General features: G+C 52.6%; 3 protein-coding genes across 3 annotated transcripts in view; all 3 read right to left on the reverse strand.

Annotated features, from left to right (window-relative positions):
* Window positions 1–352: 352 nt before the first annotated feature.
* LOC142295839 (BTB/POZ domain-containing protein 9-like) lies at window positions 353–76,035 on the reverse strand. Its single transcript, XM_075338921.1, has 7 exons — window positions 75,954–76,035; window positions 71,879–72,083; window positions 68,603–68,966; window positions 67,321–67,585; window positions 66,450–66,669; window positions 65,939–66,058; window positions 353–473 (listed from the first exon to the last, which is right to left on the reverse strand). Exons 1-7 carry the CDS (start codon window positions 76,018–76,020, stop codon window positions 353–355), a joined length of 1,362 nt encoding a protein of 453 aa, XP_075195036.1. The 5' UTR covers window positions 76,021–76,035.
* Window positions 76,036–86,907: 10,872 nt separating this feature from the next.
* Window positions 86,908–92,382, reverse strand: LOC142294863 (lactoylglutathione lyase-like). The gene is made up of 6 exons (XM_075337917.1): window positions 92,251–92,382; window positions 88,758–88,840; window positions 88,338–88,478; window positions 87,987–88,051; window positions 87,751–87,840; window positions 86,908–87,290 (listed from the first exon to the last, which is right to left on the reverse strand). Exons 1-6 carry the CDS (start codon window positions 92,332–92,334, stop codon window positions 87,202–87,204), a joined length of 552 nt encoding a protein of 183 aa, XP_075194032.1. The 5' UTR covers window positions 92,335–92,382; the 3' UTR covers window positions 86,908–87,201.
* Window positions 92,383–102,824: 10,442 nt separating this feature from the next.
* Window positions 102,825–144,179, reverse strand: part of LOC142295879 (lactoylglutathione lyase-like) — a 67,554-nt gene continuing 26,199 nt past the window's right edge. Inside the window, exons 2-7 of the mRNA XM_075338985.1 lie at window positions 134,160–134,330; window positions 129,496–129,578; window positions 123,166–123,306; window positions 116,162–116,226; window positions 105,025–105,114; window positions 102,825–103,197 (exon numbers count right to left, since the gene is read on the reverse strand). Coding sequence (XP_075195100.1) covers window positions 103,082–103,197; window positions 105,025–105,114; window positions 116,162–116,226; window positions 123,166–123,306; window positions 129,496–129,578; window positions 134,160–134,204 — 540 coding nt within the window. The 5' untranslated portion in view covers window positions 134,205–134,330 and the 3' untranslated portion in view covers window positions 102,825–103,081. The remainder of the gene's footprint in view (window positions 103,198–105,024; window positions 105,115–116,161; window positions 116,227–123,165; window positions 123,307–129,495; window positions 129,579–134,159; window positions 134,331–144,179) is intronic.

The raw sequence follows: 144,179 nt of genomic DNA on the forward strand, positions 1-144,179 counted from the left end.
TGAAAATGGCCCCAGCTGCTAGTGATCTATATAGGGGGAGGGGGCATTATTGGATGATTCGGAGGAATAACTGCCTCTGCAGATCACACGACAGCCTACAACAGAATCAAAGTGCTCCATTCTATCCACCATACTTTACACTGCAGCTGTGTTCCTATTGTCTGATCAGAGGTGGAGATTGATGCTGTCTGTCCCCCTTGCTTTACACCACAGCTCTGCTCCATTTCAGCAGACTGATGAGGCAGTGACTCCAGCTTTGTGCTTTCCACGGAGGCTGCCCTCGTCTGTGCTCCAATGTCACCCCCCAAATATCCGTATAACACAGGCCATAGGAGTATATGGGAGACCCCCGTTATGTCTTACCTATCAGCCCCCGCTCAAGAATGAAGGTCTTGTGGGTGAACATGCACTCGAAGGCCACCAGATGGAAGACTTTATTGACGGTGTTGTGGGTGCCCACGATCCGGACGTATCTGAAAGACATGGGGGGACAACATCAGAGGGGGTCCGACAACGGTGCCAGAATTAACCCTTACACCCCATTGTGACCTCCCCATCTGCTGAGATCAGCGAGACTGAAAGGGTTAAATGACAGTAAACCTCGCATCTCTGAATGGAGATCATTAAAATCAGGCAAATTGATGAATTCAGCAGCTGCAGAGCAGAACTCTCCCAGCAGCCCCTGCTTGTTCAGTGTCTGCTCTGGTGATCTCACACTTCGGTCTATGTGAGAAACACTAAGTGCCCCCTGTATTACCGGAGCTGAGCGCAGCAGCAGTCCGCGGTACACAATGAGTGAGGGGTCACCTTGGCGCCCTGCGATGGAGGCCGCGCATCACTCTGCTGTCCCGGCTCTGCTCCACCTGCGCACGTCTCCTCTAATAAACCCCAGACCAAGCTTTAAATTAATCCGGGACACAGAGACAAGACGAAAGAGAGCAACTGACCGGGACTGCGCCTCAATATGTGACACCGCAGAGGAAGGTGACCCCGAGGACGGAGGTCTCACCGAAGTGCAGATGGAAAGTGACAGGAGGAGGCACCGCTCCCCACCTCTCTCCTCTCCTCTCCTCTCCCTCCATCCTCCACCTCTCTCCTCTCCCTCCATCCTCCACCTCTCTCCTTCCTCTCCCTCCATCCTCCACCTCTCTCCTGTCCTCTCCTCCATCTCTCCTCTCACTCCATCCTCCACCTCTCTCCTGTCCTCTCCCTCCATCCTCCCACCTCTCCTCTCCCTCCTCCACCTCTCTTCTCCTCCTCCCTCGATCCTCCACCTCTCCTGTCCTCTCCCTCCATCCTCCACCTCTCTCCTGTCTTCTCCCTCCATCCTCCACCTCTCTCCTTTCCTCTCCCTCCATCCTCCACCTCTCTCCTGTCCTCTCCCTCCATCCTCCACCCACCTCTCCCCTCCCTCCTCCACCTCTCCTCTCCTCTCCTCCATCCTCCACCACTCCCCTCCCTCCATCCTTCACCTCGCCACACTTCGACCCCCACCTCTCCCCATCCTCTCCCTCCACCTCCACCCCCCTCCCCATCCTCCACCTCCCCCCATCCCCACCCTCCCACCCTCATCTCCACTCTCCCCTCTCCTCTCCCTCCATCCTCCACCTCTCCCCTCTCCTCTCCCTCCATCCTCCACCTCTCTCCCTCAACCTCCACCTCCTCCATCCCACCCTCATCCCTCCACCACTCTCCCTCCATCCTCCCACCTCTCTCCCTCCATCCTCCACCTCTCTCCCTCCATCCTCCACCTCTCTCCCTCCATCCTCCACCTCTCTCCCCCATCCTCCACCTCCATCTCTCTCCTCTCCCTCCATCCTCCTCCTCTCCATCCTCCACCTCTCCTCTCCCTCCATCCTCCCCCACTCCCTCCATCCTCCACCACCCCTCCTCCCACCATCCCCACCTCCCCTCTCCCACCATCCTCCACCTCTCCTCTCCCTCCATCCTCCACCTCTCACCTCTCCCTCCATCCTCCACCTCTCTCCTGTCCTCTCCTCCATCCTCCACCTCTCCTCTCACTCCATCCTCCACCTCTCTCCTGTCCTCTCCCTCCCTCCTCCACCCTCCTCTCCCTCCTCCACCTCTCCTCTCCCTCCTCCACCACTCTCCTCTCCCTCCATCCCACCACCTCCCCTCCACCTCCACCTCTCACCTCTCCCTCCATCCACCACCACTCACCACTCCCACCACCTCCACCTCTCACCCTCTCCCCACCTCACCACTCCCTCCATCCTCCACCTCTCTCCTCTCCCGTCCATCCCACCACCTCTCCCCTCACCTCCTCCACCTCTCCCTTCTCCTCTCCATCCTCCACCTCTCCCCCTCCCTCCATCCCCACCACCCCCCTCCCTCCATCCTCCACCTCCCCTCTCCTCTCCCTCCATCCTCCACCTCTCCTCTCCTCTCCCTCCCTCCACCTCTCCACTCCCTCCATCCTCCACCTCTCACCTCACCCTCCATCCTCCACCTCTCACCTCTCCCTCCATCCCCACCTCTCCCTCCACCTCCACCTCTCCCTCCATCCTCCACCTCTCTCCCTCCCCCCATCCTCCACCCTCTCCCCTCCTCCCTCCCTCCCCTCTCCCTTCTCCTCTCCATCCTCCACCTCTCCCTCCCACCATCCTCCACCTCCCCCCTCCCTCCACCTCCACCTCTCCCCTCTCCTCTCCCTCCATCCTCCACCTCTCCTCTCCTCTCCCTCCAACCCTCCACCTCTCCCACCCACCTCCACCTCTCCCTCCATCTTTCCCTCCATCCTCCACCTCTCCCCTCCCTCCATCCTCCACCTCTCCCCTCTCCTCACCTCCCATCCTCCACCTCTCCCTCCATCCTCCACCTCTCCCCACTCCTCTCCCTCCATCCTCCACCTCTCTCCCTCCATCCCCACCTCTCTCCTCCTCTCCCTCCATCCTCCACCTCTTTCCCTCCATCCTCCACCTCTCTCCCTCCATCCTCCACCTCTCTCCCTCCACATCCACCTCTCTCCCTCTATCCTCCACCTTTCCCTCCATCCTCCACCTCCATCCTCCCTCCACTCCATCCTCCACCTCTCCTCTCCCTCCATCCTCCATCTCTCCTCTCCCTCCATCCTCCACCTCTCTCCTCTCCCTCCATCCCCACCTCTCTCCTCTCCCTCCATCCTCCACCTCTCTCCTCTCCCTCCATCCTCCACCTCTCTCCTCTCCCTCCATCCTCCACCTCTCCCTCCAACCTCCACCTCTCCCTCCATCCTCTACCTCTCTCCTCTCCCCATCCTCCACCTCTTTCCTCTCCCTCCATCTTCCACCTCTCCTCTCCCTCCATCCTCCACCCTCTCTCCCACTCCCTCCACCACCTCTCTCCTCTCCCTCCATCCTCCACCTCTCTCCTCTCCCTCCATCCTCCACCTCTCTCCTCTCCCTCCATCCTCCACCTCTCTCCTCACCCTCCATCCTCCACCACTCTCCTCTCCCACCATCCTCCAACACTCTCCCACCATCCTCCACCTCTCTCCCTCCATCCTCCACCTCCATCTCTCTCCTCTCCCTCCATCCTCCCTCCTCTCCATCCTCCACCTCTCCTCTCCCTCCATCCTCCCCTCTCCCTCCACCTCCCCTCTCCCTCCATCCTCCACCTCCCCTCTCCCTCCATCCTCCACCTCCCTCTCCCTCCATCCTCCACCTCTCCTCTCCCTCCATCCACCACCTCTCCTCTCCCTCCATCCTCCACCACCTCCCCCTCTCCTCTCCTCCATCCTCCACCTCTCCCCCCTCCATCCTCCACCTCTCCTCTCCCTCCACCTCCACCTCTCCTCTCCCTCCATCCATCCTCCACCTCTCTCCATCCTCCACCTCTCTCCTCTCCCTCCATCCTCCACCTCTCTCCTCTCCCTCCATCCTCCACCTCTCTCCTCTCCCTCCATCCTCCACCTCTTTCCTCTCCCTCCATCTTCACCTCTCCTCCCTCCATCCTCCACCTCTCTCCACTCCCTCCTCCACCTCACTCCTCTCCCCCTCCACCACCTCCTCTCCCCTCCACCTCTCTCCTCTCCCTCCATCCTCCACCTCTCTCCTCTCCACCATCCTCCACCTCTCTCCTCCCCTCCATCCTCCACCTCTCTCCTCTCCCTCCATCCTCCACCTCACTCCTCTCCCTCCATCCTCCACCTCTCTCCTCTCCCCTCCATCCACCACCTCTCTCCTCTCCCTCCATCCTCCATCCCCACCACTCTTCCCTCCATCCTCCACCTCTCCTTCCCTCCATCCTCCACCTCTCTCCTCTCCCTCCATCCTCCACCTCTCTCCTCTCCCTCCATCCTCCACCTCTCACCTCTCCCTCCATCCTCCACCACTCTCCTCTCCCTCCACCTCCACCTCTCTCCTCCCCTACAACCTCCACCTCTCTCCTCTCCCTACATCCACCACCTCTCTCCTCCCCTCCACCTCCACCTCTCCTCTCCCTCCATCCTCCACCTCTCTCCTCTCCTCCATCCTCCACCCTCTTCTCTCCCTCACCTCCTCCACCTCTCTCCTCTCCCTCCATCCTCCACCTCTCACCTCCCCTCCATCCTCCACCTCCTCCTCACCTCCATCCTCCACCCTCTCCTCTCCCCTCCATCCTCCACCTCTCTCCTCTCCCTCCATCCTCCACCTCTCCCTCTCCCTCCATCCTCCACCTCTTCCTCACCCACCATCCACCACCTCTCTCCTCTCCCTCCATCCTCCACCTCCCTCCATCCTCCACCTCTCTCCTCTCCACCTCCACCACCTCTCCTCTCCTCCATCCTCCACCTCTCTCCTCTCCCTCCATCCTCCACCTCTCTCCTCTCCCTCCATCCTCCACCTCTCTCCTCTCCCTCCATCCTCCACCTCCCTCCATCCTCCACCTCTCTCCTCTCCCCTCCATCCTCCACCTCTCTCCTCTCCCTCCATCCTCCACCCTCTCTCCTCTCCCTCCATCCTCCACCTCTCTCCTCTCCTCCATCCTCCACCTCTCTCCTCTCCCTCCATCCTCCACCTCCCTCCATCCTCCACCTCTCTCTCTCCTCTCCCTCCATCCTCCACCTCTCTCTCTCCTCTCCCTCCATCCTCCACCTCTCTCCTCTCCCTCCATCCTCCACCTCTCTCCTCTCCCTCCATCCTCCACCTCTCTCCTCTCCCTCCATCCTCCACCTCCCTCCATCCTCCACCTCTTCCTCTCCCTCCATCCTCCACCTCTCTCCTCTCCCTCCATCCTCCACCTCTCTCCTCTCCCCTCCATCCTCCACCTCTCTTCTCTCCCTCCATCCTCCACCTCCCTCCCATCCTCCACCTCTCTCCTCTCCCTCCATCCTCCACCTCTCTCCTCTCCCTCCATCCTCCACCTCTCTCCTCTCCCTCCATCCTCCACCTCTCCCCTCTCCCTCCATCCTCCACCTCTCTCCTCTCCCTCCATCCTCCACCTCTCTCTCTCCTCTCCCTCCATCCTCCACCTCTCTCCTCTCCCTCCATCCTCCACCTCTTTCCTCTCCCTCCATCCTCCACCTCTCTCCTCTCCCTCCATCCTCCACCTCCCTCCATCCTCCACCTCTCTCCTCTCCATCCTCCACCTCTCTCCTCTCCCTCCATCCTCCACCTCTCTCCTCTCCCTCCATCCTCCACCTCTCTCCTCTCCCTCCATCCTCCACCTCTCTCCTCTCCCTCCATCCTCCACCTCCCTCCATCCTCCACCTCCCTCCATCCTCCACCTCTCTCCTCTCCCTCCATCCTCCACCTCTCTCCTCTCCTCCATCCTCCACCTCTCTCCTCTCCCTCCATCCTCCACCTCTCTCCTCTCCCTCCATCCTCCACCTCTCTCCTCTCCCTCCATCCTCCACCTCCCTCCATCCTCCACCTCTCTCTCTCCTCTCCCTCCATCCTCCACCTCTCCCTCCATCCTCCACCTCTCTCCTCTCCCTCCATCCTCCACCTCTCTCCTCTCCCTCCACCTCTCTCCTCTCCCTCCATCCTCCACCTCTCTCCTCGCCCTCCATCCTCCACCTCCCTCCATCCTCCACCTCTCTCCTCTCCATCCTCCACCTCTCTCCTCTCCCTCCATCCTCCACCTCTCTCCTCTCCCTCCATCCTCCACCTCTCTCCTCTCCCTCCATCCTCCACCTCTCTCCTCTCCCTCCATCCTCCACCTCCCTCCATCCTCCACCTCCCTCCATCCTCCACCTCTCTCCTCTCCCTCCATCCTCCACCTCTCTCCTCTCCCTCCATCCTCCACCTCTCCTCTCCCTCCATCCTCCACCTCTCTCCTCTCCCTCCATCCTCCACCTCTCTCCTCTCCCTCCATCCTCCACCTCCCTCCATCCTCCACCTCTCTCTCTCCTCTCCCTCCATCCTCCACCTCTCCCCTCCATCCTCCACCTCTCTCCTCTCCCTCCATCCTCCACCTCTCTCCTCTCCCTCCACCTCTCTCCTCTCCCTCCATCCTCCACCTCTCTCCTCGCCCTCCATTCTACTGTTCATCACCCCTCCCCCCCCCCCCCCCCCCCCCCCCTCTCTCCTCCAAACCACCACCCTGCCCTTTTCTATCTGTGAGGAGGTGGGGGGATACGGACCCAGGCACCTCGTTTGCATTATGTCTTCATTCCAACAGGTCATTGTTTTTTCTATCAGGTGGTGGTGGGGGGGGTGTATGGACCCCAGCACCTCGTGTATACTAGGTCTTCTTTCCCGCGGGTTGTCGTTTTCTATCAGACGATGGGGGAGGGGGGGGTGTACGGACCCCAGCACCTAGTCTTTCCCGTGGGTCGTTGGTCGTTGTTTTCTATCATGGGAGGGAGGGGGAGGGGGGGTGTACGGACCCCAGCACCTCGTCTGCACCACGTCTTCTTTCCCGTGGGTCGTTGTTTTCTATTATGGGAGGGAGGAGGGGGATGTACGGACCCCAGCACCTCGTCTGCACCACGTCTTCTTTCCCGTGGGTCGTTGTTTTCTATCATGGGAGGGAGGGGGAGGGGGATGTACGGACCCCAGCACCTCGTCTGCACCACGTCTTCTTTCCCGTGGGTCGTTGCTTTCTATCAGGTGGGAGGGAGGAGGGGGGTGTACGGACCCCAGCACCTCGTCTGCACCACGTCTTCTTTCCCGTGGGTCGTTGTTTTCTATCATGGGAGGGAGGGGGAGGGGGGTGTACGGACCCCAGCACCTCGTCTGCACCACGTCTTCTTTCCCGTGGGTCGTTGCTTTCTATCAGGTGGGGGAGGGAGGAGGGGGGTGTACGGACCCCAGCACCTCGTCTGCACCACGTCTTCTTTCCCGTGGGTCGTTGTTTTCTATCATGGGAGGGGGGGGGAGGAGGGGGGGTGTACGGACCCCAGCACCTCGTCTGCACCACGTCTTCTTTCCCGTGGGTGGTTGTGTAGCATTTCCGTGGCGTTATCGTGGGTCTTTCGCAGGATTATATTGGGCGCAGAACATGTCGCCCCCAGAAGACGCCTGATGTCAATGTTATAAATTAAAAATCACCATAAAAAGTGGCTGAAACTCAAGATGTGGAAAAAAACAAAAAACCTCAGCACAGACACTAGGATCTGTGTGAGCCCCGTCCGGACCTCGCCTCCCTGGTGCCGGTGATTTACAGAGTCCGCCGTCGGCCGCCCGCTGGTTCCTGAGGCCGTGGATATATCTCATCCGGTGCGGACCTTCACCTCCGCTATACATCACTGCGCCGGAAACCTTGAACGAGCGACCGGACGGCAGCGAGAGGAAAAACCAGCAAGAAAATCGGATCCATCATGACTGACCGGGGCGAGAAGAGCCGCGCCAGACACGACACCGGCCCGAGGGTCAAATGTGACCCCAGGAAGCCTCAGATCAGGAATCTGTCCAGCATAGCCTTCATTATATCTGCTCCTGGGAAAGCTGGGTGATACCCCACGTCACCTCTGCACCCAGCTTTCCCAGGAGACGAGGAAAGCTGGGTGATACCCCACGTCACCTCTGCACCCAGCTTTCCCAGGAGACGAGGACAGCTCAAGGACTTGTGGCTTGTGAGGATTTCTCAGGACTTGTCGGAGCAGTTCCAGACGGCGCCGGTGACAGAGAATTACAGGTGAAAATGAGCAGTAATACGGCGGAGCGTCTGTCTGCGCTGCCATTATAATAAATGAATATTCCGCCGCTCCCCGAAAAATAATATTCACAGATTTCACCGAGGAAAACGACAGAACACCGGAGAAGTGTCATAATGGCTGCGCCGGAGCGACAGCGCCCCCAAGTGGCGTCAGCGGGCAGGACGGGTGTCGCCATCAATAATGCAGCGCAGGGAATGCAGCCGCGGCCTGTGTTTTAGCACTTCACCAGGCTGCGGTGTCACATTTATTATTGAGCAGTGCAGAATGTTCCCGTAAAATCCCCCTCCCCCCATATACAGACCCCGGGCAGGAGCCCCCCGTATACAGACCCCGGGCAGGAGCCCCACGTATACAGACCGTGAGCAGGAGCCCCCCCGTATACAGACCCCGGGGCAGCACCCCCCTGTGCAGAGACCCCGGGCCAGTATCCCCTGTATACAGACCCTGGGTCAACCCCCTGTATAAAGACCTTGAGCCAACGCCCCCTGTATACAAACACCAGGCCAGCACCCCCTAAATATAGATCCCAGACACCCCTAAACACTCACTCATGTAGACCCCAGACCAAAATCCCTATATACAGACCACAGACCAGAATCCCTATATACAGACCCCAAATGTAGATACAAAATATAGACTACAGACCAGACTCCCCAAATAACGGCTCCAAACCATCCCCTCTAAATACAGAGTCTATTATAAGTCCACAAAGCAGAGACCACGCTGCAGTTTCATTTAGTTTGTCACAGTGGTGGTAAGAGGAGGTCTGCTGTGACTACTGGGGTAAGAGGGGGTCTGCCGTGACTACTGGGGTAAGAGGAGGTCTGCTGTGACTCCTGGGGTAAGAGGAGGTCTGCTGTGACTACTGGGGTAAGAGGGGGTCTGCCGTGACTACTGGGGTAAGAGGAGGTCTTCTGTGACTCCTGGGGGTAAGAGGGGGTCTGCTGTGCCTCCTGGGGTAAGAGGGGGTCTGCTGTGACTCCTGGGGTAAGAGGGGGGCTGCTGTGACTATTGGTGTAATAGGAGGCCTGCTGTGACTACTGGGGTAAGAGGAGGGCTGCTGTGACTCCTGGGGTAAGAGGAGGTCTCCTGTGACTCCTGGGGGTAAGAGGAGGTCTGCTGTGACTACTGGGGTAAGAGGAGGTCTGCTGTGACTACTGGGGTAAGAGGGGGGCTGCTGTGACTATTGGTGTAATAGGAGGCCTGCCGTGACTACTGGGGTAAGAGGAGGTCTTCTGTGACTCCTGGGGTAAGAGGGGGTCTGCTGTGCCTCCTGGGGTAAGAGGGGGTCTGCTGTGACTCCTGGGGAAGATCATGAAGACTGATTATTTGGGCATGAACCCTGTGATTCAGTGTCTGGTCCTGGATTTAGCGGTGATTGGGTCATATAAAAATGTAAGAAAAGTCCAATCAGAGTTTGAAAGGTGAAATCCTGGAGCCGTTCCCGGTTCCTGATGTCTCCGGTGATTATGGCTGCCCCCCTCCCCCCATTACCGTAGCCGCGGTGTCTCGGCACACAGCGCTGCTCCTTATAGTGCTACTACAATCTGCGGATAATGCCCCCCTCCTTCATTATAGTGAGTGCGGCGGGGGTCCCTCCCCCGGCCCCTCCCCCGGCCCCCCGCAGAATAATCACTGTAATCACAAGGACACGGTCCCGGGAAACTAATCAGTTGTGGGATAAATAAGGTGTGACGGTGAGACGGTCTGCGGCGGCTTCATCTCCGGCGCGGTGTGCGTCCGAGCCAATTACACTTCATCCCGCGCGTCGCATCCTTCCAAGTGATAGAGAAACTACAGGACACGAGATGACAGAACCGCCGGCCATCCGCTACACAAAGGATTCACGCCGGATAATGACAGCTTCAAGGGCCGGCGCCGACCAATGGCGAGCGCTGCCACGTGCTGCCACGTAATGGCAACAGATGTGTCCTTCACTGAAGACGCGACCAGCTGCGAATCCCCAAACTCTGCGCCCGGCGGGGGGCGCACAACCTCAAAGGCAAAGGAATCCGCTCAGTATTCCTGACACTGACAGCTCCAAGCACAGCACAAGCTGCAGCGCACACCGCCTGTAGTATATAGTGCACCGCCTGTAGTTTACAGTGCACCGCCTGTAGTATATAGTGCACCGCCTGTAGTATATAGTGCACCGCCTGTAGTATATAGTGCGCCGCCTGTACTATATAGTGCACCGCCTACAGTATATAGTGCACCACCTGTAGTATATAGTGCGCCGCCTATAGTACATAGAGCGCCGCCTGTAGTACATAGTGCGCCGCCTGTAGTACAGTGCGCCGCCTGTAGTACATAGTGCGCCGCCTGTAGTATATAGTGCGCCACCTGTAGTATATAGTGCGCCGCCTGTAGCATATTGCCTTAGTGCGCCGCCTGTAGTATATAGTGCGCCGCCTGTAGTATATTGCCTTAGTGCGCCGACTGTAGTATATAGTGCGCCGCCTGTAGTATATTGCCTTAGTGCGCCGCCTGTAGTGCGCCGAATATACTGCACCGCCTATAGTGCACCCAATATACTGCACCGCATGTAGTGCACTGAATATACTGCAACGCCTATACTGCACCGAATATACTGCACCACCTATAGTGCAGCCAATATACTGCACCGCATGTAGTGCACTGAATATACTGCAACGCCTATAGTGCACCCAATATACTGCACCGCCTATAGTGCACCAAATATACTGCACCGCCTATAGTGCACCGAATATACTGCATCGCCTATAGTGGCGACTGCCTGTAGTGCACGAAATATACTGCACCGCCTGTAGTGCACCGAATGTACTGCACTGCCTGTAGTGCGCTGAATATACTGCACCGCTTATAGTGCGCCGAATATAGTGCGCCGAATATACTGCACCGTCTATAGTGCGCCTATAGTGCGCTGCCTGTAGTGCACCAAATATACTGCACCACCTGTAGTGCACCGAATGTACTGCACCACCTGTAGTGCACCGAATGTACTGCACCACCTGTAGTATTATAGTGCATCAAATATAGTGTGACAAATATAGGGTGCCACTTGTAGTGCATCACCTGTAGTATGTTGCCTATAGTGCGCCGCCTATAGTGCACCAAATGTAGTGCGCCGCCTGAAATGCACCGAATATAGTGTGTCGCATGTAGTGCATCGCCTATAGTATATTGCCTATAGTGCACCACCTATAGTGCACCAAATGTAGTGCACTGCCTGTACAGTACACCGAATGTAGCATGCCGCCTGTAGTGCAAAGGCTGTAGGGCACAATTTTAGTTTATTGACTGTAGTGCACCATTTTTTGCGCAATGATTGTAGTGCACCACCAGTACATTACTGATCCTGTACTGATCCTGAGATACCTCCTGCCTTATACTCCAGAGCTGCACTCACTATTCTGCTGGTGCAGTCACTGTGTACATACATTACATTACTGATCCTGTTACCTCCTGTATTATACTCCAGAGCTGCACTCACTATTCTGCTGGTGCAGTCACTGTGTACATACATTACATTACTGATCCTGAGTTACCTCCTGTATTATACTCCAGAGCTGCACTCACTATTCTGCTGGTGCAGTCACTGTGTATATACATTACTGATCCCTGAGTTACCTCTTGTATTATACTCCAGAGCTGCACTCACTATTCTGCTGGTGCAGTCACTGTGTACATACATTACATTACTGATCCTGTTACCTCCTGTATTATACTCCAGAGCTGCACTCACTATTCTGCTTGTGCAGTCACTGTGTACATACATTACATTACTGATCCTGAGTTACCTCCTGTACTATACTCCAGAGCTGCACTCACTATTCTGCTGGTGCAGTCACTGTGTACATACATTACATTACTGATCCTGAGTTACCTCCTGTACTATACTCCAGAGCTGCACTCACTATTCTGCTGGTGCAGTCACTGTGTACATACATTACATTACTGATCCTGAGTTACCTCCTGTACTATACTCCAGAGCTGCACTCACTATTCTGCTGGTGCAGTCACTGTGTACATACATTACATTACTGATCCTGAGTTACCTCCTGTATTATACTCCAGAGCTGCACTCACTATTCTGCTGGTGCAGTCACTGTGTATATACATTACTGATCCTGAGTTACCTCTTGTATTATACTCCAGAGCTGCACTCACTATTCTGCTGGTGCAGTCACTGTGTACATACATTACATTACTGATCCTGTTACCTCCTGTATTATACTCCAGAGCTGCACTCACTATTCTGCTTGTGCAGTCACTGTGTACATACATTACCTTACTGATCCTGAGTTACCTCCTGTACTATACTCCAGAGCTGCACTCACTATTCTGCTGGTGCAGTCACTGTGTACATACATTACATTACTGATCCTGAGTTACCTCCTGTACTATACTCCAGAGCTGCACTCACTATTCTGCTTGTGCAGTCACTGTGCACATACATTACATTACTGATCCTGACTCACCTCCTGTATTATACTCCAGAGCTGCACTCTCTATTCTGCTGGTGCAGTCACTGTGTACATACATTACTGATCCTGAGTTACCTCCTGTATTATACTCCAGAGCTGCACTCACTATTCTGCTGGTGCAGCCACTGTGTACATACATTACATTACTGATCCTGAGTCACCTCCTGTATTATACTCCAGAGCTGCACTCACTATACTGCTGGTGCAGTCACTGTGTACATACATTACATTACTGATCCTGAGTTACCTCCTGTACTATACTCCAGAGCTGCACTCACTGTTCTGCTGGTGTACATACACTACACTCCCGGTGGCTGCCATGTTGGTTGTCCCCCCGGCGTTCCTTGCGGTGTACACTGTGTATATCTCAGCCCTTCAGACTCGGCCTCCTCTTTTCTGGAGATTTCTCAGGAGCGATGCTACTTAATTCTGCCCTGCACTGAGGATTGAGGCTGCAGCTGTTGTGGGGAGAGCGATGCTCCTTCACTACAGAATCTGAGCAAAATACTATTCTCTGAAAACAGCAGTAAAAAACCCGTATTTCAGGGGTGCGGGGCTGAGGTTTCGGAGAGGTGATCGTGCGCCGGCGCCAGCCAATGCTCCCGGAGTTTATGGCGCTCAGTCAATGTTATTTGAGCAGCAGATATTCTGTAACCGTCCAGAGATCCATCCATGGCGGATCTGCCGGTGATGGAGGGGCCGCCTCGCTGATCTGCCGGTGATGGAGGGGCCGCCTCGCTGATCTGCCGGTGATGGAGGGGCCACCTCGCTGATCTGCCGGTGATGGAGGGGCCGCCTCGCTGATCAGCCCGTGATGGAGGGGCCGCCTCGCTGATCAGCCCGTGATGGAGGGGCCGCCTCGCTGATCAGCCCGTGATGGAGGGGCCGCCTCGCTGATCAGCCCGTGATGGAGGGGCCGCCTCGCTGATCTGCCGGTGATGGAGGGGCCGCCTCGCTGATCAGCCGGTGATGGAGGGGCCGCCTCGCTGATCTGCCGGTGATGGAGGGGCCGCCTCACTGATCTGCCGGTGATGGAGGGGCCGCCTCACTGATCTGCCGGTGATGGAGAGGCCGCCTCGCTGATCAGCCGGTGATGGAGGGGCCGCCTCGCTGATCTGCCGGTGATGGAGGGGCCACCTCGCTGATCTGCCGGTGATGGAGGGGCCGCCTCACTGATCTGCCGGTGATGGAGGGGCCGCCTCACTGATCTGCCGGTGATGGAGGGGCCGCCTCGCTGATCTGCCGGTGATGAAAGGGCCGCCTCACTGATCTGCCGGTGATGGAGGGGCCGCCTCGCTGATCTGCCGGTGATGGAGGGGCCACCTCGCTGATCTGCCGGTGATGGAGGGGCCGCCTCGCTGATCTGCCGGTGATGGAGGGGCCGCCTCGCTGATCTGCCGGTGATGGAGGGGCCGCCTCGCTGATCTGCCGGTGATGGAGGGGCCGCCTCGCTGATCTGCCGGTGATGGAGGGGCCGCCTCGCTGATCTGCCGGTGATGGAGGGGCCGCCTCGCTGATCTGCCGGTGATGGAGGGGCCGCCTCGCTGATCTGCCGGTGATGGAGGGGCCGCCTCGCTGATCTGCCGGCGATGGAGGGGCCGCCTCGCTGATCTGCCGGCGATGGAGGGGCCGCCTCGCTGATCTGCCGGTGATGGAGGGGCCGCCTCGCTGATCTATCAGTGATGGAGGGCCGCCTCGCTGATCTGCCGGTGATGGAGGGGGCCGCCTCGCTGATCTGCCGGTGATGGAGGGGCCGCCTCGCTGATCTGCCGGTGATGGAGGGGCCGCCTCGCTGATCTATCAGTGATGGAGGGCCACCTCGCTGATCTGCCGGTGATGGAGGGGCCGCCTCGCTGATCTGCCGGTGATGGAGGGGCCTCCTCACTGATCTGCCGGTGATGGAGGGGCCGCCTCGCTGATCTATCAGTGATGGAGGGCCGCCTCGCTGATCTGCCGGTGATGGAGGGGGCCGCCTCGCTGATCTGCCGGTGATGGAGGGGCCGCCTCGCTGATCTGCCGGTGATGGAGGGGCCGCCTCGCTGATCTATCAGTGATGGAGGGCCACCTCGCTGATCTGCCGGTGATGGAGGGGCCGCCTCGCTGATCTGCCGGTGATGGAGGGGCCTCCTCACTGATCTGCCGGTGATGGAGGGGCCGCCTCGCTGATCTATCAGTGATGGAGGGCCGCCTCGCTGATCTGCCGGTGATGGAGGGGCCGCAGTTGTCTCGCTGATCTGCCGGTGATGGATATCAGTGCAGCGAGGACCTCAGATAAGGATGAAATAGAGACCGGCGTCTGCTGCTTTATGTCCATCACCTGTGAACAAGGAGCCGCCGCAGCCATAGATTATCATAACGGCCGCGCCGCTGAGGAAGCCTGACACCACAATGGATGAGGGGGAATTAGGAGAGGACTCGGAAGATGAAGAGACGCCTCCACTGCTGCGCTCTCCACCATTGTCAGGTCACACAGGCTGCAGCTGCTGCGCTCTCCACCATTGTCAGGTCACACAGGCTGCAGCTGCTGCGCTCTCCACCATTGTCAGGTCACACAGGCTGCAGCTGCTGCGCTCTCCGCCACTGTCAGGTCACACAGGCTGCAGCTGCTGCGCTCTCCGCCACTGTCAGGTCACACAGGCTGCAAGCTGCTGCGCTCTCCACCATTGTCAGGTCACACAGGCTGCAGCTGCTGCGCTCTCCACCACTGTCAGGTCACACAGGCTGCAGCTGCTGCGCTCTCCACCACTGTCAGGTCACACAGGCTGCAGCTGCTGCGCTCTCCGCCACTGACAGGTCACACAGGCTGCAGCTGCTGCGCTCTCCGCCATTGTCAGGGCACACAGGCTGCAGCTGCTGCGCTCTCCGCCACTGTCAGGGCACACAGGCTGCAGCTGCTGCGCTCTCCGCCACTGTCAGGGCACACAGGCTGCAGCTGCTGCGCTCTCCGCCATTGTCAGGTCACACAGGCTGCAGCTGCTGCGCTCTCCACCATTGTCAGGTCACACAGGCTGCAGCTGCTGTGCTCTCCACCATTGTCAGGTCACACAGGCTGCAGCTGCAGCGCTCTCCACCATTGTCAGGTCACACAGGCTGCAGCTGCTGCGCTCTCCACCATTGTCAGGGCACACAGGCTGCAGCTGCTGCGCTCTCCACCATTGTCAGGGCACACAGGCTGCAGCTGCTGCGCTCTCCACCATTGTCAGGGCACACAGGCTGCAGCTGCTGCGCTCTCCACCATTGTCAGGGCACACAGGCTGCAGCTGCTGCGCTCTCCACCATTGTCAGGGCACACAGGCTGCAGCTGCTGCGCTCTCCACCACTGTCAGGTCACACAGGCTGCAGCTGCTGCTCTCTCCACCATTGTCAGGTCACACAGGCTGCAGCTGCTGCGCTCTCCACCATTGTCAGGTCACACAGGCTGCAGCTGCTGCGCTCTCCACCATTGTCAGGGCACACAGGCTGCAGCTGCTGCGCTCTCCACCATTGTCAGGGCACACAGGCTGCAGCTGCTGCGCTCTCCACCATTGTCAGGTCACACAGGCTGCAGCTGCTGCGCTCTCCACCACTGTCAGGTCACACAGGCTGCAGCTGCTGCGCTCTCCACCATTGTCAGGTCACACAGGCTGTAGACACCTTAAAGGGGAACTCCAGAAAATCACACCCTGTCCTGTGTGAGCGCCACCCCGCACAGCAAGAAGCCTTCCTACAGCGTCACAGATCGTGGCAGCCTGACAACCATCATCCCACATCAGCAATGAGGTGTCAGACTCCCCCCCCCCCCCCAGCTGTGTGACCACACTCCTCCTCACATCACACCCACGCTTTATTTGCGCCAATCAGTGCAAAGAGCGTCCACAGTCCGTGCAGAGCGTCCACAGTCCATGCAGAGCGTCCACAGTCCATGCAAAGCGTCCACGTTGCCTCCAGACTGTACAGAGCGTCCACAGTCTGTGCAGAGCGTCCGCATTGCCTCCAGACTGTACAGAGCGTCCACAGTCTGTGCAGAGCGTCCGCATTGCCTCCAGACTGTACAGAGCGTCCACAGTCTGTGCAGAGCGTCCGCATTGCCTCCAATTGGTGCAGAGAGCGTCCACGTCGTCCCCAGTCGGTGCAGAGAGCGTCCACGTCGTCCCCAGTCGGTGCAGAGAGCGTCCACGTCGTCCCCAGTCGGTGCAGAGAGCGTCCACGTCGTCCCCAGTCGGAGCAGAGAGCGTCCACGTCGTCCCCAGTCGGAGCAGAGAGCGTCCACGTCGTCCCCAGTCGGTGCAGAGAGCGTCCACGTCGTCCCCAGTCGGTGCAGAGAGCGTCCACGTCGTCCCCAGTCGGTGCAGAGAGCGTCCACGTCGTCCCCAGTCGGAGCAGAGAGCGTCCACGTCGTCCCCAGTCGGAGCAGAGAGCGTCCACGTCGTCCCCAGTCGGAGCAGAGAGCGTCCACGTCGTCCCCAGTCGGAGCAGAGAGCGTCCACGTCGTCCCCAGTCGGAGCAGAGAGCGTCCACGTCGTCCCCAGTCGGAGCAGAGAGCGTCCACGTCGTCCCCAGTCGGAGCAGAGAGCGTCCACGTCGTCCCCAGTCGGAGCAGAGAGCGTCCACGTCGTCCCCAGTCGGAGCAGAGAGCGTCCACGTCGTCCCCAGTCGGAGCAGAGAGCGTCCACGTCGTCCCCAGTCGGAGCAGAGAGCGTCCACGTCGTCCCCAGTCGGAGCAGAGAGCGTCCACGTCGTCCCCAGTCGGAGCAGAGAGCGTCCACGTCGTCCCCAGTCGGAGCAGAGAGCGTCCACGTCGTCCCCAGTCGGAGCAGAGAGCGTCCACGTCGTCCCCAGTCGGAGCAGAGAGCGTCCACGTCGTCCCCAGTCGGTGCAGGGAGCGTCCACGTCGTCTCCAGTCGGAGCAGAGAGCGTCCACTGTCCACTTCGTCTCCAGTCGGAGCAGAGAGCGTCCACTGTCCACTTCGTCTCCAGTCGGAGCAGAGAGTGTCCACGTCGCCTCCAGTCGGTGCAGAGAGCGTCCACGTCGTCCCCAGTCGGAGCAGAGAGAGTCCACGTCGTCTCCAGTCGGAGCAGAGAGCGTCCACGTCGTCTCCAGTCGGAGCAGAGAGCGTCCACGTCGTCTCCAGTCGGAGCAGAGAGCGTCCACGTCGTCCCCAGTCGGAGCAGAGAGCGTCCACTTCGTCTCCAGTCGGTGCAGAGAGCGTCCACGTCGTCTCCAGTCGGAGCAGAGAGCGTCCACGTCGTCTCCAGTCGGAGCAGAGAGCGTCCACGTCGTCTCCAGTCGGAGCAGAGAGCGTCCACGTCGTCTCCAGTCGGAGCAGAGAGCGTCCACTTCGTCTCCAGTCGGAGCAGAGAGCGTCCACTTCGTCTCCAGTCGGAGCAGAGAGCGTCCACTTCGTCTCCAGTCGGAGCAGAGAGCGTCCACTTCGTCCCCAGTCGGTGCAGAGAGCGTCCACGTCGTCTCCAGTCGGAGCAGAGAGCGTCCACGTCGTCTCCAGTCGGAGCAGAGAGCGTCCACGTCGTCTCCAGTCGGAGCAGAGAGCGTCCACGTCGTCTCCAGTCGGAGCAGAGAGCGTCCACGTCGTCTCCAGTCGGAGCAGAGAGCGTCCACGTCGTCTCCAGTCGGAGCAGAGAGCGTCCACGTCGTCTCCAGTCGGAGCAGAGAGCGTCCACGTCGTCTCCAGTCGGAGCAGAGAGCGTCCATGTCGTCTCCAGTCGGAGCAGAGAGCGTCCACTTCGTCTCCAGTCGGAGCAGAGAGCGTCCACGTCGTCCCCAGTCGGAGCAGAGAGCGTCCACGTCGCCTCCAGTCAGTGCAGAGAGCGTCCACGTCGTCCCCAGTCGGAGCAGAGAGAGTCCACGTCGTCTCCAGTCGGAGCAGAGAGCGTCCACGTGGTCACCAGTCGGAGCAGAGAGCGTCCACTTCGTCTCCAGTCGGAGCAGAGAGCGTCCACGTCGTCCCCAGTCGGAGCAGAGAGCGTCCACTTAGTCTCCAGTCGGTGCAGAGAGCGTCCACGTCGTCTCCACGTTCACACCGTTATTTACTTCTGTGCGTCCGATATTAAAGTCATTTTTAAGACCCGGTGGCAATTATAAACTTCGGGTTTGTTTATTCGCTGACTTGGCGCGGCGTTTTCTTCGCAGACATTTCCCAATACAAACTGTTCTGTCTCCTACAGGAATAATTGGGACTTAATTGCTGCGGCAAACGGCTTTGATGGAGAGCGCAGCGCGCAGATCAGTCTCACTCTGTTCTCCGGCTCAGGATCACCGGAGGGACGGAAAAGCAGGTCTGAAATCTAGAGAAGCGATTACACCAGGAGGAAAATGTGGTTATTCTCATCGACAATCCCCGACCGGCGAGCGGGGGAGGGGCGCAGAGCAGACATATCATGCTCGGCTCAAAGAGAGAGGGTACGATACATGCAACACCGGAGAGTGAGGGTCATCTAAGCCTGCCGCAGGGTGGGGAAGAGGTTAACACCTGCTGTCCTGGTGGGCCAGGGTATCGAAAGGGTAATGTATGGACCCCTGGTGATCTAGGGTATCGAATAGGTAATGTCTGCACCCCTGGTGGTCTAGGGTATCGAATAGGTAATGTCTCCACCCCTGGTGGTCTAGGGTATCGAATAGGTAATGTCTGCACCCCTGGTGGTCTAGGGTATCGAAAGGGTAATGTCTGCACCCCTGGTGGGCTGGGGTATCGAAAGGGTGGGTAATGTCTGCACCCCTGGTGGGCTGGGGTATCGAATAGGTAATGTCTGCACCCCTGGTGGTCTAGGGTATCGAATAGGTAATGTCTGCACCCCTGGTGGTCTAGGGTATTGAATAGGTAATGTCTGCGCACCTGGTGATCTAGGGTATCGATTAGGTAATGTCTGCGCACCTGGTGGTCTAGGGTATCAAATGGGTAATGTCTGCACCCCTGGTGGTCTAAGGTATCGAATAGGTAATGTCTGCACCCCTGGTGGTCTAGGCTACCGAGAGGGTAATGTCTGCACCCCTGGTGGGCCGGGGTATCGAAAGGGTAATGTCTGCACCCCTGGTGGTCTAGGATATTGAATTGGTAATGTCTGCACCCCTGGTGGTCTAGGGTATCGAAAGGGTAATGTCTGCACCCCTGGTGGTCTAGGGTATCGAATAGGTAATGTCTGCGCACCTGGTGGTTTGGATATCGAATTGGTAATGTCTGCACCCCTGGTGGTCTAGGGTATAAGGGAATCTGTTGCTCAGTTCTATGTTATTTGAGAGCAGCATGATGCAAGGACACTGTGCTGTAGTTTCAATAAAATCTGTTTTACCAGCAGGAGATTATCACTACAGAAGTAGTTGCCTCCAGCCATGTACTCCTCCTGTGTAATCCACCCCCAACACATATTAGCAGCTTTCTACCTATGCACAGTGTACACAGAAAGCTGCCAATTAGTGTTGTGGGCAGGGTTATACAGAGCTCAGCATTCATAGAACTCAGATCTGCAGCAGAGAGAACAGGGATTTGATCAAAGTGACAGAAAACAGCTCAGTAAGTGACAGCGCAGGAATCAGGATCCATCAGGGTCTCTGACTATACGTCATGCTGCTCTCCGATTCCATAGCAAAAACCTGCTGACAGATTCCCTTTAAGTGATTTAATTTACTGAATACTCTACACCACCCAGGGATGTAGGCATTAGCTCAAAAATATTGACACTGCATCCCTGGTGGGCTAGGGTATTGAGTGAGTTAATGCCTGTATTCTTGGTGGACTGGGCTATTGAGTGAGTTAATGCCTCTATCCCTGGTGGGCTGGGGTATGGAGAGTTAATGTCTGCATCCCTGGTGGTCTAGGGTATTGAATAAGTTAACGCCTGTATTCCTGGTGGTCTAGGTTATTGAGTGAGTTAATACCTGTACCCCTGGTGGGCTAGGGTATTGAGGGAGTTAATGCCTGTATTCCTGGTGGGCTAGGGTATTGAGGGAGTTAATGCCTGTTGTAGTCCTGGTGGTCTAGGGTATTGAGGGAGTTAATGCCTGTATTCCTGGTGGTCTAGGGTATTGAGGGAGTTAATGCCTGTTGTAGTCCTGGTGGTCTAGGGTATTGAGGGAGTTAATGCCTTTATTTCTGGTGGTCTAGGGTATTGAGGGAGTTAATGCCTGTATCCCTGGTGGGCTAGGGTATTGAGGGAGTTAATGCCTGTATCCCTGGTGGGTTAGAGATTGAGAGTTAATGGCTGCATCCCTGGTGGGCTAGGTTATTGAGTGAGTTAATGCCTGTATTCCTGCTGGGCTAGGTTATTGAGTGAGTTAATGCCTGTATTCCTGGTGGTCTAGGTTATTGAGTGAGTTAATGCCTGTACCCCTGGTGGGCTAGGTTATTGAGTGAGTTAATGCCTGTTGTAGTCCTGGTGGTCTAGGGTATTGAGGGAGTTAATGCCTGTATTCCTGGTGATCTAGGTTATTGAGTGAGTTAATGCCTCTACCCCTGGTGATCTAGGTTATTGAGTGAGTTAATGCCTGTATTCCTGGTGGGCTAGGGTATTGAGGGAGTTAATGCCTGTTGTAGTCCTGGTGGTCTAGGGTATTGAGGGAGTTAATGCCTGTATTCCTGGTGGTCTAGGGTATTGAGTGAGTTAATGCCTGTATTCCTGGTGGTCTGGGGTATTGAGGGAGTTAATGCCTGTATTCCTGGTGGTCTAGGGTATTGAGGGAGTTAATGCCTGTATTCCTGGTGGTCTAGGGTATTGAGGGAGTTAATGCCTGTATCCCTGGTGGGCTAGGGTATTGAGGGAGTTAATGCCTGTATCCCTGGTGGGTTAGAGATTGAGAGTTAATGGCTGCATCTCTGGTGGGCTAGGTTATTGAGTGAGTTAATGCCTGTATTCCTGGTGGGCTAGGGTATTGAGGGAGTTAATGCCTGTATCCCTGGTGGGTTAGAGATTGAGAGTTAATGGCTGCATCCCTGGTGGGCTAGGTTATTGAGTGAGTTAATGCCTGTATTCCTGGTGGGCTAGGTTATTGAGTGAGTTAATGCCTGTATTCCTGGTGGGCTAGGTTATTGAGTGAGTTAATGCCTGTAGTCCTGGTGGTCTGATATCTCTTCTTGCCTTCTGCATGGTTGTTCCCATGATCGCGCTCTTTTTATAACCCTAGCTTGATGCAGAATGTGAACTGTGCCCTTCAGCAGAGGCGGTCACATAGCGGCCGCTCTAACCACTGATTCTACATTTACCACGATCTCTCTCCTGCCGGATAGAAGATACATGCGGGGAGAATTATCCGTGCTGACCACTTTACCGCGTATGCCCACCCTGTGCATTCAGTACGACACGTGCGTATGCTCAACTGTCCAACGGGATTTCCAAAAACAGCCAAGCACACAACTGCTTGGATATCAGGTCCGGCCCTTCTAGGCAAATCCTACAAATTTGCATCACATTTGCATAACTAAGCAGGGGAGGATACAGGACAGGAGGAAGCCCCGCCCAGGAGTAACTATTCACTATTAGAGCATGGGGAGGTTATCATCACCGGAGAGCGGAGTCGTCCTTCACATGCAACGAACGCCCAGTCCGAAATACAGAATCTGAGTAGCGGGAGATGGTGCGGCTGACTGACGGTGACAGGAGTAATGTCCCCCTCCCCCTCCATCCAGCCGTGTCTGGAAGCTTTATCGTCATATCCAGATAGAGGTGATAAAGCGCCGCTCCTCGTCTGCGCCGCCCGCTGCTTTTAAGAGTCCTCTGAGCTCCACGGACGGAGAGTTTAATCGAAAACTGCAAAGCTAACGAAAACAAGCGTGCCATATTTCTCTGCTGAGACGGCGGCGAATCTGTCCCCTGTGCGCGGCGGCGGATTACTGATCCAGACGGCGCAGAGGAAAAATACACCAAAAAATACGCCGCTCCACTATTTATAGTGAGAGACAACTTTACCCCCGCCTGGATTCACCCCAATAATGGGTTAATATTGTCAGACGCCGGGTGAAGATTTATTATAAAGAGCTGACACATAAGCAAAAAAAATAAAATGATCTTAAAAATTCCATTCTAAATCACACCCGCGTTATTACGGGTCAGAGGACGCGGCTGCGGATTACGTACGACGCAACGTTACAAAGTTACTGTGCTTCACACATCGGTGTGATTACAACACAGAGGGGGGCGCTGTTGCATTGCTGTTTATGGGAAGTAGTTCTCCAATCAGTGGTGAAAAGTGGTACTGCAGGTGAGAGATGTATCTAAATGTAAACAGGGCTCTAACCCCCCAATAATGTCCATCCCCTCATTAATACCGCTCAGATGAGTTGCACTGTGTATTTAGAATGTATAGATTTTTACAGGAAAGGGCATAATCCCTTAGGCTAAGTTCACATTTCCGTTGATTTGTATCAGTCACATGCGTCGCTTGACGCATGTGACTGATGCGCTGTTCAACGCTGTACAACGGATGACAAAGAACAGAATTCTTTGTCGGATTCCGTTGTGTGCGGGGGGCGGAGTTCGGGGGCAGAGCCGAGCGGGGGGCGGGGCCAGGCGCTGAGGATGTCAGTAGAAGTGCTGCGGTCTGCATGGCTGGGGACAGGTGAGTGTATCTGTGAGTGAGTGTGTGTATGTGCATGTATGTATGTATGTATGTATGTATGTGTGTGCACATGCAAAGTGCGGGAGGGGGCGGAGCCGAGCGGGGGCGGGGCCAGGCGCTGAGGATGTCAGTAGAAGTGCTGCGGTCTGCATGGCTGGGGACAGGTGAGTGTGAGTGAGTGTGTGTATGTGCATGTATGTATGTATGTATGTGTGTGTGTGCACATGCAAAGTGCGGGAGGGGGCGGAGCCGAGCAGGGGGCGGGGCCAGACGAGGGTGTCACTGCTTGTCTGCATGGCTGGGGACAGGTGTGTGTGTGTGTGTGTGTACATACATGTGCGGAGTGCGGGAGGGGGCGGGGCCGAGCGGGGAAGTGTCGGCCTCCCTGCACACGTAACCAGCCTAAATATCGGGTAACAGCAAAGCACCCGATGTTTACCTTGGTTACCCGATATTTACCTTGGTTATATATATATAATTGCCTTATTCTGTCTGTCTGTCTGTCATGCTTCAAAATTGTGTCCTTCCGGTGACATTGTGTCCTTACGGTGACACAAAGCTGATTGGCCGCTGGGCTCGCCATGGCGGCCCCGCCCCCCCACACCGATTGGCCTCTCGCCCCGGCACCCTGCAGGCATTGGCAATTCGGCCACGCCACGCCCCGCCCCCCTCACGCAATGCACGCTAGCTCTGGCCCTGCCCCCTCCCTCCCCCCGCGCATTCCCCGAACTGACACGGCTGTCACGGAGGTGAGTACTGTACTCCCCCCCCCACCCCCCGCTCGCACGGGAGTGGTGTGGATACGTTGGTAACCATGCTCGCATGGTTACAAGCGCATTAAGGTCCTGCTGCGGCGGAAGATCCACACGCACACACATAACAGCACACACACAAACATACACACACATCAGATCACACTCACTCTCACACACACCTCACACACACCTCACATCGCATCCACACACTCACAGCATCCGGCGATATCGCTTGCTTCTCGGCCTCGATACTGTGCTGTTGTGACCTTCCAGGACCTGACGGAGGATCACATGGCCAGAGGCATGTGGTATCTCCGGATGTTGTGAGTGTGAGCGCGTATGTGCGATATCGTCAGTGTCTGTGTGTGTGAGTGTATGCGATCGGGTGTGTGTGTGAGTGTATGCGATCGGGTGTGTGTGTGAGTGGATGCGATCGGGTGTGTGTGAGTGGATGCGATCGGGTGTGTGTGAGTGGATGCGATCGGGTGTGTGTGAGTGGATGCGATCGGGTGTGTGTGAGTGGATGCGATCGGGTGTGTGTGAGTGGATGCGATCGGGTGTGTGTGAGTGGATGCGATCGGGTGTGTGTGAGTGGATGCGATCGGGTGTGTGTGAGTGGATGCGATCGGGTGTGTGTGAGTGGATGCGATCGGGTGTGTGTGAGTGGATGCGATCGGGTGTGTGTGAGTGTCGGCAGAGGAGCACGGCGTGCTGGAGGAGGCTGGGAGCAGAGAGGCTGATCATGGGGAAGGCTGGGAGGGGGAGGCTGATGCTGGGGGAGACTGGGAGGGGAAGGCTGATGCTGAAGGAGGCTAGGAGGTGGAGGCTGGGAGGAAGGAGGCTGGGAGGAGAGAGGCTGATCCTGGGGAAGGCTGGGAAGGGGAGGCTGATGCTGAGGGAGGCTGGAAGGAGAGAGGCTGATGCTGGGGGAGGCTGGAAGGAGAGAGGCTGAGGCTGGGAGGAGAGAGGCTGATGCTGGGGAAGGCTGATGCTGAGGGAGGCTGGGAGGGGAAAGCTGATGCTGGGGAAGGCTGGGAGGACGGAGGCTGGGATGAGAGAGGCTGATCCTGGGGAAGGCTGGGAGAGGGAGCAGAGAGGAGAGGCTGATGCTGGGAGGAGAGAGGCTGATGCTGGGATGAGATAGGCTGATGCTGGGAGGAGAGAGGCTGATGCTGGGAGGAGAGAGGCTGATGCTGGGGGAGGCTGGGAGGGGGAGGCTGATGCTGGGGGAGGCTGGGACGAGGGAGGCTGATGCTGGTGGAGGCTGATGCTTGGGGAGGCTGATGCTGGGGGAGGCTGGAAGGAGAGAGGCTGATGCTGGTGGAGGCTGATGCTTGGGGAGGCTGATGCTGGGGGAGACTGGGAGGGGAAGGCTGATGCTGAGGGAGGCTGGGAGGTGGAGGCTGGGAGGAAGGAGGCTGGGAGGAGAGAGGCTGATCCTGGGGAAGGCTGGGAACGGGAGGCTGATGCTGAGGGAGGCTGGAAGGAGAGAGGCTGATGCTGGGGGAGGCTGGAAGGAGAGAGGCTGATGCTGGTGGAGGCTGATGCTTGGGGAGGCTGATGCTGGGGGAGACTGGGAGCGGAAGGCTGATGCTGAGGGAGGCTGGGAGGAAGGAGGCTGGGAGGAGAGAGGCTGATCCTGGGGAAGGCTGGGAAGGGGAGGCTGATGCTGAGGGAGGCTGGAAGGAGAGAGGCTGATGCTGGGGGAGGCTGGAAGGAGAGAGGCTGAGGCTGGGAGGAGAGAGGCTGATGCTGGGGAAGGCTGATGCTGAGGGAGGCTGGGAGGGGAAAGCTGATGCTGGGGAAGGCTGGGAGGACGGAGGCTGGGAGGAGAGAGGCTGATCCTGGGGAAGGCTGGGAGAGGGAGGCTGATGCTGGAGGAGGCTGGAAGGAGAGAGGCTGATGCTGGCGGAGGCTGATGCTGGGGGAGGCTGGAAGGAGAGAGGCTGATGCTGGTGGAGGCTGATGCTTGGGGAGGCTGGGAGAGGGAGGCTGATGCTGAGGGAGGCTGAGAGGAGGGAGGCTGGGAGAGGTAGGCTGAGAGAAGAGAGGCTGATGCTGGGGGAGGCTGGGAGAGGGAGGCTGATGCTGGGGGAGGGTGGGAGGAGGGAGGCTGGGAGGAGAGAGGCTGATGCTGGGGAAGGCTGGGAGGAGAGAGGCTGATGCTGGGGACAGAGAGGAGAGGCTGATGCTGGGAGGAGAGAGGCTGATGCTAGGATGAGAGAGGCTGATGCTGGGAGGAGAGAGGCTGATGCTGGGAGGAGAGAGGCTGATGCTGGGAGGAGAGAGGCTGATGCTGGGGGCAGAGAAGCTGATGCTGGGGGCAGAGAGGCTGATGCTGGTGCAGCATGGGGGATGGAGCACGATGGGGGGGTGCGCAGCATCGGGGATGGAGCATGATGGGGGGGTGCGCAGCATCGGGGATGGAGCACGATGGGGAGTTCGCAGCATGGGGGATGGAGCACGTTTGGGAGTGCGCAGCATGGCGGGTGGAGCACGTTTGGGAGTGCGCAGCATGGGAGATGGAGCACGATGGGGGGTGCGCAGCATAGGGGATGGAGCACGATGGGGAGTGCGCTGCATGGGGGATGGAGCACGATGGGGAGTGCGGAGTATGGCGGATGGAGCACGTTTGGGAGTGCGCAGCATGGCGGATGGAGCACGTTTGGGAGTGCGCAGCATGGCGGATGGAGCACGTTTGGGAGTGCGCAGCATGGGAGATGGAGCACGATGGGGGGTGCGCAGCATGGGGGATGGAGCACGATGGGGAGTGCGCAGCATAGGGGATGGAGCACGATGGGGAGTGCGCAGCATGGCGGATGGAGCACGATGGGGAGTGCGCAGCATGGGGGATGGAGCACGTTTGGGAGTGCGCAGCATGGGGGATGGAGCACGATGGGGGGTGCGCAGCATAGGGGATGGAGCACGATGGGGAGTGCGCTGCATGGGGGATGGAGCACGATGGGGAGTGCGCTGCATGGGGGATGGAGCACGTTTGGGAGTGCGCACCTCTCCCCAACACACACACACACACACGCGTGCGCACTGCACAACACACCACACACCACACACACACACACTGGGAACCACAAACAACTGCCCTACACAGACACCCACACACACAGACAACGCTGCACACACACAACACCCAACACACAAACACCGCGGCACACACAAATATACGCACATACCGCACAACACACACATTGCACAAAACATACCTCCCCCCAAAACACACCACACACACACAAACCGCGCAACACACACACAACGCTACAGACACACAGCGCTCCACAAACAACGCAACACACATACAACACCGCTCTCACCCCCCCACCCCCACACACCCAGACAACACCCAGAACATGTACAGCTCCTACACAAACACTTAGTAACTACACACAACAACATCTATATATATATATATATATATATATATATATAACAAAAATCATACATGAACTACACAATACGTAAATTCTAGAATACCCGATGCGTAGAATCGGGCCACCTTCTAGTATATATATATATATATATATATAATATAGTCCCTTTAACTATATGAAAAAAATTCTCCACTAATAGAGTTAAAGCTTTTTACATAAAAAGTAAAAATTATTTTATATAAAAATGAAATTATTGCATTTGTAAGGTCCAATGGGACTGAATCAGATAGGAGCTACACTACAGTCGGTCGGGGGGCGCTATGGGACCCATGCGGGTGGTAAATTACTGCCCCAAGTGGTGAAAGTTGGTACTGCAAGTAAGTAAATATAAAATGCAATAAGACTGGGACCCTAATTATGTCAGAGCCCCCATTAGACGATCGCTTGTTCAATACTTGTACTTATTGAATACAAATATATATATATATATATATATATATATATATATATATATATATAGTATATATATAGTACTGTATGTTATATTATATGCTCACCTTACCTTCCGTTCCACCGCCGGCCTCCTGGGACTTGTAGTTCGCCGCGAGGATGTCGCGATGTACCCGGGAACTACAAGAACCATGAGACCGGCGGTGAAACGGAAGGTAAGGTGAGCATAGTACAGTATGTGCGTGCGTGCGTGTGTTTGTGTATGTTTGTGCATACATGTGTGTGTTTGTGTGGACTGCAAGTGCGGGTCAGAGTGTGGTGGATGGACGAAACCGGAAGTGTGCGCGGTGAGAATTTCGCTCGTACAGCAAAGCTTTCTCGTAAAGCGGGTTACAAATTTACAGAAAGCTTTGCTTGTTAAGCGAAATTCTCGTTAAGAGGGTTACTCGTTATGCGAGGTACCACTGTAAATACTTTCATTTATATCATGTGCAGGATTTTGTCTTTTTGGGTGACCTATCTTCCATGAATATTAAAAATGAGCGTATAAAAATCATTACAAATGAATAGATTTATATCTCTAATAAAAATCTTAGAAATCCAAAAGTAAATTTTTTTTTTTACCAATTTAAAATTAAGGGGGCGCTGTTGCATTGGTTTCTATGGAACATCTCATCAATCAGTGGTGAAAAGCGGTACTGCAAGTTATAAATTTCTGTAAAATTGAAATTCTCATGAATAAGACTATTGAATACAATAATAAAACAAAGTCTGAAACATCACAAAATTTAATCTAGAAACTTTCCAAAAAGTCGTCACACAAAATATAAACTATAAGGGGGCGCTGTTGCATTGGTTTCTATGGAAAATCGCCTCAATCAGTGGTCAAAAGCGGTACTGCAAGTTATAAATTTCTATCAAATTGAAATTCTCATGAATAAGACTCTTGACTACACCAGTAAAATAAAGTCTGGAACATCACAGAACTTAATCTAGAAACTTTCCAAAAAATTTAAATTAAGGGGGCGCTGTTGCATTGGTTAAAAATCATTACAAATGAGTAGATTTATATCTCTAATAAAAATCATAGAAATCCAAAAATGGATTTTTTTTTACCAATTTAAAATTAAGAGGGTGCTGTTGCATTGGTTTCTATGGGAAATCTCAGTGGTGAAAAGCGGTACTGCAAGTCAGAAAAAAGTTATAAATTCCTACAAAACTGAAATTCACAGGAATAGAAGACTCGTGATTAAACCAGAAAAAAAAGTAGTCAGAAACATCACAGAATTTAATCTAGAAACTTTCCAAAAAGTCGTCACGCTCTCTTAAAATATCACATAGTTTGGCGATTAGAGATTCGCATCCCGCATGAAAGGGAAGATGAAGTCTTAATAAGTTCAGTTCCAGGAGGCGGCGAGCGGCGGAAACCGTCTGCGCCTTATCTCTGCTGCAGATCCCGGTTATTTCCTCGCCGGCCCGCGCCGCTCCGTGCTCCGCGCTGATATGTCCATCACTCAGCGCTCTGACTCCGCAATTAATTATTGAAAACATGGCAGCAAACGATTCTATTAGAAGCTGCAGAAATAACCGCCATAGTTCAAGAGCGGCTATAATGGACTTGTCTATCTACCCGGGGAGAAGCCGTATTAATTAGTCTGCAATTAGAGCTATGGAGTAATTGTGCGCAGTCCGGAACGTTCCATATATATATATATATATATATATATATATATATATATATAATATATATATATATATATATATTTACACATTTTATTTGAATTTGTTTTATTTTAACTGATGGCGGCTGTTACTTTTTGAGCATTTTTTTCTGCTAAATTGCATTTGTAGCTGTTCTGTATCACAGCTGTGGGGCTCGTTACAGTGTATTATGTGGAGTCCGGTTGTGGCAATGTTTGCATTCACTGACAGCAAAGATTAGGAGACTGCTGGGAAAGTTCCAGTAAAGCTGATCCGGAGACACCGGACCTCGCTGCAGGCTGTGGATGGGGCGGCTCACAGGCAGCCATGATGGCGTCAGAGCCGAGTCTCATCACTTTTTATTGATTCTTCCACCCCCCGGGACTACTTTTGCACATCATTTTCTATGTAATATTCCAGTCCACACTTCTGGCGTCACGGCAGGCTGAGCGAGGCGACTACGCGATGAGAGCTGCCTCTCCCTGTCCTTTCCCTCGAAGGGATGGATTGCAGCGGTAATCTATATTCAATTCTCAAAAATCACCGAGGGTGTAAATGCAAGAAATTGTGAATGAAGAGTCCAGGGACAAAACAGAGACAGAGAGATTCTCATATATAGATTCTCATATATATTTCACTGCGAAACCCAAATGTGAAATCGGGTGGCGCAGACAGGTCCCTCCCCCCCCAAAAAAAAATCAGAGGCTGCAGCTAAGAGACCTGTCACCAGCAGCAAAACTGCAGGAATGGTCAGCCTTACTGGTATAGTCCTATATCTAGAAGTCCTCACTATTCCATAGAACAGGTGACAACCAGCTGATTGCTTGTGGTCCTACCAGTCAGGCGACCACAGACCAGCACATTTTCAAGTAACCTAAGGAGCGGTGATCACTCTTAAGCATGGGCATAACCCGTACAATTATGTGTAAACCGTTGAATTGAACATTTTCTTGACTGTTCATTTGCTAAAACCAAAAATATGCAAAAAATCATGACTTCATAAATGTCCTACCATTTTGCTGCTATATAGACTAACTGCTGTACATAGCGGGCTGTGCCGTTGTGAAATCTGTATCTTATATACATAGCTGGCTGTGCTTCTGGTAGAATCTGTGTAACTTATGTACATAGCTGGCTGTGCCGATGTAGAATCTGTCTAACTTCAGTACAAAGCCGGCTATGTTGCTGTAAAATCTATGTAACTTATGTATGTAGCCGGCTGTGCTGCTGTAGAATCTCTAGCTTAGTACATAACCAGCTGTACTGCTGTAGAATCTGTGTAATTTCTGTACATAGCAGGCTGTGCTACTGTAGAATCTGTGTAATTTCTGTACATAGCAGGCTGTACTGCTGTAAAGTTTGCTATTTTTGTACAGAGTAGACTCTGCTGCTTTAGGAGTCAGTAACTTCTGCAGATAGCTGGCTGTGCCGCTATAGAATCACATGTGCTGCACATATTTGTATGCTGCCGCAGAGTTTGTACAACTACTGTGCATAGCTGGCTGTGCTGCTGTAGAGTCTATGCAACTACTGTACATAGCTGTCTGTGTTGCTGTAGTTTCTGGCTATATTCCTTATATAGCTGGTTGTGCTGCTGCAGTTTCTGGCTATATTCCTTATATAGCTGGTTGTGCTGCTGCAGTTTCTGGCTATATTCCTTATATAGCTGGTTGTGTTGCTGCAGTTTCTGGCTATATTCCTTATATAGCTGGTTGTGCTGCTGCAGTTTCTGGCTATATTCCTTATATAGCTGGTTGTGTTGCTGTAGTTTCTGGCTATATTCCTTATATAGCTGGTTGTGCTGCTGCAGTTTCTGGCTATATTCCTTATATAGCTGGTTGTGCTGCTGCAGTTTCTGGCTATATTCCTTATATAGCTGGTTGTGTTGCTGCAGTTTCTGGCTATATTCCTTATATAGCTGGTTGTGTTGCTGCAGTTTCTGGCTATATTCCTTATATAGCTGGTTGTGCTGCTGCAGTTTCTGGCTATATTCCTTATATAGCTGGTTGTGTTGCTGTAGTTTCTGGCTATATTCCTTATATAGCTGGTTGTGTTGCTGTAGTTTCTGGCTATATTCCTTATATAGCTGTCTGTGTTGCTGTAGTTTCTGGCTATATTCCTTATATAGCTGGTTGTGTTGCTGTAGTTTCTGGCTATATTCCTTATATAGCTGGTTGTGTTGCTGTAGTTTCTGGCTATATTCCTTATATAGCTGTCTGTGTTGCTGTAGTTTCTGGCTATATTCCTTATATAGCTGGTTGTGTTGTTGTAGTTTCTGGCTATATTCCTTATATAGCTGGTTGTGTTGCTGTAGTTTCTGGCTATATTCCTTATATAGCTGGTTGTGCTGCTGTAGTTTCTGGCTATATTCCTTATATAGCTGGTTGTGCTGCTGCAGTTTCTGGCTATATTCCTTATATAGCTGGTTGTGCTGCTGCAGTTTCTGGCTATATTCCTTATATAGCTGGTTGTGTTGCTGTAGTTTCTGGCTATATTCCTTATATAGCTGGTTGTGTTGCTGTAGTTTCTGGCTATATTCCTTATATAGCTGTCTGTGTTGCTGTAGTTTCTGGCTATATTCCTTATATAGCTGGTTGTGCTGCTGCAGTTTCTGGCTATATTCCTTATATAGCTGGTTGTGCTGCTGCAGTTTCTGGCTAAATTCCTTATATAGCTGGTTGTGTTGCTGTAGTTTCTGGCTATATTCCTTATATAGCTGGTTGTGTTGCTGTAGTTTCTGGCTATATTCCTTATATAGCTGTCTGTGTTGCTGTAGTTTCTGGCTATATTCCTTATATAGCTGGTTGTGTTGCTGTAGTTTCTGGCTATATTCCTTATATAGCTGGTTGTGTTGCTGTAGTTTCTGGCTATATTCCTTATATAGCTGGTTGTGCTGCTGCAGTTTCTGGCTATATTCCTTATATAGCTGTCTGTGTTGCTGTAGTTTCTGGCTATATTCCTTATATAGCTGGTTGTGCTGCTGCAGTTTCTGGCTATATTCCTTATATAGCTGGTTGTGCTGCTGCAGTTTCTGGCTATATTCCTTATATAGCTGGTTGTGCTGCTGCAGTTTCTGGCTATATTCCTTATATAGCTGGTTGTGTTGCTGTAGTTTCTGGCTATATTCCTTATATAGCTGGTTGTGTTGCTGTAGTTTCTGGCTATATTCCTTATATAGCTGTCTGTGTTGCTGTAGTTTCTGGCTATATTCCTTATATAGCTGGTTGTGTTGCTGTAGTTTCTGGCTATATTCCTTATATAGCTGTCTGTGTTGCTGTAGTTTCTGGCTATATTCCTTATATAGCTGGTTGTGTTGCTGTAGTTTCTGGCTATATTCCTTATATAGCTGGTTGTGCTGCTGCAGTTTCTGGCTATATTCCTTATATAGCTGTCTGTGTTGCTGTAGTTTCTGGCTATATTCCTTATATAGCTGGTTGTGCTGCTGCAGTTTCTGGCTATATTCCTTATATAGCTGGTTGTGCTGCTGCAGTTTCTGGCTATATTCCTTATATAGCTGGTTGTGCTGCTGCAGTTTCTGGCTATATTCCTTATATAGCTGTCTGTGTTGCTGTAGTTTCTGGCTATATTCCTTATATAGCTGGTTGTGCTGCTGCAGTTTCTGGCTATATTCCTTATATAGCTGGTTGTGCTGCTGCAGTTTCTGGCTATATTCCTTATATAGCTGGTTGTGCTGCTGCAGTTTCTGGCTATATTCCTTATATAGCTGGTTGTGCTGCTGCAGTTTCTGGCTATATTCTGTACTAGTTGCTTGCGCTGCCGTAGAGTCTGTGTAACTTTTGTACATAGCTGGATGTACTCCTGAAACGTCTGTCTATAACCTGTACATAGCTAGCTCTGAAGTGGGATATCAGGCAGCTGTAGCTGTGACCGCTCTCTGCTCTCAGTGATAGAGACAGCAAGTTGGGGAGTGGGAAAAGCAGATTACCGACTGCTACACACCTTGTAGCTCTCCAGATGGACTAACACAGGGATGCACAGACTTGCAGACAATCTTATGGACTCCGTTACCTCCAAAGGAGCAGGGGGGCTCGAGTCCATGAGCTGGGACCCCAAAGACTGAGTCACTATGATCCAGGCAACCCATTCAGATGCCCTATGGGGTGATTGAGGTAGCAGACGGGCCCCTTAAGTTAGGAGCTCGGCTTCCCCCTATTAGTTGTGACAATAAGTAATGTCTTCTCCCAGTTATGACGAAGAACTCTGGGACCAATCGCCCCTTTAAATATTGAGTTCCCCTATAAGTGAGGCACAAGTATCTGAAGACCGCACAGAGGCGGAGGCACAGGAGGAGGAGGCACAGGAGGAGGAGGCACAGGAGGAGGAGGCACAGGAGGAGGAAGCACAGAGGCGGAGGCACAGGGGAGGCGGCACAGGGGAGGCGGCACAGGAGGAGGAGGAGGCACAGGAGGAGGAGGAGGCACAGGAGGAGGAGGAGGCACAGAGGCGGAGGCACAGAGGAGGAGGCACAGAGGAGGAGGCACAGGAGGAGGGGGCACAGAGGAGGAGGAGGCACAGGAGGAGGAGGCACAGGAGGAGGAGGCACAGGTGGAGGAGGCACAGGTGGAGGAGGCACAGGAGGAGGGGGCACAGAGGAGGGGGTACAGGAGGAGGAGGCACAGGAGGAGGAGGCACAGGAGGAGGAGGCACAGGAGGAGGGGGCACAGGAGGAGGGGGCACAGGAGGAGGGGGCACAGGAGGAGGGGGCACAGGAGGAGGAGGCACAGGAGGAGGAGGCACAGGAGGAGGGGGCACAGGAGGAGGGGGCACAGGAGGAGGGGGCACAGGAGGAGGGGGCACAGGAGGAGGAGGCACAGAGGAGGAGGGGGCACAGGTGGAGGAGGCACAGGAGGAGGCGGCACAGGAGGAGGAGGCACAGGAGGAGGAGGCACAGGAGAAGGAGGCACAGGAGAAGGGGGCACAGGAGGAGGGGGCACAGGAGGAGGGGGCACAGGAGGAGGGGGCACAGGAGGAGGGGGCACAGGAGGAGGGGGCACAGGAGGAGGGGGCACAGGAGGAGGGGGCACAGGAGGAGGGGGCACAGGAGGAGGGGGCACAGGAGGAGGGGGCACAGGAGGAGGAGGCACAGGAGGAGGGGGCACAGGAGGAGGGGGCACAGGAGGAGGGGGCACAGGAGGAGGAGGAGGCACAGGTGGAGGAGGCACAGGAGGAGGCGGCACAGGAGGAGGAGGCACAGGAGGAGGAGGCACAGGAGAAGGAGGCACAGGAGAAGGAGGCACAGAGGAGGGGTCGGGTTTGATGCAATTTTCCAAAATGTTAATAAATTTCTGGAAAAAAATAAATTAAATAAATCCGCCATCCATCACTGAAGCGCACACAGAATCAGGCCACCGGGAGTGTAGGGGTTAACGCCGCTCCGGTAATAGCCGGGCCCCACAACACAATGCCCCCCACCTGCGCCAACATGGCCGCTAATGAGGAGTCTCCGTGCTGCGCTTCTCCCCACGGGCTCCGGGGCTGCACAGCTTCCCGCTAATTAATGAAGGAAACTTGCAAAGCTGGAAACTTTCAAGGTGGAGGAGGCACTAAATGTGTCCCCGGCTATGCTGCAGCCATGTTTGGGAGGCCATTAATAAAGCCGCCGCGGCCGGCACCTGACTCATCTAATTGCTTTCAGCTGGCGCAGCATTTTCCTGGGGACGGAGGGCAGTATCTCTGGCCGAGGTGACAGCGGTGGGGACAGCAGATGAGACTCCGGCGTGTGTGTGTGTGTGTGTGTGTGTGAGAGACCGTCAGACGTGACCCCGGCGTGTGTGTGTGTGTGTGAGAGAGACTGTCAGACGTGACTCCGGCGTGCTCGACTGTCTGATGTGACTCCGGCGTGCTCGACTGTCTGATGTGACTCCGGCGTGCTCGACTGTCTGATGTGACCCCGGCGTGTGTGAGAGACTGTCAGACGTGACTCCGGCGTGCTCCACTGTCTGATGTGACCCCGGCGTGTGTGTGTGTGAGAGACCGTCAGACGTGACTCCGGCGTGCTCCACTGTCTGATGTGACCCCGGCGTGCTCCACTGTCTGATGTGACCCCGGCGTGTGTGCGTGTGTGTGTGTGTGTGTGTGTGTGTGTGTGTGTGTGAGACCGTCAGACGTTACTCCGGCGTGCTCCACTGTCAGACGTGACTCCGGCGTGCTCCACTGTCTGATGTGACCCCGGCGTGTGTGTGTGTGTGTGTGTGTGTGTGTGAGAGACTGTCAGACGTGACTCCGGCGTGCTCGACCGTCAGACGTGACCCCGGCGCGCTCGACTGTCTGATGTGACCCCGGCGTGTGTGTGTGTGTGAGAGACTGTCAGACGTGACTCCGGCGTGCTCGACCGTCTGATGTGACTCCGGCGTGCGCCACCGTCAGACGTTACCCTGGCGTGTGTGCGACCGTCAGACGTGACTCCGGCGGAGAGAACAGCGAGGACGACGTGGCCCCTCTGGCCCCTCACAAGGGATACCCACAAGTCAGTTGCATGTGGCTTGAGTACGAGATGAGTGAAGACATCTTGGATGTGAGTGGAACATAGAACCAGTGAGTGCAGCTCTGGAGGCATTACAGGCCCTGAGACACCCCTAGAACATTACAGATGTCGCTCTAACTGCTGAAAACGCAGAGCGGTTAATCCTTACCCGAGGGCCTCGCTCCGGCCACAGCGCGGATGTATTTTTGTTTCCATGTTATCGCCGAGTCCAGGCCCTATCATGATCCCACCACCCGGACCAGCGCCGGATCATGATCCTACCACCCGGACCAGTGCCAGATCATGATCCTACCACCCGGACCAGCGCCGGATCATGATCCTACCACCCGGACCAGCGCCGGATCAGGATCCTACCACCCGGACCAGCGCCGGATCGTGATCCTACCACCCGGACCAGCGCCAGATCGTGATCCTAGCACCCGGACCAGCACCGGATCGTGATCCTAGCACCCGGACCAGCACCGGATCGTGATGCTAACACCCGGACCAGCGCCAGATCATGATCCTACCACCCGGACCAGCACCAGATCATGATCCTACCACCCGGACCAGCACCGGATCATGATCCTACCACCCGGACCAGTGCCAGATCATGATCCTACCACCCGGACCAGTGCCAGATCATGATCCTACCACCCGGACCAGCGCCGGATCATGATCCTACCACCCGGACCAGTGCCGGATCGTGATCCTACCACCCGGACCAGCGCCAGATCGTGATCCTAGCACCTGGACCAGCACCGGATCGTGATCCTAGCACCCGGACCAGCACCGGATCGTGATCCTAACACCCGGACCAGCACCGGATCGTCATCCTACCACCCGGACCAGTGCCGGATCGTGATCCTAGCACCCGGACCAGCACCGGATCGTCATCCTACCACCCGGACCAGTGCCGGATCGTGATCCTAGCACCCGGACCAGTGCCGGATCGTGATGCTAACACCCGGACCAGCACCGGATCGTCATCCTACCACCCGGACCAGTGCCGGATCGTGATCCTAGCACCCGGACCAGTGCCGGATCGTGATCCTAGCACCCGGACCAGCACCGGATCGTCATCCTACCACCCGGACCAGTGCCGGATCGTGATCCTAGCACCCGGACCAGCACCGGATCGTGATGCTAACACCCGGACCAGCACCGGATCGTCATCCTACCACCCGGACCAGTGCCGGATCGTGATCCTAGCACCCGGACCAGTGCCAGATCGTGATCCTACCACCCGGACCAGCGCCAGATCGTGATCCTAGCACCCGGACCAGCACCGGATCGTGATCCTAGCACCCGGACCAGCACCGGATCGTGATGCTAACACCCGGACCAGCACCGGATCGTCATCCTACCACCCGGACCAGTGCCGGATCGTCATCCTACCACCCGGACCAGTGCCGGATCGTGATCCTAGCACCCGGACCAGTGCCAGATCGTGATCCTACCACCCGGACCAGCGCCAGATCGTGATCCTAGCACCCGGACCAGCGCCAGATCGTGATCCTAGCACCCGGACCAGCGCCAGATCGTGATCCTAGCACCCGGACCAGCGCCAGATCGTGATCCTAGCACTCGGACCAGCGCCGGATCGTGATCCTAGCACCCGGACCAGCAGCGGATCGTGATCCTACCACCCGGACCAGCGCCCCATGGACTCCACTACCCAGATCCGCAGTATAATAAAGTGTCTCTGCAATTTGCTGTGTGACAACCTCTGAGTCAGTAATGTGCTCCGCTGAGTTGTCGGGTCCCTTCCCCCGCTCCTGTTGGCAGCTCATACACTACATACTGACACCATTATATTGGTGGACGCCGGCCCCCGCCGCGGTCTGAGCGGTATTATTCCTGCGGATTACTGCGGCGCAGCGCCAGAGACGTCTCCTCTGGATTTTTTTTCCTTGAGGAGTCTAATGATTCTCAAAACGACTGACACCGCAGAGTAATTGGTGTAATAAAGCCGCGTCTGTGTGCAGCCAAGTGGCGGCATCATTGCCTTCCGCTATCTCCGCGCCCGGCGCCGTCCTGCAGGTTGAGGTAGATTAGCTCCAGCGCGGAGGAAGACACTGATTTGCCGTCATCTTCACACAATGGAAGAGTCAACGAGAGCCGGCGTCCGGGCGTCCCCGCAGTCGGGTGAGTTTAGTGGTTAGCGGGGTTTGGTGCAGATGTTTGTGCTGCGCGGTGATGATGTGAAGCCGGTTATTGCAGCCGTCAGGTCAGGTTTTGTTAGTGCACTGTGCGGTGATACATCACTGACACCACCGCCGTGCCGACTCCACTCTGCTCAACCGTGAAGATCCACCGCCTGAAAAATGGCTGAAGATTTACAGTGTGAAATCTGAGGGTAATGCTGCAGCAGAACACAGATGATGGCGGATCGTGCACTAAATGACGGCACAGCAATGATGAGAAGAAAAGCAGAGCTGTTACCCCCCCACGCAGGAGACGCACGCGCGGGACACCGGGCGGCAGGAGACGCACGCGCGGGACACCGGGCGGCAGGAGACGCACGCGCGGGACACCGGGCGGCAGGAGACGCACGCGCGGGACACCGGGCGGCAGGAGACGCACGCGCGGGACACCGGGCGGCAGGAGACGCACGCGTGGGACACCGGGCGGCAGGAGACGCACGCGCGGGACACCGGGCGGCAGGAGACGCACGCGCGGGACACCGGGCGGCAGGAGACGCACGCGCGGGACACCGGGCGGCAGGAGACGCACGCGCGGGACACCGGGCGGCAGGAGACGCACGCGCGCACCTCGCACTTTGCGCACATCTCACACTTCTTTCTCGGTAAGAACCTTTCTAGAACACAGTTTTTCGGCTTCAGAGCGGTTTTTCAATTACCCCGTATATCAGTGACGCTGTCACATTGTCACGTTGGCTTTTTATTCAATTTTGTGCGGTTTTGTATGACGGGAGACTTGATGAATTCATAGTTGCAGGAGGCACAAGCTGGAAGCAGACGCCGGAAAGATGGAATTACAGCTGTTATGTGGTGATGAGCCCGGCAAGACCAGATCCGGCAACACTCATCATTCCCCGAGAATTACACCAGGCACGCAGACCGGCAACACACTGCGCCAGGGCAGTCCAAGATCACCAGCAGGGGGCGCTGCACACATGAAAACTGCGCATACAACACAGACATATTACAACAGGGATAAAGCCACAAACTGTGCTGCCCCAAGACAAACCGGGCCCGATGTGTAATCTATCCGGATAATGGCCAGCAACGATGAGCGGGCACTACCATGCTCGGGTGCTCAGTACTGGTAACTAGTGATGAGCGGGCACTATCATGCTCGGGTGCTTAGTACTGGTAACTAGTGATGAGTGGACACTACCATGCTCGGGTGCTCAGTACTGGTAACTAGTGATGAGCGGGCACTACCATGCTCGGGTGCTCAGTACTGGTAACTAGTGATGAGCGGGCACTACCATGCTCGGGTGCTCAATACTGGTAACTAGTGATGAGCGGGCACTACCATGCTCGGGTGCTCAGTACTGGTAACTAGTGATGAGCGAGCACTACCATGCTCGGGTGCTCAGTACTGGTAACTAGTGATGAGCGGGCACTACCATGCTCAGGTGCTCGGTACTGGTAACTAGTGATGAGCGAGCACTACCATGCTCGGGTGCTCAGTACTGGTAACTAGTGATGAGTGGACACTACCATGCTCGGGTGCTCAGTACTGGTAACTAGTGATGAGCGGGCACTACCATGCTCGGGTGCTCAGTACTGGTAACTAGTGATGAGCGGGCACTACCATGCTCAGGTGCTCAGTACTGGTAACTAGTGATGAGCGGGCACTACCATGCTCGGGTGCTCAGTACTGGTAACTAGTGATGAGCGGCACTACCATGCTCGGGTGCTCAGTACTGGTAACTAGTGATGAGTGGACACTACCATGCTCGGGTGCTCAGTACTGGTAACTAGTGATGAGCGGGCACTACCATGCTCGGGTGCTCAGTACTGGTAACTTGTGATGAGTGGACACTACCATGCTCGGGTGCTCAGTACTGGTAACTAGTGATGAGCGAGCACTACCATGCTCGGGTGCTCAGTACTGGTAACTAGTGATGAGTGGACACTACCATGCTCGGCTGCTCAGTACTGGTAACTAGTGATGAGCGGGCACTACCATGCTCGAGTGCTCAGTACTGGTAACTAGTGATGAGTGGACACTACCATGCTCGGGTGCTCAGTACTGGTAACTAGTGATGAGCGGGCACTACCATGCTCAGGTGCTCAGTACTGGTAACTAGTGATGAGCGGGCACTACCATGCTCGGGTGCTCAGTACTGGTAACTAGTGATAAGCAAGCAGTCAGGATATCATGTATCTCTGTATACAGGGAGCTCCCCCTAGTGGTGGCTGCAGACAGGATCTGATCATGTATCTCTGTATACAGGGAGCTCCCCCTAGTGGTGGCTGCAGACAGGATCTTATCATGTATCTCTGTATACAGGGAACTCCCCCTAGTGGTGACTGCAGACAGGATCTGATCATGTATCTCTGTATACAGGGAGCTCCCTCTAGTGGTGGCTGCAGACAGGATCTGATCATGTATCTCTGTATACAGGGAGCTCCCCCTAGTGGTGGCTGCAGACAGGATCTTATCATGTATCTCTGTATACAGGGAGCTCCCCCTAGTGGTGGCTGCAGACAGGATCTGATCATGTATCTCTGTATACAGGGAGCTCCCCCTAGTGGTGGCTGCAGACAGGATCTTATCATGTATCTCTGTATACAGGGAGCTCCCCCTAGTCGTGGCTGCAGACAGGATCTTATCATGTATCTCTGTATACAGGGAGCTCCCCCTAGTGGTGACTGCAGACAGGATCTGATCATGTATCTCTGTATACAGGGAGCTCCCCCTAGTGGTGGCTGCAGACAGGATCTTATGTATCTCTGTATACAGGGAGCTCCCCCTAGTGGTGGCTGCAGACAGGATCTGATCATGTATCTCTGTATACAGGGAGCTCCCCCTAGTGGTGGCTGCAGACAGGATCTTATCATGTATCTCTGTATACAGGGAGCTCCCCCTAGTGGTGGCTGCAGACAGGATCTTATCATGTATCTCTGTATACAGGGAGCTCCCCCTAGTGGTGACTGCAGACAGGATCTTATCATGTATCTCTGTATACAGGGAGCTCCCCCTAGTGGTGGCTGCAGACAGGATCTTATGTATCTCTGTATACAGGGAGCTCCTCCTAGTGGTGGCTGCAGACAGGATCTTATCATGTATCTCTGTATACAGGGAGCTCCCTCTAGTGGTGGCTGCAGACAGGATCTGATCATGTATCTCTGTATACAGGGAGCTCCCCCTAGTGGTGGCTGCAGACAGGATCTTATCATGTATCTCTGTATACAGGGAGCTCCCCCTAGTGGTGGCTGCAGACAGGATCTGATCATGTATCTCTGTATACAGGGAGCTCCCCCTAGTGGTGGCTGCAGACAGGATCTTATCATGTATCTCTGTATACAGGGAGCTCCCCCTAGTGGTGGCTGCAGACAGGATCTTATGTATCTCTGTATACAGGGAGCTCCCCCTAGTGGTGGCTGCAGACAGGATCTTATCATGTATCTCTGTATACAGGGAGCTCCCCCTAGTGGTGGCTGCAGACAGGATCTTATCATGTATCTCTGTATACAGGGAGCTCCCCCTAGTGGTGGCTGCAGACAGGATCTTATCATGTATCTCTGTATACAGGGAGCTCCCCCTAGTGGTGGCTGCAGACAGGATCTTATCATGTATCTCTGTATACAGGGAGCTCCCCCTAGTGGTGGCTGCAGACAGGATCTTATCATGTATCTCTGAATACAGAGAGCTCCGGCTAGTGGTGGCTGCAGACAGGATCTTATCATGTATCTCTGTATACAGGGAGCTCCCCCTAGTGGTGACTGCAGACAGGATCTTATCATGTATCTCTGTATACAGGGAGCTCCCCCTAGTGGTGGCTGCAGACAGGATCTTATGTATCTCTGTATACAGGGATCTCCCCCTAGTGGTGGCTGCAGACAGGATCTTATCATGTATCTCTGTATACAGGGAGCTCCCCCTAGTGGTGGCTGCAGACAGGATCTTATCATGTATCTCTGTATACAGGGAGCTCCCCCGAGTGGTGGCTGCAGACAGGATCTTATCATGTATCTCTGTATACAGGGAGCTCCCCCTAGTGGTGGCTGCAGACAGGATCTTATGTATCTCTGTATACAGGGAGCTCCCCCTAGTGGTGGCTGCAGACAGGATCTTATCATGTAGCTCTGTATACAGGGAGCTCCCCCTAGTGGTGGCTGCAGACAGGATCTTATCATGTATCTCTGTATACAGAGAGCTCCCCCTAGTGGTGGCTGCAGACAGGATCTTATCATGTATCTCTGTATACAGGGAGCTCCCCCTAGTGGTGGCTGCAGACTGGATCTTATCATGTATCTCTGTATACAGGGAGCTCCCCCTAGTGGTGGCTGCAGACTGGATCTTATCATGTATCTCTGTATACAGGGAGCTCCCCCTAGTGGTGGCTGCAGAGAGGATCTTATCATGTATCTCTGTATACAGGGAGGTCCCTCTAGTGGTGGCTGCAGACAGGATCTTATCATGAATCTCTGTATACAGGGATCTCCCCCTAGTGGTGACTGCAGACAGGATCTTATGTGTCTCTGTATACAGGGAGCTCCCTCTAGTGGTGGCTGCAGAGAGGATCTTATCATGTATCTCTGTATACAGGGAGCTCCCCCTAGTGGTGGCTGCAGACAGGATCTTATGTATCTCTGTATACAGGGAGGTCCCTCTAGTGGTGGCTGCAGACAGGATCTTATCATGAATCTCTGTATACAGGGATCTCCCCCTAGTGGTGACTGCAGATAGGATCTTATCATGTGTCTCTGTATACAGGGAGCTCCCTCTAGTGGTGGCTGCAGACAGGATCTTATCATGTATCTCTGTATACAGGGAGCTCCCCCTAGTGGTGACTGCAGACAGGATATTATCATGTATCTGTATACAGGGAGCTCCCCCTAGTGGAGGCTGCAGACAGGATCTTATCATGTATCTGTATACAGGGAGCTCCCCCTAGTGGTGGCTGCACAGTTTTGTAGTACATGAGTTGCCTGGCAAAAGCCATTTGTGTAGATCACCAAGTTACTATAAAAATATGATGAGTGTCCTGGTAGAAATTTACCCTTCAAGAAAAAAAGAAAAAAAAAAAAAAAAAAAGATCTAAAGAGAGGCTCAGACATCGTCCAGCCGGAATCCCAGCTCTTATTGCCTGGGTGCGATGGAACTAAACTAGTCTGTGCTTCATGAAAAGAGCCAGCTTTGTGTAAGTACGCGCGGCGTGACAAGTCTGCGCAGCATGGGGAGGCAGCTCCTAGTATAAGCTATAGAGCTTCCAAGTCATGCAGGTTATTACCCACACGAAGTAATGGATAAAAACACTATGGAGGAGTCTTATAAGAAGTCCCCAGAGATCATGGCTCATGGCACGTTCAGTAACCCCCCCCTATATGTACGCAGTAGTGGTCAGTAACCCCCTCCCCTATATGTACGCAGTAGTGGTCAGTAACCCCCTCCCCTATATGTACGCAGTAGTGGTCAGTAACCCCCTCCCCTATATGTACGCAGTAGCGGTCAGTAACCCCCCTCCCCTATATGTATACAGTAGCGGTCAGTAACCCCCCTCCCCTATATGTAGGCAGTAGCGGTCAGTAACCCCCCCATATATGTATGCAGTAGCCCCCCCTCCCCTATATGTATGCAGTAGCGGTAAATAACCCCCTCCCCTATATGTATGTAGCAGCGGTCAGTAACCCCCCTCCCCTATGTGTATGCAGTAGCGGTCAGTAACCCTCCAATATATGTATGCAGTAGCCCCCCCTCCCCTATATGTATGTAGCAGCGGTCAGTAACCCCCTCCCCTATATGTATGCAGTAGCGGTCAGTAACCCCCCCCCTCCCCTATATGTATGCAGTAGCTGTCAGTAACCGCCCTCCCCTATATGTATACAGTAGCTGTCAGTAACCCCCCCCTCCCCTATATGTATACAGTAGCGGTCAGTAACCCCCTCCCCTATATGTATTTAGCAGCGGTCAGTAACCCCCTCCCCTATATGTATACAGCAGCGGTCAGTAACCCCCCCTCCCCTATATGTATACAGCAGCGGTCAGTAACCCCCCCTCCCCTATATGTATACAGCAGCGGTCAGTAACCCCCCCTCCCCTATATGTATGCAGTAGCTATCAGTAACCCCCCCCCTCCCCTATATGTATACAGTAGCGGTCAGTAACCCCCTCCCCTATATGTATGTAGTAGCGGTCAGTAACCCCCCCTCCCCTATTACACTGCTGTGTAATGTAACAGTGGGTGATAATGCGGCTCCTGCCCCGTCCGCTGTATACACGGCGCACTATTCCTCCAGCGTCGGGGGAACGGTGGGGGAGGGGACCACGGATTCTGTGTCAATGTCATTTTTTATTGAAAATTGATGCTGAATAAAGAAACAAGCGGCGAGAATGTAAGGAGCGGCGCGGTGTCTAATCCCGGGCACCGCGGGGGGCCGCGCACAAGCAATCCGAGCTTCACGCCTCAATAATGGGGCAGGAAACAAGCTGTATGGGGGAGGGGGAGGGGGAGAGCATGGATGGCGCCGGGCACATGTGCGACAGGCGGATAATCAGGAGAACCATCAGTCCCCGATAATTGACAAATCAGCAAAACACTCGTTAGGTGAAATGATCTGTAAAGGTCAGCGACACCTGTGTAACCAGTATGTGCTGCCGAGAACCAGGATACTACAGCGTGACCTATCCATCGTTATCTGTACACAGAAGTGTGGGGACGAAGGGACAAAGGAGCAAGGACGGAGGGGCGAGGAGGGAGCAAGGACGGAGGGGCGAGGAGGGAGAAAGGAGCAAGGACGGAGGGGCGAGGAAGGAGAAAGGAGCAAGGACGGAGGGGCGAGGAGGGAGAAAGGAGCAAGGACGGAGGGGCGAGGAGGGAGAAAGGAGCAAGGACGGAGGGGCGAGGAGGGAGAAAGGAGCAAGGATGGAGGGGCGAGGAGGGAGCAAGGACGGAGGGGCGAGGAAGGAGAAAGGAGCAAGGACGGAGGGGCGAGGAAGGAGAAAGGAGCAAGGACGGAGGGGCGAGGAGGGAGAAAGGAGCAAGGACGGAGGGGCGAGGAGGGAGAAAGGAGCAACGACGGAGGGGCGAGGAGGGAGAAAGGAGCAAGGATGGAGGGGCGAGGAGGGAGCAAGGACGGAGGGGCGAGGAAGGAGAAAGGAGCAAGGACGGAGGGGCGAGGAAGGAGAAAGGAGCAAGGACGGAGGGGCGAGGAGGGAGAAAGGAGCAAGGACGGAGGGGCGAGGAGGGAGAAAGGAGCAAGGACGGAGGTGCGAGGAGGAAGAAAGGAGCAAGGACGGAGGTGCGAGGAGGGAGAAAGGAGCAAGGACGGAGGGGCGAGGAGGGAGAAAGGAGCAAGGACGGAAAGGCGAGGAGGGAGAAAGGAGCAAGGACGGAAAGGCGAGGAGGGAGAAAGGAGCAAGGACGGAGGGGCGAGGAGGGAGAAAGGAGCAAGGACGGAGGGGCGAGGAGGGAGAAAGGAGCAAGGACGGAGGGGCGAGGAGGGAGAAATGAGCAAGGACGGAGGTGCGAGGAGGAAGAAAGAAGCAAGGACGGAGGGGCGAGGAGGGAGAAAGGAGCAAGGACGGAGGGGCGAGGAGGGAGAAAGGAGCAAGGACGGAAAGGCGAGGAGGGAGAAAGGAGCAAGGACGGAGGGGCGAGGAGGGAGAAAGGAGCAAGGACGGAGGGGCGAGGAGGGAGAAAGGAACAAGGACGGAGGGGCGAGGAGGGAGAAAGGAGCAAGGACGGAGGGGCGAGGAGGGAGAAATGAGCAAGGACGGAGGGGCGAGGAGGGAGAAAGGAGCAAGGACGGAGGGGCGAGGCGGGAGAAAGGAGCAAGGACGGAGGAGCGAGGAGGGAAAAAGGAGCAGGGACGGAATGGCGAGGAGGGAAAAAGGAGCAAAGACGGAGGGGAGAGGAGGAAAAAAGGAGCAAAGACGGAGGGGCGAGGAGGGAAAAAGGAGCAAGGACGGAGGGGCGAGGAGGGAAAAAGGAGCAAGGACTGAGGGGTGAGGAGGGAAAAAGGAGCAAGGATGGAGGGGCGAAGCGGGAAAAAGGAGCAAGGACGAAGGGGCGAGGAGGGAGAAAGGAGCAAGGACGGAGGGACGAGGCAGAAAAAAGGAGCAGGGATGGAGGGGCGAGGAGGGAGAAAGGAGCAAGGACGAAGGGACGAGGTGGGAAAAAGGAGCAAAGACGGAGGGCCGAGGAGGGAAAAAAGAGCAAAGATGGAGGGCCGAGGAGGGAAAAAGGAGCAAAGATGGAGGGCCGAGGAGGGAAAAAGGAGCAAAAAAGGAGCAAAGACAGAGGGGTGAGGAGGGAGAAAGGTCCGGGGGGGGAAAAGGACAAAGGAGTCCGGGGGGGAAAAGGACAAAGGAGTCCGGGGGGGAAAAGGACAAAGGAGTCCGGGGGGAAAAAGGACAAAGGAGTCCGGGGGGGAAAAGGACAAAGGAGTCCGGGGGGGAAAAGGACAAAGGAGTCCGGGGGGAAAAAGGACAAAGGAGTCCGGGGGGGAAAAGGACAAAGGAGTCCGGGGGGGAAAAGGACAAAGGAGTCCGGGGGGGAAAAGGACAAAGGAGTCCGGGGGGGAAAAGGACAAAGGAGTCCGGGGGGGAAAAGGACAAAGGAGTCCGGGGGGGAAAAGGACAAAGGAGTCCGGGGGGGAAAAGGACAAAGGAGTCCGGGGGGGAAAAGGACAAAGGAGTCCGGGGGGGAAAAGGACAAAGGAGTCCGGGGGGGGAAAAGGACAAAGGAGTCCGGGGGGAAAAGGACAAAGGAGTCCGGGGGGGAAAAGGACAAAGGAGTCCGGGGGGAAAAGGACAAAGGAGTCCGGGGGGAAAAGGACAAAGGAGTCCGGGGGGGAAAAGGACAAAGGAGTCCGGGGGGGACAAAGGAGTCCAGAGATGGGGAAGTAGAAGAAAGCGCAGAGGAGTGTGGCGGGGGGAGTGCTGGGATGGTGGAGTCTAGAGAAGGTCGGAGTACGGCAGTGGCTTATTATCCACCGTACATGTAGCAGCATCTAGACTACATTTATATGGGGGGGTCAGAAGAATATACAGTTAGCAGATATATGGTATAGGGGCCATACACAGACACTGCTGACCGCGGTCTCTCCTGACTGAAGCCTCGGAGCTGCTGCTCGTTCACAATTCCCCAATTACAGTCTGCATCATAAGTTCCAAACTATTAAATGCCAGATTATCGGATCTCACTTTTCCCGTTTTTGTTGCAGCTCCTCCAGTCACTGATCAGCGCGGATTGTACATGGCGGCACGCGGAAGCCACGCACTCACTCGTGATCACACACTGCCATCTGGTGGTCAGTGCCTGCAAACACCACAGAAGACACTTTAAAGCTACATATTCCAAAATTCAAAATCTCTCAAGAAAAATCCTAAAATATTACACATTACTGGTCTTGTCTTCGGCATGGGGGCCACAGGCAGGCGGGGGCCACAGGCAGGCGGGGGCCACAGGCAGGGGCCACAGGCAGGCGGGGGCCACAGGCAGGCGGGGGCCACAGGCAGGGGCCACTGGCAGGCGGGGGCCACGGGGCAGGCGGTGCTATACTTTCCTATCCACTGTCTCTTATCAATCACAGCATTAGGCTACATGCGCACGCTGCTTTTTTGCTGCTTTTTTGGCTGCAGTTTTGTCAGCAGAACTTTCTGACATTTGACTCCCCAGCAAAGTCTATGAGAAGTCAGATTTGCGCACGTTGCAGTTTGTCAGCGGTTTTTTTGTCAAAAGTTTGTGACAAAAAAAATGCAGCATGTTCATTCTTCCTGCGTTTTTGTCAACATTTGTCACCCATTGAAATCAATGAGGGCATCAAAAACGCAGGAAAAACGCATGCTATCAAAAGTGGTGCATTTTACCTGCCTTTTACCTGCGTTTTTGGTACCAAAAACGCAGGTGATTTTTCAGGAAGTGAGGTCAGGCAAGTGGTCCCGTCCCGTCCCGTCCTCCACGTGTTCCCCGAAGTACCACTGTCCCCAGCATGCACGCACAGGGGAGATGATGTGGAGGACGGGGCTATCAGTGGTGGCGAGAGGGGGATGGACATTGGCAGCTGAAAACATTGATTTTTCCCTCTCGCTGCCGCCGCCGCTGATAGTCCCATCCTCCACGTGTTCCCCGAAGTACCGCTGTCCCCAGCGTGCACGCACAGGGGAGATGATGTGGAGGACAGGGACTATCAGCGGCGGCGACAACGAGAGGGAAAAATCAATGTTTTCAGCTGCCAATGTCCATCCCCCTCTCGCTGCCGCCGCCGCCGATAGTCCCGTCCTCCACGTGTTTCCCGAAGTACCGCTGTCCCCAGCGTGCACGCACAGGGGAGATGATGGACCCCTCTCGCTGCCACCGCTGATAGTCCCGTCCTCCACGCTCCTGTCAGCTCCACGCAGTAGCGCGATCAGCTGAGCTGTCACTGGATTCAGTGGTGGCCGCGGGTAACCTCCGTGACAGCTCAGCTGATCGCTCGGCTGTCTTCAGTTGCCGCGTGGAGGTGACAGGAGCGGTGGTGTATTCTGCTGCTCCTGTCACCTCCATGCAGCAGAGCTGGACGCGACGCTGGACCATCCTGGATTACGCCGGACATGGAGGGCTTTGTCGGGGTTAATAAATTGGTGATGAGGGAATGTGTTTGTGTTTTTTATTTCTAATAAAGGATTGTTCGGGTGTGTGTTTATTTACTGTAACTTACAGATCAATCATGGAAGATATCTCGTGTAGACGCCTGACATGATTAATCTAGGACTTATTGGCAGCTATGGGCTGCCAATAACTCCTTATTACCCCGATTTGCCAACGCACCAGGGCAAATCGGGAAGAGCCGGGTACAGTCCCAGAACTGTCGCATATAATGTATGCGGCAATTCTGGGCGGCTGCTGACTGATATTGTTAGGGTGGGGGGCTCCCCATCCTGAGAATACCAGCCTTCAGCCGTATGGCTTTATCTGGCTGGCATTAAAATTGGGGGGGGACCGCACGCCGTTTTTTTTATTTATTTCTAATTTTTTTTTTTTTTCAATTCAACAAGCTTTATGGGCTTGTTTGAACTGAAAAATACATGAAACAATTGTTGACAAAACTGCAGCCAAAAACGCACCAAAAACGCACCAAAAAAGCACCTACATTTTCTGTGACATTTCCAGGCTCCTCTGACAAGGTGCAGTTTTGGCTGCAGTTTGTGAACACGAAAAAGAAGCAGCGTGCGCATGTAGCCTTAGGCGTAACCAGTGGGTCCCCAAATCTTGTGCAGCGGTTTCAGCTGCTCTATAGATAACTTGGGTACAGTGCTGGCTGCAGACAGTCTCCTAAAGAAAAGTAAGCAAACTGCCGGCCTGGGAGCCAACAGGAAGGCAGCACATATGGAGCAAGCGCTGAAGGCAGCAGATATGGAGCAAGCGCTGAAGGCAGCAGATATAGAGCAAGCGCTGAAGGCAGCAGATATGGAGCAAGCGCTGAAGGCAGCAGATATGGAGCAAGCGCTGAAGGCAGCAGATATGGAGCAAGCGCTGAAGGCAGCAGATATGGAGCAAGCGCTGAAGGCAGCAGATATAGAGCAAGCGCTGAAGGCAGCAGATATGGAGCAAGCGCTGAAGGCAGCAGATATGGAGCAAGCGCTGAAGGCAGCAGATATGGAGCAAGCGCTGAAGGCAGCAGATATGGAGCAAGCGCTGAAGGCAGCAGATATGGAGCAAGCGCTGAAGGCAGCAGATATGGAGCAAGCGCTGAAGGCAGCACATATGGAGCAAGCGCTGAAGGCAGCAGATATGGAGCAAGCGCTGAAGGCAGCAGATATGGAGCAAGCGCTGAAGGCAGCAGATATGGAGCAAGCGCTGAAGGCAGCAGATATGGAGCAAGCGCTGAAGGCAGCACATATGGAGCAAGCGCTGAAGGCAGCACATATGGAGCAAGCGCTGAAGGCAGCACATATGGAGCAAGCGCTGAAGGCAGCAGATATGGAGCAAGCGCTGAAGGCAGCAGATATGGAGCAAGCGTTGAAGGCAGCACATATGGAGCAAGCGCTGAAGGCAGCACATATGGAGCAAGCGCTGAAGGCAGCACATATGGAGCAAGCGCTGAAGGCAGCACATATGGAGCAAGCGCTGAAGGCAGCACATATGGAGCAAGCGCTGAAGGCAGCACATATGGAGCAAGCGCTGAAGGCAGCACATATGGAGCAAGCGCTGACGGCAGCAGCAGACCGAGGTTCTGTCCATCAGACCCAGGTTCTGTCCATCAGACCCGGCCTACTGACCACATTAGCTGCAGCTCTGGATGTGACTGGAGAACACATTTCCCATAATCCTTGTCTGCGGGACAGGAGATGGGCGGCGGGTGCGGGGAGCAGGATAATGAAATCCTTCAGCCGCGCTGCTCGCACATATCTCACTATGGTTAATTAAAAATGATATCTACCGCGCGGCCGCTAATTAAAGAGCAGTCTCTCATGGACGCCCCTGATAAAGGGGAGCGAGGACGGCGCCGACACAGGATCATATACAGGGAGAGGGGCGACAGGGCAGAACCGGGGGCGCAACAAACACCTATACACAGATAGGGGGACACTCACCGCGGAAGAGGGGGGGAGACAACAAACACCTATACACCGATAGTGGGGACAACCACCGCGGATGGGGGGGGGGGTTAAGACCACAAACACAGCCGGCAGGGGGGGGGTGCGACAAACACAGCCGGAGGGAGGGTGCGACAAACACAGCCGGAGGGGGGGGTGCGACAAACACAGCCGGAGGGGGGGGTGCGACAAACACAGCCGGAGGGGGGGGTGCGACAAACACAGCCAGAGGGCGGGTGCGACAAACACAGCCAGAGGGCGGGTGCGACAAACACAGCCAGAGGGCGGGTGCGACAAACACAGCCGGAGGGGGGGTGCGACAAACACAGCCGGAGGGGGGGTGCGACAAACACAGCCGGAGGGGGGGTGCGACAAACACAGCCGGAGGGGGGGTGCGACAAACACAGCCGGAGGGGGGGTGCGACAAACACAGCCGGAGGGGGGGTGCGACAAACACAGCCGGAGGGGGGGTGCGACAAACACAGCCGGAGGGGGGGTGCGACAAACACAGCCGGAGGGGGGGTGCGACAAACACAGCCGGAGGGGGGGTGCGACAAACACAGCCGGAGGGGGGGTGCGACAAACACAGCCGGAGGGGGGGTGCGACAAACACAGCCGGAGGGGGGGTGCGACAAACACAGCCGGAGGGGGGGTGCGACAAACACAGCCGGAGGGGGGGTGCGACAAACACAGCCGGAGGGGGGGTGCGACAAACACAGCCGGAGGGGGGGTGCGACAAACACAGCCGGAGGGGGGGTGCGACAAACACAGCCGGAGGGGGGGTGCGACAAACACAGCCGGAGGGGGGGGTGCGACAAACACAGCCGAAGGGGGGGGTGCGACAAACACAGCCGAAGGGGGGGTGCGACAAACACAGCCGAAGGGGGGGTGCGACAAACACAGCCGGAGGGGGGTGCGACAAACACAGCCGGAGGGGGGTGCGACAAACACAGCCGGAGGGGGGTGCAACAAACACAGCCGGAGGGGGGTGCAACAAACACAGCCGGAGGGGGGTGCAACAAACACAGCCGGAGGGGGGTGCAACAAACACAGCCGGAGGGGGGTGCAACAAACACAGCCGGAGGGGGGTGCAACAAACACAGCCGGAGGGGGGTGCAACAAACACAGCCGGAGGGGGGTGCAACAAACACAGCCGGAGGGGGGTGCAACAAACACAGCCGGAGGGGGGTGCAACAAACACAGCCGGAGGGGGGTGCAACAAACACAGCCGGAGGGGGGTGCAACAAACACAGCCGGAGGGGGGTGCAACAAACACAGCCGGAGGGGGGTGCAACAAACACAGCCGGAGGGGGGTGCAACAAACACAGCCGGAGGGGGGTGCAACAAACACAGCCGGAGGGGGGTGCAACAAACACAGCCGGAGGGGGATGCAACAAACACAGCCGGAGGGGGGGGGGTGCAAAAAACACAGCCGGAGGGGGGGGTGCAACAAACACAGCCGGAGGGGGGGGGTGCAACAAACACAGCCGGAGGGGGTGCAACAAAATCAAAAAAGGGGGGATACAACAAACACAACCGGAAATGGGTACAAACAAACACAACTGGAGGGGGGGGGGGGACTACAAAAACCACTGAAGAAAGAACAAGAAACACAACCGGTGAAAAACCCAAAAGACGAGGAGGGCAACAAACATCACGGGGGGGAGGAGCTGCTGAGCTCAGAGAGGTGCGGAGTGTCCTCCTGACGAGCGCTGGGAGCCGCCGCCGTGAATCGTCTTATTTTGCTTTTTAAGCTCTTTTTATTTAGTTTGAAATGTCTCCAAGTCAAGCAAATCAGGCGGCATCCTCCCGTCCTCCGCTGCACGCCGCCGCCAATCAGCTGATCAACTGACAAGGGAATTTATTACACAAAGTGACGGCGACAAATTTATGATCCCCGCCAAATACCGCCATCCAGGGAGGAAAGCAACGGGACACGACGAAGACCGAGAATTTACAATATTCCACAGATTAAACTCCAAATATATTAAATATCCGTGTTTACTGTCTAATCACATCCAAAGCTGCATGTAGAATTATTATCCTCCAGTCACCTCCAGAGCTGCAGTCACTATTCTGCTGTTACATCTTGTATTTTCCTCCAGTCACCTCCAGAGCTGCAGTCACTATTCTGCTGTTACATCTTGTATTTTCCTCCAGTCACCTCCAGAGCTGCAGTCACTATTCTGCTGTTACATCAGGTCTTTTCCCTGAGGATTTATAATAACATTAGCCCCTGCCATCTCCGCTCCTCGCATTAATACGAGGGCCTGTATTATAATATCCTGGTTCGGTATACACAGACGCTGTGGTGCAAACATCTCAAAAATCCATCATGATACGGACCGCGGGGACTCTCCTCGGGCCGCAAATTCCCCCCCCCACCCATCCCTCCCCGGGCCGCAAATTCCCCCCCCCCACCCATCCCTCCCCGGGCCGCAAATTCCCCCCCCACCCGTCCCTCCCCGGGCCGCAAATTCCCCCCCGCCCGTCCCTCCCCGGGCCACAGATTCCCCCCACGGGCCGCAGGTTCCCCCCGCCCGTCCCTCCCTGGGCTGCAAATTTCCCCCCGCCCGTCCCTCTCCGGGCCCCAGATTTCCCCCCGCCCGTCCCTCTCCGGGCCCCAGATTTCCCCCCGCCCGTCCCTCTCCGGGCCCCAGATTTCCCCCCGCCCGTCCCTCTCCGGGCCCCAGATTTCCCCCCGCCCGTCCCTCTCCGGGCCCCAGATTTCCCCCCGCCCGTCCCTCTCCGGGCCCCAGATTTCCCCCGCCCGTCCCTCTCCGGGCCCCAGATTTCCCCCGCCCGTCCCTCTCCGGGCCCCAGATTTCCCCCGCCCGTCTCTCTCCGGGCCCCAGATTTCCCCCGCCCGTCCCTCTCCGGGCCCCAGATTTCCCCCGCCCGTCCCTCTCCGGGCCCCAGGTTCCCCCCGCCCGTCCCTCTCCGGGCCCCAGGTTCCCCCCGCCCGTCTCTCCCCGGGCCCCAGGTTCCCCCCGCCCGTCCCTCTCCGGGCCCCAGATTTCCCCCCGTCCGTCCCTCTCCGGGCCCCAGATTTCCCCCGCCCGTCCCTCTCCGGGCCCCAGATTTCCCCCGCCCGTCCCTCTCCGGGCCCCAGATTTCCCCCGCCCGTCCCTCTCCGGGCCCCAGATTTCCCCCGCCCGTCCCTCTCCGGGCCCCAGATTTCCCCCGCCCGTCCCTCTGGGCCGTAGATTCCCCCGATTCCTCTCGGAGACGTCTTTTACCACTTGTGTAGACTGGAGACAAGGATCTCTGAACATTTCCATGTGACTTCTGGAACTTGTAGTCCTTCAATGTGGTAAAGCAGGAATGCGGCATGGACTGCCCTGCGATCCTGTAACCGCTAATCACTCCGGGATAATAATACTCTCATGCACAAGTGGAGAAAAGCGGCTTAGCTGTGAGACGGCTGATAACAGCGAGGTCAGAGGATTAGATGTAAATCCAGCCGGGGAGAGGAGGGGGCGGCACAACATGAGAATCAATCACCAAACCATGGGGGTCCGCACCTGCAGCCCCCAGAGATCCCCATAAATTGTGCCCGGAGAAGGGGGATGTGGTCAGGACTGAAATCCCTGCAATCTTCACACGGGTGTACTGTGCCTTTAAGATGTGCAACAAACTGTTACATTGTAGCAGGCGGCGAGATTTAAAGGAACAGGATAAAAAAAAAAATATATATATATATATATCATTCTGTTATGCTCCAGTCACATCCAAAGCTGCTGGATTACTGTCAAGGGATGTAATAGCTGTCCATCAGACACTAGTCGCCTCCAGAGCTGCACTCACACTGGTTTCCACTTTTAGGCTGCAGGTACTGGCAGCTCCTTCCGTTTTCTGCAGAACATTGCACCGCAGGGGGAGACATGTACACGCTGCCACATTGTGGTACCAGAAAGGAATGCAGCTTTAGATGTGACTAGTGTCTGCAGCACCAATGCGCGGACGACGCCGGAGAGCTGCGGGGGGGACGCCGGAGTGCTGCGTGGGGGGACGCCGGAGTGCTGCGGGGGGGACGCCGGAGTGCTGCGGGGGGGACGCCGGAGTGCTGCGTGGGGGGACGCCGGAGTGCTGCGTGGGGGGACGCCGGAGTGCTGCGTGGGGGGACGCCGGAGTGCTGCGTGGGGGGACGCCGGAGTGCTGCGTGGGGGGACGCCGGAGTGCTGCGTGGGGGGACGCCGGAGTGCTGCGTGGGGGGACGCCGGAGTGCTGCGGGGGGGACGTCGGAGTGCTGCGGGGGGGGACGCCGGAGTGCTGCGGGGGACGGCGCCGGAGTGCTGCGGGGGACGGCGCCGGAGTGCTGCGGGGGACGACGCCGGAGTGCTGCGGGGGACGACGCCGGAGTGCTGCGGGGGACGGCGCCGGAGTGCTGCGGGGGGGACGTTGGAGTGCTGCGGGGGGGACGCCGGGGTGTGACAGAAGGAACTGAAGAGTGAGACACGGAAGCTTCTTTCCCGTCACACCTGCCGCCATGGCTGGAGGATAATCCCGCGGCCGTGCATTATCTGCTGACAGCGGCTTATAACGGTGACGTAAGGGGAGCGGCGGCGGTATTACACGGCGTTTAATGTGACAGCACAAACCACCTGAATTCAGCAGAAAAATCTGACGGCTTCTTGGCCGGCCCCTAATAAGGTCCCCAGAGCCCCCGATAACCTGGACGAAATAACGAAAAATCCGCCAAACCCCTCACAGAAAAGAACTATTACCTGAACTGACCCGAGGTAAGAAACGCCGGACCCCCCCGCCCCTCCCCCGCCGCAGGCAGAGGAAAGAAAAAGATATGGCCGGCGGAATTAATCCCAGGATCTCAGAACCGCCGGTGGATCATCTCGAGTTCAGCTCCGCAAGTCCCAACGCAGCCGTGAACAGAGTAATAACAAAGAAAGCGGAGAGATAGCGAAGGAGGAGGACACCAAGCGGACCCCCGGCTCCTGCACCAAAACCTGCATGACGAAGACGGCTCCACAATGTGTAACAATCAACAAAATCCACCAGCAGAATAGTGACCGCAGCTCCGGAGAAAAATACAGGAGGAGTAATGTAAACTATGTACCCACAGTGACTGCACCAGCAGAATAGTGAGTGCAGCTCTGGAGTATAATACAGGAGGTAACTCAGGATCAGTAATGTAATGTATATACACAGTGACTGCACCAGCAGAATAGTGAGTGCAGCTCTGGAGTATAATACAGGAGGTAACTCAGGATCAGTAATGTATGTGCACAGTGACTGCACCAGCAGAATAGTGAGTGCAGCTCTGGAGTAGAATACAGGAGGTAGCTCAGGATCAGTAATGTAATGTATGTGCACAGTGACTGCACCAGCAGAATAGTGAGTACAGCTCTGGAGGATAATACAGGATCAGTAATGTAATGTATGTATACAGTGACTGCACCAGCAGAATAGTGAGTGCAGCTCTGGAGTATAATACAGGAGGTAACTCAGGATCAGTAATGTATGTGCACAGTGACTGCACCAGCAGAATAGTGAGTGCAGCTCTGGAGTAGAATACAGGAGGTAGCTCAGGATCAGTAATGTAATGTATGTGCACAGTGACTGCACCAGCAGAATAGTGAGTACAGCTCTGGAGGATAATACAGGATCAGTAATGTAATGTATGTATACAGTGACTGCACCAGCAGAATAGTGAGTGCAGCTCTGGAGGATAATACAGGAGGTAACTCAGGATCAGTAATGTAATGTATGTACACAGTGACTGCCAGCAGAATAGTGAGTGCAGCTCTGGAGTATAATACAGGAGGTAACTCAGGATCAGTAATGTAATGTAATGTATGTACACAGTGACTGCACCAGCAGAATAGTGAGTGCAGCTCTGGAGTATAATACAGGCGGTAACTCAGGATCAGTAATGTAATGTATGTACACAGTGACTGCCCCAGCAGAATAGTGAGTGCAGCTCTGGAGTATAATACAGGAGGTAACTCAGGAGTAGTAATGTAATGTATGTACACCATCACTGCACCAGCAGAATAGTGAGTGCAGCTCTGGAGTATAATACAGGAGGTAACTCAGGATCAGTAATGTAATGTATGTGCACAGTGACTACACCAGCAGAATAGTGAGTGCAGCTCTGGAGTATAATACAGGAGATAACTCAGGATCAGTAATGTAATGTATGTACGCAGTGACTGCACCAGCAGAATAGTGAGTGCAGCTCTGGAGTATAATGCAGGGTCAGTAATGTAATGTATGTACACAGTGACTGCACCAGCAGAATAGTGAGTGCAGCTCTGGAGTATAATACAGGAGGTAACTCAGGATCAGTAATGTAATGTATGTACACAGTGACTGCACCAGCAGAATAGTGAGTGCAGCTCTGGAGTATATTAAAGCTATATATGGCTACACCCATCATGACCTCCTCCTGTAAACACAGCTACGCTCCTCATATAATACTGCTGTAAGAGTTTATTATGAGTTTAAGGGAACCTGTCACCAAGTTTTCCCTGTATGAACTACATCTTCTATCTTTAAGTGCTCATGTGCAGCGCTCCTCCATCCTGCTCCTAAGCGCCCATATATCTCAAAAACCTGTCCCATTCTCTTCCACAGCATTTGGTGATCAGAGGCGGTGCGGTCAGACGGGAGCCTCTGGTCTGTGCACAGCGGCGGTGCGATCAGACGGGAGCATCTGGTCTGTGCACGGTGGCGGTGTGGTCAGACGGGAGCCTCTGGTCTGTCCACGGTGGCGGTGTGGTCAGACGGGAGCCTCTGGTCTGTGCACGGTGGCGGTGTGGTCAGACGGGAGCCTCTGGTCTGTGCACGGTGGCGGTGTGGTCAGACGGGAGCCTCTGGTCTGTGCACAGCGGCGGTGCGGTCAGACGGGAGCCTCTGGTCTGTGCACAGCGGCGGTGCGGTCAGACGGGAGCCTCTGGTTTGTGCACAGCGGCGGTGCGGTCAGACGGGAGCCTCTGGTCTGTGCACAGCGGCGGTGTGGTCAGATGGGAGCCTCTGGTCTGTGCACGGTGGCGGTGTGGTCAGATGGGAGCCTCTGGTCTGTGCACAGCGGCAGTGCGGTCAGACGGGAGCCTCTGGTCTGTGCACAGCGGCGGTGCGGTCAGACGGGAGCCTCTGGTCTGTGCACGGTGGCGGTGTGGTCAGATGGGAGCCTCTGGTCTGTGCACAGCGGCGGTGCGGTCAGATGGGAGCCTCTGGTCTGTGCACAGCGGCAGTGCGGTCAGACGGGAGCCTCTGGTCTGTGCACAGCGGCGGTGCGGTCAGACGGGAGCCTCTGGTCTGTGCACGGTGGCGGTGTGGTCAGATGGGAGCCTCTGGTCTGTGCACAGCGGCGGTGTGGTCAGACGGGAGCCGCTGCTCTGTGCATGGAGCCACCGGTCTCCACCTTCACCGTCCTCCTTGACTTGGATGACGTCCTCTGCAGGATGGTTACAGGAGGGGTTTTCTGGATATGTGGGGGAGCTGGCGGCTTATTAACAGGTTGGGGGCTGCACACGAGGTAGAAGATGCAGTTTACACAGGGACAGCCTGGTGACAGCTGCCACAGATAAGGTACAGTGTCCCGGCTGACAGCGCGGGGTCCGCTCCTCCGGGGTCTGCTCCTCTCTATTCTACTCCTTTATCTATAAAACCAGAAAAGCAAATATCAGTGACAGCAGCGAGCGGCCGAGGACCGCACAAGACTGCCCCCCAGTGGCCGCTCTGCAGCCTGCAGCTGCCATCACAGGCTACAGACCAATTACTGGAGACCGTTCACACAACAAGACGCTTCTAAGGCTATGTGTCCACGGTAGAATGTACCTGCGGATTTTTCTGCATGAAAATCCGCGACTTTCGCGGCAAATCCGCACCTTATTTTTGCCGCGGATTTACCGCGGATTACCGCAAGTTTGCCGCGGATTTTGATGCAAATTTTTTTTTTTTTCCCCCATTCTATACCCAAAATCCGCACCAAAATCCGCAACAATAATTGACATGCTGCAGATTTTTCCGGATCAAAATCCGCGGCAAATCCGCCGCGGAAAAATCCGCAGCATGGACACAGCATTTCCAAAATGCCATTGAAATGGCTTGGAAGTGCCGCTGCTGCAGATTTTCGGAAAATCCGCGGTAAATCCGCGGCAAAATCCACGCAAAATCCGCAGCGTGGGCACATAGCCTAAGGCTGTGCCCACGGGACTCTGTATCTGCGGATTTTTCTGCATCAAAATCCGCAGCTTTCCCCCGGAATCCGCACCTTTTCATAGGTGCGGATTTGACGCGGATTTTGCGATTTTTTTTTTTAATTCAATTAAATAGGCAAAATCAGCACGAAAATCCGCAACAATAATTGACATGCTGCAGATTTTTCCGCACGAAAATCCGCACGATTTCTGCTGCGGAAAAATCCCCAGCATGGGCACCGCATTTCCCAAATGCCATAGAAGTGGCTGGGGTGTAGCTGTGCTGCAGATTTCTGGAAAATCCGCGCATTTTCCGCAGCGTGGGCACATAGCCTTATAATGAAGGAAATCACAGGAAACAAGCAAACGGCAGAGCAGACCCTCCAGCGAGAACAGGAGAAACCCGAGGACTGGGCAGGGGAAAGAACTAGAAATAATCCCAACATAATCCAGAGGACAGAGCTAGAAATAATCCCAACATAATCCAGAGGAAAAAGCTAGAAATAATCCCAACATCATCCAGAGGAGAGAGCTAGAAATAATCCCAACATAATCCAGAGGAAAGAAATAGAAACAATCCCAACATAATCCAGAGGACAGAGCTAAAAATAACCCCAACATAATCCAGAGGACAGAGCTAGAAATAATCCCAACATAATCCAGAGGAAAGAGCTAGAAATAATCCCAACATAATCCAGAGGAGAGAGCTAGAAATAATCCCAACATAATCCAGAGGAAAGAAATAGAAACAATCCCAACATAATCCAGAAAAGAGAGCTAGAAATAATCCAAACATAAACCAGAGGAAAGAGCTAGAAATAATCCCAACATAATGCAGAGGACAGAGCAAGAAATAATTCCAAAATAATCCAGAGGAGAGAGCTAGAAATAATCCCAACATAATCCAGAGGAGAGAGCTAAAAATAATCCCAACATAATCCAGAGGAGAGAGCTAGAAATAATCCCAACATAATCCAGAGGAAAGAAATAGAAACAATCCCAACATAATCCAGAAAAGAGAGCTAGAAATAATCCAAACATAAACCAGAGGAAAGAGCTAGAAATAATCCCAACATAATGCAGAGGACAGAGCAAAAAATAATTCCAAAATAATCCAGAGGAGAGAGCTAGAAATAATCCCAACATAATCCAGAGGAGAGAGCTAAAAATAATCCCAACATAATTCAGACCAACTAGAAATAATCCCAACATAAACCAGAGCAAAGAGTGAGAAATAAATAATCCCAAAATAATCCAGTGAAAAGAGCTAGAAATAATCCCGACATAAACAAGAGCATAGGAAAGTCTGGAAAACAAACCCCGTAAGGCAGGTAAGCCTCTATCTCCATAGTGGAGGGCTGGGATTTCCGCAGGTAAATCCGCAGGAATAATTGACATGCAGTTATGCGCGGGACATCCGCAGAATATTCTGCAGCCGCACATACTGCAGCATGGACACCGCACTCCCCATGTCCCATAGGGTACCATGGGGAGTGTCTGTACTTGCTGAAACCTGCAGATTTATCTAGAAAATCCAGATAAATCCGCAGGTTTTCCGCAGCAAAATCCGCAGGAGCAAGCTCCCGTGGGCACAGGGCCTAATACAGGATAAGTAATTATGTACTCAGTGATGGCCACGATTCAGTAAGACTGGCATTGTACTTGTCACACTAGGTACGGGGAAGTACCAAGTGAACGGCGAAACGGAAGGGAAACCCTTTGTCTAAGGAAAGGGACAGATGGTGACCCCTGACCAAACCTACTGCCAGTCCCTGGGGTCCCTCACCACACTAAATAGGTTCCGCACCTATGCACTGAGCCGGATACCTGATCCTAAGATGACCCTAGTGCTGGACCCTAAATAGGGAACGGGAGGGATGAGCTCTTCATCAACCCCACTAAACACTATAGAAGACACAAGGAGGACACACGGGGGAAAAGCATGAACTACTTATCTACAGATGACTCAGGTAGAAGGTCAGCAACAATACCACAGAGGAGAACAAGCCACCAGCTTGCAACCAGAGCTAGAATGAGCTGAATAATATCACCAGCACCAGTCCAGAGAAGATGGGAGAATTTAATCACAAGGGAAATACTGATAATCAGCAGCTGTTCGGGTGGAGGGTTCTGCTGGATCTTAAAGGAGAAGAGATGAAAATCCAGCAGTAAAGCTACCGAATATAATAAATACTGACAGCAGGAACAATAGAAAGTGAGGGAGCATCTGTGCAGCCAAACGCTGTGACCTTCTACTGCCAGAAACCACATAACTGTATATCACCAATGACACACCCATGGACAGCACCCCCCTTCTCCGGACACTCAGGACCAGGCCTATCTGGATGGGCAGCATGAAATGAATGAGCCGATCTTGTGGCAGTCACATCCGATGCTGGGACCCCCATCCTCTCCTCTGGTCTATAGCCCCTCCAGTGCACCAAGTATTCAAGGGAACAATGTACAAAATGAGAGTCAACAATTTTAGTTACTTGAAACTCCAAATTACCATCAACCGTGATTGCAGCCGGTGGCGGGGGCATTGCTCCAGGGGTTCCACACACTTTTCGAGCAGAAACCTGTGCAATATGCTACTGGGTTAATGATGGAGGTTATCTTATAGGGACCAATAAACCTAGGCACAAAACGCTTTCCAAAATTTGGAGACAATCTGTATTCCCCGATCTGAGACCACATGGGAAGGATCCCCGGGAAGCCTCACGATCTCATTGATGAACACTGAGTCGTGGCATTCGGAGGTTTCGGTAACGTGATGAAATGCGTCATCTTATTGAAAATATCCACCACCACTAACACCACAGAAGACAAAGGCAGGGCAGTAACGAAGTCCCTGGATAGAGGCCTCCATGGTCTATTCGGGATAGCCAATGGCAGGAGAGGTCCTGATGGACGAGCATACATAACCTTGGAAAGTGCCCAAATATTGCAAGCAGGCACATAGTTAACCGCATTCCGATGCAACCTCGGCTACTAAAATGAGGTCCAGGGTTGCGTTACTGCCTGGATGACCCGCAAGTACAGAGTTGTGATGTTCACCCATTCATTTATGGGGTGGCACAAACATCCTCCCTGAGGGGCAGGAGGCCGGGGCGTCCCCCTAAGCCTCCAACACCTCCCCCTCCAGGTCTGGGCTCAAGGCCGAGACGACCACCCTCTTCTGCAAAATTGGCACCGGGTTCACATGATCACTACCACCAGGGAAGCTCCGGGATAATGTATTTGCTTTGATGATCTTAATCTCTGGACAGGGACAGTAAAATTAAATCTGGTAAAAAATAAAGACCATCCTGCCTGGGATTGAGACGATTGGCAGAGTCCAAATTCAACAGCTTTTTATGGTCTGTGATTACCGTAATGGGATGAACTGCCGCCTCCAGCCAATAGCGCCATTCCTCGAAAGCCAACCTAATTTCCAAGAGTTCTCTGTTACCAACATCATAGTCTCCCTCGGCTAAGGACAATTTTTAAGAAAAGAATAATTTAACAGAAGACGAACCCTGTGACAACACAGCCCCCACCCCCACCTCAGATGCATCAAACTCCACGATAAAAGGCTGTGAAACATCAGGCTGAGTGTGTACAGGTGCTGAGAAAAAAACATTCTTTTAAAGAGGAAAAAGCCCAGAATGCGACCATTTAGAGAAATCCGACCCTTAGTCATGTCAGTGAGAGGCTTTACAATTACTGGATAATTTTGAATACATTTCCAGTAAAAAAATTGGTAAATCCTAGAAAGTCCAATAACGCTTTCAGGTTTTCTGGATGATCCCAATCAGTACAGCACAGACCTTCTCTGGATCCATCCGAAAACCTGAAGACGACAATAGTACCCCAAAAATTGCACCAACACACTTCTCCAGTTTGGCGTAAAGTTTGTTATCCCTTAAAATCTGTAATACCTGTTTACTATGTATCTGATGAGTCTCCAGATCAGGGGAGCAGATCAAGATATTGTCCAAATAACCCACCACAAACCTGCCGCCAAACGCTGACAAATATTCACAAAATGCTGGAAACCGGCGCGGCCATTAGTGAGGTCAAACAGCATGACCTGACCTTCACAATGCCCCTCAGGTGTATGGAAAGCCGTTTTCCATTCACCCCCCTCTAAGATTCTAACCAGATTGTAGCCCCCCATAAGTCCAACTTGGAGAATAATATTAATAATAATAATAATAATAATAATAATATTTGCTCACTTATATAGCGCTATTAATTCTGCAGCGCTTTACATACTACATTGGCAACACTGTCCCCATTGGGGCTCACAATCTAAATTAACCACTTAGCTCCCACAATCTGGTTAAATAAATCTGGAATCAGAGGGATGGGTTCTCTGACTGTAATCTGATTCAATTTCCGAAAATCCAACCAAGGGTGGAGACCCCGAACCCCCCCCCCGAGCCGCCCCACCGTCTTTCTTCCTAATGAAGAAGAACCCTGCCGCCATGGTAATATGTCCCTTCTCCAGACCCTCAGTAATGTAATCTTTCATGGCTTGTCTCTCTGGCCCGGAATGTTTATACAGTCTGGACTTGGGAAGATTTTTGTTCCCGGAAGCAGATTAATGGGACAGTCATATACACGATGGGGAGACAAATCTTGACACCCCCCCTCCAAAAATACATCCTCAAACCCAGTCAAAAATACAGGTAAGATCTCCATAAAGATCGCACAGAGAGAGGAGTGTTCAGACAATTATCAAGACAGTAATTTCCCCACTCCACATTTTCCCTGGATTGCCAATCCACTACCGGATTATACTTCACCAACCAGGGTAGACCCAGTACAGTGGGAGTGGGAAGACCCTCCAGGACATAGGAAATTACTCCATAATGCAGGGTCCTACCCTCAGTCTTATACTATGTACCATCTGTGTCAGGCATCCCTGAGCAAGCGGAGCGGAGACAATGGCGTAGAAGAGTCAACGGCGTAGAAGAGTCAACGGCCTAGAAGAGTCAACGGCGTAGAAGAGTCAACGGCGTAGAAGAGTCAACGGCGTAGAAGAGTCAACGGCGTAGAAGAGTCAACGGCGTAGAAGAGTCAACGGCGTAGAAGAGTCAACGGCGTAGAAGAGTCAACGGCGTAGAAGAGTCAACGGCGTAGAAGAGTCAACGGCGTAGAAGAGTCAACGGCGTAGAAGAGTCAACGGCGTAGAAGAGTCAACGGCGTAGAAGAGTCAACGGCGTAGAAGAGTCAACGGCGTAGAAGAGTCAACGGCGTAGAAGAGTCAACGGCGTAGAAGAGTCAACGGCGTAGAAGAGTCAACGGCGTAGAAGAGTCAACGGCGTAGAAGAGTCAACGGCGTAGAGGAGTCAACGGCGTAGAGGAGTCAACGGCGTAGAGGAGTCAACGGCGGAGCGGAGTCAATGGCGTAGATGGAGATGGGGTTAGCCACGCACGGCACATAAGCCCATGAGATCTTACAGAGCATCCACCATGCTGACTCCTGCTCCACTGTCCATGAACACAAACCCTCTCAGTCCTGCTCTCTAGCACCACCTCTGCTGTCAGGACAAAGCAAGAATTACATGTGGAAAGCAAACATACACTCTGATTGTCCATCCTCACACCACCAAGGTTCCAGATGTTCCTTTTTGCCTAAGAATTGAGGGGCAGCCTCCAACAAACTGACCCTTTTTACAAAAAAAAAAAAAAAAAACCACTTCTTTAAGCAGAATTAGTGAGAACTTGCAAAGTAATGGCTCCCCCTAGTTGTATGGGCTCCTCCAAACCCATGAGTGATGGTTCATCCGCCAGATCGTCGTCCCCCCCCCCCCCCCGATAATGGGGTACGGCCCCGAGAAAGGGTCTCCAGGGCGAATGGTGTAACCAGGCTATCTCGGAGGCGTCTGTCCACACACACAGCCAAGGACATGGTGGCCACAAAGACTCAGGAGTTTCGTAAATCATCACAGCATCTTTCAATTTCTTTGAAAGGCCCTGACAGAATTGTCTTCTGAGCGCCGGGTCCTTCCATTTAGTGTCAGTGCCCATCTACGAAATTCTGAGCAATAAGTCTCCGCTGACTGATACCTGCTGGAGGCGACGCAGCCTGGAGTCAGCCAAGGAGACTCGGTCAGGATCATCAGAGATGAGACCCAAGACGCCCAAAAAATCCGCCGACCAGAGGTTACGGAGCCATGTGGCACCGAGAAAGCCGAGGAATGTGGATCCCCCTACAACAGTGAGATCACAATCCCCATAATCCCCACCGCGGCTCCTCATCTACAGAGGAGTAAGGCCGAAGCTTAAAAGTACAGTTTACAAGTCTCCTAAAAGAGAAAAAAATGTCACTACCCCAGCAAACCGGTCTGGGAGAGCAATGATGTGCTCCGGCGGAACCTGCAAAATCCAGAATATGGGGATATTTAAGCACATGGAGAATACTGATGATCAGCAGCTGTCTGGAAGGAGAGCTCCGCTGGGTCCTAAAGGGGAAGAGATGAATCCAGCAGGAAAGCTACCGATACCAATGAATACTGACAGCAGGAACAATGGAAAGTCATGGAGCGTCTGCGCAGCCAAACACTGTGACCTTCTATGGCCAGAAACCACATGTACTGACACACCCGTGACAGTACTCCCCAGTTTTAATGAAGTGACGTGGCGAACACAGAAGAGCCATTAATGAATCTGGTGCATCTTACACGGGTTATGTTCCTCACCAGAAATATTATTCCATTTTGGCTGTTATCCAGGACTGCTCTGATATACCAATAGATGCCACATTTCTGCACCTTCGCGTGGCCCAAATATTGTGACTTTTCACAGTGTTTTACACCAGAAATAAACCCTTTCTGTATCGGCCCCGTCTGTGTCTGAGAACAGATTATAGGCAGCGTTGCTCTGTGTATCATACATTATTACATGCACAGGCCCCAGAGCCGCACACCCGAGCCGCACGTATCTGCGCACCCGAGCCGCACGGACCTGCGCACCCGAGCCGCACGTACCTGCGCACCCGAGCCGCACGGACCTGCCCACCCGAGCCGCACGGACCCGCCCACCCGAGCCGCACGGACCCGCCCACCCGAGCCGCACGGACCCGCACACCCGAGCCGCACGGACCCGCCCACCCGAGCCGCACGGACCCGCCCACCCGAGCCGCACGGACCCGCCCACCCGAGCCGCACGTACCTGCACACCCGAGCCGCACGTACCTGCACACCCGAGCCGGGAAATATAGCTTCTGCCAGGACCGACAGTAGAACTGCGAGTGGTCGATGACTCTGATCCAGTCCAGCTCATCCATGGAGACCTCAATGTAGTAGGAATACGACCTGCGAACAATACACGGGAATCACGGCTCTGACATCCAAATACGTGGCTATTTCCCTCCCCCCCTATACATCCCTGGGAGCACTTTCTGTTATTGTCCTCTTCGTGTCAGTCTTTACTGATGGACTAGCATTGCATTTATGGACGGGGGCCAGAAAGTTCTATTGTTACCTGCAATCATCCACATCAGCGAGGAGCCATAGCAAGGATATGCTCAGGAATTGCAAAGTGAGCCGACGAGACAGAGGGGGGCCGCCCAAAGAGGCAGAGGGGGGGGGCACCGAAAGGGGCAGCAGGGGGAGCCGCCGAAAGGGGCAGAGAGGGGGGCCGCCGAAAGGGGCAGAGAGGGGGGCCGCCGAAAGGGGCAGAGAGGGGCCCTTGTAATGGACGTACCGGCTGTCGCGATCCCAGAGGAGCAGGCGGATGTGGTTGATGATGGACGGCTGCCCCAGCTTCACTTCCAGGCCGGAGCGACAATCATCCTCGATCGGGTGCCGAGAAAATCCGTGATCCAAGTCGTAGTTCTGAGTGTCGCCGTCCAGCAGAGCCGACTTCAGCTCCCCCTTCACCACCTGCGCTCCGTACTTCATGGTGGCAATGTTCTCCTCCGGGACTGGGGGAGGGGAAAGGACAAAATGCATAATAAAAGGTGCAGAACGTTATAAAACACCACGTCAGGGGGCTGGGGGTAAACGTGCCATCCTAAAGGGGGGCTCCCTGGAATCGCGCGAACCTCGTCACATCCAGAGATGCGCTCACACCTTGGGTGCTGCCCTACAGCTCTCATCACACGTTGCAGAACATTTTGGTTATATAGCTGAACTATAAATGCAGCTCTGGAGGTGACAATTCTAGCTGCAGCATTATGTGTGACTGGAGTATTACCTGTGTGAATGCAGCTCTGAGGCTGTGGATACAATATGTGGATACTTATGATCGCAGCTGTGAATGTGACACTGGATATGATTGGAGCGTGAGATAAAAGATGCAGCTCTGGATGTGACTGGAGGATAGAAATTCTGTCTTGACACTGACACTGTATTGTGGCTGCAGCTCTGGATGTGACTGGAGGATAGAAGTTCTGTCTGATACGGATGCTGTATTGTAGCTGCAGCTCTGGATGTGACTGGAGGACAGAAGTTCTGTCTGATACGGATGCTGTATTGTAGCTGCAGCTCTGGATGTGAGCACAGTATGACAGAGGCACATGGGTTATGTGGCGCTGCACACGGGGACGTAACATCTGGTGGCAGCGGCCTCGTACTTAGCATCCCGCGGTAGTTCAGGTCCATGTCGCGGCTCTCGGATCGCACTTTTATGGCGTCCAGGATGGAGTCGGGGGTGAGCAGCGCAGACGGACGGACCACGTTCAGCAGCTCCGTCAGGCTCATGAGCGGGAGGCGCACGGCGGCCATGATCTCCGCGTGATTCTCCTTCGTGTTGTGTCTGCACCAGCGCATCAGAGACTGGAACACGTCCTTCTCCGGGGCCGCGAACGAGTCTCTCCGCACAATATCCAGGAGCGCGGCCTGTGAAGAGAGCGGGCAGAGCGATTACAGGGGTACACAAGGGGCTCACATCATACCGCACCTGTGTACAGAGCGATTACAGGGGCACACAAGGGGCTCACATCATACCGCACCTGTGTACAGAGCGATTACAGGGGCACACAAGGGGCTCACATCATACCGCACCTGTGTATAGAGCGATTACAGGGGCACACAAGGGGCTCACATCATACCGCACCTGTGTATAGAGCGATTACAAAGACACACAAGGGGCTCACATCATACCGCACCTGTGTACAGAGCGATTACAGGGGCACACAAGGAGCTCACATCATACCGCACCTGTGTACAGAGCGATTACAGGGGCACACAAGGGGCTCACATCATACCGCACCTGTGTATAGAGCGATTACAGGGGCACACAAGGGGCTCACATCATACCGCACCTGTGGGCAGAGCGATTACAGGGGCACACAAGGGGCTCACATCATACCGCACCTGTGTACAGAGCGATTACAGGGGCACACAAGGGGCTCACATCATAACGCACCTGTGTATAGAGCGATTACAGGGGCACACAAGGGGCTCACATCATACCGCACCTGTGTACAGAGCGATTACAGGGGCACACAAGGGGCTCACATCATACCGCACCTGTGTACAGAGTGATTACAGGGGCACACAAGGGGCTCACATCATACCGCACCTGTGTACAGAGCGATTACAGGGGCACACAAGGGGCTGACATCATACCGCACCTGTGTACAGAGCGATTACAGGGGCACACAAGGGAAGCACCAACAGTCAGTAGGAAACTGCATTTAATCTAGAACCCCGCAGTGATATATGACTCATTAATTAGAACCCTGCAGTGATGTACAACATATGCTCCAGAACCCCTCAGTGATATGTCAAACTAAAATCCTGTTACATTTTCCCCCCGTGTAATCTGGAACCCCGCACGTGATGCCCAGTGTATAGTCTGGAACCTGCGGGGATGTACGACATACAGTGATGGGTGTTACCAGGCGTCAGCACCTTGGACAGGGTCAGGAAGCCGTCACTGGCGAGGACGTCCTGCGCGTTCCGGTCCATGAACGTACAGCAGGTGGAGCAGAGCTTGGACAGCGAGTACAGGCTGGCCACGTCGTAGATCATGCACACGTTCTGGATCTTCAGGATGGTGCACAGGTACTCGGACGTGGAGTCCTCCAGCTCGGGGAAGCCATACTTGTGCGCGAGGCTGAGGAAGTCCAGCAGCACCTCCTCCCGCTCATCCCGCAGGCTGGCCCGGCCCGTGTACATGTACTTCATCAGCATGGAGAACGCCTCGGGGCTGGTGTCCTGCAGCGTGATCTCTGCCTCCGGGCGAGACTCTCTCATCCCTCCGTATAGCAGCGCCCTGTGTAGTGTGATATACCGCGATATATGTGAGTATATATATCACACAGACAGCCGCCCCATATATATATACTGTATATGCACACACATATACAGTCATGGCTTAATGTGTTGGCACCCTTGAAATTGTTCCAGAAAATTAAGTATTTCTCCTTGTTAATTATTGCAATCACACATTGTTATACACAGGTTTATTTCCTTTGTGTAAAAAATTGAAAAAACACAAAAAAAAGAGGGAAAAAAATGGCAAATTGGACAAAATTTCACTCAAAACACCCAAAAAAGGCAGGACAAAGTTGTTGGCACCTTTCCACAATTGTGGATGTACAACTTTGTAATGAGCATGTGATGCTCGTTCAAAATCATCTGTGGCAAGTAACAGGTGTGGGCAATAAGAAATCACACCCAAAACCAGATAAAAAGGTGAGAAGTTGATTCAGTATTTGCATTGTGTGTCTGTGTGTGTCGCACTAAGCATGGAGAACAGAAAGAGGAGAAGAGAACGGTCTGAGGACTGGAGAACCAAAATTGGCAAAAAATATCAACAATGTTAAGTGTTGTGAATACGTTTTCCAGTTTGGGGCTCCCTCTTGTGGTCAGTGCTGGCGGTGCAGTTGACTTGTGGAATGAGAGCCACACACCTGTGGAGGAATGGCAATCTGGGTCAGATTGGGACTATATAACTGAGTAGTTTTCTCTTGTTACTTGCCGGTGCTCAATTGATTTCCTGTGTGTTAAGGACTTCCGGAATCCAGCCCTGCTCTCTACCAGAACTCCTCTCAGATAAGTGGTCTTTGTACCTCTGCTTATTGTTTCCACTTTATTATTGTTTTGTCTGCTTTGTTACTAATGCTTGATTCCTATTTTGCCTGTGTGGAGTTCTTGGTGGAATGGGATCATTCCCTGCTGGGAGTGTCTGTATACTTAGCTCCATGAGTCTGCAAGATATGTTTTGTCATGCTTGCCATTAATTCAGTCCCTCATCTGTATTAGTGTTTTTGGATCCCAGTAACATTAGAGTGCTGATACAGTGGGGGAGAGGTTGTGACCTCCGGATTTTTCCATATCAGAAGTGCTGGTGTATATTAGGGTTTTTACGGCTGCAGATAGTGCTCCTTCCTATCCTTTCCTATAAAGATAGTTTGGGCCTCATCTTTGCTGAATCTGTTTTCTAGCTTTCTATTGTGTTTTCCAATATCACCGTAGTTTTTACATGTGAGGGGTTATCTATAGCTTTGGGGAGTGCTCCGAGGCAGATTAGCTTTTCTTATATCTCTGTTAGAATATTCATTTCTTCGGCTGTGTCGAGACGACCAGGTCATCGTAGGCTCGGCCCACGGCTACTTCTAGTTGTGTCAGGATTAGGTCTGCAGTCAGTTAAGGTTCCAGCCACTCAGTTACTAGTTGGGATTCCGCATTTTTTGATCCTCCTCGGTCCCTGAATCATAACACTTAAGGTTACAAGTCCATCTCCAGAGATCTTGATGTTTTTTTGTCCACAGTGCGCAACATAAGCCATAAGTTTACAACCCCTGGCACTGTAGCTAATCTCCCTGGACGGCAGAAAAAAACTGATTGTAACTGGTTGTAACAGGATAGTCCGGAGGGTGGATAAGCCCCAATCAAGTGTCAAAGAAATTCAAACCATCCTGCAGCTCAGGGGCATCAGTGTCAGCAAGAACTATCCGTCCACATCTGAATGACATGAAACACTATGGAGGAGACCCCGGAGGACCCCACTGCTGACACAGACAGGAAAAAATCCCAAAATGTACATGAGTAACCAAAATCCTTCTGGGAAAGCGTCTTGTGGACAGATGAGACCAGGATAGATCTTTTAGGTAAAGTGCATCATTCCACTGTTTACTGAAAATGGAAAGGCTACAAAATAAAAAACACAGCACCTACAGTCACACATGGTGGAGGTCAGAGATGTTTTGCTGCCTCTGGCACTGGGTGTGGTGACTGTGAGCAAGACATCATGAAATCTGAAGATTACCAGAGGATTGTAGGTGGCAATGTTAAGACCAGTGTCAGAAACCTGGAGATGCGTCCTAGGTCAGGGGTCTCCTGCAAGACAATGACCCCAAATATTAAAAAAAAAAAAAAAAAAACAGAAATGAATGGAAAAAGTGTGCTGGAGAGATCTGAAGAGGCCGCAATGAGTCCGGATCTAAACCCCATTGACACCTGTGGAGAGATCTGAAAATTGGTAGAGGAGAGAAGAGAAGAGAAAAAGAGAAGAAGAGGAGAGGAGAGGGGAGGAGAGAGAGAAGACGCCTTCGGATATGAGAGACCTGGAGACGTTTATACAGAAGAGTCTGAGATTCCAGGTGAGAGGATGAAGAAGCTGTGGACGGGGACAGGAGGCGACTGATGGAAGGGATTTATTCCAGAGGGAAAAGGAAGAGGAACCCAATATTAGGCTATGTTCACACACTGCATCTTTTCTTAACTACAAATATGCAGTTTTTGACGCGTTTTTACCATATTTTTCGAGTGCGTTTAAGTCAAATTTATTGACTGGAAGGAGACAAACGCAAAAAGAATTGACGAGCTGCATCTTCAAAACCGCAGCCAAAACCAGAGGCACCGTGCGGACAGCAAAATAAAAAAAATGTCTGCCTTTGCTGAGGGAAGGAAATGCATGCATACAGATGCATCATTGTGACCTCAAAAATGCAGTACAAGGTGCAGTGTGTGAACGTAGCCTTAAGACGAGGGTGAGAACAATTGTGTCCATTTTGAAGTTTTGTGTAAATTTTGTCATTTGCCTTTTTTCTCTTTTTTGTGCTGTTCCAAAATACACAAAAAAACAAACGAGCATTTGAGATGATTTTTGGAAGCGATTTGCAGAGGTTGCACAGCGGCGGCCGGTGCATGGAGGGCTCCTCTCTCTGCGGAGCTTCATACCTGAAGTACTGGCAGCGGGCGGCGAGGATCACCCTGTGCGCAGGAAACCTCATCTTCTCCACCACGAAGGTGACGTCGCTGTACTCCTCGCCGTTGATCAGGGCGCCCACGTGCTCCGACAGGATGTGCACATGATCGATCTCTCCGATGGCCGAGTACGGGCGCAGGGGGTGACTGTTACTCATCCTGGAGCAAATCTGCAGCCCTGGAAAGAAGAACGGACGGGCAATGAGAAGAAGACTGGGAGCACAAGGACAAAGCTGGCGCCGGGGGAGGCGGGACACGAGGGCAGAGCCGGCGCCGCGGGAGGCGGGGCACGAGGGCAAAGCCGGCACCGCGGGAGGCGGGGCACGAGGGCAGAGCCGGCGCCGCGGGAGGCGGGGCACGAGGGCAGAGCCGGCGCCGCGGGAGGCGGGGCACGAGGGCAGAGCCGGCGCCGCGGGAGGCGGGACACGAGGGCAAAGCCGGCGCCGCGGGAGGCGGGACACGAGGGCAAAGCCGGCGCCGCGGGAGGCGGGACACGAGGGCAGAGCGGCGCCGCGGGAGGCGGGACACGAGGGCAAAGCCGGCACCGCGGGAGGCGGGACACGAGGGCAAAGCCGGCGCCGCGGGAGGCGGGACACGAGGGCAAAGCCGGCGCCGCGGGAGGCGGGACACGAGGGCAAAGCCGGCGCCGCGGGAGGCGGGACACGAGGGCAAAGCCGGCGCCGCGGGAGGCGGGACACGAGGGCAAAGCCGGCGCCGCGGGAGGCGGGACACGAGGGCAAAGCCGGCGCCGCGGGAGGCGGGACACGAGGGCAAAGCCGGCGCCGCGGGAGGCGGGACACGAGGGCAAAGCCGGCGCCGCGGGAGGCGGGACACGAGGGCAAAGCCGGCGCCGCGGGAGGCGGGACACGAGGGCAAAGCCGGCGCCGCGGGAGGCGGGACACGAGGGCAAAGCCGGCGCCGCGGGAGGCGGGACACGAGGGCAAAGCCGGCGCCGCGGGAGGCGGGACACGAGGGCAAAGCCGGCGCCGCGGGAGGCGGGACACGAGGGCAAAGCTGGGGCATGAGGACAGAGATGGCGCCAGGGGAGGTGGTGCACAAGGGCAAAGACGGCGTCGGGGCACAAGAGCAAAGCCAGGGCACGAGGGCAAAGCCGGCATCAAGGAGGTGGGTCACAAGGGAAGAGCCGGCGCCAGGAGAAGGGGATACTAGGGCAAAGGCGGCGCCAGGGGAAGGGGTGGGGTTGGTAGAACAAACAGGTGGAGGCGGGTTGGTAGGGGGGGTGGTTAATCGCACAGGTGGGGGTGGAGGGGGTTGGTAGAGCGCACAGGTGGGGGTGGAGGGGGTTGGTAGAGCGCACAGGTGGGGTTGGGGGTGGAGGGGGGGTGGTAAAGCGCACAGGTGGGGGTGGAGGGGGGGTGGTAGAGCGCACAGGTGGGGGTGGAGGGGGGGTGGTAGAGCGCACAGGTGGGGGTGGAGGGGGGGTGGTAGAGCGCACAGGTGAGGGTGGAGGGGGGGTTGGTAGAGCGCACAGGTGGGGGTGGAGGGGGGGTTGGTAGAGCGCACAGGTGGGGGTGGAGGGGGGGAGGTAGAGCGCACAGGTGGGGTGGAGGGGGGGAGGTAGAGCGCACAGGTGGGGGTGGAGGGGGGGAGGTAGAGCGCACAGGTGGGGTGGAGGGGGGGTGGTAGAGCGCACAGGTGGGGTGGAGGGGGGGTGGTAGAGCGCACAGGTGGGGTGGAGGGGGGGTGGTAGAGCACACAGGTGGGGTGGAGGGGGGGTGGTAGAGCACACAGGTGGGGTGGAGGGGAGGGTGGTAGAGCGCACAGGTGGGGTGGAGGGGGGTGGTAGAGCACACAGGTGGGGTGGAGGGGGGGTGGTAGAGCACACAGGTGAGGTGGAGGGGGGGTTGGTAGAGCGCACAGGTGGGGGTGGAGGGGGGGTTGGTAGAGCGCACAGGTGGGGGTGGAGGGGGGGTTGGTAGAGCGCACAGGTGGGGGTGGAGGGGGGGTTGGTAGAGCGCACAGGTGGGGGTGGAGGGGGGGTTGGTAGAGCGCACAGGTGGGGGTGGAGGGGGGGTTGGTAGAGCGCACAGGTGGGGGTGGAGGGGGGGTTGGTAGAGCGCACAGGTGGGGGTGGAGGGGGGGTTGGTAGAGCGCACAGGTGGGGGTGGAGGGGGGGTTGGTAGAGCGCACAGGTGGGGGTGGAGGGGGGGTTGGTAGAGCGCACAGGTGGGGGTGGAGGGGGGGTTGGTAGAGCGCACAGGTGGGGGTGGAGGGGGGGTTGGTAGAGCGCACAGGTGGGGGTGGAGGGGGGGTTGGTAGAGCGCACAGGTGGGGGTGGAGGGGGGGTTGGTAGAGCGCACAGGTGGGGGTGGAGGGGGGTTGGTAGAGCGCACAGGTGGGGGTGGAGGGGGGGTTGGTAGAGCGCACAGGTGGGGGTGGAGGGGAGGTTGGTAGAGCGCACAGGTGGGGGTGGAGGGGGGGTTGGTAGAGCGCACAGGTGGGGGTGGAGGGGGGGTTGGTAGAGCGCACAGGTGGGGGTGGAGGGGGGGTTGGTAGAGCGCACAGGTGGGGGTGGAGGGGGGGTTGGTAGAGCGCACAGGTGGGGGTGGAGGGGGGGTTGGTAGAGCGCACAGGTGGGGGTGGAGGGGGGGTTGGTAGAGCGCACAGGTGGGGGTGGAGGGGGGGTTGGTAGAGCGCACAGGTGGGGGTGGAGGGGGGGTTGGTAGAGCGCACAGGTGGGGGTGGAGGGGGGGTTGGTAGAGCGCACAGGTGGGGGTGGAGGGGGGGTTGGTAGAGCGCACAGGTGGGGGTGGAGGGGGGGTTGGTAGAGCGCACAGGTGGGGGTGGAGGGGGGGTTGGTAGAGCGCACAGGTGGGGGTGGAGGGGGGGTTGGTAGAGCGCACAGGTGGGGGTGGAGGGGGGGTTGGTAGAGCGCACAGGTGGGGGTGGAGGGGGGGTTGGTAGAGCGCACAGGTGGGGGTGGAGGGGGGGGTTGGTAGAGCGCACAGGTGGGGGTGGAGGGGGGGTTGGTAGAGCGCACAGGTGGGGGTGGAGGGGGGGTTGGTAGAGCCCACAGGTGAGGTGGAGGGGGGGTTGGTAGAGCGCACAGGTGAGGGTGGAGGGGGGGTTGGTAGAGCGCACAGGTGAGGGTGGAGGGGGGGTTGGTAGAGCGCACAGGTGAGGGTGGAGGGGGGGTTGGTAGAGCGCACAGGTGAGGGTGGAGGGGGGGTTGGTAGAGAGCACAGGTGAGGGTGGAGGGGGGGTTGGTAGAGCGCACAGGTGAGGGTGGAGGGGGGGTTGGTAGAGCGCACAGGTGGGGGTGGAGGGCACAGGTGAGGTGGAGGGGGGGTTGGTAGAGCGCACAGGTGGGGGTGGACAGGGGGTTGGTAGAGCGCACAGGTGGGGGTGGAGGGGGGGTTGGTAGAGCGCACAGGTGGGGGTGGAGGGCACAGGTGAGGTGGAGGGGGGTTGGTAGAGCGCACAGGTGGGGGTGGAGGGCACAGGTGAGGTGGAGGGGGGGTTGGTAGAGCGCACAGGTGAGGGTGGAGGGGGGGTTGGTAGAGAGCACAGGTGAGGGTGGAGGGGGGGTTGGTAGAGAGCACAGGTGAGGGTGGAGGGGGGGTTGGTAGAGCGCACAGGTGAGGGTGGATTGGTAGAGCGCACAGGTGGGGGTGGAGGGCACAGGTGAGGTGGAGGGGGGGTTGGTAGAGCGCACAGGTGGGGGTGGAGGGGGGGTTGGTAGAGCGCACAGGTGGGGGTGGAGGGCACAGGTGAGGTGGAGGGGGGTTGGTAGAGCGCACAGGTGGGGGTGGAGGGCACAGGTGAGGTGGAGGGGGGGTTGGTAGAGCGCACAGGTGGGGGTGGAGGGGAGGGGGTTGGTAGAGCGCACAGGTGAGGGTAGGGGGGGTTGATAAAGCACACAGGGGGTATACAATACATGAGCACCCATAGGGCGCCGTGTGGTACACATGCCGGACACCAGGGGGCAGCACGTCTCGCACCCGGCGCTCTGGGCCGCACATGTGGGGATGTAACACTCGGTGTCCGGGGTCGCACATGACACAAACACCACAGAGGAGCCACTCACCGGCCGCACTGACAGCTCCTTCCTGCGCCGCAGAGGGCTCCGCCCACCAAACGTATACCTGCGCCATGACGTCGGTACGCTCCTGCGCGGGCGGCCATGTTTACTACTGGCGTCTCCTGCCCTCACAGAATAGCTTGCCGGGCGCAGCCAGTAGAGGGCGGTAGACTGCTGCGAATGCGCAGTGTAGCTCTATATTTACTACAGGTCACACCATCTGTCTTCTCGCGTTTTTGTAGCTGCGTTTTTATAGTACCAGCAACAGAAATCTCGCATCCGCGCTGCTTCTTGCCTCCCCTGTGGAGCGTTTTTCCCCTTTGTAGAAAGTCAATATCTCTTGCGGCTTCACTGAGTTTTCAGTGCGGAATTCCCCATAGACTTGGAGTAGATGTGGAAAGTTCACAGATTAATAAAAAAAAGTGCATCTAAACTAAACATCAGGTATCAATAAAGTTGATTGAAACACAGGCAGAAGAACAGGGAGGTGGTGAAAGCAAAGGGATCAATGGCCAATACATTATATATATATATATATATATATATATATATATATATATATATATATATATATATATATATATATATATATATATATATATATATATACCAGCGCACGGAAATATAAAGATATAGCAGATAGAAACACATTACAGAGAGGTCCTGCAGCTGTAATGTCCCCTGTATATGTTATACACTCCCCCCCTTTATTACTTTTCATGGTAAACTAAATGGTGTTTTTATCCTTCTTTAATATATAAATAAACAACATAAAATAAAATAGTGTGAGGTCCCCCTCCCCTATTTTTTGTAACCAGGGCAGATAAAGCAGGCAGCTGGGGGCCGGTATTATCAGGCTGGGGAAGCCCATGATTATTGTGCCCTTTCCAGCCTAAAAATTGCAGCCTGTAGTTGCCCAGGGGGTGGCACATCCATTAGATGCTCCAATGTTAGCGCTTTTCCCGATTGCCCTGATGCGGTGGCAATCAGGGTAATTTTTAGGGTTGATATCAGCTGTGAATTGACAGCTGGCATCAATCCCGGAGATTAGTAATGTAGAGGCGTCTGTCAGACACCCCCATTACTAACCCAGCATTATATAGAAGGAAGAATAGCAGTAAGTTCTGCGCTGCCGTCAGGTCGATGAGACAGTGAATTATAATAAAAGGGTGGTTTTATTGGATCAAGTCAACGCGCTTCAATGTCTCTGACTTCATCACAATATAAGCTACATGTAGGTTACATAGTGACAGCAGTTTAAATAACAAACGTCTTCAAAAAGGCGCCAGGAAAACACGAAGACACGTGTGAGCTCAGACCACGAGGTTTTATCAAACGCAATAAAATTCAAGCAAAAATTAAAAAAAAAATACTTTTTTTACGTATATATAAAAACAAATCAAATAGTCACATATGGCTGCAGAAAAGACCTGTGCGTAAAGATAGACGGGGACACAAAATAAATACAAAAATATAAGTGCAAATGTAATGGAGGGTTTAGAGGAAAAATTGAAAAAAAAATATTTTTTAGGGATTCAAACTTACAAAGGAAGTGTGAAGAGGTTCCGCAGCAATGCTCCGCCAGGCACAGACGGGCAACCTGCCGCACCGGGCATTTATCTGGTGGGCTGCGGTGTGGCATTGCATGGTGGGCCGCCATCTTTTATTCTTCAGGACCGTCATCACCCGCCCTGGTTACGCTGCAGCGGCATTCCCTGTAATCTGCAGCGGTAAGAGGCTCCAGTGCTCCCCCACCCCCTGCAGACGCCTCACCAGTGCCCCCATCTGCACTCACTGGGAGAGTTACTAACTGTTTTCAGCCCCGACACAAAAGTAAATGTAAATGTTGCATTCCCTACTCTGGGCCAGGACTGGCTGATGGACGACTTCTGGGGCTCATGATAATTAGATTTTGCCCCCACTGAAAAAAAAGCCCATCCTTCTGCCAGAGCAGCACCAGGAGCTTATTTTGGCAAGAGGTTGTGATTGTGGCGACACTGAGTGGTCATGTGACCAGAAGAATGTGATATATACAGTCATGGCCAAAAGTTTTGAGAATGCTGCAAATATTAATTTTTACAAAGTCTACTGCTTCCGTTTTTCTAATGGCAATTTGCACATACTCCAGAATGTCATAAAGAGTGATCAGCTTAACAGCAATTACTTGCAAAGTCAATATTGGCTAAGAAAATGAACTTTAACCCCCAAAACACATTTCAACATCATTGCATTCCTGCCTTAAAAGGAGCAGCTAACATTGTTTTAGTGATTGTTCCAGTAACACAGGTGTGGGTGTTGATGAGGACAGGGCTGGCGATCAATCAGTCATGATTAAGTAAGAATGACACCACTGGACACTTTAAAAGGAGGCTGGTGCTTGGTATCATTGTTTCTCTTCAGTTAACCATGGTTATCTCTAAAGAAACACGTGCAGCCATCATTGCTCTGCACAAAAATGGCCTAACAGGGAAGAGTATCGCAGCTACAAAGATTGCACCTCCGTCAACAATCTATCGCATCATCAAGAACTTCAAGGAGAGAGCTTCCATTGTTGCCAAAAAGGCTCCAGGGCGCCCAAGAAGGACCAGCAAACGCCAGGACCGTATCTTAAACCTGTTTCAGCTGCGGGATGGGACTCCCAGCAGTGGCGAGCTAGCGCAGCAATGGCAGCAGGCGGGTGTGAGGGCTTCTGCACGCACTGTGAGGTGGAGACTGCTTGAGCAAGGCCTGGTTTCAAGGAGGGCAGCAAAGAAGCCACTTCTCTCCAGAAAAAACATCAGGGACCGACTGATATTCTGCAGAAGGTACAGGGAGTGGACTGCTGAGGACTGGGGGAAAGTCATTTCTCAGATGAATCCCCTTTTCGATTGTTTGGGACATCTGGAAACAGCTTATTAGGAGAAGAAGAGGTGACGCTACCATCAGTCTTGTCTCATGCCAACTGTTAAGCATCCGGAAACCATTCATGTGGGGGGTTGCTTCTCAGCCAAGGGAATCGCACCACTCACAGTCTTGCCTAAAAACACCGCCATGAATAAAAAATGGTACCAGAATGTCCTCCAAGAGCAACTTCTCCCAACCGTCCAAGAGCAGGCGCCCAACAATGCCTTTTCCAGCATGATGGAGCACCTTGCCATAAAGCAAAGGTGATCACTAAATGGCTCAAGGAACAAAACATAGAGATTTTGGGTCCATGGCCTGGAAACTCCCCAGATCTTAATCCCATTGAGAACTTGTGGGCAATCATCAAGAGACGGGTGGACAAACAAAAACCAACAAATTCTGGCAAAATGCAAGCATTGCTTATGCAAGAATGGACAGCGAAAAGTCAGGATTTGCTCCAGAAGGTGATTGAGAGCATGCCCGGGAGAATTGCAGAGGTCCTGAAGAAGAAGGGGCAACACTGCAAATATTCACTTGCTGCATTAACTCATTCTGTCAATAGAACCTTCTGGTCTCATAATATGATTGCAACTATATTTCTGTATGTGATGTAACATCAGACAAACACAATTAAAAACCAGAGGGAACAGATCATGTGAAAATAGCATTGTGCTGTCATTCTCAAAACTTTTGGCCATGACTGTATATATCCAGTGTGTCCACCCATATCCTGTCCACTGCCATTAACTTGAGAAGGGCGGCAGCTATAGGCATAGAAGTGGTGTCTAGGTATAGTAAAGTAGCCATGCGCTACGCAATGAAACCACCTATAGCGCCACCTGGTGGAAAACAACGGAGTTAGTATTTTTATCTCGAAAACAGAACGAGATAGAGAAGAAAAGTGAATTAAAAAATTGTAGGGCATCATCAATTCAATACAAATCAACACCTACGCTACAGAAATTGAGGGTAAAGGTGCTGGACCGGCCGAGCGTCTCCAGACCTAAACCCTATGGAGCATATGTGAAACCTCTTCACACGGAAGGTGGAGGAGCGCAAGGTCTGTAACATCCAACAGCTCCGAGATGTCATCATGGAGGATGAAGAGGATCCAGCGGCTCCTGTGAAGCTCTAGTCACCTCCAGACCCAGGAGAAGTAAGGCCGTGCTGGAAAATAATGGCGGTCACACAAAATATTCAAACCATGGGGCACAATGTGGCCATTATCACTTAGGGGTGTACTCACTTTTGTTGCCAGCGGTGTACAGATTAATGATTGTGTGTTGTGTTATCTAGAGGACACCAAATTTACACTGTTTTACAAGCTGCACACTGACACTGTACATTGCATCAAAGTCCGTCAGTGTTCTCCCATGAAAAGATGTAATTAAATATTTACAAAAATGTGAGGGGTGTACTCACTTTGTGATATACTTTATATGTATGCCCCCAGAGGTAACTGTTTTTCAGCTCTTCCACTTCGTGCATTGGCTTTACCAGTCTTGGAGTACCACCAGTAATTTATAATGAGGCCCTCCTCTACTCTACTCTACTTTATAATGAGGCTCTCCTCTACTATAATTTATTATGAGGCCCTCCTCTACTATAATTTATAATGAGGCCCTCCTCTACTCTACTTTATAATGAGGCTCTCCTCTACTATAATTTATAATGAGGCCCTCCTCTACTCTACTCTACTTTATAATGAGGCTCTCCTCTACTATAATTTATTATGAGGCTCTCCTCTACTATAATTTATAATGAGGCCCTCCTCTACTCTACTCTACTTTATAATGAGGCTCTCCTCTACTATAATTTATAATGAGGCCCTCCTCTACTATAATTTATTATGAGGCCCTCCTCTACTCTACTCTACTTTATAATGAGGCTCTCCTCTACTATAATTTATTATGAGGCTCTCCTCTACTATAATTTATAATGAGGCCCTCCTCTACTCTACTCTACTTTATAATGAGGCTCTCCTCTACTATAATTTATAATGAGGCCCTCCTCTACTATAATTTATAATGAGGCCCTCCTCTACTCTACTCTACTTTATAATGAGGCTCTCCTCTACTATAATTTATAATGAGGCCCTCCTCTACTATAATTTATAATGAGGCCCTCCTCTACTCTACTTTATAATGAGGCCCTCCTCTACTATAATTTATAATGAGGCCCTCCTCTACTCTACTTTATAATGAGGCCCTCCTCTACTATAATTTATTATGAGGCCCTCCTCTACTCTACTCTACTTTATAATGAGGCTCTCCTCTACTATAATTTATAATGAGGCCCTCCTCTACTCTACTCTACTTTATAATGAGGCTCTCCTCTACTATAATTTATTATGAGGCTCTCCTCTACTATAATTTATAATGAGGCCCTCCTCTACTCTACTCTACTTTATAATGAGGCTCTCCTCTACTATAATTTATAATGAGGCCCTCCTCTACTCTACTCTACTTTATAATGAGGCTCTCCTCTACTATAATTTATAATGAGGCCCTCCTCTACTATAATTTATAATGAGGCCCTCCTCTACTATAATTTATTATGAGGCCCTCCTCTACTCTACTCTACTTTATAATGAGGCTCTCCTCTACTATAATTTATAATGAGGCCCTCCTCTACTCTACTTTATAATGAGGCCCTCCTCTACTATAATTTATTATGAGGCCCTCCTCTACTCTACTCTACTTTATAATGAGGCCCTCCTCTACTATAATTTATTATGAGGCCCTCCTCTACTCTACTCTACTTTATAATGAGGCTCTCCTCTACTATAATTTATAATGATCAAAGTGGAGAAGGAGAAGGGGTTAAACCCGCGCAATCCGCCAGATAAATTCAGAGGAGATGTTGATAATTCAGAACATTCTTTTATTCCATGGGTCTACGCGTTTCAAGGTCTGTGACCTCTTCTTCAGGACCAGTAAATCAACACTCAGTGAGTGTTGATTTACTGGTCCTGAAGAAGAGGTCACAGACCTTGAAACGCGTAGACCCATGGAATAAAAGAATGTTCTGAATTATCAACATCTCCTCTGAATTTATCTGGCGGATTGCGCGGGTTTAACCCCTTCTCCTTCTCCACTTTGATCTGCAAACACGTGGGGCCGCTGCAGCCGCCATTATCTGATGCTATCTATGGTGGTTGTGACCTCTCACAACCTGAATCGGTGAGTGTATTTTGATATATGCTAAACCGTATGTGTAATCTGGTAAAACCCTATCAGCGCTTCTCTTTTCTAGTTTCCATAATAATTTATAATGAGGCCCTCCTCTACTCTACTCTACTTTATAATGAGGCCCTCCTCTACTATAATTTATTATGAGGCCCTCCTCTACTATAATTTATAATGAGGCCCTCCTCTACTCTACTCTACTTTATAATGAGGCTCTCCTCTACTATAATTTATAATGAGGCCCTCCTCTACTCTACTCTACTTTATAATGAGGCTCTCCTCTACTATAATTTATAATGAGGCTCTCCTCTACTATAATTTATAATGAGGCCCTCCTCTACTATAATTTATTATGAGGCCCTCCTCTACTATAATTTATAATGAGGCCTTCCTCTACTATAATTTATAATGCAGCCCTCCTCTACTTGTCTTCCAGGGAGTATTGTGTTCCCTCCCTCTAATTTCTGGCAGCCCTTGCACTTAGTGCAAAAGGTTTATTACTGCAGGCATCGCTGCTGAAAAAGGGATAATTTACCATTATAGGCATATTGTCACACGTTGTTTGGCTCCTAACTTGCTGAGTGTCATGGCGGTATCAGACGTTGTTCAGACCACAGACTCTGACACTCAACACTATGGTTTTTCTGGTGTTTCTGAGTTGCACAAGCGGGCTCGGGCATCGACCAGCTGTTTGCTCACTAGTCATTGGGGTTGCAGGAGTTAATTTCTGCTAGCCTACTGGTTACTTTTTGGATCATATGGTGCAGGAGACCTATCACAGTTACTCCCCACCTTTTTAAGATGGAGCAACTTGTCTTTTCATGCTGACTATAGCTCTTTGCTTATCCGGTCCATGTACTGTTGTGTTCCAATAACTGGTGATTTACTGCATGTTGGTTGGTGTGTTGTGGAATTCCTCCTGTCGTCTGGTTGTTTTTCTTTATTTTTCATACAAACTTTATTTTTACTTTTTCTTTATTTTACTAGTCCTCCTAAGGGACTACATCACTGCAGTGTCCGAACGCTTGTTCATTTCTGTTGATCAGAGTTGCACAGCTCTGACCAGCAGAAATGCAGTGTTCCTGTGAGAGCCTACTGAAGGACGAACAGTGCCAAAAGGTTATTGGATGGCAGATAATACCCAGTCTTGGAGTCACACTTTTAAAAAAAAGATTGTATTAGAATTGAATCACAGACCCCCACTACATCTCTTTCAGGGTGTACTGCAATGCCTCCTTGTAATTTTAGCTAGGCCTCTCACTGAGTACATAGGCTTTTCCAGTTTGGAAGTCAGAATGTTTTTAAAATTCTACCAAAATCTGAGTCTTTTCTCTGTCTCTGTGTCTATTGCCAGCTGTATTACAGTGCCTCCTACTTTTCAGCAGTCCTTGCACTTAGTGCATTGGATTTACCAGTCTAGGGCTTCCACCTCTTAAAAATAGTCAAAAACTGTCTGAGGCCCTCCCCTACGTGTCTTCCAGGGGGTATTGCAGTTCCTCCTTCTAAATTTTGCTAGCCCTTGTAGTTAGTGGGACTGCTACTGTCATAAAGACTATGCACTAACATTTTTAACAGAATGTGCATGAGGCCTCTTCTATGTCTAATACAGGGTGCATCAGAGTCCCTCCTCTATGTGTAATACAGGGTGTATCAAAGTCCCTACTCTCTGTTATACAGGGTATATCAGAGTCCCTTCTCTGTGTTATACAGGGTGTATCAGAGTCCCTCCTCTATGTGTAATACAGGGTGTATCAGAGTCCCTCCTCTATGTGTAATACAGGGTGTAACGGAGTCCCTCCTCTATGTGTAATACAGGGTGTATGGGAGTCCCTCCTCTATGTATAATACAGGGTGTATCAGAGTCCCTCCTCTATATGTAATACAGGGTGTATCAGAGTCCCTCCTCTATATGTAATACAGGATGTATCGCAGTCCCTCCTCTATGTATAATACAGGGTGTATCAGAGTCCCTCCTCTATGTATAATACAGGGTGTATCGGAGTCCCTCCTCTATGTGTAATACAGGGTGTATCAGAGTCCCTCCTCTATATGTAATACAGGATGTATCGCAGTCCCTCCTCTATGTATAATACAGGGTGTATCAGAGTCCCTCCTCTATGTATAATACAGGGTGTATCAGAGTCCCTCCTCTATGTGTAATACAGGGTGTATCGGAGTCCCTCCTCTATGTGTAATACAGGGTGTATCGGAGTCCTTCCTCTATGTGTAATACAGGATGTATCGCAGTCCCTCCTCTATGTATAATACAGGGTGTATCAGAGTCCCTCCTCTATGTGTAATACAGGGTGTATCGCAGTCCCTCCTCTATGTGTAATACAGGGTGTATCGCAGTCCCTCCTCTATGTGTAATACAGGGTGTATCGCAGTCCCTCCTCTATGTGTAATACAGGGTGTATCGCAGTCCCTCCTCTATGTGTAATACAGGGTGTATCGGAGTCCTTCTTCCCTCTACTTTTTGGCACTTATTGCATTGTCCGCAAGGGCTTGTGAGGCTCAGAGTCTGTCCTTCATACATTACACAGGAGGTGTCTGACCATGTCACACCACACGGCTGGATAAGGTAGGAAAATGTTACAATTACATTTACTGGTGAATTTTTTTTCACCATTGAAAGCAATGAGAGTGTAAAAACGCTGTGTGAACATGGCACAAGGAGTGGAGGAGGCGTTTTGTATTTCTATATAAGGGGAAAAAAACCCTCTAATCATTATACGAGGGGCGATTCAAAAGTAATTGGTTATTTCTATTGCACACAGAAATTAAAATAAAATGTTTTCTTCTCTCTTAGGTACCCACTAGTCCAGGAAAAAAAAAAAAATCACTTAAATAGGCCACGATTCCCGGGAGCTACATTCATTTGAATATGATCTGCTGAGGAGTGAACATCAAAATGGGAAAAAATGAGCTCAGAGCTGTCATCAAATACCTCTGCTTGAAACAAATGACTACCGAAGACATACACAGCGACTTGGTGGAAACATTGGGGGACTCTTCTCCTCCATATTCCACAGTTGCACGCTGGGCCAAGGAATTTAAGCTGGGAAGAACATCTACGGAAGTTGAACATCGTGAAGGACGCCCATCCACGTCCCTCAATGAAGAAAACGTGAAAAAAGTTGAAGTTGTATTGGCAGATGGAAGAGTGACTATCAGGCATGTAGCTGAGGTCACAGGGATCTCATATGGCAGTATTCAAAGAATCCTGGCAAAAGAATTGCATATGAGAAAGGTCTCCGCGCATTGGGTGCCAAAAATGTTAACCGACGCGCAAAAGAAGAAACGAGTTGACATTTCAATAGCAAATCTCGAAAAGTTCCAAGCAGACAAGGAGAATATTTTGTCACGTTTTTTTTGACCATGGACGAGACCTGGATCCACCACTTTGATCCCGAAACTAAACAAATCGATGACATGGAAATGAACCGACGCCGAAGAAATTCAAAGTGTCAAGCTCAGCAGGGAAGGTTATGGCGTCCGTTTTTTGGGACGCTGAAGGAATTAATATGGTGGGCTATTTGGAGAAGGGAGCCGCTATTACGGGCTCCTACTACGCAGAACAAATAAGAAGATTGCGGGAGGCTATCAAGGAGAAAAGGCGCGACAAACTGCGGGTTGGAGTGCTGTTTCACCAAGATAACGCGCCGGCTCACAAAGCTGCAGTTGCCATGGCAACCATTCAAGAAGCAGGCTTTGAACTGGTGGAACACCCCCCTTCCCCCCCCTGTTCGCCAGATCTAGCCCCCAGTGACTTTCTCTTTCCTCGCCTCAAGGAACACCTCCGGGGCAAGAAATTTGACAATAGCGACGTGATAACCGCTGTTGGGGATTTCTTTGAGGGTCAAGATCAAGAATTTTTTTTTTCGAAGGGAAGTCTAAGTTTAGACAAGAGATGGACTAAATGTATAGACTTGTTAGGAGACTATGTAGAAAAATATTTTTTTTCAATATATTCATTGTGTTTATTATTGACCATTACTTTTGGATCACCCCTCGTACAGTACAGATTGTCTTGTATAAAATTAATTTTATCTTCGGTTTTGTGTGTTTGTTTTTTTGTCACTCTGTAAAAGTAGCGTAATCTTCTGACCCCATTGTTCCCAGCAGTGACCCGGGAGTCAGAGATGAGTGCAGGCGTCTTCCCCGGGCTGTTCTCACTCCATTTCAGCAATTTTCATGTTGCACCAGACCTTTTTTGAGGGTCTGTAGAAAAAAAATGCTCAAGTTTCCCAATGACTTCCATTAATCTCGTTACTGGAGACGAGCACCCGATCTATTACTCCCTGTTATCAGCCATTACTGTGGAGGAGACTGTAGGACAGGAGAAATTATAACAGCTTTATATCAGGGCTGGAAGATTTCCCCAGTATTATAAAAGATTTAGTAATGAGATGTATAATTGGTGGGGGAGGGGTGACCTGGACCGCGGGCTTTTTTTTTTTTTACGAGTACGTGCACGCAATCTGGACACGCTGCGGTCTGGACATAGCAGGTCCGGACCTGTGCGGCCGCGAGTCTCCTCTGCAGGAGAACGCAGCTGCCTTTGCCCACGATCCGGGCTCAGGAAGTTGCAGTTTCTTCTATTGTCCCTGCACTCGCGTCTCCGCAGCAAAGAATTACCGTGCTTGCGGATTGGACTGGCCGCACTGTAGGTCAGTTAACGCTGCGGCCAGTACATGCACAGTGTGCAACGGGATGTATAAAATTCCATCCACTGTGCTTGTGCTGTACAATGCAGCTGAAACCATGCTACGTCCAAATCGCAGTGAACCCTGATCACCGGCGCGCAGCCTAAGCCCGGACCGGTTCAGTTTTCCATTTATTCTTCATTTCAGGACATTTGTATGAATAATGACCACGACTCAGCAGAATCATCTCACCAAGAATTTCCAGTTTATTGGAGATCTGGGAGCTTTGATCCTTGGAGCGCGGTGACCGCGTTCTGCATCGGCGCGCTCCGGCTAAGGCACTAAATCTGGGTTAACACTGATGACGGCGATTCTGGAGGGGGGAGGGGGAGTCACATGACCGACACTTCAGCGGACGGCGCAGTGAGGGATGTAGTGCGACGTTCTGCAGGGTAAACACCGCCCACTGATCACAACTGCTGCAGCAAAACATGGAAAGTTCCCACATAAAAATGAAGCGTCAGGCGGCAGCAGCGCTCACACGATGGACACCATGTTGTTAGGGCTGAGAATCTCGATCCAGTAACCGTCAGGATCCTGCACAAACGCCAAACCCTTCATCTTACCTGGAAAATAAAGAACATCTAGTGAGCAACACTCTGCTCCAGTCACAGCCGGAGCTGCAGTGTGATGTAATGTGCAACCTCCGGAGCTGCAATCATAACACTCCTGCTCTCAGACTGCACAGTTATATCACGTGTCATGTGACCACTCCTGCTACAACTGGAGCCCGAGCCTGACGAGCGCAGCTCTGACAGTGACTGGAGCCCGATCCTAACGATCGCAGCTCTGGCAGTGACTGGACCCAGATCCTGACGAGCGCAGCTCTGGCAGTGACTGGACCCCGATCCTGACGAGCGCAGCTCTGGCAGTGACTGGACCCCGATCCTGACGAGCGCAGCTCTGGCAGTGACTGGACCCCGATCCTGACGAGCGCAGCTCTGGCAGTGACTGGACCCCGATCCTGACGAGCGCAGCTCTGGCAGTGACTGGAGACTGTGCCCCTTATTTATGAGTCTTATTTACCATCGTCGGGTTTCTTTACGAAGGTGACTCCGAGCTCCTCAAACCTTTTACAAGCCGCGTAGACGTCTGGGACCGCGATGCCGATGTGACCTGGAGAAAGGAGCGGACAGGATCAGTGCAGAGGTAAAAAAAAAAAAAAAAGGCAGGCACCCAACAGTATTGTGCCAGGATGGCTGATAACAGAGGACAATAGACATGCAGGCACAGGGGTCCCGTCTGGCTCACAGACCACTTACCGAATCCTCGGGGGTCGGAGTTTCCATTATGATATGGCTTTTCGTCGTTCTCGGTTCCCCAGTTACTGCAGGAAATAAGTAAGATTAGAGGATGGAGGGGCTCCGGGGAAAGACCCCTCATCACCGAGCAGACCCAGATAATGGGGTTATACATGGGTACTAATGGAGCCAAGCTGCAGTGTAAAGCATGGGGAGTGGCAGCACCACTGACCTTGTGATCAGGCTGATCTCAGCCAACCTCATACTCCAAACAATGCAGCTGAGCTGGAGTCACTGATCATAGCTGCAGTGTAAAGCATGGGGAACAGCAAAGCTTAAAAATCAGCCAGCCTGGAGGAGCGCAAGCCTTACTGTGTGAGCTCCAGCGTGGCCTTGCGGGAGAACGTCCAGGCCGTCAGCTCCTTGATGTCCTCGGGGATGTCCTTCTTGTCCTCGTAGCCCATGAAATATAAAGAAAACTTCATAGAGGGGAAGTCGAGCTTCTGGAGGAGCCTGAGGAGAGACGAGAAGTCATGATCCAGACTTCACCCTGAAACACCATGAAGACGCTCCGCGTGTGACTAGTCAGCTGGTAACAACCCCCGAGACACCGCCCCAGAGCCTCCGCATGACGCGGCCGTGAGGAGTTTACACTGGCGCTAGTACTGAAAGTAAAACCGTCAGTAATAGACAATGCATCAGCCAGCGGGAAATAGAGGAGCGGGGAGGGAGGTTATAGCGATGGGGAGAGCGAGGTTATAACAGGGGGTGGGTGGGGCGACAGTCACTTACGTCATGCCGAGGCACTGCGTGTAGAACGGCAGCGATTTCTGGGGGTCTTTAATCCGGAGCATAGTCTGCTGCAACATGAAATCCTGAAAGGAAAAGGACAATTAAGAAAACTAGAAAATGACGGAAACTTACATCCCCCACTGTGCAGAGCGGCACGGCCCAGCTGCCCAGTACAGCACAGACACCGAACCAGCAAGAGACAGAAACTTACATCCCCCACTATGCAGAGCAGCACGGCCCAGCTGCCCAGTACAGCACAGACACCGAACCAGCAAAAGAGGGAAGCTTACTGATATGGTTCGGGGTTCCCCTGAGCCTCAAACCAATCCTGTCCTGTCTTTGCCTCCTACGTTGGAGTCGACCGACTCCGCAGCACAACCTGTCCGTTGCTCTACGCGTCTGGCTGAAAGGCGTCCGGTATCTAGGGTCTTACACCATCCTAAGCCTAAGTCCCCATTTAGCGCTACCGCACATGCGCGGGTTCCCGCTGCCTTTCCAGGCTTGGTAGCAGAAATCCCGCACTATTAATGTGCATGACATCAGCGGTGACTGCTGTATGGCCGCAACCGACGCCATTGTCACATGACATTTGGCTTGGGGCAGGGCTTAGGCCAGAAAAGATGGCAGACTGTGTGTGTATGTATGTATGTATGTATGTATGTATGCATGTATGCATGTATGCATGTATGCATGTATGCATGCATGCATGTATGTATGTATGTATGTATGTATGTATGTATGCATGCATGCATGCATGCATGCATGCATGCATGTCTTCCCGGTCAGATAGTGCCCCCTACGCAGGTAACTGGTCCTCGTCCCCTGTGCAGCTAACAGGGATGAGTACGTACTAGTGTGCCCAGTAACGCTAAGTGTCAGGGCTTAGGTGCAGAGGTCCCGCTGCGTCTGTCGAGTGGGAACCAGTGGTTCACCGGCTGGGACCTAGGGGCACAGTAGACAGGTCGGCGAAGTGCCAGCATTAGGCGGGTGCCACTAGTGGACCGCCTAGGCAGTCTTAGCATAGGGCTGCTGGTACACCTTCGGTTTCCAGGTACAGGGGGGCTACCTGTGCTGTAACAGGCCTCATCCCGTGTACAGTGGTGTGAAGCTAACACTGACTCCTCATTTATATATCTGTGGTTGTTGCGTCCATCTGACCCCTCGCGGCTTAGACATCTGCCCAGAGGATCTCGGGTGACGTTTGGCTACTATTAGTTTCACCCAAATCGTCTCCAACCGTAACACATACATCCCCCGCTATGCAGAGCAGCACAGCCTAGCCGCCCGGTACAGCAGACACCGAACCAGCAAAAAAGAGGGAAACGTACATCCCCCGCTCGCTATGCAGAGCAGCACGGCCCAGCCGCCCGGTACAGCAGACACCGAACCAGCAAAAGAGGGAAACGTACATCCCCCGCTATGCAGAGCAGCACGGCCCAGCCGCCCGGTACAGCAGACACCGAACCAGCAAAAGAGGGAAACGTACATCCCCCGCTATGCAGAGCAGCACGGCCCAGCCGCCCGGTACAGCAGACACCGAACCAGCAAAAAAGAGGGAAACGTACATCCCCCGCTATGCAGAGCAGCACGGCCCAGCCGCCCGGTACAGCAGACACCGAACCAGCAAAAAAGAGGGAAACGTACATCCCCCGCTCGCTATGCAGAGCAGCACGGCCCAGCCGCCCGGTACAGCAGACACCGAACCAGCAAAAGAGGGAAACGTACATCCCCCGCTATGCAGAGCAGCACAGCCTAGCCGCCCGGTACAGCAGACACCGAACCAGCAAAAAAGAGGGAAACGTACATCCCCCGCTCGCTATGCAGAGCAGCACGGCCCAGCCGCCCGGTACAGCAGACACCGAACCAGCAAAAGAGGGAAACGTACATCCCCCGCTATGCAGAGCAGCACGGCCCAGCCGCCCGGTACAGCAGACACCGAACCAGCAAGAGACGGAACTTATACCCCTCCCCCCCCGCTATGCAATGCGGTGCTGGCTGAGAGAGGGCGACCCCTGGCAGATGTAGAGAGGGCAGTCTCAGGCAAGCTGTGCTGGCGAGAAGGGGCAGCCCTGGGAGGGGAGGAGGGGGGGGCAGACAAGCAGGGGCAGCCCCAGATTATGAATATGGCAGCACACTGATGTTCTTTGAGAATGAAGGTCAAACGTGAGGTGACGGCCGCACCTGAATCTCCATGAAATCTTTACAAGCCTCATAAACCAGAGGCCAAGGCAGCGATCCCGCGTCACCAGGTTCAGGACGACCGCGCACCAGCCCGGAGCAACCGCAGCTGGACCGGATGCAGGACCACAGCAGGATCGTCTGCTCTCCAGGGTCCTGAGCGGCTGTCTCCAAATGTGTAGGGGGGAGGCAGCAACCTCAGGTATGGGAGCAAGGGGGGACAGTCCCCTCATCAGCAGGGGGGAGGGGGGGTGGCAGCCTCATACAGGCACAAAGGGGGAGTCCCCTCACATCAGTATGAGGGGGGGGGGGGAAGAGGCAGCAAATTTAGGCACAAGGGGGGGGGGGGTGTTCCTACTCCCTCATATTAGCAAGATGAAGAGGTGGCAACCTCAGATACAGGCACAAGGGAGCAGTCACCACATATGGGGGGGGCACAAGGTGACAGATACATGTGCAAGTGGGGACAATCCTCTCATATCAGTATCAGGGGGGAGGACAGCAACCTCAGATACAGGTGCAGAAGGGGGGGCAGTCTCCTAGTGTCAGTATGGGGGGGGACTGGCAGCAGATACAGGCGCAAGGGGGACGTCCCCTCATATCTGCGGGGGGAGAAGAGGGGGCAACCTCAGATACAGGCGCAAGGGGTGCAGTATCCGCATGTTTCAGTGGAGGGGGGGGGGGAGCGCAAACCTTAGATAGAGGCACAAGGGGGGGGGGACGGTTGCCTCATCAGTATGGGGGGATGGGAAGGGGCAGCAGATACGAGCACAAGGGGGGGGGGGACGGGGACGGTCGCCTCATCAGTATGGGGGGATGGGAAGGGGCAGCAGATACGAGCACAAGGGGGGAGGGGGGGGACGGGGACGGTCACCTCATCAGTATGGGGGGATGGGAAGGGGCAGCAGATACGAGCACAAGGGGGGGGGGGGGGACGGGGACGGTCGCCTCATCAGTATGGGGGGATGGGAAGGGGCAGCAGATACGAGCACAAGGGGGGGGGGGGGGACGGTCGCCTCATCAGTATGGGGGGATGGGAAGGGGCAGCAGATACGAGCACAAGGGGGGGGGGGGGACGGTCGCCTCATCAGTATGGGGGGATGGGAAGGGGCAGCAGATACGAGCACAAGGGGGGGGGGGGGGGGGACGGTCGCCTCATCAGTATGGGGGGGATGGGAAGGGGCAGCAGATACGAGCACAAGGGGGGGGGGGCAGTCACCTCATATCAGTGGGGAAGGGGGGGCCTGTCATATACCGCGAGGCTCCGCTGACAGCCCCGGATTGGTGCCGGTATCGCACACCTCGCTCCCGGTACCTTGGTGGCCGGCTCCGGGTCCCTGCAGGCCGCGGCAGCCGCCTCATCGCTCAGGCCGCGCAGCTCCTGCACCTCCGCCGTCATGTCCGCGAGTGACACCGACCACGGCCCACCGACGTCATCAACTCATGTCCCACCCACAAAGCCCACCTGTAACCAATCAACGATAACTGGGCGGAGCTACTGTCACCTGGCCTCCACACGTCGCCTAATTAGGTAAAGAGCTCCGCCCAATCCCGTGCCCCTCACTCTGATTGGTTCATGATCTGTCAAAATTTGTTACGTCATTTGACAAGGCGGAGCAACAGTAAGTCGGGTGGGTGGAGCGAGTCACAGCAGCCTCTGGCGAAAGAGGCAAAGATCACATTGCTGGACGGAGGTCGGCGCCGCCGGAAGCTGCTGCCACTATGTAACTTGCCGGTCACCCATGATGTACAGTGTGAGGCCACTCGACAGGAGCGCCCCCTGGTGGTCACTATGCGCAGCTTTTACAGAAATGGTAAAAGCGACACGTCTTGACGGCTCCTTCCTCTGATTCTGCGCCATCATTATCTCAGCTGTGATTATTTTAATATTCAGCAGTAAAAAGAAAGAAACGGAGAAAGTCCAGCACAGATAGTGACAAGAAAGCAGAGAGCTGGTGCAATAGACTGGAATCCTGCATTCTGCTCTTCTTCCACTAGATGGCAGCAGGCAGTGCAGATATGACGGTTTTCCTGCCAGGGACCAGCAGGGGGCGCAGGTTACCATGATTACACGACTGGTGTCAGCAGTTTGTTATATCGAGGTTTTGCTTTAATTCTGGGTATTTTACACTAATGAGGATGTGTGATGTAGACAGTCAAGTGCTGTGAAATATCTTGTGCCATGTACCCCTGTAACATCCTCTCGGGCACCGGGGGCCCCATGTAACATCCTCTCAGGCACCGGGGGCCCCATGTAACATCCTCTCAGGCACCGGTGACCCCATGTAACATCCTCTCAGGCACCGGGGGCCCCATGTAACATCCTCTCGGGCACCGGGGGCCCCATGTAACATCCTCTCAGGCACCGGGGGCCCCATGTAACATCCTCTCAGGCACCGGGGGCCCCATGTAACATCCTCTCAGGCACCGGTGACCCCATGTAACATCCTCTCAGGCACCGGGGGCCCCATGTAACATCCACTCGGGCACCGGGGGCCCCATGTAACATCCTCTCGGGCACCGGTGACCCCATGTAACATCCTCTCAGGCACCGGGGGCCCCATGTAACATCCTCTCGGGCACCGGGGGCCCCATGTAACATCCTCTCAGGCACCGGGGGCCCCATGTAACATCCTCTCAGGCACCGGTGACCCCATGTAACATCCTCTCAGGCACCGGGGGCCCCATGTAACATCCTCTCGGGCACCGGTGACCCCATGTAACATCCTCTCAGGCACCGGGGGCCCCATGTAACATCCTCTCGGGCACCGGGGGCCCCATGTAACATCCTCTCGGGCACTGGGGGCCCCATGTAACATCCTCTCAGGCACCGGGGGCCCCATGTAACATCCTCTCGGGCACCGGTGACCCCATGTAACATCCTCTCAGGCACCGGGGGCCCCATGTAACATCCTCTCGGGCACCGGGGGCCCCATGTAACATCCTCTCAGGCACCGGGGGCCCCATGTAACATCCTCTCGGGCACCGGGGGCCCCATGTAACATCCTCTCAGGCACCGGGGGCCCCATGTAACATCCTCTCAGGCACCGGTGACCCCATGTAACATCCTCTCAGGCACCGGGGGCCCCATGTAACATCCTCTCGGGCACCGGGGGCCCCATGTAACATCCTCTCAGGCACCGGGGGCCCCATGTAACATCCTCTCAGGCACCGGGGGCCCCATGTAACATCCTCTCAGGCACCGGTGACCCCATGTAACATCCTCTCAGGCACCGGGGGCCCCATGTAACATCCACTCGGGCACCGGGGGGCCCCATGTAACATCCTCTCGGGCACCGGTGACCCCATGTAACATCCTCTCAGGCACCGGGGGCCCCATGTAACATCCTCTCGGGCACCGGGGGCCCCATGTAACATCCTCTCAGGCACCGGGGGCCCCATGTAACATCCTCTCAGGCACCGGTGACCCCATGTAACATCCTCTCAGGCACCGGGGGCCCCATGTAACATCCTCTCGGGCACCGGTGACCCCATGTAACATCCTCTCAGGCACCGGGGGCCCCATGTAACATCCTCTCGGGCACCGGGGGCCCCATGTAACATCCTCTCGGGCACTGGGGGCCCCATGTAACATCCTCTCAGGCACCGGGGGCCCCATGTAACATCCTCTCGGGCACCGGTGACCCCATGTAACATCCTCTCAGGCACCGGGGGCCCCATGTAACATCCTCTCGGGCACCGGGGGCCCCATGTAACATCCTCTCAGGCACCGGGGGGCCCCATGTAACATCCTCTCAGGCACCGGGGGCCCCATGTAACATCCTCTCAGGCACCGGGGGCCCCATGTAACATCCCCTCAGGCACCGGGGGCCCCATGTAACATCCTCTCAGGCACCAGGGGCCCCATGTAACATCCTCTCAGGCACCAGGGGCCCCATGTAACATCCACTCGGGCACCGGGGGCCCCATGTAACATGCTCTCGGGCACCGGTGACCCCATGTAACATCCTCTCAGGCACCGGGGGCCCCATGTAACATCCTCTCAGGCACCGGGGGCCCCATGTAACATCCACTCGGGCACCGGGGGCCCCATGTAACATCCACTCGGGCACCGGGGGCCCCATGTAACATGCTCTCGGGCACCGGTGACCCCATGTAACATCCACTCGGGCACCGGGGGCCCCATGTAACATGCTCTCGGGCACCGGTGACCCCATGTAACATCCTCTCAGGCACCGGGGGCCCCATGTAACATCCTCTCAGGCACCGGGGGCCCCATGTAACATCCTCTCAGGCACCGGGGGCCCCATGTAACATCCTCTCAGGCACCAGGGGCCCCATGTAACATCCTCTCAGGCACCAGGGGCCCCATGTAACATCCACTCGGGCACCGGGGGCCCCATGTAACATCCTCTCGGGCACCAGGGGCCCCATGTAACATCCACTCGGGCACCGGGGGCCCCATGTAACATCCTCTCAGGCACCAGGGGCCCCATGTAACATCCTCTCAGGCACCAGGGGCCCCATGTAACATCCTCTCAGGCACCAGGGGCCCCATGTAACATCCACTCGGGCACCGGGGGCCCCATGTAACATCCTCTCGGGTACCGGGGGCCCCATGTAACATCCTCTCGGGCACCGGGAGCCCCATGTAACATCCTCTCGGGCACCGGGGGCCCCATGTAACATCCTCTCGGGCACCGGGGACCCCATGTAACATGCTCTCGGGCACCGGGGACCCCATGTAATATCCTCTCGGGCACCAGGGGCCCCATGTAACATCCTTTCGGGCACCGGGGGCCCCATGTAACATCCACTCGGGCACCGGGGGCCCCATGTAACATCCACTTGGGCACCGGGGGCCCCATGTAACATCCACTTGGGCACCGGGGGCCCCATGTAACATCCTCTCGGGCACCGGTGACCCCATGTAACATCCTCTCGGGCACTGGGGGCCCCATGTAACATCCTCTCGGGCACTGGGGGCCCCATGTAACATCCTCTCAGGCACCAGGGGCCCCATGTAACATCCACTCGGGCACCGGGGGCCCCATGTAACATCCTCTCGGGCACCGGGGACCCCATGTAACATGCTCTCGGGCACCGGGGACCCCATGTAACATCCACTCGGGCACCGGGGACCCCATGTAACATCCTCTCGGGCACTGGGGGCCCCATGTAACATCCACTCGGGCACCGGGGGCCCCATGTAACATCCACTCGGGCACCAGGGGCCCCATGTAACATCCTCTCAGGCACCAGGGGCCCCATGTAACATCCACTCGGGCACCGGGGACCCCATGTAACATGGTCTCGGGAACCGGGGACCCCATGTAACATGGTCTCGGGCACCGGGGACCCCATGTAACATGCTCTCGGGCATCGGGGACCCCATGTAACATGCTCTCGGGCACCGGGGACCCCATGTAACATGCTCTCGGGCACCGGGGACCCCATGTAACATCCTCTCGGGCACCGGGAACCCCATGTAACATCCTCTCGGGCACCGGGGGCTCCATGTAATATCCTCTCGGGCACCGGGGGCCCCATGTAACATCCTCTCGGGCACCGGGGACCCCATGTAACATCCTCTCGGGCACCGGGGACCCCATGTAACATCCTCTCGGGCACCGGGGGCCCCATGTAACATCCTCTCAGGCACCGGGGGCCCCATGTAATATCCTCTCGGGCACCGGGGGCCCCATGTAATATCCTCTCGAGCACCGGGGCCCCATGTAACATCCTCTCGGGCACCGGGAACCCCATGTAACATGCTCCCGGGCACCGGTGACCCCATGTAACATCCTCTCGGGCACCGGGGGCCCCATGTAATATCCTCTCGGGCACTGAGGGCCCCATGTAACATCCTCTCGGGCACCGGGGGCCCCATGTAATATCCTCTCGGGCACCGGGGGCCCCATGTAATATCCTCTCGGGCACCGGGGGCCCCATGTAATATCCTCTCGGGCACTGGGGGCCCCATGTAACAGCCACTCGGGCACCGGGGGCCCCACATAGCATCCTCTCGGGCACCGGGGCCTGCACTTTCTTGCCCCTGAGTTTGATATGAGGGGATAAATAATGAAGGCCCGGCCGTCTGCACCCGTCACATTTTCTGTTCTCCGTATTCATTATATCCGCGATGAATATTCATATGATTATAGTCATGAGACAAGATTTATACAGAAGATCGGATTGTGGATAAAGCTACAGACGAAAGAGGAGCGAATCTCCTGGAATTTGTTTCAGGATGCTTCAATTTGGTCCGTTCCAACAATTGCCATTTATTATGCCCTGAAGTTGTAATAAAATATAATACTCGTCCTAGGCCCGCTGCCCACCTGTCCTAGGCCCCGCTGCCCACCTGTCCTAGGCCCCGCTGCCCACCTGTCCTAGGCCCCGCTGCCCACCTGTCCTAGGCCCCGCTGCCCACCTGTCCTAGGCCCCGCTGCCCACCTGTCCTAGGCCCCGCTGCTCACCTGTCCTAGGCCTCGCTGCCCACCTGTCCTAGGCCCCGCTGCCCACCTGTCCTAGGCCCCGCTGCCCACCTGTCCTAGGCCTCGCTGCCCACCTGTCCTAGGTCCCACTGCTCACCTGTCCTAGGCCCCGCTGCCCACCTGTCCTAGGTCCCACTGCTCACCTGTCCTAGGCCCCGCTGCCCACCTGTCCTAGGCCCCACTGCCCACCTGTCCTAGGCCCCGCTGCTCACCTGTTCTGGGACCCGCTGATTACCTGTCCTAGGCCCCGCTGCTCACCTGTTCTGGGACCCGCTGCTCACCTGTCCTGGGATCTGCTGCTCACCTGTCATGGGACCGGCTGGTCATCTGTCCTGGATCCCGCTGCTCACCTGTCCTGGATCCCGCTGCTCACCTCTCCTGGATCCCGCTGCTCACCTCTCCTGGATCCCGCTGCTCACCTCTCCTGGATCCCGCTGCTCACCTCTCCTGGATCCCGCTGCTCACCTCTCCTGGATCCCGCTGCTCACCTCTCCTGGATCCCGCTGCTCACCTCATTTTCTCCTCCATTACTGCTGTTACTGTCTCCTAGGCCCACTGCTCACCTTTCCTAGGCCACTCTACTCACCTGTCCTAGGTCCCCTGCTCACCTGTCCTGGGCTTCGCTGCTCACCTGTTCTAGGATTGCTGCTCACTCGTCCTTGGCCTGCAGCTCACCTGTCCTGGGCCCCGCTGCTCACTTGTCCTGGGCCCCGCTGCTCACTTGTCCTGGGCCCCGCTGCTCACTTGTCCTGGGCCCCGCTGCTCACTTGTCCTGGGCCCCGCTGCTCACTTGTCCTGGGCCCCGCTGCTCACTTGTCCTGGGCCCCGCTGCTCACATATCCTGGGCCCCGCTGCTCACATATCCTGGGCCCCGCTGCTCACATATCCTGGGCCCCGCTGCTCACCTGTCCTGAGCCAGTTGCTCACCTGTCCTGGACCCCACTGCTCACCTGTCCGGAGCCAGTTGCTCACCTGTCCTGGACCCCACTGCTCACTTGTCCTGAGCCAGTTGCTCACCTGTCCTGGACCCCACTGCTCACCTGTCCTGTGCCTGCAGCTCACCTATCCTGGTACCGCTGTTCACCTTTCCTAGGCCCACAGCTCACCTGTTCTAGGATCGCTGTTCAGTCGTCCTAGGCCTGCTGCTCACATGTCCTGAGCCAGCTGCTCACATATCCTGGACACCTGTCAGGGGCTTTGCTGCTCACCTGTTCTAGGATCGCTGTTCAGTCATCCTAGGCCTGCTGCTCACCTGTGCTAGGCCCACTCCTCACCTTTTCTGGGCTGTCTTCTCACCAATTTTCTGCCTTATCTTTTGCGTGGGCTTAATCTGCTTCTGAAGTCGGGGCGCTGCAGGGACAACACAGGTGAGAATTATCTATTATTATGGCTTTAACCCCTTCCTGTGAAATGACAGATGGCTGACTGAATTTGTCAAAATCAAATCCCAAAAAAGTCAGATTCTGGGTAATCCAATTTTGTTGTAGAAATTTGTGGCTAATTTGATTTTTAACTTACGTATTGATTCAATCATCTTTACTATTGGGTCTGAAGGTCCCGACACACGTTACACAAAGTCGTCTGGATCCCGGAATATCGGTGGGATGTTCTCTGTCCACAGAACAGGATAATGCTGACCCCAGCTATATGGGGGCCGACGGTGAAATTATAACGTGTCTTCGGAGATATATGCACTGACGGACACAGGCAGAAGAGTGCACTGTGCAAGAACAGTGTATGGAAGATTTTCATTCCAATAACTCATCATAATGCAAAATTCCACCTGCTTTGTAGGTAGAAATGGGCCCTCTGCCCTCTCAGGCCCCTGTGCGGCCGCACCGATGATATGTCCTCCTCTGGTTTTATCAGCTGTTACATAGAAGTGACTCATAGGTAAGAGAATGATGAGGACTTGTAAAGCCAGGAGGGAGGATCCCACAACTACGTCTCATCCTCCTCTGGGGGAAGCCCTGTGATTGTACCGATGGGCTGCAGCGCTGCAGGTCTGAGCCGGAACATGATAATGTGTAGAGAACAGCGGAGAAGGTCAAATCAGGAGCAATCAGGGGGTGCGGAGCATCAGACGTGGATGACGTTTAAAAATGATTTATAGCAGTTACCTTTAGCTAATAAAATTATGCTAAGTTACAGTCTGCACTGGTGTTCATTCCTTTTCCGACCACTAACATACATTTTACAGCGCCATGCAAGTTTCAGATTTATATCTGATGGGATTGTTTCTCCTAGTAATACAGTGTTTCTCTCCCAGTAATATAGGCTGGATGTGAGGTCTGTGTGTTTCTCCCAGTAATATGGGCTGGATGTGAGCTCTGTGTGTCTCTCCCAGTAATATAGGCTGGATGTGAGCTCTGTGTGTCTCTCCCTGTAATATAGGCTGGATGTGAGGTCTGTGTATCTCTCCCAGTAATATAGGCTGGATGTGAGGTCTGTGTGTCTCTCCCAGTAATATAGGCTGGATGTGAGCTCTGTGTGTCTCTCCCAGTAATATAGGCTGGATGTGAGCTCTGTGTGTCTCTCCCTGTAATATAGGCTGGATGTGAGGTCTGTGTATCTCTCCCAGTAATATAGGCTGGATTTGAGCTTTGTGTGTCTCTCCCAGTAATATAGGCTGGATGTGAGCTCTGTATGTCTCTCCCAGTAATATAGGCTGGATGTGAGCTCTGTATGTCTCTCCCAGTAATATAGGCTGGATGTGAGGTCTGTTAGTCTCTCCCTGTAATATAGGCTGGATGTGAGGTCTGTGTATCTCTCCCAGTAATATAGGCTGGATGTGAGGTCTGTGTGTCTCTCCCAGTAATATAGGCTGGATGTGAGGTCTGTGTGTCTCCCAGTAATATAGGCTGGATGTGAGGTCTGTGCGTCTCTCCAGTAATATAGGCTGGATGTGAGGTCTGTTAGTCTCTCCCTGTAATATAGGCTGGATGTGAGGTCTGTGTATCTCTCCCAGTAATATAGGCTGGATGTGAGGTCTGTGTGTCTCTCCCAGTAATATAGGCTGGATGTGAGGTCTGTTAGTCTCTCCCTGTAATATAGGCTGGATGTGAGGTCTGTGTGTCTCTCCCAGTAATATAGGCTGGATGTGAGGCCTGTGTGTCTCTCCCAGTAATATAGGCTGGATGTGAGGTCTGTGTATCTCTCCCAGTAATATAGGCTGGATGTGAGGTCTGTGTGTCTCTCCCAGTAATATAGGCTGGATGTGAGCTCTGTGTGTCTCTCCCAGTAATATAGGCTGGATGTGAGCTCTGTGTGTCTCTCCCAGTAATATAGGCTGGATGTGAGATCTGTGTGTCTCTCCCAGTAATATAGGCTGGATGTGAGGTCTGTGTGTCTCTCCCAGTAATAGAGGCTGGATGTGAGGTCTGTTAGTCTCTCCCAGTAATATAGACTGAATGTGAGGTCTGTGTGTCTCTCCCAGTAATATAGGCTGGATGTGAGGTCTGTGTGTCTCTCCCAGTAATATAGGCTGGATGTGAGCTCTGTGTGTCTCTCCCAGTAATATAGGCTGGAAGTGAGGTCTGTGTGTCTCTCCCTGTAATATAGGCTGGATGTGAGCTCTGTGTTTCTCTCCCAGTAATATAGGCTGGATGTGAGGTCTGTGTGTCTCTCCCAGTAATATAGGCTGGATGTGAGGTCTTTGTGTCTCTCCCAGTAATATAGGCTGGATGTGAGGTCTGTGTGTGTTTCCCTGTAATACAGGCTGGATGTGAGGTCTGTGTGTATCCCCCAGTAATATAGGCTGGATGTGAGCTCTGTGTGTGTCTCCCAGTAATATAGGCTGGATGTGAGCTCTGTGTGTCTGTCCCAGTAATATAGGCTGGATGTGAGGTCTGTGTGTGTTTCCCTGTAATACAGGCTGGATGTGAGGTCTGTGTGTGTTTCCCAGTAATATAGGCTGGATGTGAGGTCAGTGTGTCTCTCCCAGTAATATAGGCTGGATGTGAGGTCTGTGTCTCTCCCAGTAATATAGGCTGGATGTGAGGTCTGTTAGTCTCTCCCTGTAATATAGGCTGGATGTGAGGTCTGTGTATCTCTCCCAGTAATATAGGCTGGATGTGAGGTCTGTGTGTCTCTCCCAGTAATATAGGCTGGATGTGAGGTCTGTTAGTCTCTCCCTGTAATATAGGCTGGATGTGAGGTCTGTGCGTCTCTCCCAGTAATATAGGCTGGATGTGAGGCCTGTGTGTCTCTCCCAGTAATATAGGCTGGATGTGAGGTCTGTGTGTCTCTCCCAGTAATATAGGCTGGATGTGAGGTCTGTGCGTCTCTCTCAGTAATATAGGCTGGATGTGAGGCCTGTGTGTCTCTCCCAGTAATATAGTCTGGATGTGAGCTCTGTGTGTCTCTCCCAGTAATATAGTCTGGATGTGAGCTCTGTGTGTCTCTCCCAGTAATATAGGTTGGATGTGAGCTCTGTGTGCCTCTCCCAGTAATATAGGCTGGATGTGAGCTCTGTGTGTCTCTCCCTGTAATATAGGCTGGATGTGAGGTCTGTGTGTCTCTCCCAGTAATATAGGCTGGATGTGAGGTCTGTGTGTCTCTCCCAGTAATATAGACTGGATGTGAGGTCTGTGTGTCTCTCCAGTAATATAGGCTGGATGTGAGGTCTGTGCGTCTCTCCCAGTAATATAGGCTGGATGTGAGGCCTGTGTGTCTCTCCCAGTAATATAGGCTGGATGTGAGGTCTGTGTGTCTCTCCCAGTAATATAGGCTGGATGTGAGGTCTGTGCGTCTCTCCCAGTAATATAGGCTGGATGTGAGGCCTGTGTGTCTCTCCCAGTAATATAGTCTGGATGTGAGCTCTGTGTGTCTCTCCCAGTAATATAGTCTTGATGTGAGCTCTGTGTGTCTCTCCCAGTAATATAGGCTGGATGTGAGCTCTGTGTGTCTCTCCCTGTAATATAGGCTGGATGTGAGCTCTGTGTGTCTCTCCCAGTAATATAGGCTGGATGTGAGCTCTGTGTGTATGCAGAGTCTGCAGTTTTCTCTAGCTTTCACCTATCAGCACAGCTTCTATCCTGCACATATTCCTTCCCCATATGCTTTGCTCTTTATTTATATCTTGTTTGCTCTCTCTAAGTTTGTAGGTACTTTCCCCTCTCTGTGCTGCAGACCTGTCCACCTACCTCCTGCCATCTCTAAAACTGAGAAAAATTATGTAATGTTTTGTACTTTTACAATGGCTAAAACTAAGGAGACAATCTCCCTTAACGGTAAGGCACTGTTCAATCGTGACATCACCAAGAAAACCAGTGACATCATCATTCGGAATTTCCTCCATAATCGTCAGCAGCCCTAGGTCGTGCTGTTGCCGGATTATATCCATAGGTACGAGGGCTGATATCACTACACCTCATCATCGGCTGGAGTAATAGTTTATAGTTCGGTTCAAAAATTACAAAAAGCAAAGCGATACATCAAAAATAATTTAATAGATAACATTTGACACAATCAATATTCTGCACAGATTTGATATTTTAACGACAGTCATTTGCCAAACACTATCGCCTAGTGGGAAATCTGCTGAGAGATCTCTATGTTTTTTTTCTTTGGCGTTAGTAGTGAAAAAACTTCCACAAAGCATCAATGTGTCCTGCGTATACCGAGGAAGGAGGACGACTCTCACTATCCGCCGCAGACAGGGGTTAACGTTCATCTTCACCTCTGCAGTCAGGAAGCTGCGGCTTGTAGGATGGCCGCCATGTTGCACGCCACATAGTCAGGAGAGAAGATCTCGATCCAGTAACCGTCAGGGTCTTCGATAAATGCCAGCCCCTTCCTCCACCCTGAAAAAAGTCCAAAAGTGTAAAAGAAAGTATTTCTACAGGATGGTTAATTATACAGAAACTGGGTCAGCGGGAGCCCGGATACGGGTCAGCGCCTATCAGACTTACGGGTGCCATCACTTTATGCAGTTTATAATATAAGTTCTGCCTATAAAACTGGGAAAGCTACTGCCCTGATTAGTGTGTAAGTAGTGAGTAATAAGTCAGAGCTGCATTCATAATTCTGCTAGTTTCCAATCTATAGCACTATACACATCTGCGATATCGTATATAGGATGTGGCTATATACACGTGACCTGCACACTAATTTTCTAATAAGGCAAAGTCGATGCCTGAAATAAACCGCAACTAAACATTTACGGTGACGCTCATTGTATATAGCTGGTAATAGAAGGCACGCTCAGCCTGGCTAAGGCTGGTTTCAGACATCTGTGTTTAATCAGGTACCAGTCACACGCATGGTTATGGTCATACGTGTGACATCCGTGTTGGAATACGTGTGACATGTACCAGGTAAAACACGTGTCTCTGTAATGAAAAGATGTTCTATATTTACCTGTATCCAGCGATGCTGCGTCCCGCTCCTGATCCCGCTCATTATTTTCATTGATTATTCACTGCCTGAGGATCTGGAAGCCGGAACATCGCGGGGACAGGCTAGATACAGCACCGCCGAGGACAGCACCGCCGGGGACATCACCGGGGGCATCGCCGGTGACACGTGAGTATACAGCAGTTTGTGCAGTGACATCCAGGGACTCATCAGGGTTCCCAATGATCTCTCATGAGCCCCTGGAAGTCACCATCGTGACACTCGCTGTAGCGCAGTTGTCGCAAGGGTGTCATCAGGAGGTCATCAGAGTTCATTGGGAAATCCGATGACCTCCTGGACGTCCCTGCACACACACTACTGGCAGGATACTCACCTGGCACTAGCGATGTCCCAGCGGTGCTGTCCTCGGCAATACTGGCCTCGGCGGTGCTGTCTCTTGTGCTGTCACCATGCTGCCCCTGCTCCCAGCTGCTCACTGCGGTGAATAATCAATGAAAATAATGAGCGGGGGTCAGGAGCGGGAGGCAGCAGAGCCGGAGACAGCAGCGCTGGATACAGGTAAATATAGAAAATCTTTTTATTTAAAAACCCGTGTTTTCTCCGGTACGTATCACATTGATGTCACATGGATCACATCAGTGTGCGGTCCGTGTGACACCCGTGCTGCTGGAGAAAAAACGGGCACGTCTCCGTGTGAAATAGCGGGGCCACACGGTCTGTGTGAAAACACAGCCGTGTGAGAGTACACAATAGGGTAACATGGGTACGTGTGACATCCGTGTTAAAAACGGATGTCACACGTACCTAAAACATGGACGTCTGAAACCAGCCTACGGATGTATATATTGTTAATGGGAACAGGGGAGATAGGGGATCTATCTCTGACAGCAAAATGAGTGGACACTGAAAGCCAACATGCCCAATCCTTCTTCTTGGCATCATCTACTGTGGTGGAAGTGGGGAGGTAAGGATGGGATACTTAACTCGTTGAAACTGAAATTGGCAATTTTGGCAAACTTTGCACTTTGTTTCAGATCTTTGGACTTCGTCTGCAGCAGAATTATGAATGCAGCTCTGACTTTACTCATGGGTGTTAACGGACACATAGGGTGCAGGATTTACACGTCAATGAGCCTCATATCTGTAAATACCGGTCAGGGTGACCCTGCGCCTCTGGTTATGTTTATCATATTTTATGTAAAACTGAAGCTACACATGAAAGTCATGGAGGATCAGTCACTGTGTGCATTGTTACATAATAACAAGAGTTTTACCTTCATCGTGTTTCTTCACAAATGTGACTCCGAGCTGCTCAAACCTCTGGCAAGCGGCAGAGACATCGGGGACAGTGATGCCGATGTGACCTGTATTCAGGGGACCAGTGGGGTACAGAGAGGTTACGGAGCTGCAGCAGGTGGTGAACATCTCAATCTGGATCTACATATAATGACTCAGGGGAGCGTCCTGTGGTTTTCTGCCTATATCTCAATCCCCATGAGAGTGGATCTGGAATAAGAGGCCCTTTCCTACTGATGTCCATGTTGTCAGGCATGTCTGTACTATGTCTGTGCTGACTGCTCTCAGCACAAGGGTACATTGTCTACATGTGGAGGTGCGGCACATGAATCCTTTACACGGGATGATCATCTTCGCACCATTACCCTTCCCACGTCAGTGATTCTGGTACGTATGTGACAGTTTTTATACGTACCAGAATCACGGACATACGCAGACTCATTATAATCAATGGGTCTGCGCACACATCAGTGATTTTTCACTGACCGTGTCTCTGTGTGGCATACATACGTTGTCTGTGATTTCCGCTTTTTTCTGGCATCACTGATGTCCCACGGACCACACTATGGTGTGATCTATGAAACATGTACCAGAAAATAAAAAGCTTTTTATACTCACCTTCTCCAGCGATGCTGTCTCCAGCTGCTGCGGCCTGTTGCTTCCAAGCCGGCTAATTATTTTCATGCATATGCAGTTATGCACTGCACAGCCGACCCGGAAGTAGCTGCAGAGGGGTGACAGCGGCGGCCGGAAACACAGAAGAGCCGGAGATTCAGCACCATGGACAGCAGTAGCGGGGACAGGTGAGTATAATTGCCTGATTTCCATGTGCTATCACAGATAACGGGTAGCACATGGAGAACGCAGGTGTGCCGTGAATCACAGCACACGGAGGGACATATGCATTTTTAACACGTCAGTGAAAACCCTCTCTTTTTCCCATCACAGTTTTTCAAATTGGAAAAAAACTCTACATATGAACAGTAAAGTGGATCGGACATTTTTCAAATGGATTTTAGGTGTTTTTGTTGTATTTTTTTCTGTAGGATCTGCTTAAAAAAACAAGATTTTGGGTATTAACCATAAAATATCTTTCTAGGATCCTACATTGGGGGACACAGGAGACCATGAGACATCCTAAAGCGATCAGAAGGATGGTCACAGGATAGCACCCTCACGTCTAATCTTAAGCCACTGTGGCCTGCAAGATCCTTCTACCGAGGGTCACATCTGACGAGGCATAGGTGTGAACTTTGTGAATGTATGAATGGAAGACAAGGTAGCAGCCTTGCATAACTACGAGACAGGGGCCTGGCGATGGATAGCCCAGGAGGTCCCCACTGGACGAGTGGAGTGAGCAATGACCCCGAGTGGGCGCGCGCTGTCCTTTATCTGGTATGCTTCCAAGATGGCAGACCAGGCCCAGCAGGCAATGGTGGATCTGGAGGCAGGAAGTTCTCTGCAATGATCATCTAGAATCACAGGAAGAAGAGAGAGTCCGTTCGTCTGACAGATGACATCCTGGCAATGTAGAGGTGGACTACTCTCATGAAGTCCAGTTTATGGACTGAACATTCCCGAGGGTGAGCAGGAGAGGAGCAGAACGAAGGGAGCACAATGTTAAGATGGAACAAAGAAACCACCATAAGTGAGAAATGATGGCATCGGACGCAAAACCACCTTGTCCTGGTGGAACACCAGATAGGGAGAGCGGCAGGAGAGAGCCGCATGTTTGGACACTCGTCTGATCGGGGTGACGTTAACCAAGAAGGCAACCTTCTAGGAGAGGAAGGATAGAGAAACTTCTCAAAGTGGTTCATAAGGAGACCTCTGAAGGTCATCCAGAATGAGGTAAAGGTCCAAAGGTTCTAAGAGAGGGTGATAAGATGGCACGGAATGTGCAAGTCTCTGGAGAAAGGTGGTGACATAGGGACGAGATGTAAGTTTTTCTGAAAGAGAATGGAAAACGCTGAGACCTGACCCTTATGGGAGCTGAATGCCAGACCAGAATCAAGACCCAACTGAAGGAAAGACAGCAGGGAAGGTAAAGAATAAGCCATGGGAGCGGTCTGGTTTGACTCACACCAACGGAAAAAGCTTTCTATGTGCAATTATATATTTGAGAGCAAGAACGCTACCTCGCCTTGATCATGTTCTGGATGAATTGAGCGACTGAGACTTCTGGTGGAAGAGAAGACCCTGGGAAAGGAGATCTGGAAGGTCTGGGAATTGCCACGTGATGTCCGCATTGAGATGGACTAGCTCAGTGTACCAAGGTCTTCTGGGACAATACGTGGCCATGAGTATAATAGGTACTACCTTGATCTTCTTAACCAGCCTGGGGATCAGCAGTAGAGAAGGAAAAAAGTACAAAACAGAGAACTAAGACCAGGAAATTGCCAGAGTGTCGGATTCGATCGCTAGGGAATCGCTAGATCTGGACACAAACTAGGGAACCTTGTGGTTCAATCTGGACTCAATCTGGTCAACATGGGGTGTCCCCCATTTGAAGCACAGCTGGCAGAAGACTATCGGGTTCAGGAACTTTTCGCCTGTGGTGAGAGTTTTGGCTGAGAATGTTGGAGGCCCAGTTGTGAATCTGGGAATGTGAACTGCTGAGATTGCTGGTACATTCTGTTCAGCCCATGAAAGGATCTGAGAAGCTTCTACCATCACAGCTCGGCTTCGATTTCCTTCTTGGTGATGGACGTGTGCCACGGTTGTGGCAATGTTGGATTGGACGCACATCAGACGGCCAAACAGAAGGTTTTTGCTAGTGAAGACGAGCTAGGAGGATTGTCTGAGCTACAGAATGTTTCTTGGGAAGAGATGATTCCTGGGCTTTCACATCATCCCTGTATTGTAAGATTCCAGAAGACTGCTCCCCAGCCAAGGAGGTTGACGTCCATCGTTATAATCTTCCAGTGAATCAGTAAAAACGATCTTCCGTGAAGAACAAAGGGAGAATGTCTCCATCGTTCCAGAGACTTCTTGATTTGGAAAGGAAGTGCTACTGTATGGTCCAAGTGGATTTGTCCCATCTTGATAGGAGGAAAGCTGAAATGGACAAGTGTAGAAATGAGCAAATGGGACTGCGTCCATCGCGGCAACTATCTTGCTCTAAACACTCATCATCGAGAGGGACGTCTGACTGATCGAATTTCACCCAGAAAGAGATCGTATTCAAAAGGATCTAGACACTCGAACAATTGGCAAACAGAATAGTGTTTAACAGGGACAAATGCAAAGTCCTACTGTACATCTGGGTAAAAGAAATGTAAAAAGCATCTATAGTATTGGAGTAATAGAACTAGGTGATAGCACCGGGGAAAAAAGAAGGGAATTTTGTTACTTACCGTAAATTCCTTTTCTTCTAGCTCCTATTGGGAGACCCAGACGATTGGGTGTATAGCACTGCCTCCGGAGGCCACACAAAGCATTACACTAAAAAGTGTAAGGCCCCTCCCCTTCTGGCTATACACCCCCAGTGGGATCACTGGCTCACCAGTTTTAGTGCAAAAGCAAGAAGGAGGAAAGCCAATAACTGGTTTAAACAAATTCACTCCGAAGTAACGTCGGAGAACTGAAAACCGTTCAACATGAACAACATGTGTACCCGAAAAACAACCAAAAATCCCGAAGGACAACAGGGCGGGTGCTGGGTCTCCCAATAGGAGCTAGAAGAAAAGGAATTTACGGTAAGTAACAAAATTCCCTTCTTCTTCGGCGCTCCATTGGGAGACCCAGACGATTGGGACGTCCAAAAGCTGTCCCTGGGTGGGTAAAGAAATACCTCATGTTAGAGCTGCAAAGACAGCCCTCCCCTACGGGGAGGCAACTGCCGCCTGCAGGACCCTTCTACCTAGGCTGGCGTCCGCCGAAGCATAGGTATGCACCTGATAATGTTTGGTGAAAGTGTGCAGACTCGACCAGGTAGCTGCCTGGCACACCTGCTGAGCCGTAGCCTGGTGCCGTAATGCCTAGGGCGCACCCACGGCTCTGGTAGAATGGGCTTACAGCCCTGATGGAACCAGAAGCCCAGCAGAACAGTAGGCTTCAAGAATTGGTTCCTTGATCCATCGAGCCAGGGTGGATTTGGAAGCCTGCGACTCTTTACGCTGATTAGCGACAAGCACAGAGAGTGCATCCGAGCGGCGCAGAGGCGCCGTGCGGGAAATGTAGATTCTGAGTGCTCCCACCAGATCCAACAAATGCAAATCCATTTCATATCGATGAAATGGATGAGGCAAAAGGAAGGTAAGGAGATATCCTGATTGAGATGAAAAGGGGGATACCACCGTAGGGAGATCTCCGGAATCGGGCGCAGCACTGCCTTGCCTTGGTGAAACACCAGGAAGGAAGCTTTTGGATGACAGCGCTGCTAGCTCGGACACTCTCCTAAGAGACGTGACCGCTACCAGAAAGGCCTCTTTCTGGGAAAGTCGAGAGAGTGAAACATCTCTCAGAGGCTCGAAGGGCGGCTTCTGGAGAGCAATTAGTACCCTGTTCAGATCCCATGGGTCCAACGGCCGTTTGTACAGAGGGACAATGTGACAAACCTCCTGCAGGAACGTGTGTACCTGAGGAAGTGGTGCTAGGCGCTTCTGAAGCATACAGATAGCGCTGAGACTTGTCCTTTAAGGGAGCCGAGTGACAACCTTTTTCCAAACCAGATTGCAGGAAGGAAGGAAAAGTAGGCAATGCAAATGGGCAGGGAGACACTCCCTGAGCAGAGCACTAAGAGAAGAATATCCTCCACATCCTGTGGTAGATCTTGGCAGACGTCGGTTTTCTAGTCTGTCTCATGGTGGCAATGACGTCCTGAGATAATCCTGAAGACGCTAGGATTCAGGACTCAAAGGCCATACCGTCAGGTTCAGGGCCGTAGAATTCAGATGGAAAAAACGGCCCTTGGGACAGTAAGTCCGGCCGGGCTGGTAGTGCCCCCGGTTGGTAGACCGTGAGATGCCACAGATCCGGGGACTACGACCTCCTCGGCCAGTCTGTGGCGATGAGGATGGCGCGGCGGCAAACGGACCTGATGTTGCGTAGCCCTCTGGGCAGCAGTGTCAGAGGGGGAAACACATAGGTAGCTGGAACTGCGACCAAACCTGAACTAAGGCGTCTGCCGCCAGAGCTCTTTGATCTTGATACCGCGCCATGAAAATCGGAACCTTGTTGTTGTTGTGCCGAGACGCTATTAGGTCGACGTTCAGCATCCCCCAGCATTGACAGATTTCCTGAAAACCGTCCGGGTGAAGATACCCTTCCCCTGCGTCCATACCCTGGCAACTGAGGAAGTCTGCTTCCCAGTTTTCTGCGCCCGGGATGTGAACTGCGGATATGGTGGATGCTCTGTCTTCCACCCCCATCAGACTCCGCCGGACTTCCTGGGAGGCTTGCCGACTGCGTGTTCCGCCTTGGTGGAAGATGTATGCCACCGCTGTGGAGTTGTCCGACTGAATTCGGATGTGTGTGCTTTCCAGCCACGGCTGGAAGGCCTGCAGGGCAAGATACACTGCCCAGATTTCCAGCACATTGATTTGAAGGATGGACTCCTCTGAAGATAGTCCTTGACCGTCTGAGAAGGGGGACGTTCCTTCTAGGGACGTCGACTTCCCATCCCATTGGCAAAGAATGCCACATTGGAGTGGACGCAGATGAAAATGCGCGAAAGTGACTGTCTCTGCATGAGGCGTGTTAAGGAGTGTGACTGGCCGTGAAGGAGAGACTGCACCCCCATCTGTAGTGAACGCTGTTTGTCCAGCGGAAGCTTCACTATCGCTGAGGGAGCGTGACACTCCATGCCCAGATATGTCAGCGATTGGGTCGGTGTCAGATTTAACCTTGAGAAGTTGATGATCCACCCGAAACTCTGGAGAGTCTCCAGCGCCACGCTCAGGCTGTGTTGGCATGCCTCTTGAGAGGGTGCCTTGACAAGTCGACCGTCCAAGGAAGGATCACCGAGTGACCCTGAGAGTGCAGGACTGCTCCCACTGCTGCCCTGAACTTGGTGAAACTCCGTAGGGCTGTCGCCAGACCGAAGGGCAGGGTTACGAACTGAAGATGCTCGTCTTCAATAACGAAACGTAGCAAACGTTGGTGCTCTGGAGCAATCGGCACGTGGAGATAAGCATCCTGATGTCTATTGATGCTAGGAAATCTCCTTGAGACATTGAGGCAATGACGGAGCGGAGGGATGCCCTCCGGAACCGCCTGGCCTTCACGTGCTTGTTGAGCAGTTTTAGGTCCCCCACAATCAGATTGGAGGAAAAAACGTGTCTTGTTCCTGAAGAGGAACAGGAATTACCACTCATTCTGCCTGCAGAAGAGCATCGGCTCGGTGGGTAGGTGGGGAAGTTCTGAAGAATCGAGCCGGAGGCCGAGAACAGAACTCTATCCTGTACACGTGAGACACAATGTCTCTCACCCACCGGTCTGTGACCTGTGGCAGCTAAATGTCGCCAAGGCGAGAGAGTCTGCCACCAACCGCGGATGCGGAGAGAGAGAGCTTAAAGTCATGAGGAGACCGCCTTGGAAGCGGTTCCTCTGGCTGCCTTCCTTGGGCGTGATTGAGCCCGCCTGGAATCTGAGCCCCTCTGAGCCTTTTGAGCCCTTTTGGACTAGGACAATTTGGACCTGCCCGAGCCTGGGAAGGACCGAAACCTCGACTGTCTCTCACGGACAGCATTAATAGGGTAAGTCGCAATGCAGACATTGCGAGGATAAGGACGCTACCTGCGGCACAGATGTACCTGTGCTCAAGACCAGCTGCGCAAGACCAGCTGACATAGCTTAGAGTGCCCATACGGCTGCGAATGCCGGAGCAACCGACACGCCGATAGCTTCATAGACAGATTTCAACCAGAGGTCCATCTGTCTGTCAATGGCATCTTTAAGTGAAGTCCCATCTCCACTGCAACTATGGATCTAGCCGCAAGCCTGGAGATTGGGGGAGCCACCTTTGGACCCTGGGTCCAGCGCCTGACCACGTCAGGGGGAAAGGGATAACATGTATCTTTAATACATTTGGAGAAACGCTTATCTGGTAAGCGTGGTGATCCTGAACTGCTTCTCTGAAGTCAGCGTGGCCAGAAAAGTACTCAATGTACGCTTGAGATACTGAAATGGGATTTCTCCTGCTGGGAAGCTGACTCCTCCACTGAAGGAGCTGGGGGAGAGATATCCAACATGCCATTGCTGGACGCTATAAGATCATTCCCCATGGCGTCACCATCCGGTGTATCCGGATTGAGAGCGGTGTCAGGATCAAAGTCCTGATCAGCTACGTCTGCCTCATCATACAGAGAGTCCTCTGCTGTGACCCTGACTAGTGATGAGGCCGAGTGCCGCTCCCAGCGAGCTCGCTTAGGCTGTCTGGGACTGTCGTCCGTGTCAGAGCCTACACCCTGGCAAGATTGCCCATGGCCTGTCTGGACTGCAAGTCACTATCCCATGACAATCTATCAGCCGAAACTGCAACACCGTCCCTGTCCATGGACAGGATTCACAGGTGGTTCCTTTGGCCACCTCTAGTAGAGACCCCGGCTGACCAAGTGCTACAGAGGAGCATTGCACACAACGGGGGTCAGTGGAACTTGCCGGTGGAACAGTATCACATGCAGTAAAAGCAGCATAGAAAGCCTGTGTTGCTTTTTTGCTGCTGTAGTCTAGCCATCTAGGAGCATATAGCCGAGAATAGCGACCGTACAGTGCAATGTATAGCATACAAGCAAAAAGTACAAATGAGCCCTTCAGCACATGCAATATGAGCAGCTTAGAAAGCCTGTGCCTTGGCACCCTTGCTTTTTTGCTGCTGTAGACTAGCCATCCAGGAGAATATAGCCCAGAGTAGCGACCGTACAGTGCAATGTATAGCATACAAGCATAAGTACAAATAAACACTTCAGCACATGCAATACAAGCAGCCTAGAAAAACTGTGCCTTAGCACCTTTGCTTTTTTGCTGCTGTAGTCTAGCCATTCTAGGAGAATATAGCCAAGAATAGCGACCGTACAGTGCAATGTATAGCATACAAGCATAAGTACAAATGAACACTTCAGCACATGCAATACAAGCAGCATAGAAAGCCTGTGCCTTAGCACCCTTGCTTTTTTGCTGCTGTTGTCTCGCCATCTAAGAGGGCATATAGCCAAAAATAGCGACCTACAGTGCAGTGTAAGCTAAAATACAAATGGACACAACGGTATATAGTGGGGTCAGCACTTCAGGTGCTGCTTACCGCCCGCCTATAGGCGGGTGTGTGGTCGCCAGAGTCCTGTGACTGGTTGCCCAGAGCTTGTCTCCGTTCTCCAGCTCGGACTGCAGGAATGGCTGCCGGCGTCCTTCTCCAGCTCGTGTGACGAGGGGCGGGCCGTGGGCGTGCCCCAGGCAAGAGCGGGAAACCGGCGTCCCACTGTGTCCAGTGAAGGGGGCTGGAGAATGCAAAGCAGACTCCAGCCCTCGGCGCTGACTTTCTGTACAGCGTCCCGCCTCTCCCCTGACTGGCAGGGCTGGGGGCGGGAACGAAACGGAAACTAGGCCGCAAAACCGGGGACTCGAGTAATAAGCGCGGCCGTCCTATGTGCACGGCCAGCGCGGAGTCCCCGGCGCACCACAAGTCCCAGCCGCGCCACAGTGTAAAAACACCCAGCAGCGGCACGGCGCGGCAGTTCCCAATACATAAATTCACACAGCAAAGCTGCCGTGAATAATAGCACGAGCGCTCCGCGCTGTTGTCCCCGGCGCACTAGCACTCCCAGCAATGCTGGTGTGTGTGTGCGCGATGTGTACGGGGACACAGAGTACCTTAATGTAGCAGGGCCCTGTCCCTGACGATACTCAGCTCCATATCCAGCAGGTTCTCTGGGTCTGTGGATGGAGCCCGGTCTCAGTGCCTGGAGACCTGTAAGATCCCACTTCCTCAGAGCCCCTCAGGGGGATGGGGAAGGAAAACAGCATGTGGGCTCCAGCCTCCGTACCCGCAATGGGTACCTCAACCTTAACAAACACCGCCGACATAAAGTGGGGTGAGAAGGGAGCATGCTGGGGGCCCTAGTATGGGCCCTCTTTTCTTCCATCCGACATAGTCAGCAGCTGCTGCTGACTAAACAGTGGAGCTATGCGTGGATGTCTGACCTCCTTCGCACAAAGCAGAAAACTGGTGAGCCAGTGATCCCACTGGGGGTGTATAGCCAGAAGGGGAGGGGCCTTACACTTTTTAGTGTAATGCTTTGTGTGGCCTCCGGAGGCAGTGCTATACACCCAATCGTCTGGGTCTCCCAATGGAGCGCCGAAGAAAGTGGGGCATAATGGTGGATCCCAAATTCAACTTGAGCCAACAATGCGGAGCTGCACCTAAAAAGGCCAACAACCTCTGCAATGTACCAAGACAAGCATTGAATCTAGATCAAGAGAGGCCATTATTCTCCTATACTCTGCCCTGGTCAGACTCCACCTGGAATACTGTGTACAATTCTGGGCCCCCAATTCAACAAAGACATGGATATATTGGAGCAAATCCAGAGAAGAGCAACCGAGATGGTAGAAGGTCTGCAAACCATGTCATATGAAGACCTGCTAAAGAACTAGGAATGTTTAGTTTGCAAAAGAGAAGGCTGAGAGGAGACTTAAGGCCGCTTTACACGCTGCAACATCGCTCAAGCAATCTCGTTGGGGTCACGGAATTTGTGACACACATCCGGTCGCTTTAACGATGCCATTGCGTGTGACACCTATGAGCGATTTTGCATCGTCGCAAAAACGTGCAAAATCACTCATCGGTGACATGGGGGTCCATTCTCGAATATCGTTGCTGCTGCAGTAACGTAATGTAGTTTGTCGTTCCTGCGGCTGCACACATCGCTCCGTGTGACACCGCAGGAACGAGGAACCTCTCCTTACCTGCATTCCGCACGCAATGCGGAAGGAAGGAGGTGGGCGGGATATTCGTCCTGCTCATCTCCGCCCCTCCGCTTCTATTGGGCGGCGGTTCAGTGCCGCTGCTATGACGTCGCTGTAACGCTGAACGAACCGCCCCCTTAGAAAGGAGGAGGTTCGCCGGTCACAGTGACGTTGCAGGGCAGGTAAGTAGTGTGACGGGTCCGCGCGATGTTGTGCGCCACGGGCAGCGATTTGCTCGTGTCGCACAACCGATGGGGGCGGGTACCCATGCTAGCGATATCGGTCACGATATCGTAGCATGTAAAGCGGCCTTTAATAGCGGTCTATAAATATCTGAAAGGAAGTCACAGTGCAAAGGGAACTACCCTATTCTCATTAGCACAAGGAAGTATAAGAAGCAATGGAAGGAAACTAGAAAGAAGGAGATTCAGATTACACATTAGGAAAAACCTTCTGACAGTGAGGGCAGTCAGAGAGTGGAACAGGCTGCCACGGGAGGTGGTGAGGGCAGTCAGAGAGGGGAACAGGCTGCTAGGGGAGGTAATGAGGGCAGTCAGAGGGGAACAGGCAGCTACGGGAGGCAGTGAGGGCAATCAGAAAGTGGAACGGGTGGACATGGGAGGCAGTGAGGGCAGTTAGAGAGGGGAACAGGCTGCCATGGGAGGTAATGAGCTCTCCATCAATGGAAATCTTCAAACGTAAGCTGGATAAACATATAGCTGGGATGATTGAGGAAAACCTGCACTTGCAGGGGGTTGGACCCTATGGCCCTTGAGACTCCTTCCAACTCCACCATTCTATGATTCTATGTTAAGTTCACACCATACATGCAAACCCCCATGGCCATTCCAATCTCCAATGCGGTCTTGCAGTTGAAACAGCTGTTTCTTTGTAACATTAAGTGATTGTGCCAGAAAACAGTGGTAAGACTGCAGTGGCATAGGACTGCTGTAGGTTAAAGCTGTCGCACACCCGGTGTGTGTGAATGCAGCCTAAGAAGATATCTGCAGAAGTCATTAGTGAAATGTAACAGGAAGACCCTACTCTCAAGTGGTGCTAACCTCCCAATGCTGGTATGTGTATATAAAGTGTGAGAAATATCAGCTAGCAATACTGCAAACAACACAAAAAATTATCACTGACTTCACGGCAGAATATGTGCACATGTAACCTCAGAGTGACACAGAGAAGTCTGAACAGGACATAACTCACCAAAGCCCAGAGGGTCGGAGTTGCCGTTGTGAAAGGGTTTATCGTCGTTCTTGCTGCCCCAATTGCTGCAGGAAATAGAGATGTGTACACATTACCTGCGGATCCATTAGTGTGTGGAGATGTGGCAAGGCCATATTTTTGGTGGCCGACCATGTGGTCTCCTGTCCTGAACTATGAGGCGGTTCATTCAGATCTGGCCGGATACAGGGCCCTAAACATGGGCCATGAATACGGCCTTCTGAATGCCCCTAAATCACTAACAAAAAGTTACTTTCTGCAATTACAGGAGCCTCATTTGTTGTGACCTTAGAGGAAATCAACTAGATTTTCCAATTAATGCCATGTACCGATATACATTTTCTTTCTAATCTGATTTTATTTTAAGATTATGGGGGCGGCCATCTTGCCAGAGCTGCTATTCACAGTATTTGCAGAAAAAAGGAAGAAAAACTGTACAACGGCAATTTTGTGAAATTAGAAAATGAGTTTATTGAGTATTTAATATAAACAGGAAAATTGCATTAAAGGATTAAAAGGGACTTTGGTGAGAGGACCAGCAGGTGGCGTACTCACTCCACAGCTCAGTGGTATTGTAAGAAGAAATAGAGTGTAAGAGACAAAATTGCAGCTAGACAAAAGCACCATACAAAAATGTCCACCAGCCACCACTTACAAAGTTAAATGTAAAAGGCTACTGCCACATACCATAGAGATTAATTATCCAAGGTAAAAAAAACTGTGGTATTTGGAGGACATCAAGCAGGTGCAATTGAAAAAAAAGCAAAAAAAAACCTCAAATTCAGTAATAATATAACATATACCTGAGTCGTGGAGTGAGAATCCAGGAAACCCCAACCTATAGGTTTCGATCTAATGCCTTCTTCCGGGGGAGGAAGGCATTAGATCGAAACCTATAGGTCGGGGTTTCCTGGATTCTCACTCCACGACTCAGGTATACATACCTCCCAACTTTTAAAGAAGGAAAAGAGGGACAAAGTTTGCGGCGCGCGTAATTTTTAGGCCACGCCCCCTAACCACACCCATTTCACAGTCACGCCCATATCCACTCCCCATCCACACCCATTCAGCACAAACACGCAGGCAGCCGGCGGGCCTCCAGCACGGACACGCAGGCAGCCGGCGGGCCTCCAGCACGGACACGCAGGCAGCCGGCGGGCCTCCAGCACGGACACGCAGGCAGCCGGCGGGCCTCCAGCACGGACACGCAGGCAGCCGGCGGGCCTCCAGCACGGACACGCAGGCAGCCGGCGGGCCTCCAGCACGGACACGCAGGCAGCCGGCGGGCCTCCAGCACGGACACGCAGGCAGCCGGCAGGCCTCCAGCACGGACACGCAGGCAGCCGGCGGGCCTCCAGCACGGACACGCAGGCAGCCGGCGGGCCTCCAGCACGGACACGCAGGCAGCCGGAGGGCCTCCAGCACGGACACGCAGGCAGCCGGCGGGCCTCCAGCACGGACACGCAGGCAGCCGGCGGGCCTCCAGCACGGACACGCAGGCAGCCACAGTGAGGCGGCCGGTCGCCTTCACAGACAGGCGGCCGGCCGCCTTCACAGACAGGCGGCGGGCCGCCCGCACAGAGAGGCGGCCAGCCGCCCGCAGAGAGAGGCGGCCGGCCGCCCGCACAATGAGGCGGCGGGCCGCCCGCACAGACAGGCGGCGGGGGGCGCCCGCACAGACAGGCGGCAGGGGGGCGCCCGCACAGACAGGCGGCAGGGGGGCGCCCGCACAGACAGGCGGCAGGGGGGCGCCCGCACAGACAGGCGGCAGGGGGGCGCCCGCACAGACAGGCGGCAGGGGGGCGCCCGCACAGACAGGCGGCAGGGGGGGCGCCCGCACAGACAGGCGGCAGGGGGGCGCCCGCACAGACAGGCGGCAGGGGGGCGCCCGCACAGACAGGCGTCAGGGGGGCGCCCGCACAGACAGGCGGCAGGGGGGCGCCCGCACAGACAGGCGGCAGGGGGGCGCCCGCACAGACAGGCGGCAGGGGGGCGCCCGCACAGACAGGCGGCGGGGGGGCGCCCGCACAGACAGGGGGCGGGCCGACCGCACAGACAGGCGGCCGGCCGACCGCACAGACAGGCTCCGGCCGGGGGTGAGGGGGGAGGGAGGGAAATCAGCGCTGGGGAGATTAGTTTACTGTACCAGCAGCAGCACAGGCAGCGCTCCTCTCTATGCCACGTCTACTAGGATGGTAGGAGGGAAAAGCAGGGAGGCGGAGAGAGAGTGGGTGGACGGAGCCCGGGAGCCGGCCGTCCCGCCCGTGGCAACGGGACAAACAACGTAAAGCGTGAAAGTCCCGCTGTATCCGGGACGGTTGGGAGGTATGCAGCATGTTAGAATGTGTACATAAGATCCCGCTGGTGGTGGCCGCAGCTTATAGGCCCCAAATCTGGTGACAGGTTCCCTTTAAAGGGAACCTATCAGGTGCAATATGCACTCAGAGCCAGGAGCAGTTCTGGGTGTATATTGCTAATCCCTGCCTAACCGTCCCTGTATACACTAGCATAGATAAAGAGATCAAGAACAAATATTTTTAAAGATCTTATATCTTATGCTAATGAGCGCGGGGACTAGTCACAAGGGCGTTACTTCACTTGGCTAGTCGGCTCGCATAGCATGTTAGCATGTTATTACGCCCCTGTGTGAGTACTAACACGCTATATGAGCCGACTAGCCAAGTGAAGTAACGCCCTTGGGACTAGTCCCCGCGCTAATTAGCATAAGATATAAGCTCTTTAAAAATACTTTTTCTATAGATGCCTTTATCTATGCTAGTGTATACAGGGACAGTTAGGGAGGGATTAGCAATATACACCCAGAACTGCTCCTGGCTCTGAGTGCATATTGCACCTGATAGGTTCCCTTTAAAGGGAAACTGTCACCAGAAATTTAGCAAAAAAAATAAAAGATTCCCCTCTGCAGCTCCTGGGCTGCATTCTGGAAAGGTTCCTGTTGCTATTGTGCCCCCTTTGAGACCTAAAATAATACTTTATGAAGTCTTACCTTTTTGTATGCAAATCTGTTTTTATGGTCACGGGGGCGGGCTGCCTGGCGTCCGTTATTCCCCCTCCTGCCGTTGTACGCCGTCCCCCATTGCTCATTTCCATACATGAGGACGCCTTCCTCATGTAACTGTCCTCCTGAAGTTTTGTGCATGCCCAGTGCCACTCTCGCGGGAGTAAGCACTGTGCAAAGTGTGAACGCTTTTGAGGTGATTGCGCAGGCGCGAGATTATGGGCGGCGCTGTGATTGTCATCAGCAGCGTCATCCAAGTACCCGCCCATAATCTCGTGCCCGCGCTTCTCACTCTGCCTCCACCGTTATGCGCAAGCACTGGCCATATGAACCACGTTACCTATTACCATGGGCGCGAGATTATGGGCGGCGCTGTGATTGTCATCAGCAGCGTCATCCAAGTACCTGCCCATAATCTCGTGCCCGCGCTTCCCACTCTGCCTCCACCGTTATGCGCAAGCACTGGCCATATGAACCACGTTACCTATTACCATGGGCGCGAGATTATGGGCGGCGCTGTGATTGTCATCAGCAAAGTCATCCAAGTACCCGCCCATAATCTCGTGCAAGCAGTAATAGGTAACATGGTTCATATGGCCAGCACTTGCGCATAACGGTGGAGTCAGAGGGAAAAGTGCGGGCACGAGATTATGGGCGGGTACTTGGTTAACGCTGCTGATGACAATCACAGCGCCGCCCATAATCTCGTGCCTGCGCAATCACCTGAAAAAGCGTTCACATGCGCAAAACTTCGGGAGGACAGTTACATGAGGAAGGCGTCCTTGTGTATGTAAATGAGCAATGGGGGACTGCGTAAAGCGGCAGGAGGGGGAATAACGGACGCCAGACAGCCCGCCCCCCGTGACCATAAAAACACATTTGCATACAAAAAGGTAAGACTTCATAAAGTATTTTTGTAGGTCTCAAAGGGGGCACAATAACAACAGGAACCTTTCTAGAAGCAGCCCAGGAGCTGCAGAGGGGAATCTTTTATTTTTATTGTGAAATTTCTGCTGACATGTTCCCTTTAACTGGTAGGGGAGCCAGGATAAAGCAGAGCTGAAGCTGTTGGGAAGCTAGGACCCAGCAGCTCTGCTCCACAGGCAGGAGACCACTGATCGGTAAGCTAATAGAAGCCTGCAGATGTCACTCTGCATAGGTTATTGCCACTGCTATCTGCAGGAGAGAGAGAAGTGCTGATTGCACGGTCTCCTCAGCTTCCTGACTCCGCGTGTCTGCAGCAGTGAGAAGCCGCACACGGGGAATCAGAGAACAGCTGCAGACAAACGCAGGCTCCGGGACTGGGGGGGGGTCGGCTCTGCTGCAGGGGGGGGGCTCTGCTGCAGGGGGGGGGTCGCTCTGCTGCAGGGGGGTCGCTCTGCTGCAGGGGGTGATTCATACCTCAGCAGCAGTCACAGGAGTAGGTGCGCGCTCGGCTCTGTAATGAATAGTAGAAGGGAGAAACAGCGAGGCGGGGCTACTGTGGGTGGGTGGAGCCGGGACAAACAGCCTCACGGGCGGGACCCGGGATCAAAGGCTCAGAAGAGGGACTGTCCCGCTGTATCCGGGACGGTTGGGAGGTATGGGTATATGTTATATTATTACTGAATTTGAGGGGTTTTTTTGCTTTTTTCAATTGCACCTGCTTGATGTCCTCCAAATACCACAGTTTTTTTACCTTGGATAATTAATCTCTATGGTATGTGGCAGTAGCCTTTTACATTTAACTTTGTAAGTGGTGGCTGGTGGACATTTTTGTATGGTGCTTTTGTCTAGCTGCAATTTTGTCTCTTTCACTCTATTTCTTCTTACAATACCACTGAGCTGTGGAGTGAGTACGCCACCTGCTGGTCCTCTCACCAAAGTCCCTTTTAATCCTTTTATGAAATTTTCCTGTTTATATTAAATACTCAATAAACTAATTTTCTAATTTCACAAAATTGCCGTTGTACAGTTTTTCTTCCTTTTTTCTGCATTTATGTTCTGTATATGGCTCTATCCATGTACACACTATGGCACGGCTCGATAACCCGTGTATGTTGTTTGTTCTAACTTCTATTCACAGTATTTGTAGATACACTTTGCACATGGAACAAAGGAAATACACAGATATGCATTGACATGTACAGGAGATCGCAGAGGTCCCTGTGCAGGAAGCACATGAGCCGTGTCCATCACCTACGAATGGTGGAGACTGTGTTTATATACTGTCATGGCTGGAAGTGATGCTACCCTTTAAATTGTTCCAGAAAATGAAGTATTGGACATAATTTCACATAAAACCCCAGAAATGGGCTGGACAAAATTGTTGGTACACAACTTTCATTCACGCATGTAATACTCTTCAAATTCACCTGTGCCAAGTAACAGGTGTGGGCAATATGAAATCACACCTGAAACAGATAAAAAGGGGAGAAGTTGCCTCAATCTTTGCATTGTGTGTCTGTGTGTACCACACTAAGCATGGAGAACAGACAGAGGAGAAGAGAACTGTCTGAGGACTGGAGAACCAAAATTGTTGAAAAATATCAACAATCTCAAGGTTACAAGTCCATCTCCAGAGATCTTGATGTTTCTTTGTCCACGGTGCGCAACATAATCAAGAAGTTTACAAGCCCTGGCACTGTAGCTAATCTCCCTGGATGCGGACAACAGAGAAAAACTGATGAAAGGTGTTCTAACACAGTTTAGTCCAGATGATAAATAAGACCCAATAAAGAAATTCAAGCTGTCCTGCAGGCCCAGGAGCATCAGTGTCAGAGCGAACTATCCGTCCACATCTGCATAGAATGAAACGCTATGAAGGAGACCACAGAGGATCCCACTGCTGACACAGAGATAGAAAAATGCTATGGAGGAGACCCTGGAGGACCCCACTGCTGACACAGCGATAGAACAATGCTATGGAGGGGACACAGGAGGACCCGATTGCTGACACAGAGAAAGAAAAAAGCCAAAATGTACGAGATTAACCAAAATCCTTCATACAAATGGTCTCGTGGACAGATGAGAGCAAGATAGAGCTTTTTGATAAAGCACATCATTCAACTGTTTACTGAAAATGGAATGAGGCCTACAAAGTAAACAACACAGCACCTACAGTCACATATGGTGGAGGTCAGAGATGTTTGGGTTGTTCTGCTGACTCTGGCACTGGGGGGCCTAGACTGTGTGCAAGACATCATGAAATCTAAAGATACCAGAGAATTGTGGGTGGCAATGCAAAGACCAGTGTCAGAAAGCTGGGGATGCGTCCTAGGTCAGGGGTCTCCAGGAGAACAATAAGCCCAAACATTTCAAGAAGCACCAGTAAAAAATGGAAACAAAGTTCGGGGAAAGAAAGAAAGAAGAAGAAAGAAAGAAAGAAAGAAAGAAAGAAAGAAAGAAAGAAAGAAAGAAAGAAGAAAGAAGAAGCCTTCAGATATGAGAGACCTGGAGACGTTTATAAAGAAGAGTCCGAGATTCCAGGTGAGAGGAGGAAGAAGCTGTGGACGGGGAGAGGAGGCGACTGATGGAAGGGATTTATTCCAAAGGGTAAAGGGCAAGGAACCAAATATTATATGAAATTATGTCCAATCTGCCCTGTTCCCTTTGTGTTGTTTCAATACACACAAGGGAAAGAAACGAGTTTATAACAAAGTGTGTGTAAGTGCAATCATTTTCTGGCACATCCTCAAGGCTGTCAACACCTTTGGCCATGATATATATATATATATATATATATATATATATATATATATATATATATACACACAGTATATTCATGATAATGTGATTGTATAGGAGGGAGACAGTGCCTTTCACAACCACTACATAATGTACACAGATGTGGGGCTGCCATCAATGATAAAGCCTCAGAAAACCCTTTTCTGTGGTGGACCATGCATCGATGCCATTAATTTCAGCAGGGACGGCGTAAGTTGATCTTTGCTTTCTATAGACAATTTCCTTACTTACTAGAACTTACTGTGTCAGCACGATGGTGGCTTTGCAGGAATAGGCCCAGGCCTCCCTCTCCTTTGTGTTTTCTGGGATGTCCTTAGTATCCTCGTACCCCATGACGTATTGTGAGAATTTCATGGAGGGAAAATCACGTTTCAGGAGGAGACTAAGGAGAAACGTCAAACAAACCATGAGGTTCTGCTGCATTAAACAGTATAAATGATGGTCCCGTTCCCAGATCTACGATTACATCAGAGTAATTGAGGAAAGACTCTGCTCCGTCTGTTATATGCTGCTATATTCCTCTAAGTTCAAAGACCTTTCACCAGGGATGAGAATTGCCGAATGAGCATCTCTTCCCGAACATTCGCCCATGTAAGCACGGCACCTATCAGTCAACAAATAAGCAAAACGCTCATTCGTAGGGACATGGGTTTATGCAGGACTATAAATCGGTGCGGGCGGCCAAGTGTACGGGTGACAATATGCATCCTGTATGGGCACAGAACAGTGGTGTCATGGATCTTCAGTCTCCATCGAGTTTGTATCAGCCTGCTCTTCAATCTCCTCTACTTATGAGCAGAAATCTGTCCACTGTCCATATACTGTACATGCACAATTATTCTCTAGTCACATCCAAAGCAGTATTTACAATGTAATGATCTAAAGGGAAACTATCAGTCGATTTATGCTGTTAGAATCAATGAAATACTGGAGTGTTTCAGACAATACAAATCATTTTTTGCATCCCAAAGCACTTGCTGAAATCAACAGGCCGCCATTGTCTTGTGGTTAGGCTCGGTCCTCTACAATGACAGCAACGGTTTGTGTTCTCTGTTGTAATGTCTACGGCCTCATTTATGGATCTAATTCTTATCTGTTTTGGTCCACGTTTCTATTCATCCATCAGTGTGGCATAAGTTTTTTCAATTGGGGTTATCCAGACAATTTTGTCTTTTCCATGAAGAATGCTACTTTTATTTATACATGAATTGCATAATGAATAGAGAATATATCGTCCAGACAGTGACGAGGTCAGAAATAATGACTTTTACATGAAATAATAATTTTCTCTTCACACTTGGCTTTCGGCACAGATCGCTCCTTTGCACAATTCCAGCTTTGCAGACCTCTCTAGCTGTTCATTTGCGGTGGTAATCCTGAGATATTTCCCCCATGCTTCCCCCCCTCACACAAGTTGGATTGGGTTGATGGGCACTTTTTGGCACCGTACGGTTAAGCTGTTCCCATAACAGCTCTATAGGGTTGAGGTCTGGTGACTGGGCGGCCTCTCCATTACAGATAGATACCCGCTGCTGCTTCTTCCCTAAATATTAATGCATAATTTGGAGGTTGCTTTGGGTCATTGTCCTGTTGTAGGAAATTGGCTCCAATCAAGCGCTGTCAACAGTGTATAGCATGGCGTTTTAAAATGGAGTGATAGCCTTCCTTATTCAAAATCCCTTTTACCTTGTACAAATCTCTCACTTTACCAGCACCAAAGCAACCCCAGACCATCACATGACCTCCACCATGCTTGACAGATTGCGTCAGGCACTCTTTCAGCATCTTTTCAGTTGTTCTGTGTCTCACAAATGTGATCTCTGTGATCCAAACACCTCAAACTTCAATTCGTCTGTCCATAACACTTTTTTCCACTCTTCCTCTGTCCAATGTCTGTGTTCTTTTGCCCATATTAATCTTTTCCTTTTATTAGCCAGTCTCAGATATGGCTTTTTCTTTGCCCCTCTGCCCTGAAGGCCGGCATCCCGGAGTCGCCTCTTGGGTGATGACACTGGTGTTTTGTGGGTACTATGTAATGAAGCTGCCAGTTGAGGACCTGTGAGGCGTGGATTTCTCACACTAGAGACTCTAATGTGCTTGTCTTGTTGCTCAGTTGTGCAGCGCGGCCTCCACTTCTCTCTACTCTGATTAGAGCCTGTTTGTGCTCTCCTCTGAAGGGAGTAGTACACACCGTTGTAGGGAATCTTCCGTTTCTTGGCAATTTCTCACATGGAATATCCTTCACTTCTAAGAACAAGAATAGACTGTCGAGTTTCACATGAAAGTTCTCTTTTCCTGGGCATTTTGAGAGTTTAATTGAACTAACAAATGTAATGCTCTGGATTCTCAACTAGCTCAAAAAATGTCAGTTTTTTTAGCTTCTCTAATCAGCAAAACTGTTTTCAGCTGTGCTAGCATACTTGCACAAGGGTTTTCAAGGGATTTTGAAACATTCATTAGCTTTATAACACAGTTAGCAAACACAATGTACCATTAGAACACTGGAGTGGTTTTTGTTGGAAATACACCTATGTAGATATTGCATTAAAAACTAGACATTTGCAGCGAGAATAGTCATTTACCACATAACAATGTATAGAGGGGATTTCTGTTTAATTTAATGTTACCTTCATTGAAAAATAAAATGTGCTTTTCTTTAAAAAATAAGGAAATATCTATGTGACCCTAAACGTTTGAACTGTATTATATTTATTTTCTATTTTACAGACTCTCAGTGCTCAATAAAACTTGAACATGTGACAAGCACATAGATTATAATGGGTGCGTGTCCTATCTGTGATAAATGTGTAGGTGAAAAATCTTAGGTTAATGTCACCAGGGCATTACATTTCTGAGATCAGTCAAGTCTACAGATTACAGCCATGACTGGCTCCAAGTGCTGCATCGCCGATACATGCAGTACCAGACCAATATTTACATGCGTAGGTCTGGAAATTGGACCAAACCAGGGCATGCTGCAATCTTCAGCCATGTGGATTTGAGGTTTGTATGAAAAACAGCCCACATGCACCAGTACGTGTGTTAATATTGGTTCATGTGCTGCACGCCGTGCTATACACCTGCAGACCAAGGCATGCAGTGGCTATTTCCAGATTTAGGCCCTGTGCGCACTAGAAAATGGAATTTTCTTAAGAAAATTCCGCAGGCTCTGAAAGATTACCGCACCCGCGGTAAAAAAAAACCACGGCAAACCGCACCCGAAAACTGCATGCGGTTTTACCGCGAGTTGTTCCCTGCGGTTTTTTACCATTATCTATGGCAAAAAACGCAGGTACCTATGGAAAAGAATTGACATGCAATTCTTTTTGCTGCAGAAAACATGCAGCAAAACCTCTTGTTGAAAAAAATGCAGTGTTTGCACAGCGGTTTTTTTTTTACTATAAGTTTTGCTGGGGAAGGACTGCAGCAAGGTTAGACACATTTTCTGCAGCAAAACATGCAGCAAAACCACGGCAAAAACTGCAGCGAGCGCAAAGGGCCTAAGGCTATGTGCGCACTAGGCGTTTTTTTCACGCTGCGTTTTTATGTGCGTTTTTGTCTAAAAAACGCACCCGCGGCTAAAAAAACGCGGCAAAAACGCATGCGTTTTTGCCGCGATTTGGTGCGTTTTTTGCTGCGTTTTTGCTCACTGCGTTTTTAATCAGTGCACAATGCCATTAAAGATTGTTGATGAAAAAAAAAAAAAAAAAAGGTCTGATGTCATTTCCTTCTTCAAAATGTTCATTGTATGCAGGAGAGCAGACAGCTGCAGAACTAGTGTATGCAGGAGAGCAGACAGCAGCTGCAGAACTACAAGTCTCAGCATCCTCCATTCACTAGTGTAAGCAGGAGAGCAGACAGCAGCTGCAGAACTACAAGTCTCAGCATCCTCCATTCACTAGTGTATGCAGGAGAGCAGACAGCAGCTGCAGAACTACAAGTCTCAGCATCCTCCATTCACTAGTGTATGCAGGAGAGCAGACAGCAGCTGCAGAACTACAAGTCTCAGCATCCTCCATTCACTAGTGTATGCAGGAGAGCAGACAGCAGCTGCAGAACTACAAGTCTCAGCATCCTCCATTCACTAGTGTAAGCAGGAGAGCAGACAGCAGCTGCAGAACTACAAGTCTCAGCATCCTCCATTCACTAGTGTATGCAGGAGAGCAGACAGCAGCTGCAGAACTACAAGTCTCAGCATCCTCCATTCACTAGTGTATGCAGGAGAGCAGACAGCAGCTGCAGAACTACAAGTCTCAGCATCCTCCATTCACTAGTGTATGCAGGAGAGCAGACAGCAGCTGCAGAACTACAAGTCTCAGCATCCTCCATCCAGGACTGTATGCAGTTTTTTGCCCAAAAAGAAAAAAAAAATGACATGGGCTTCACCATATTTTTGTATGCTAGCCGGGTACAGCAGGCAGGTACGGGCTGCCCCCAACCCCCAGCTGCCTATTTGTACCCGGCTGGGAACCAAAAATATAGAGAAGCCCTTTTTTTTTTAATTATTTCATGAAATAATTAAAAAAAAAAATGACGTGGGCTTCGCCTAATTTTTGAGTCCAGCCGGGTACAACTAGGCAGCTGGGGATTGGAATCCACAGTGCAGGGTGCCCATGCTTTCTGGGCACCCCCACTGCGAATTGCAGTCCGCAGCCACCCCAGAAAATGGCGCTTTCATAGAAGCGCCATCTTCTGGCGCTGTATCCAACTCTTCTAGCTGCCCTGGTGACGGGTGGCGAGCTAGGTAATAATGGGGTTAGGGCTAGCTGTATATTATCAGCTAGCCCTAAGCCCGAAATTCATGGTGTCACGCCAATATTAGACATGGCCACCATGAATTTCTAGTAATGATAAAAAAAAAACACAACACAGAGAAAAATATTTTTATTAGAAATAAAACACAACACAATTAGTGACTCCATCTTTATTGAAATAAACCCCCCTCCGCAGTAATCCTGGGTCAGGGTCCCGCGCCGTCCAATCCGGATCCAATATCATCTGATCGGTTTGCTGGAAGGCAAAGCGATCAGATGATGTGTCAGGATCAAGTGCCTGAATCACAGGACACAGCAGCTGATTGTATAAAAGCCGATTATACAATCAGCTGATGCATCAGTAGAAAAAAAAAAAAAAAAAAATACATACTCACTTATGTGCTGATTACCGGCAGCTCCTGGAGCGATCGATTGGACAGGAGTCTGATCCTATACGATCGCTGCAAGAGCTGCCGGTGATCAGCTGATGAAGTCCCCTGACAGCAGGATCAGCTGATAGCCGGCCGAGCGCGAAAAAGCCGGCGAGACTACGATCAGCTGATGCGTCAGGTGACTGCATCAGGTGATCCCTCGCCAGGTCCTGCAAGCAAGGTCCTGCCCCGGGGAGACTGCACACAGCCAGAGCGGCGGGACCGGGAGGAGATGGGAGCGGGCATGGCACCGGGACCCTGCAGACGCAGACAGGTGAGTATGACATTTTTTTTTTTCTACTGTTCACTTTTGTTTTCGCCGCTGCCTCCACCTCCCGCCCAGACATGGCGCCGCACGGAGCTGACATGCACAGGACGGGAGGTGGACGCAGCGGTGACGGTACCGGGAGGATTCATGCTTCTGTGTTTACCAACAGAAGGAATCCTCTTCCTGTACACGTCACTGTAGTACCCACCCCTTGCGTTTATAGCTGCGTTTTTAGTCATAGAAACGCGGCTATATGCGTTATTCATTGCGTTTTTAACATCTCATTGAATTCAATGAGTGAAAAACGCAGTGGAAAACGCAGAAATAATTGACATGCTGCGTTTTTGTGGTCACCACAAAAACGCAGCTAAAAAAAAAACGCTGTGTGAGGACAGCACTTCTGAAAACCCATTGACATTGCTGGGGAAGCAATGTCACTGCGTTTTCAGCACAAAAACGCGGTAAAAAACGCCGCTAAAAACGGGGCAAAAACGCCTAGTGCGCACATAGCCTAAGGCTAGGTTCGCACACTGCGTCTTTTTGACGCTGCGTTTTTGTGCGTTTTTGGCCGCTAAAAACGCACAAAAACGCACCTGCGTCGAAAAAACGCATCAAAAAACGCATGCGTTTTTGCCGCGATTTGGTGCGTTTTTGGCTGCGTTTTGCTGCGTTTTTGATCTCTGCGTTTTGCTGCGTTTTTCAAATGCATTGCATGGGCGGAAAACGCAGAAAAACGCAGGAAAGAACTGACATGTCCATTTTTTTTTTTTAACTCAAAAACGCAGGTAAAAAAAACAGATGTGTGCAGACAGCAAAAATGAAAACTCATAGACTTTGCTGGGGAAGCAAAGTCCTGCAGTTTTGAGGCCAAAAACGCACCCGAAAAACGTGCAAAAACGCCGTGAAAAACGCACTGTGCGCACATAGCCTAACTGTGTAATAAATAGCTCATGTGCACTGACACATAGGATAACATTGGTTCAGTCTGATTTCCATACACAGCACAGAGCCCGAAAATGCGATCATCTAATTCAGGGAGGTCTTGAAAGACCGTTGTAACCCCTTAATAAAACATTGGATTGGTAATATTGAACAGATCACCATTGTATAACACTTACGTCATTCCAAGACATTTATTGTAAAATTTGAGGGATTTCTGTGGATCTTTAATCCGGAGCATGGTCTGCTGGAATATGAAGTCCTAAGACGGGCAGAAAAGAAACACAAGCATTTAATGGGCACCATACTTATAGACACAATGGACTTTACAGCAGTTTTTAGGAGTGAAAAAAGTTACAACATTTTGCACTAAACCTATGTGCACATGTTTTGTGGTGGCCCTGCACTTACCAGGGTAAAGAAAAAAAAAACATGACATAAAAGTTTGCTTTAGGTCCACTGTATATATATATATACATATACATATATATTTCTCTGTGCGATTCCTAAAACTTAACATGGACAAAACAGAATTCATTGTCTTTCCTCCTCCTCACTCATCTCCTCCAACAAGCCTTTCCATCAAACTTGATGGCTGCTCACTCTCCCCAGTCTCACAAGCTCGTTGCCTTGGAGTGACCCTCGACTCTGCTCTATCCTTCAAGCCACACATCCAAGCCCTCTTCACCTCATGCCGATTACAACTCAAAAACATCTCCCGGATCCGTGCTTTTCTTAACCAAGAATCAGCAAAAACATTAGTGCATGCCCTCATCATCTCCCGCCTCGACTACTGCAACCTCCTGCTCTCTGGCCTCCCTTCCAACACTCTTGCACCCCTCCAATCTATCCTAAACTCTGCGGCCCGCTTAATCCACCTCTCCCCTCGCTATTCCCCAGCCTCGCCACTCTGCCAATCCCTTCACTGGCTTCCCATCACCCAACGACTCCAGTTCAAAACACTAACCATGACATACAAAGCCATGCACAACCTGTCTCCTCCCTACATCTGTGACCTAGTCTCCCAGTACCTACCCGCACGCAACCTCAGATCCTCACAAGATCTCCTTCTCTGCTCCTCCCTTATCTCCTCTTCCCACAATCGCGTACAAGATTTCTCCCGTGCATCCCCCATACTCTGGAACGCTCTACCTCAGCACATCAGACTCTCCCCTACCGTGGAAAGCTTCAAGAGGAACCTCAAGACCCACCTCTTCCAACAAGCCTACAACCTACAATAGCCCTCAGTCCAGTACACCACTGCGCAACCAGCTCTGTCCTCACCTATTGTACCATCACCCATTCCCTGTAGACTGTGAGCCCTCGCGGGCAGGGTCCTCTCTCCTCCTGTACCAGTCTGTTATGTACTGTTAATGATTGTTGTACGTATACCCTTTCACTTGTAAAGCGCCATGGAATAAATGGCGCTATAATAATAAATAATAATAATAATAATAATATATATTGAAAGTAATATTCCTGAGAGACTATTAATACTTGTCACATTGAAGGCTGTGTTCAGACCTGGCAGGCTACTTAGGAATTTCCAATGCAGGTTCCAAATGAAAACTCTGTAACAAGTTTATAGTTTCAGGAGGAAAGACAGGTTTTTTTTCAGAGCTCTATTCACAATTAGCAGATTTTAACGATGTGGCTTTGAGGGCACACTTCAGGTATTTTGTGAATCTGCAGCACGCGGGTACATTACAGATTTCCACCTACAGGGGCTTTTTTACCTCCCATCCTGCATCCATAGATATTAATATGGAGTTGCCCTCTGCAGATATGACAGCTCCAGCTCTTCTGAGAAAGATTTCTAGAGGATTTTGGATAGCTGACAATGGATGGTAGGGGTTAATATCTGCGCTGCCTAGGAAAAAGGAGTAAAGTGATTTTATTCAACGCGTTTCGAAGTGGAAACTCCTTCGTCAGGATAATTACAATTCAGCATTGTAATTATACTAATGAATGAGTTTCCACTCCGAAACACATTAAATAAACTCTCTTTCTAGGATTCGTTTTTATCCTACTTCCGTGGCAGCGTGGATGTTAACCCCTAGCATCCATTGTCAGACATTCGATTTCTCAGGGTCTGCAGAAGCTTTGTTCTCGCCTTTCAAGTGGTTGTGTTTCACTCAACTGCACCAGGTGAGAAATTCCTTTCTCATTTCAGTACGACCATCACACAGTAAAGACCCTATAGGGCATGGTCTCTCCCATATTTTAGAGCACTGGAAAGTACTACAAGTCCCAGCCACTGTAAGCTTAGTGGATGGACAAAGCCTGCGCCGTCCAGAGTTTCTGGCTTTGACATCTCCTCTATCACCAGCTCCACCCACAGAGTGAATATGGCGATGCCTGATGAGCATTATCCTCTTAAACCAAACTGTACAGCGGGCACAATTCAGTCAGACGGGTAACTGTCATGCTCCCCGGGGCCCGACGCCGTTCCTTACTCACCGCTCCGGTCCCCCTCCTGCCCGCGGCTACATAGCTCCCTTTTCTCCCTCTGCGTCCCCCATGCATCCAGTTCCCAGCTCCCGGCGTTCCTCTGCGACCCAGGACACACTGACAGGCGCTCCTGCATCCTTGGCACCGCTTCCTGCTCTGGCCTCCGGCACTCGGGCTTCGCGCATGTGCATTAGGGCGCGCGCGGTCATTGACCTCCTCTTAAAGGGCCAGTGTCCCCGAAACAGGATATTGCCTACTTCAGCTATAAGGTATATTAGGAGGTTCCTTACATGTGGGCGGTGCCTGTTCGTCGAGTTTCACTAAGCTAGAAGTCCAGGTCTCCTTGTGCCTTGTGGAAATTAATCCTGTCTTTTCCGTAGAGCTTGTCCTGCCTCCGTGTCCGGTTCCTGATTCCGGAATTGCCTTCGTTCTAACCGTCTCCTGAAGGACGCTATCCTTGCTCCGCTAGTACTCCGGCTACCATGCACCTAGGCCCTCTGGTGGGGTGACTGGACAGTCCCTGTATAGGGGTTCGCTACGGGTTGCCTCACTGGGGGAGTCCGGTGCACGGCCCAGAGGATCCACCACCACCAGGACCTAACAGTAACATGTTCCTGACATTCAACAAAACTGACAGGTGATGGCGAAGATTCACGAGGAAGAAATGTCGTGGACGGACTTGTTACTCCAGTGGTCCTTATTACAGGACTGGGCTGGTATCAGTGACCTCTGCACCACCGGCCATTGTGTCCCAAATTTTAATCTAGTTTCACATATTCATGAGATACGGACCATACTCAAATCAGAAGACTCGGACAAATCGCAGGGTCTCCCGACCTGAGCCACCGCTTGATCTAAATTATGCCTATGAATCAGTAGCTCAGGTCGGGAGACCCGGCGGTCAGGCTTTGTCTTCCAATCCAAGTATGGTCTATATGTCACAGATGTGGGATAGCAGCCTCAGTAAAGGCAACCTCTATGGCGAGAGCCCGATGTTATACACCTGTGCCAAGGGGGCTGACTCAGAAACCTAAAATCCATAACTAATATTGCCTACTTTTCTCTGTATCATATATATACCATCACATAAATGTTCTTTTATATGTTAGTCTTGTGTTTCTGTGGGATGTTGACGAACCTCTGACTGACTTAAGCGGGCTTTACACGCTGCAATGTATTTTACGATGTGTCGGCGGGGTCACGTCGTAAGTGACGCACATCTGGCATTGTAAGGTACATTGCAGTGTGTGACAGCTACGTGCGATTGAACGGTAAAACGTTCATCGCACGCACGTCGTTCATTTCTCATGAATTGAACGTCAGATTGTTCATCGTACCCGGGGTAGCACATATCGCAGTGTGTGACACCCCGGGAACGATGAACAGATCTTACCTGCATCCTGCGGCTCCCGGCCGGTAATGCGGACGGAAGGAGGTGGGCGGGATGTTTACGTCCCGCTCAGCTCCGCCCCTCCGCATCTATTGGCCGCCTGCCGCGTGACGTCGATGTGACGCCGAATGTCCCTCCCACTCCAGGAAGTGGACGTTCGCCGCCCACATCGAGGTCGTATGGAAGGTAAGTACGTGTGACGGGGGTTAATCGTTTGTGCGGCACGTTCAACAAATTGAACGTGCCACACATACGATGGGGGCGTTGCAAATCGCATACGATATTGTATGCGACATTGCAACGTGTAAAGCAGGCTTTAATGACACATTTCCATATAGACAGACTGGTCCTGTGCTGTCCTGAAGCCGATGGCTCCATGGTTCTCCCGGTTTTCCTCAGTTGTAACCTGACACACAGGACGATACCAGTGATAGACCTGTAGGAAGACGTGGCTGTGATCTCTTGAGACTGAAGGAGTGTGCTCAATTAAATGTAATTGAATCTGGGTCAGATCATGTGCGTCCTGTTGTATAATAACCAGGCAATTATCAGCGCTGCGTTGGAGCAGAGCTGGGCTTCCTGTTGGACCGGTGTCGGCCCATGTGAACTTACCTTCACCTGATGTTCTGCATTTTACCGCCGATCTCACTGCAATGCTCGGTGTCATTCACCTCGGTGTGATCAGCAATATACAGGACCCTCTCACCCTATCTTCATAAATATGGTGCACATCTAATAAAGCTGTGACCTTTTTGCTGATGAATTCTCTGTACCTTCTTTTTTGTGTATAGTAGGATATGGAAGGTGCAGGATAAAAGTGAATATAAAAGTAGAAATGTACATTATTATGCAACCTGCGGCTCTTCCAGTGTTGTGCAACTGAAATCCCCAGCGGCTGACTCTGCTTGGAGTTGTAGTGTCACAGACGGCCTGACACTGCTTGTGAGGAGCCTGGCCATCTAGTCGTGTGTGCAGTGTGTATGGGGTCAGCGTGGTCAGTACCTGGGTTGCTGGCTCCACATCGCTGAGCTCCGGCGTCTCCTCCATGTCTATCGCCGGCACTGATGTCACTGACGCCCGAGTCACACCTGTCCTGGGTCACACTGCAGATCTGAACACGCCCGCTCACCACGATTAGTCACTGCACCTGTCACTTCATCCAGTGATTCATTCCTAAGAAGGACAAAGACAGAACAATTTATGATGAACGATGTTACAGCGATTACCTGATCTGCCCCCAAGCACGTCTACAGCGAGGAGACGGCCGATTCAGCGACCGTGGAGCTACACTATACTTTGGGAGCGTTATGCTGGGTTAATAAAGATCTATGTGGCTGCTACATCACAATGTAATGCAGGTGAATGTGGTTGTACAGCAACAAAAAAACCCCACAAAAAGTAAAAAAGATTTTTTTGCAACTTGCGTGTCATATATACTGAACCCTGCCAGTCGCAACACTGCCAAAACGTACTTGCATTACACTATGATGTAGCAGTGCAACCTGAGGTGGCCAAAGTCGCCACGTATCTCCAGCCTTAGGCTCTGTGCGCACTAGAAAAGTGATTTTTCTCAAGAAAATTTCTTGAGAAACTTCTGGGAGTTGAAGGTTACCGCACCTGCGGTATAAAACCGCACCAAATCCGCGGGAAAAACGCATGCATTTTTGCCACGATTTTGCCGCGTTTTTTTCCGCAGGTTTGGTCCCTGCGGTTTTTTTTATGCTGAACTGCAATAAATAATATAGATAATAGATAGATAATCGATAGACAGATAATGGATAGAGGGAAAGATGGATAGATGAATAGATAGATAGATAGATGAGAAAGACCTATATAATGTCCCACCCCCCTGCATATTCTAAGCTGGCACCCTTTAGTGACTTTCATGTGGCACTAAAGGGTACCTAGCCTTGTATTTAGCCAAAAAAATAAATAATTAAAAAAAAAATGACGTGAGGTCCCCCCATATTTTGTAGCCAGCTAGGGTAAAGCAGACGGCTGCAGCCTGCAGACCACAGCTGGCAGCTTCACCTTGGCTGGTAATCCAAAACAGAGGGCACCCCATGCTGTTATTTTACATTAAATAATTTAAAACAAAAAACGTGGGGTCCCCCCCAAATTGGATCACCAGCCAAGGTAAAGCGGACAGCTGGGGTCTGATATTCTCAGACTAGGGAGGTCCACTGTTATTGGACACTCCCCAGCCTAAAAATAGCAGGCTGCATCCGCCCCAGAAGTCCCCATTAGATGTGCCAATCCTGGTGCTTCGCCCCAACTCTTCCCGTTGCCCTGGTGCGGTGGCAAACGGGGTAATATATGGGGTTGATGCCAGATGTGTAATGTCACCTGGCATCAGGCCCTGGGGTTAGTGATGTCACGCGTCTATCAGATACCCGACATCACTAACCCAGTCAGTAAGAAATAAAAAATAGACAACAAAAAAAGTTTTATTTGAAAAAAACACTCCCCACATTCCCTCTTTCACCAATTTATTGACAAGAACAATCAATTCCACGTCCGGCGTAATTCAATAAGGGGGGGGTCCCATGACGATCCATACCATAGTCACTGTCCCAGTCAATGAAGAACAGAATGTTCCCCATTGGCTGGGAGAGCAGTGCAGTGACCTGAGCTAACATCAATAGGTCAGCCCAGGTCACTGCAGGGGATGACGAGCAATGACTTCAGGAGGTTAGATGAGGGTTAGATACTGGGGGTATACCGCACATCATTTGCTACCTGCGGTATACCCCCGGTATTTCGCGATTACATTACAGTGAATAGAGTGAAATACCTGCGGAAAAGAAGTGACATGCACATTTTCTCAAGAAAATCTTCAGAATTTTCTTGAGAAAAAAACGCAGTGTGTGCACAGCTATTTTTTTTTCCATAAGTTTTGCTGGGAAATGTCTGCAGGAAGATTACAAACATTTCTCAAGAAATTTCTGCAGCAAAACCGTGGGTAAAACGGCCTAGTGCGCACAGGGCCTTAAAGCGCAGCTCAAGCGATTTTTTATTAGTGTACCGCTGCAGTGATGCATTAAATCTAAGTTCCCTGACCCCTTATACTCACCCTCCGGCGGCTTTATCTTCTTCCACCACCGTTCTGGTCAGTCTCTGGAGATTTGTGTTTCATGAAGCACACTGGAGTTCACAACTCAATACAAGTCTATGAGAGCCTCTCGCTGGTTCTCATAGGGTTGTATTGAGCTCTTGTGACATAACCTATGACTTTAGAAGTTACGGCACAGGACAGCATCACGGGACCAAAGCAGCACCGAAAAAGCATGAAAATGACGATGGGTGAGTATAAGACTGGGGGTAATGGAAGAAAAAACAAAACGCTGGAGTGGTGCTTCAAAGTTCGGGCGCCACATAGTGTCAGGATTCTCCAAGGTTGGTGGTGACAGCAGGAAGTCAAGTGATAACTGAATTAACTGAGTACGTCTACTCGGAATGTGGTCGTAAATATACTAGTGGTCATGTGACACCCCCCCCGCGCTCTCACCAGCAACAGCGGAGAATCCTGACCTCTTGCGATGCGCCCATTGTAAGGATTCAGATGGAGTGACTGTATGGTTTCCTCAGTAGACTGAACAACCCCTTTATTGTTGCCATTGGCCCCCTCATTCACCAGACAGAGGCCAAAAGTGTGTTCTTTATGACTAAGTATGGCCAAATGTCATAAGCACACTGCTTCTTTAAAGCTGTCACCATTTTTTTTTGCTTATAAAACCTGCCCATCACCTTTAAGACTATGTCAATAGGATTCCTGCAACCACTTTATATCCTCAGACATGCTCCTGCATACCCAAGAAAAAGTGTTTTATACATGTACCACATTGCATGTAAACTGTGATGTCCGATGGGGTCTCCAGCGCCGCCCTAGTCCCATCAAACATCGCCTCTTCCAAATGTACATAAGCTAATGATGTCTCTACTCAGTCTTCACTAGAGCCTTAGCTGGTGAGGTTAGACTTGGCTGACGATAGGCACTAGGTATCACTCAAGGGCAGCTCCTGGTTGACGTGCTCCAACAAGGGGTTGTTCAGTGCAAGGCATGACGGGAAGAAGAGATAAACTGCCACTAGGGAAGAATAAGGAAGGGCAACCTCTGATACTTACCCTGAGTATCCCAGAACTCCCTGACATTGCTAGACAGGTTCTTTCATGTTTCTATCCCTGTCTTTCTCTGAGCACAACCCTGACTAGTGCACGGGGAGCAGGAACATTAGTCCCTCTTTAGGATAAAGACTCAAAGGGGAAAAAAAAGGAAAAGGGTAAAAGAAACAGCAACCGTACATTGCAGACCAGACTACAGGAAGAAGTAAAGGGAAATAAATTAGTGAGGCACACCAAAAAAGAGAATACAGAATGGGAAACACAAAATAAACTTCCAGCAGCAATCTCCAGATATGGCTCCTTTATCGACTTTTTTGTCCACAGCTCACACCTCCACACCAAAACCAAGGTATAGCAAGTTATCACTGGCAAATGCCCAAGCTGAGAAGTGAGTACTTATAGCAGAGGGGAGCGCAGGTGCAAAGACTTTGGGCACATTGTGAATGATGTAGGTACTTAGTCACGCCTCTCTGGGGAAAGAAAAGTTTTGGGAGCAGTGGGTCTATGACCATCTCTCCCCTCCATCTTGTAGCGTGACGTTATTACTGGTCTCACCTTATTTGGGTCTACGATGGCCCCCGTCGCTGCTCTAGCAGAGCAGCTGCAGAATCTGTCACTAGAAGTGGTAGATATACAGTACATTCTGTGATATTACAGCCCCACCTCACACAACCCAGGTTTAGCGGACGCTGCTCCCGGGCAGGTCACACCTGATACCGAATAAATTGTTCAAAATTCCGGACAGGCTTGTGGTGTTCAGGGAGACCTGTAAACTTTACTTTAGGCTTCGTCCACACTCCTCAGTTACCGAGGAGCAGAGTGTATGGATAGTTATCTCACTCCTCCATGGGGGACCCCTAGCCTGGGATTTCTCTCTCCGGCCTGATTGTCAGTCAATGTAGTTGGTTATTTTAGTGCTCTGGGTCTCATTTATGACAACCTGGCTGAATCCAAACTTCGTCAGATTCGGCACAGAGGGTGGCCAATGAACAAATTCTGCTCTGAGTTCCGCAGATGGTTCACAGACACCACGTGTTATGATCCTGCGTTTCGGAGTAATTTTTGCCAGGGTCTCTCTGATAGAGTAAGAGACACGTTTGTACTGTGTGAGACCCCTGGTTCCCTGGAGGTCGCCATGTCTCTGGCTATTCATGTTGACCGTCGTCTCTGAGAAAGACCAAAGGAGACACCTTTATCTACCAGGGGTCTTGTGCTAAATGAACCTAGGTCTGAGTTCACTGTGGAACCCATGCAGTTGGGGGGACAACTTGTGGAACCAGTCCACCTGTAGTTCGGTTCGGTGTTTTTTTGTGGTCGTAAAGGTCACTTTTTAGGAACCTGACCCTCAATACGAAATCACAAACAGCCACCATAAAACTAATAAACCCAGGTTACATGGAGGATAGCAACCTGGGTATACATATTTCCTCTCTTGGTAGGTTGCAATTTGTTTTGGCCGCCAAGGTCATATTAGATGGAAAAAAGGGTGTTTATTTCCGCCTCTTCGGATAGTGGTGCGGGGTCTAACCTAATGGACGCCTGATTCGTCCGGGCTTAACCCCACATACCTATTCCTATAGTCGCTATAGACTCTGCCCCCTGAGTCAGGGGCATTTCATTCAGGTTGTTCAGGATTTATATCTCCAGGTAGGGACCATGTGTCGCGGGCGGGGAGGAGGGTGCCGGCACCGCGCTCACCCCTCTGCTCGGGTCCGGCTGCTGCTGCTCAGTGGTGGCTCGAGCGGTGGGCCAGATCCCGGGGGTTCTCGAGCGGCACTCCTCGCCCGTGAGTGAAAAGGGGATTTTGTTGGGGAGATTGTTTATTGTCCGTGACGCCACCCACGGTTGTGGTGATTTGTAGCACCACCGCTGCTCAATATGGGGATCCCGGGAGTGGTGATGCGGAGCAGCCAGGTGTTGTGTTGCCCCTCCGTGGGTAGGGGTTGGTGATCCCGGGGCCCGGTGATGGGGTGGAAGGGTGCAGGGCCTGGTGGGCGCAGGGACGCGGGGGCAGCGCTGGGACTTGCGGCACTGTGGTACTCACTCAGCCTGAGACGTTGACACAGTTTTACAGTAAACCACACGGCTGGAAAGACTGTTCCCACGGACGGCTGCACTTGCTCTCCCAGCAGGTAACGGTGATGTCCCTCTGACCTGCACCTGATGTTTCTAAGTTGGTAGCGATGGGTTCCCACCGGTAACCCGCTCCCCGGCTTGGATATGGGCCGGGGGAGCCCTACTTTGCCCGCAGACGCTGGCCCCGAGGAACTGGTGCCCTGGTGGTGGCGGTGTTCCTCACTAATGGTTGGACGGTTGTCTTCAATCGGGACTTGGTTGTTGGGGGATCGACGTCCCCTTCACTGACGGATTCGGCAAATTATGGCGACTCCTAGCCTTGCCGGGGTCCGAGAGGCCCCTGCCCTGGTGCTGACTGTCCTTCGTATACTGCTCCAGACCGCCGGGCCACTACTCGACCGCGGTCCTTCCAGCAACCTCCGAGCAGTCCCCCTCCAGGCGATCACCGCTGTTGCTGACCTGTCCTGCACTTAGCTGGACTCATTTCAGGCCTTTCTACGCTCCCTTTTGTTCCTTTTCTTCTTTGCTCCACTACCACTTCACTTTCACTTAGCTCCTCTACCACTTCCTTCACTGTTCTCAAGCTCTTCCCTGAGCTGACTGACTGGTTCTTCCCGCCTCCAGGGCTGTGTACTCCTCGGTGGGCGGAGCCAACCACCTGGCCCACCCCCTGGTGTGAACATCAGCCCCTGGAGGAAGGCAACAAGGATTTTGGTAGCTTTGGTGTTCCTGACTGGGATGTAGGGTGTGGTGGTGTGATGACCTGTGACCCCTGGCTTGCCCAGGGCGTCACACATGTATACTGAATCCAGCCATTGTTTTGTTCAAGAGGTCTGCCATCCCCGGTGGTTCTAGGCCTCCCTAGGCTGACTTTACACAATCCTCTGGTGTACTAGTAGACATGTCGAGGTAAAAAGGTGGAGCAATTACTGTCACAATAACAACATGAGCACCTGAATATCCACGGTCTCTTTCAGGTCCCTGCCACCTCACTTCCATTATGATTGTGCAATCAATCTAATTCCAGGGGCCAAGTTGCATAATTTGGAGGTGTGCTTTGGGTCATTGTTATGTTGTAGGATGAAATTGACTCCAATCAAGCGCTGTCCACAGGGTATGGCATGGCGTTGCAAAATGGAGTGATAGCCTTCTGTTAAGTCCTGGTGGTGGATTCTCTGGGCCGTGCACCGGACTCCCCCAGTGAGGCAACCCGGAACTAACCCCTATACAGGGACTGTCCGATCACCCCACCAGAGGGCCTAGGTGCACGGTAGCCGGAGCACTTGTGGTACAGGATGAGCGTCCTTCAGGAGACTGATATGAAGATGTCTCTGGGGCCACGGAGCTCCTGGAGGTGGTCCAGATGACGGGACTCAGATTCAGGTGACGGGTAGAGTCGTCAGGCGGGATCTTGATCCAGCTGGACGAGAGGGCAGAGGTCACCAAGAGAAGTCGGGGATCAGAGACGGGTTCAGGCTGAAGGAGATGGTGGAGTTCACAGCCGACAGTCACCGGAAGACTTCCTGGGAAAGTCGTGGTCAGGACCGGGTTAGCGTGGCAGGACTGGCTCTGCGAAAGACACAGGGTAGATAGGAGACAAGGCAAGAGGGGACCTGAACACCTAGCTAATGAAACACGTTGATCAGGCACTGCCCACATGGAAAGGAGATCCTAATATACCCTGTACCTGTATTTGGCAATATCCTGTTTCTGGGACGCTGGCCCTTTAAGAAGAGTTCAGTGACTGCGCGCACGCCCTAATGCGCATGCGCGAGTCCCGTGTGCCGGAGACCAGAGCAGGAAGCGGTGCAGAAGATGCAGGAGAGCCCGACGGTGTGTCCTGGGTCGCAGGGGAACGCCGGGACCGAAGGACCGAAGGCACGGGGGACGCAGAAGAGGGGGAGTGAGCCGAGGAGCCGTGGGCAGGAGGACCGAGGACCGGAGCGGTGGGTGAGAGGCGGCGTCGGGACCCGAGGAGCGTGATACCTTCCTTATTCAAAATCCCTTTTACCTTGTACAAATCTCCCACTTTACCAAAACCAAAGCAACCCCAGACCATCACATTACCTCCACCATGCTTGACAGATGGCGTCAGGCAGTCTTCCAGCATCTTTTCAGTTGTTCTGCGTCTCACAAATGTTCTTCTGTGTGATCCAAACCCCTCAAACTTCGATTCGTCTGTCCATAACACTTTTTCCACTCTTCCTCTGTTCAATGTCTGTTCTTCTGCCCATATTCATCTTTTCCTTTTATTAGCCAGTCTCAGATATGGCTTTTTCTTTGCCACTCTGCCCTGAAGGCCGGCATCACGGAGGCACCTCTTCACTGTAGACGGTGACACTGGTGTTTTGCGGGTACCATTTAATGAACTACCAGTTGAGGACCTGTGAGGCGTGGATTTCTCACACTAGAGCCTCTAATGTACTTGTCTTGTTGATCAGTTGTGCAGCGCGGCCTCCACTTCTCTCTACTCTGCTTACAGCCTGTTTGTGCTCTCCTCTGAAGGGAGTAGTACACACCGTTGTAGGAAATCTTCAGTTTCTTTGCAATTTCTCGCATGGAATATCCTTCATTTCTAAGAACAAGAATAGACTGTCGAGTTTCACATGAAAGTTCTCTTTTTCTGGCCATTTTGAGAGTTTAATGGAAACAACAAATGTAGTTTTCCAGATTCTCAACTAGCTCAAAGGAAGGTCAGTTTTAGGGTCTGTGCACACTGTGAAAATGTGTTTCTTAATGCAAAATACTTATTATTTTAATATATTATAAATAATATATTCTTGCAAAATACGCACCCTCTGGCATAATTCCGCACCTGCAACAAAAAACGTACCCAAAATCCACATGCGGTTTTGGTGCGGTAAAAAATGCAGTGTGGGCACAGGGCCTTATAGCTTCTCTAATCAGCAAAACTGTTTTCAGCTGTGCTAACATACTGTACTTGCACAAGAGTTTTCAAGGGATTTCTAAACATCCATTAGCCTTCTAACACAGTGTACCAATGTACCATTAGAGCACTGGAGTGGTGGTTGTTGGAATCAGGCCTCTATACACCTATGTAGATATTGCATTACACACCAGACGTTTGAAGCTAAAATAGTCATTTACCACATAACAATGTATAGAGGGGATTTCTGTGTAATTTAATGTTAGCTTCATTGAAAAAAAATGTGCTTTTCTTTCAAAAATAAGAAAATATCTAAGTTTCCCTAAACCTTTGAACTGTAGTGTACATTACATGTAGACTGTACTGCCTATATCTTGTGTTTTACCCCTTCTACACTGGGGCATGTTCACATGTGATTTATTTGCTCTGTTTTTTTCAGTGCACATTTGTGTGTGGACAATCACCAGAGTACCGTATATACTCAAGTATAAGCCAAGTTTTTCAGCCTATCTTTTTATGCTGAAAACGCTCCCCTCGGCTTATACTCGAGTGAGGTACTCATAAAAATTTATGCTCACCTGTCCTCCGTTCCTGCGGTGTCCTCTTACCTGGTTCTTGCAGTCTGCAGGCACATAGACCCCTCGATGATCACGTCTGGTGCACGGGGTCCTCGCTGCCGTCATAGCTTTATTGCAGTTGAATGCTTTACGGCACTGCAAAGCATTCAACTCAAGTAAACCCATAACGGCAGCCTGCAGCGGCGACCCCGTGCACTGGACACGATTATGGAGAGGTCTTTGTGTCTGCAGACTGCAAGAAGCAGGTAAGAGGACACCGCAGGAACGGAGGACAGGTGAGAATAACTTTTTTGTCTGTAAAGAAAGACATAATAGGGGACAAGAAGGCGACTGGAATGAGGACATTACTAAAGGATGGCACATTACTTCAGGGCACATTACTAAACGATGGGCACATTACTTTGGGGCACAAGAATGGACACATTAACACAAGCGGGGACAAGGATGGGGCACATTACCATAGGGCAGAAGGATGGGCACATTATATTTTATTGGTATATATTTTAATTTTTGAAATTTTCCAGTTGCTGCTGCATTTTCCACCCTAGGCTTATACTCAAGTCAATATGGTTTCCCTTTTTTTGTGGTAAAATTAGGGGCCTCGGCTTATACTCAAGTATATATGGTAATTTACTACCACATGACTAGCTGAGAGTCTACTGGGCATCTCCTGTATGGAACACGTCTGTGTGTAAAATACACAAGAGGACCGCGCTCTGACCGTTACCTCAGACTCCGCCCCGCCCTCTGACCGTCACCTCAGACTCCGCCCCGCGCTCTGACCGTCACCTCAGACTCCGCCCCGTGCTCTGACCTTTACCTCAGACTCCGCCCCGCGCTCTGACCGTCACCTCAGACTCCGCCCCGCGCTCTGACCGTCACCTCAGACTCCGCCCCGCGCTCTGACCGTCACCTCAGACTCCGCCCCGTGCTCTGACCTTTACCTCAGACTCCGCCCCGTGCTCTGACCGTCACCTCAGACTCCACCCGGCGCTCTGACCGTCACCTCAGACTCCGCCCCGCGCTCTGACCGTCGCCTCAGACTCCGCCCCGCGCTCTGACCGTCGCCTCAGACTCCGCCCCGCGCTCTGACCGTCACCTCAGACTCCGCCCTGCACTCTGACCGTCACCTCAGACTCCGCCCTGCACTCTGACCGTCACCTCAGACTCCGCCCTGCACTCTGACCGTCACCTCAGACTCCGCCCTGCGCTCTGACCGTCACCTCAGACTCTGCTCCACCCTCTGACCGTCACCTCAGACTCCGCCCCGCGCTCTGACCGTCACCTCAGACTCCGCCCCGTGCTCTGACCGTTACCTCAGACTCCGCCCCGCGCTCTGACCGTCACCTCAGACTCCGC

This window comes from Anomaloglossus baeobatrachus, chromosome 3, assembly GCF_048569485.1.
Source record: "Anomaloglossus baeobatrachus isolate aAnoBae1 chromosome 3, aAnoBae1.hap1, whole genome shotgun sequence".
NCBI classification, from domain to species: Eukaryota; Metazoa; Chordata; class Amphibia; order Anura; family Aromobatidae; genus Anomaloglossus; species Anomaloglossus baeobatrachus.

Coding starts and splice junctions, on each gene's coding strand:
- LOC142295839 (XM_075338921.1), bottom strand. CDS start 76,020: ATGGCGCAGGTATACGTTTGGTGGGCGGAGCCCTCTGCGGCGCAGGAA. Junction 72,084..75,953: donor AGGAGCTGTCAGTGCGGCCG/GTGAGTGGCTCC, acceptor TCTTCTTTCCAG/GGCTGCAGATTTGCTCCAGG. Junction 66,670..67,320: donor GAACTACCGCGGGATGCTAA/GTACGAGGCCGC, acceptor CCCCTCCCCCAG/TCCCGGAGGAGAACATTGCC.
- LOC142294863 (XM_075337917.1), bottom strand. CDS start 92,334: ATGACGGCGGAGGTGCAGGAGCTGCGCGGCCTGAGCGATGAGGCGGCT. Junction 88,479..88,757: donor ACGCAGTGCCTCGGCATGAC/GTAAGTGACTGT, acceptor GTCTCTCCTCAG/GCTCCTCCAGAAGCTCGACT. Junction 87,291..87,750: donor CGTAAAGAAACCCGACGATG/GTAAATAAGACT, acceptor TTTATTTTCCAG/GTAAGATGAAGGGTTTGGCG.